This window comes from Haliotis cracherodii, unplaced genomic scaffold, assembly GCF_022045235.1.
Source record: "Haliotis cracherodii isolate W230 unplaced genomic scaffold, xgHalCrac1.p SCAF_1, whole genome shotgun sequence".
Classification (NCBI taxonomy): domain Eukaryota; kingdom Metazoa; phylum Mollusca; class Gastropoda; order Lepetellida; family Haliotidae; genus Haliotis; species Haliotis cracherodii.
Genome location: NW_027266264.1, coordinates 35,563,784 through 35,707,962, shown reverse-complemented (window position 1 = coordinate 35,707,962; position 144,179 = coordinate 35,563,784). Strand labels below are relative to the sequence as shown.

Below are 144,179 nucleotides of genomic sequence, written 5' to 3'. Positions count from 1 at the left end.
ATGGGAGTTAGTGACAAGGCGAGTCTACCTACCATGTTGTGACACACACACGATGGATCAGGCCAGACGCAAACATAGACAGCAGAAGACAGCCGACAACTGGAGGGAATAAGACACAAATTGCCATTATTAGTACATGTCATTTGAGGCCTATCTGTTGCCTTGAAATAAAATCGGAATGGTGTACACAAAGATTGAAAATAGGAATGGTTCATATCAGCAAAAACTTACAGCTTAAATGTTTACCAACATGAATGAAAGTTACACATACACGATAGAATAGAGAAAACATATTGATGTTTAAATAAATTACCATGGTAACCAATAATGACTATACTAAGGCGAGTGGAGGTATAATGGGGTTTAACATCACGATTATTCAAAACTATTAGCGATGTGCATGCACATGGCTGTCTTATAGTGCTAGCCAACTGAGATACCATGCCACAGTGTATTGTGGATACCCCACACAGACACAGCGGAGCCAAACAGTCCTTGCCAGGCTGGGCAACAACAAGTACCATATTTTAATGTATGACATGACCGTGGATGGAACCCCCGACCTTCCTCTCTCTGGCAGAGGCTCTATCCACTAGACCATGGAGGCAGTCAACAACACTAAGCAGGCAAATATCATGATAATAGTGGTTTGATCAGAAGATCCACTGTAGTTCCCTATCCTGACATAAGAAAATGGACATTTTTACAAAAACATGAGTATAACAGGAAACCATTTTACCAAAGTGTATCTGTGGACATGCCTGAACCTAAGCTGTATGTTTTACAATTGGTGGCATCTTGAACAGTACAATGCAGTTGATCACATTTCCAACATACTGAGTCAGATGACGACAACTTTAATTTACTGCTGAGTTTTGTTGTCTTTTCACAGATTGTTTGCTTTCATATTTGTTAATGGTTCATGGAAGCATCTGATTTTTTAATTAACATACCTACAACTTTACAAAGTATATACAAATTCATTCACTTTAAGAAAAATCTTTCAAAAACTGACCATGCCTACCATGTGGACTTTTTTAATTCATGATATTACTCCATAATTAAAACAGCAAATATCACATATATCTTAGCCTGTTTACAATACAAAACAAAGCACATGACAATACAGTTTACAATTTGTGTAGTAAGACAGAAGGGAACTTACCTTCGGGGAAAAGTTTTGCTTGGAAACCATGTCCAAATGTACTAGCTTCAAAATTTCCTACAGCCTGTAGACAGGTTAAGGAAAATTGTAACTTTGAATTCATTAATAATGAGTGATTCGGACTGAAACAGTATTTCAGTTATCTCACTGTGTTAGGAGGACATCCTAACGTGATGCAGTCTTCCACAATTTCCACTTTGGTGAAACCCATGAGCGTATGGCAAGTATGGTGCTGAAAACCAAGAAACATAATCAAGGTGAATTTGAGATTCTTGCATGTCTATGGGATGAACGGAACTGCAATGATCTTGGTGCTAAGTACTGCTACACAAAGATCTGAGGACATCACCTAACAGGTCACATCAGAAAGATCTTTCACGAACTTTGACAGAATGATGAAATAACTAACAAGAGGTCCATGTTAGCCAATCAGAAAACAGCTGCCTCAAGCTTTATGGTACTAGTTTCAAACTGGCGACTTCCTATCCAAACTAGGCTTTGAAGAATATTGACTGAAAATTTGAAAACAGAAAAAAGAAAATTCTGGAATGTCTAATAGATGGCAGATGTTTGTACATCCCACAGGCTTAGGAAAGCCTCTTCCCTTTCAAATAATTATCCCATTGAAGTGAGAGATAGACGATGATTTTGACGGAATCAGTCGTACAGCCAGTAGCTGTCATTCGGAATACACCTTGTTACTGTTTCAAGCTTGATTGATTAAAAAAACACACTCTGATTTGTCATATGAAAGGTTGTTCTGGCGTGACCTGAAATGGGATGTCCTCAGATCTTTGTTTATCATTAGCGAGAACTATGATCTAATCTGAATGAGATGGTAGACATGCACCCACCATACATTCAAGAATGCCTACACACGTTGCATGTTTTTCAATACAAATTCAATCATAATGCATGTATCAACCCTTCCAAACACTTCAGGATATACAAGATGTCCACATGATCTCAGTTTAATGAGAGGACAAAAACTGTTAAATTTCTTTTCAACATGTCTATCAATGGCATTTATGATGTCAACTTCTTTACAATGAGGAATACAATGTTTCAGAGTACAGAGTTACTCCTTCAACATGCTTCCCATAACAGATGACAGTTGTTGATTATTTTGAAAGATGAAAAACAGTAAATGCTGGGTGCACATTGCCTGACAACACCTGCTTATCAGATAGGGATTAGGTGTTATTCATGAGGTTACCACAGACAATGTTTTGTTCTACATGTTCTAGTTCTACACACTTATTCAAGCTTGACTGTTGATATGAAAGATCATGTAGATGCTTTCACATCATGTTTGTTTGTTTTTTAACGCCACACTCAGCAATATTCCAGCTACATGACGGCCATCTGTAAATAATCAGACCAGACAATTCAATATCTTACACCATGAATATCGATCTACGCAACTGGGTTACGATGACATGCATCAACCAAGTCAGCAAACCTGACCAACCGATAGTCGCATAGTCGCTTTCACATCACAAGGTATTCAGACAGTTTATTGATGATCGGAGTGCTGATGTTAATGATGTCTCCAGCACACACAGTACAGGTGGTGCTGTAGACAGACCTTTACATGGTGACATGGTGTATTCACAGGTTGATTTGCCCAGTGATCGACCTAACATATATCATGCAAAAGTTGATCTTGTTGAGAGAACAACCTTGTCATTCATGATGTGTTGTCATCCTATCTGAATTTCTGAATTACAGAATTTCATAAAATGTTTGGATGAAAATGTATACCAAAACAGCCGGGTTGTCATGTGTTATAGATCATTGCATGACAAAACTTTGTATGCAACATAACAGCTGAGACATGACATACATGACACATGTTCATCTCCAAATACATCTTATATTCAAGGATACAGTAAGTGCCAAAATAAAAAGCACAGAGCCTAAGAATCCCCCCAGGATTGTGAAGTACTCCGTTGATGCAAGCTGTTGACGGAACATCTGCATACCGGCAAACAGCGTAACACCTAGGGTGCCGGATATCAGCATGGATGGTCTGCTTGACAAAGCTGGAAGAAAAGAACAAGTGTCACTAACATAATATGAAAATTGTCATTTATATGAGAAAATATATGAAATTTCAAATCTTAAAGATAGTTTCATTGCATCAACAAGATGGCACATTGTGTTCGCAATAAACATACGGTGTGCCCTTGGCAAGTTGGGACCTTCAGCATGTTTTCTGCTATATTAATGGGATGACACATTAAATTCATTTGGGGAGGGAGTAAATATGGAAAAAAATAATAATAGATGTTTCATTAGTAATATCTGTATTGTTATCAGCTTTATTATCTTTATTATTATCATGATTACGGTTCTGGCTTGCAAAGTTATCAAACCTGGGCAGTAATTAAAGGCTTTAAGGTAGATTTTAGTATACAGATTATACAGGGTTTTTATGTGACGCACAAATATTGAGATTGGAAGCAATAAAAAAAGAATATACTGCATCCTGAGGGATGCATAAATATATTCATTGTACCTACAGCACATCAAGAGCAGTTATGTGGTGTCTGTCATTTCATCCATCAATCTTGACCACTGCCCACATGATGATTGATTCATTCTAGGTACTAAGGTAATTATCAAAACGTACAGTACCCTACACCATTTCATTATTTTACAGGACCCTTAATATGAATAAATCTTTGTAAGTCAAGGTAAAACCCAGTCAGATAGCTACCCTGCCCAAGTTTGGTCACCAGAAAAGCACCATATTCCTCGGTGCCAATCCTGTGGGTGAGTCTATTCCTTTGGCATAAAACCCGCTTATACCAATCCATATTTTCACATATTTGATGGTAAACCAGTTTCTAAATGGGGTTTGACTCGGCCATTTGTTAGCACTGAGTGGTAGGGTAGATTTTTAAATACTGAGTGCTACCTTAGGTAGATTTCTGTATACTGAGTATACCGTAGGTAGATTTCTGTATACTGAGTGCTACCTTAGGTAGATTTCTGTATACTGGGTGCTACCGTAGGTAGATTTCTGTATACTGGGTGCTACCTTAGGTAGATTTCTGTATACTGGGTGCTACCGTAGGTAGATTTCTGTATACTGAGTGCTACCTTAGGTAGATTTCTGTATACTGAGTGCTACCTTAGGTAGATTTCTGTATACTGGGTGCTACCTTAGGTAGATTTCTGTATACTGGGTGCTACCGTAGGTAGATTTCTGTATACTGAGTGCTACCTTAGGTAGATTTCTGTATACTGGGTGCTACCTTAGGTAGATTTCTGTATACTGAGTGTACCGTAGGTAGATTTCTGTATACTGGGTGCTACCTTAGGTAGATTTCTGTATACTGGGTGCTACCGTAGGTAGATTTCTGTATACTGAGTGCTACCTTAGGTAGATTTCTGTATACTGGGTGCTACCTTAGGTAGATTTCTGTATACTGGGTGCTACCTCAGGTAGATTTCTGTATACTGGGTGCTACCTTAGGTAGATTTCTGTATACTGAGTATACCGTAGGTAGATTTCTGTATACTGAGTGCTACCTTAGGTAGATTTCTGTATACTGGGTGCTACCTTAGGTAGATTTCTGTATACTGAGTATACCGTAGGTAGATTTCTGTATACTGGGTGCTACCTTAGGCAGATTTCTGTATACTGGGTGCTACCTTAGGTAGATTTCTGTATACTGGGTGCTACCTTAGGTAGATTTCTGTATACTGGGTGCTACCTTAGGTAGATTTCTGTATACTGGGTGCTACCTTAGGTAGATTTCTGTATACTGGGTGCTACCTTAGGTAGATTTCTGTATACTGGGTGCTCCCTTGGGTAGATTTCTGTATACTGGGTGCTACCTTAGGTAGATTTCTGTATACTGAGTGCTACCTTAGGTAGATTTCTGTATACTGGGTGCTACCTTAGGCAGATTTCTGTATACTGGGTGCTACCTTAGGTAGATTTCTGAATACTGGGTGCTACTTTAGGTAGATTTCTGTATACTGAGTGCTACCTTAGGTAGATTTCTGTATACTGGGTGCTACCTTAGGTAGATTTCTGAATACTGGGTGCTACTTTAGGTAGATTTCTGTATACTGAGCGCTACCTTAGCATGGGTACAATGTGTGAAGCCCATTTCTTGTGTCTCCAGTGGTGATATTGCTTGAATATTGCTAAAAGCGGCGTAAAACCATACTCACTCATTTTGTTGATATTGAAGCGCTACTAAAATCATTACGATGAACAAATTCTAAAGGATTCCCACGATCGATATTCCCTGTTCTTTCAAACTCCATATATGTCACTGTATTACATGCATGACTTAAGCAGAAAACGTTCATGAAGCCATAATGGAATGTACAATCGGATAAACCTAGCTGCATCCCGGTATTGAAGGGAGATAACTCCATATCATGTCCACGTCACGACACCGGTCGATGTGTCCAAGGCATTATCAGGTCACATTTTCTGAACAGAGAATTTCCTACAGGGTCTGGCAAAGACATGGCCATCCAGAGAAGATCCCATACTATGATGAACGTTAGGTTTGAACCCTTTCCACTTCGATGAAACATTCACACCCAAAGGCATGGCGATAAGCTTCTATTCAGTTCAACACGTTATGATATTTTACTCCACTGCACGAGAGAAGTATTTAAACAACATCTACTCAATCCATTTCTAGCAAATATTTAAAACCTAGATAATGTTGCAATACTGTTACTGATTTTGTTCAACACATATCACCACTTACCCATGTTTATGCTCTTGACGTGTTTACAGCAGAAGAGGGGCGCTGACTGGGATCATGCGTAGTGCAGAACTTCCGCTCCCGGGGAGCAGTTATTGTATCATAATGTCTTATACTCGTATCGCCCACAAAGTCACAGTTGCAGTGTACATCCTCCGTTAAGTTATTGTAGTACCATCTAGGAAGGTCTAGCGCGAGTGCGACCAGAAACTAGTAAACACAGAACAAATACAGTATAAGAGGAAGCTGTTTTATGCTGTAAGTAAAATTACAGCTTTTTAAGGGCAGTTTTAAAACATTATTTACGCTTGTATTTTCACTAGTGAAAATAACAACGCATACATAGGCATAGGCTCAATTTTAACTTATCTACAGGGTATAGAATAAATAAAGAATTTCACCCAAGTGTCGTTGGATATCAGATATACTAACAAAAGTCGATAAAGGTTTGAAACTATAAGGCTTGCCGAGGAAATTTAATTTTTATCGACGAGTGTTGATATATTTGATGACCCGTGAAGATCCGGGGTAGAATAGGTCTTCAGCAACCCATGCTTGCCGTAAAAGGCGATTTACTTGTAGTAAGAAGCGACTAACGGGATCGGGTTGTCAGGCTCGCTGACTTGGTTGATGCATGTCATCGATCCCAATTGCGTGAATCGATGCCCATGAGATCAATCACTGGATTGTCTGGTCTACACTCGATTATTTACAGACCGCCGCCATATAGTCGGAATATTGCTGAGTGCGGCGTTAAACAACAAACAAACAAATCATAGTTATGTCGCTCAAATAACTGAAAATGACGTCAGCTCTTTATAGTGACGTTACATTTGATTTTAATGCGAAGCAGTATATAGTTACCTATGATAAGGAAATAAATATTGTTTTCTATACAATTTCTTAGGAAAAGACATTCGAGAAAAAGACCAGTTTTTGCACAAATATTTTAACTCGTTTGGTGTTCTCTAAAAAAATCAATGTTAGGCCTGTATTTATCTTATGTGCAAAACACAGATAATTAAACAAATCATTTCTTAATCAACCATAAAAAATATAGAACAAAACTGTAGTTAACATGTTTAACATTATGTTCATCGTTTATTGTCAGCTGTTATACAATAGTTATACAAAACCTTGAGAGGCGATTATGCTTGTCGTAAGAGGCGAATAACGGGATCGGGCGGGCAGGCTCGCAGACTTCGTTGATGCAAATCTTGGCATCCCAAATGCGTAGATCTATGCTCATGATGTGAATCGCTGAACTGTCTGGTCCAGACTCGATATCGTCATATAGTTGGAATATTTCTGAGTGCGGCATTAAACAACAAACACACAAACGAAACATTGATCTCCAAGTAGGTTTCATTATTTTTATCGAAAATGGACTTTGACTGATTCCAGTTTGAAAACGAAAACCCGTTCCGGTTTTGGAAGACAAGATGGTGTTCCCCCACTCCGATCCTGGATTGGACTAAATTCAACCTTTCACATTCAATGCACAAACACCAAGTCTTTCCGTGTTTACAAAATAAATGCCTGCTGAAATAATGAGATAACCTAATTTCAGAAATCAATGCGATACTAGACAGCTTGGGGACACAGGGGTTGTCTATCTATCACCATAGCTGACCTAACACAGGCGTTTGAGGGTATGTTTGAAGAAAACATCCAGGAATAAGGAAATATGTTTGACTGCAGACAATAAAACCAATAAGGGAACTTGATAACGATTTAGAGACATCGATGATACTGTCTTCCACATAAGTACGTGGCGTGCCAAGGATAGGGGAGACTTTCAGCAATATGGTCGTGGCTGGAATGTGCCAGTCTGGTGTATGGAAGACAAAAGCCAAATTTAGACAGACTGTGCCCATAAAGCGATGGCATTTTATAATGACAGGCTGAAGATGTCGATTAAACCACGGGACACAGAACATCGCGCAACCATTACACCGTTCTCTACCTGGTACCTGGTCTCATTATCCGAACTCCGAGAACGGATATTTATACCACCAACTAGTGTTATAACTAAAGTAGTTATGTTTCAGTGACATTCTGTATGAGTATTGGGTTACACTAGACTGCCTCAGTAGTGTTTCCCAGTAGACTGTCTCAGTAGTGTTTCCCAGTAGACTGTCTCAGTAGTGTTTTCCAGTAGACTGCCTCAGTAGTGTTTTCCAGTAGACTGCCTCAGTAGTGTTTTCCAGTAGACTGTTACACTAGTGTTTTCCAGTAGACTGCCTCAGTAGTGTTTTCCGGTAGACTGCCTCAGTAGTGTTTTCCAGTAGACTGCCTCAGTAGTGTTTTCCAGTAGACTGCCTCAGTAGTGTTTCCCAGTAGACTGCCTCAGTAGTATTTTCCAGTAGACTGTCTCAGTAGTGTTTCCCAGTAGACTGTCTCAGTAGTGTTTTCCAGTAGACTGCCTCAGTAGTTTTACCAAGTAGACTGTCTCAGTAGTGTTTCCCAGTAGACTGTCTCAGTAGTTTTACCAAGTAGACAGTCTCAGTAGTGTTTTCCAGTAGACTGCCTCAGTAGTTTTACCAAGTAGACTGTCTCAGTAGTGTTTCCCAGTAGACTGTCTCAGTAGTTTTACCAAGTAGACAGTCTCAGTAGTGTTTTCAAGTAGACTGCCTCAGTAGTTTTATATTCAACATGTTCAATGAGAATGTGTCCATTTTCAAGTAATTCAAGAATAATTTAAGAGCTTTGTATTTCTCTTGAGTAATAATGTGGAATACCCCCACAGGGAAAACTTAGAAGGATTCACTTGGTATTTACTTCTTTGGCGACAGTTTAATCAATACCAAGTACATTATCCTACGATGCATATTTGGGCCAAGTTCTGCTAATTCTCCCTTTCAAACACATTTACTGAACAACCAGTGGAATTGACTAAGTACGGTGTGTTTTATACTCAAGTTATGCCCAGGTGTGGCCGATCATGGCACTACTAGGGGGCGAAAGTCTGAACAGCGAATTTCGACGGCTCTAAACCACTAGCCACGTGACACTGCTCTAAACCACTAGATACGTCACACTGCCCTAAACCACTAGCCACGTGACACTGCTCTAAACCACTAGATACGTCACACTGCTCTAAAACCCCTAGCCACGTGACACTGCTCTAAACAACTAGATACGTCACACTGCTCTAAACCACTAGCCACGTGACACTGCTCTAAATCACTAGATACGTCACACTGCCCTAAACCACTAGCCATGTGACACTGCTCTAAACCACTAGATACGTCACACTGCTCTAAACCACTAGCCACGTCACACTGCTCTAAATCACTAGATACGTCACACTGCTCTAAACCACTAGCCACGTGACACTGCTCTAAACCACTAGATACGTCACACTGCTCTAAACCACTAGATACGTCGTACTGCTCTAAACCACTAGCCACGTCACACTGCTCTAAACCACTAGCCACGTGACACTGCTCTAAACAACTAGCCACGTCACACTGCTCTAAACCACTAGATACGTGACACTGCTCTAAACCACTAGCCACGTGACGCTGCTCTAAACCACTAGCAACGTGACACTGCTCTAAACCACTAGCCACGTCACACTGCTCTAAACCACTAGCCACGTGACACTGCTCTAAACAACTAGATGCGTCACACTGCTCTAAACCACTAGCCACGTCACACTGCTCTAAACCACTAGCCACGTGACACTGCTCTAAACCACTAACCACACCACACTGCTCTAAACCACTAGCCACACCACACTGCTCTAAACCACTAGCCACGTCACACTGCTCTAAACCACTAGCCACGTGACACTGCTCTAAATCACTAGATACGTCACACTGCTCTAAACCACTAGCCACGTGACACTGCTCTAAACCACTAGATACGTGACACTGCTCTAAACCAATAGCTACGTCACACTACTCTGCAAAGTAATGCAGAAATCTATAAACAGACTGTGACTGGTATATCCTAATACATGTAGTTTAAAATCAGCTCTAGCTATGCATAGCTATCAGCATATTAACTATCCAAAAGTAACAGATAAATGTTTAGATTGCTAGGTGACTGTAATATCGCTGCCCTGTGAACTGCCACACAATGGTGCCGGAGGACATACCGGTGACAAAATATGCTCTTCGGGCTATTTACTAATATCAGAAGTAGTCGGTAGGTTTCCAAAATACATTTCATACCGGTACTATAAAACTAAAGTTCCTTCAGAAAAAAACTCTTTTCTCAACTTTGATGTCAAGAAACATCCTGGGCCAGGTGACCTTGACCTTTATTAACCACGGGAGTCACATTAATGGCAGGACGTGCTCACCCGTTTCTGCGCGCCTGATGTCATTGTAAGTTGACAGTGATTCGCGAAGGAAGGTTACTATTCATGTGTCTTCGCCATGTTGTTTTGACGCTCTGTTCCCTTTTGATGGAGACAAGGGGATACCCCTAGTGCTTTGATGTTATATTAAGTCTACCATCCACAGAACATTGGCCTGGAAATCCAACCACGCCGTGTCACAAGAATTCTGACTGCTTGCCCAGGACACAAATGAATGAAAGGAAAAGTATGTATACAGTTACCTTTCAAACCAAAGAATATGATAATCTGACACTTGGATTTTCTACTGAAATATGTTTTTCCCTTAATCAATATTTGTTGTCAGCAGAGAATACATCAAATTATGTGTTACCAAAACAAACAAAAAACGCTCAGAACAAAGCATCGTTACAGATGCAGTAACACAATACCTTAATTCCTCATTTTCTAATCAGTCAATAGCGTTTGGACGATACATTTAGAATGAATTGGACAACATTTTAAATTAAAGGATGGATATACAAAGTTATTTATTTATTAAATAGAAACGAAGATTTGTGACTAATGTTCTCCAACGAAAATTGTTATCACTGAATCTGCCAGCTAAATGTCTGTGGACATCTAATGTTTATACAAAAAGTTGGATGAGCTGCAAGTTTACTCGAATATAAAGTATTTGTTTCGTTTTTTTGTTGCTTAACGCCGCAACCAGGACTATTCCAGCTATATGACGATCTGGACCAGAAAATCGAGTGAGCGATATTGTGAACGCCGCCGGGTTACAGAGACACGTCATCAACCTATCATCGAGGCGGACCAGCCGGTCAACTTGGTCGCCTCGTACCACCAGCATAGATTGCTGGGGACCAATTCTAACTCGGGATCCCCACTGGTTTCCGAATCGAGACGCTACTAAAATACAATCACAGTGTTTTGGGAAGCCTTGAACTTTTATATAATGGGGTCACACACTGAACACTGAAAGATACTGATATATATTTCTTAATTGCTATCAAAATACCATTCATTACAAAACCACACCAAGTTTGCCACCAAATCCTATCAGTATTATCACCGCATCAAACTGTTGGCCATGTTGATTCTAATCACCATAAGTCAGTTTTTAGAACACAGCGGTCGGGTAGCATAATGGTTAAAGCCTTTGCTCGTCCCGCCGAAGATCCGGGTTCGATTCCCGACATGGGTACACTGTGTGAAGCCCCAGCAGCGTAAAACCATAATCACTCATTATATAAAATGAAGAAATAGAAAAAAAATCATTACTGGTCTTGAAATCTTCGATCAATCGAATGAGTTTAAAAGTGTAAAATGTCAATCTTTTCATGCATTTCAAAGAAACGAAAATAACAAAATAAAACCCCTACAGTTTTCCCTCAGAGAATACAATCACCATAAGCTTGAAGGTGGTCAGACGGGTTTGAAGCTTCATGGCTATAACTGTAGTTTCAATGAACACGGGATTGTCCTCCTTTTGTTTATCTGTACCAGAAACAGGCGTGTAATTCGGAAAGTCGAATCAATGATTAATTTCCACCATATATGGGCACCTACAACGTTCGCCGTGGACAGAAACTAACCGAATCAGCAAACGTAATAATTCTTTTGAAAGATTGATCTACTTGGAAACAACGGAATTTAATCTGTTGTAGGAGAATCATTTTATAAATGTTTGATTTGACTTGTCTGTCTGGTACATCGTGTGACAGTAGAGTTGGCATTTCAAAGCATCATATGTCTTTTCCCTTTTATGCGTGCGTGCTTGCTTGCTTGCGTGCATGCGTGCGTTGAAATGTTGTTTACGACATTGCAACACAACTGTGAAGCTTCACATCAAGCGAACTATCCGTATAACTAACTTGTTAAGCCCTGGCAATGGTAATGGATGCCAATGATTTGATTCACAGAAGTGTGAAAATCCGCACCGAAACGTAAATAGATAAAGAAATTACCATCCATATATCCCAATTGCCCCAGCCCTGAGTTGACGTCACCCGGTGATTTCACTTAATACGGACACGTGAAAGCCACGGAATAATGTACCAAACTTAAATACACTTTCATTAAAACACACAGTTAAGGTTCTCGCGGAGGAAAGGACTCTCTGTTCCTGTCGAACGTTTCAAACGATTCATTTCTTTAGCTGGCAGCAAGTATTTATCAATTTCTATCCTGGCCGAAAACCGCCCGTTCTTATACTTCTGTCCAGATAATTCAACTCGCCTAAAGCCATAGACTGAATCGATATCTATGTATTTATTATGCGTGTTTCACACAAAGGTCTGATATCAAATCGATACGGTCAGACTTGTACAGAATCCCTCAATGAGTATTAACTCAACTGGACCGAGGCTATTGTAGCCTCGTTTGATTTCATACCTCGTTATGACATTTGACCTTCATTCTTGTACATTTACATGTTAAACATCTCATTTAAATAGTTTGGCTCATGAAGCTGAAACTTAACACGAGTGAAGATGTCCACATAATGCTCACAGAAGCTCAAATAGAAGTTTCAAATAATATAACTGGCAGCCCAATTGATATGCTATTGGTTTGCTATTGATATGCTGTTGGCGTCCATCAGAGAGAAAATTGATTCATGATGTGCGACGTTTGCAGAAAATGAATATTAAGTTGGTCAGATAAATTGTTCGCTTCTTGCTGCTGATTAAACAGGTTTTACAGTGAACACAGACACGTAGACAAACGCGCACACACACACACACACACACACGTTATAACAAACACACGACCAATTCATTATGTATACCCATGTGTACACACATAGTAACTAACGCAAATATATTCCATGCATACAAAGGAAAGGAAATCACAAAACACCAATATTCCGGGGTTGGGGTTGGAGGGGGTGGTGGTGGTTGTGGTTGTGTGTGTGTGTGTGTGTATTCCAGTGTGGAATCGAACCCTGGCTGTCGCCGTGACGAACGAACGCTTTAACCCCAAGGCTACCCAGCCGTCCAAGTAAAAAGATGGAATGCATTTAAGACGTTTAACAATATACATTTTACATGGAGTGAGTGAATGAGTGAGTATGGTTTTACGCCGCTTTTAGCAATATTCCAGCAATATCACGGCGGGGGACACCAGAAATGGGCTTCACACATTGTACCCATGTTGGGAATCGAACCCGGGTCTTCGGCGTGATGAGTGAGTTTGTGAGTGAGTGAGTACGGGTTTTAGGCTAGGCTTAATTAAATACCCTCAGAGATAGTGTGTGAGACAAATGGAGTTAAGCACATGTGGCTCTTGAAAGATTGAAAAGATGCACCTGAAGTTTTACAATGCCAGACCACGAAACGGGAAAAAATATTCAAGTTCAGAAATTCTTGTTTTCACCACCCTTCACGCATCTATGCTTCATGATAAATTGAAAGAGAAATTTTCTAATCAATAATGATAAACAGAACTATAACTATTTTTAATGGGTGTGGACATTTCCTGATTGACAAAGTCTTTGTCAAATTTGTGGATAGAACCTTTCAGACGAGTAGTAGGTATCCAAAGTGTTTATTTCTGTATAATGGGCCTCATGGCCTACAGTACAAAAGATCCATTATATTTTTTAGAACAAATGTGAAATTTCATCCAATTACAACATGCATGCATGCTTGGAACAAAATGCCATACAATGATTTGTTTGTTCAGTTTCAGACTATAAAGAAATTAAATTTCTCTTAAGGAACAGAGCAAATCTTTTTTGTACATGTACATCACTAATTGCCATTAACAATTTAAACTTATCCTCTGAAGGCAATGTATGATAATATGATGGAATAGATTGTTGGCGACTATTTCTGTATGCCGGGCATACCAATAAAAAATGATACTCATCTTCTTTAACTGCCAAATCACATTTTTCACATAAACTTTCTAATACATTTGAGGAATTAAAATCATTTGAGGATCGTAATTTTTGAATATTCAAGTGGTGAGAAGAGCATCTAAATTTACACATAATCAGTAGTAGGTATCCCTCAGGTACTGTGTCCCTCTCCAGGCTTGCCTGCTTCTCTTTACATACGAATGTGTTTACTTCTTTAGTTAAATCATAGAAACGGCACGCTGCTAAAATGCTCAACTTCAGTTCAACGAGGTGAACATATATTTCTCAATTGCTTAGGTGCTTAGAGTTTGAACATTTCATTTCACGAAAAGTTACATTTTGCTTAAAATTAAGCTTTTCACTCAAGGTTCCAACATCAAAACCGTGGTTAATTCATTGCAAAAATATGACATTCAGATAAATGTATTTAAATATGACACGTCCCTTGTCAACATGCGATGCTATAAACTGATATGACCTTTACAGGGAGTTTCTACGCCTTATTACTCTCTGGCACGTGCACTGTGTACGTGACGGATGATATCCATAGAGCAGGATATGCTAACCATTTTCGCGAACACCTGGTGTCATCATTGATTTTCCTTTGCCTCACTCGTTTGTGTTTTATGCCCTATGGAATCTGCAGATGTACGAGACTGGTTATGTTGCATTTGGCAATATTTCCTCACTGCCAGGCGGAGAACAGAAGAAACGGCTTTTACGCACTGTACACGTGGAGAACGGAACCCAGCCCTTCGGCGAACGCTTTAACAACTAGGCTACTCTACTTCCCCGACAGGTATTATAACAGTCAACGCTAAACAAAACAGTGGTGAACATTATATGAATTGATCACTTACAATGAGTGGTGACACCAGGTGTTCGCGAAAAGAATATGCATGTACTGAATATAAATGTGACTGTCTGTATGTTTCCTAACGCCGCACAGCTCTACACATAGCCGCCAGCGTAGAAATTCTGTCAGCACGTTCAGCAGTCAATACACACAGAATGAACACAAGCAACAGCCTATATACACACAGTGAACATGCACACATAACAGCCAATACACACACATTGATCGCACACTACAGTCATTACACACACACTGAACGCACGCAACAGTCAATACAGACACAATGAACATACGCAACAGTCAATACACACACAGTGAACACACGCAACAGTCAATACACACACAATGAACACACGCAACAATCAATAAACACACAATGAACACACGCAACAGTCAATACACACACAATGAACACACGCAACAGTCAATACACACACAATGAACATACGCAACAGTCAATACACACACAGTGAACACACGCAACAGTCAATACACACACAATGAGCACACGCAACAGTCAATAAACACACAATGAACACACGCAACAGTCAATACACACACAATGAACACACGCAACAGTCAATACACACACAATGAACACACGCAATAGTCAATACAAACACTGTGAACACACGCAATAGTCAATACAAACACTGTGAACACACGCAATAGTCAATACAAACACTGTGAACACACGCAATAGTCAATACAAACACTGTGAACACACGCAATAGTCAATACAAACACTGTGGCCAACGCAATAGTCAATACAAACACTGTGACCAGGTGCAACTGTCAACATACAGTCAGCATTCACAGCAGAGAATACCTGCACTCGTCAATAAACAGCCTCCCTTACAGAGAGCACGCCATATGCCACAGTCAGTTTTTTAGACAAGTTGTTAAGATCAATAATTTCTCATATCCTGGCAGCGTAGTTTTCATTCCCGAGAGAATATGTTTCTTATGAAATATTCCTATCTGCTTTCGACCTTCTCGTGGCGGTACACGAGCTACTAGTACCCATCTTTCTTTCCTCCGATTTAAAGCATTTCGAGATTCAGACATATTCCATTCACAACAAAAGATGATCTATTGATATTAAGTAACCCGTTTTATAGGAAAGTCAAGAGAAACTGCTCAAGGCCACGTTCCACTCAGCGATGGGAGCGCTACGGCTGTCGTCAGTTTATGTCACAGTATGGGAGTGACGATCGTCTTCGCGCTACGATCGCACTGTGGAACAGGGCCCAGATCGTCCATACGCGATGCACGCAGTAAATCATTTTTGTATTAGCTTTTGCAGCAAACAGATCGGATCTTACCTGACCAGACTGCGATTTAAAAAGACAAATAATGTATAATCATTCTTTGAGCATCTTTGTTCGTGGGTGTAATTATCGACCGAGCATGTGCTGTATAGTTTGACTTTGACTGTCATTTGAACGGTGATAATGGAAGATAGTTGGTATCATTTGGTATACACGATCTATATAAAAAAATATACGTAGTATATTACATATATATATATATATATATATATATATATATATATATATATATATATATATATATATATATATATATGTGTGTGTGTGTGTGTGTGTGTGTGTGTGTGTGTGTGTGCGTGCGTGCGTGCGTGCGTGCGTGCGTGCGTGCGTGCGTGCGTGCGTGTGTGTGTGTGTGTGTGTGTGTGTGTGTGTGTGTGTAGACAGCAGACGATATTTTCTATTATGCATTTGTGTCGACATAACCGTCAGAATACCGACCTCTATTTCATCCAGTCCAAGGTGAAACATTATATTTCTTTTGCAATTGGTACATCATTAGAGTACTTTTAAACAGGCTAAATATGCTTTCTAACGTGGCTCCATCTTGAGTATTCTTCATTCCCGGCCGGGACAAACTGAATCTTCCCGCAGGTTACGGAAAGGTACGAGTATTCCCAACTTCACCTCTGAACAACGATCTCACAGACCTTGCCTCGGGAGCAAATCACAATGGGTCGCTGACGTGGAGACGCTACTAGCCTCCAGGCTGCATCTAGGATACCTCTGTCTTCCGCGTTGACTAGACAGATGAAAGGAAGTATTAATGGCACAATCAGGACCATCAATATTACCGTCGCCATCATTTCGGGGATAGTTTTCCAAATGGTGTGAGTGGGTGCATAATACCGCATGTCGTATTTGGCAGTGGTATGACTATACTAAACGGTATCCTACTGCAATCGACTCGGGTTGCGTGACGTCACTGAGACAAACCGTGAACTGCAATGGACTCGTGTTCTGTGACTTCACTGATCACTGAGACAAACAGTGAACTGCCGTGGACTCGTGTTCTGTGACTTCCCTGATCATTGAGACAAACCGTGAACTGCAATGGACTCGTGTTGTGTAACTTCGCTGATCATTGAGACAAACCGTGAACTGCAATGGACTCGTGTTGTGTAACTTCGCTGATCACTGAGACAAACCGTGAACTGCTGTGGACTCATGTTGTGTGACTTCCCTGATCATTGAGACAAACCGTGAACTGCTGTTGACTCGTGTTCTGTGACTTCCCTGATCATTGAGACAAACCGTGAACTGCTGTGGACTCGTGTTGTGTGACTTCCCTGATCATTGAGACAAACAGTGAACTGCTGTGGACTCGTGTTGTGTGACTTCCCTGATCATTGAGACAAACCGTGAACTGCTGTGGACTCGTGTTGTGTGACTTCCCTGATCATTGAGACAAACCGTGAACTGCAATGGACTCGTGTTCTGTGACTTCCCTGATCATTGAGACAAACCGTGAACTGCTGTGGACTCGTGTTGTGTGACTTCCCTGATCATTGAGACAAACCGTGAACTGCAATGGACTCGTGTTGTGTGACTTCCCTGATCATTGAGACAAACCGTGAACTGCTGTGGACTCGTGTTGTGTAACTTCGCTGATCATTGAGACAAACCGTGAACTGCAGTGGACTCGTGTTGTGTGACTTCCCTGATCATTGAGACAAACCGTGAACTGCTGTGGACTCGTGTTGTGTGACTCATGCTGTTCCCCACAATTGCCTCGCATTGTGGGGAACATATAACGCACCCTTTCCATGCAAACTTGCTTCCATAGGACATAGTTCGTTATTTTTATATTCAAAAAGTAATAATTGGGCATCTGTTTATGTTAATAATTGACTGAGTTGACTCATTCCGACTGTTGCCGACTATTCCCGTGACAAAGTTAACCCACATCTTGGGTAGACGACAAAGCTACGAGTGTCTCCAGTTGAATCTCATTTCATTCTAAGTAGAGTATGTCTCATAACACAGTTGTTATACACTGAGAAGTGCACATTAAAGAGTCCTATGAATTAAAGTTGGAGTTGAAGGGATGTTGGAGGATGTGCCGTCCTCCATTGCTGACTGGTCTACCCCAGAAGATGCAGCAACAACAGACGCGCTGAAACACAACATCGGACAAATAATCACCGGGTCTGCATTAGGTGAACATATACACACATGTGACGTTCATAAACACAACTAAATAGTCATTTCTTGTACGCCAAGTTTTCCTTTGTCGGGATGAGTTCAATCCAGGCTTTGTTGACAACCTGTCCGCCTGGATCATGTCATTATTATAAGCACGTGAACGACCCCATTTTCACGAAAATGTGTTTGTTTTATCAAAATGACGTATACACTAATATAGCACTTCCACATTCCTTTGCATCCCCTCGCAAATCGATACAGCCTCATCTTATATTACCACTTTAATCATAACGTATTAGTATTTGCATACATCGAATAAGTCAGTGTTTTAATACCATTTTAAGACAGGAACTGGTCTTCTGTGGTATCTCGGCAGTTGAGGTCAGGTCAGATAACAGATGAAGTTCAGATCTCAAGTTTCGTAAATTACGGCAATAAAATACTTAATTTCAAAAGGTCATAGGGAAGCAAAGTATGAAGTGACGACATTTTCCGAAATATAACTTCTTTTTTCATGTTTTTACAGATCTCTTACAAGAGTTAGTATTTGATTACATCGTTATAAATACCTATAGTAGTTTGTTTTTGTGATAATCCCATTTAAATAATGGACAATGACCATCAGTATCAGCTAATCAATTACCAGAACATTTCAGTTTGTCAGTACTGAGACATACAAGGCAAAACCGCATCTATGTCATGGGAGGGGGAACATATACAAAAAAGAGAATTGACAATTTTAGGATCAATTTTACATCAAAGAATTATTAACATTGACGGCATGAATTTTCAAATTACCGTCTGGATTGAAATTAGGGGCAGCAAACACCCAGCCATGTCAGGCGTAAACTGTATGACATCCCATGACTGTATGGATTAAATGAACTCGTGACAAGCATATACCACAAACTTAAAACCTAATGTTGTATATTGTCACTCGATTGTCTTCGGCCGAGGTGACATTACTGGAATTGTGTTCACATTTATCACACTGGCTGCACATCACGACGGCGCGTACACGTGAACTTAATCATAATGCATCTATGTATGTGCCCTGCATGTGGCCAGCTCGCGTTGACATTTCTACAGTTTTACTGATGTAATACAATGCCTGATCATAATGACATCTATTTATAAAAGTATAGTTCCTTAGCTACCGGGGGCGGTCGGGTCGCCTAGTGATTAAAGCGTTCGCTCGTCACGCCGAAGACCCGGGTTCGATTCCCGATATGGATACAATGTGTGAAGCCCATTTCTGGTGTCCCCTGCCGTGATATTGCTGAATATTGCTAAAAGCAGCGTAAAATCAAACTCACTCACTAATCGGGCTTTTACACAGGATGGCGACTTTCGTGCCTCCAGCGTGCGACCATAAAATTTGCCAGGTCGTTGTTGGAGGCTCAAAGGAGACAGAATGGTTGCCTAGGTCGTTCCAAGGTGGTACACGGTACATGGACGCCATGGACGCCATGATCGCCGTGAAGTTTTGAACATGTTCAAAACAGTCGCACAAAGATCGCTGAGGAGATTGGTTGCTCAAAGGTGGCCCAAAAGAGGCAGAAGGGAGGCATAAGCATTGCCGATGCTTCAGAATGAACGCACAGTGGTCGCCCAATTGTCACCAGGTAATTGTTCCCTTCTATCTGGGAAATGCTTCTGCCTCCCTTGTGCCTCCTTTGGGCCACCAACAGCGTGCACTGAACGATGACCGTGGCGACCGCCGTGACTCCATTTGGCGACAACGGCAACCCTTGAGACACCATGGCAATGCTGCTGACTCTTTTATGCCTCCTTTGAGCTACATGTAGTGCCTCCTCAGCCTGCCTATAAATAGAGGGTTTGTACCTGCAGTGTTTCAGTGTGGTTGCAGACGCTGAACAACTGCTGGAGCAGTTACATAAAAACATGATTTTCTGGGTTTAGGCGACCATTGAACGTCCTGGCCAGTTTTTGATCGCTGCCCTGTGTAAATAGGGCTTTATTAGATACTGCAACATGAGGTTCGAGATGAAGCATATCGTTGAAGAAAATCTGAGTATCCAAAATCAGAAAATTCCTCAAAACAAACGCTTACAGTTACGGACTAACAGTATTCGTCTCGTGGCCGCTGAAGCAGAAGTAGAAGTTTGTAATTAAAAGCGACAAACGTTTTTCATGATGAAACATGTCTGCTAAAAGCTGTACGATTCCGACTATACCATAAGCATGTGTTTATGAATCATTATCAAATAGTGATACCAGGTGTTCGCAAAAACAAATAGACAAAACACATTAAGTTACGTTGACGGGTGCTCACTTTTTCGCGAACATCCGGTATCATGATCGTTTCGCGAACACCTGGTATCATGATCTTTTCGCGAACACCTGGTGATTCATAAACACATGCTCATGATAGAGTCGGAATCGTACTCTCGACTCTGCTGTAAGCAGAGAATACTTAATATGGAAAAGGTTTTGTCGCTTTATGTTATACATGTAAGTGGTTGGCAAATAGGGTTGTGCTGGTGAACCAGGTTGGGATAGTGATGTTCATGCTTGATGGCTGGTTATAAACAGTGTGAAACAAAAGGAAGGATGTAATGATAGTGTGTACATTGCCTTACAATGTGAACAGTCGGAATCAAGTCACGGGGAAATAACGTTAATTCAGTCACGGTAAAAGTCGGAATCACAGAATCACGGGAAGTCAGTCATGGGAACAATGGGAATCACGTTAACTCGGCCATGGGAACAGTGAGAATCATGTTAACTCAGCCATGGGAACAGTCGGAATCAACTTAACTCAGCCATGGAAACAGTCGGAATCAAGTTACCTCAGCCATGGGAACAGTGGGAATCAAGTTTACTCAGCCATGGAAACAGTGGGAATCACGTTAACTCAGCCATGGAAACAGTGGGAATCAAGTTTATTCAGCCATGGAAACAGTCGGAATCACGTTACCTAAGCCATGGGAACAGTGGGAATCATGTTAACTCAGCCATGTGAACAGTGGGAATCACGTTAACTCAGCCATGAAAACAGTGGGAATCACCTTAACTCAGCCATGGGAACAGTGGGAATCATGTTAACTCAGCCATGGGAACAGTGGGAATCGCGTTAACTCAGCCATGGGAACAGTCGGAATCACGTTACCTCAGCCATGGGAACAGTGGGAATCACCTTAACTCAGCCATGGGAACAGTCGGAATCACGTTAACTCAGCCATGGGAACAGTCGGAATCACGTTAACTCAGCCATGGAAACAGTCGGAATCACGTTAACTCAGCCTTGGGAACAGTGGGAATCATGTTAACTCAGCCATGGGAACAATGGGAATCATGTTAACTCAGCCATCGGAACAGTGGGAATCATGTTAACTCAGCCATGTGAACAGTGGGAATCACGTTAACTCAGCCATGGGAACAGTGGGAATCACGTTAACTCAGCCATGGGAACAGTGGGAATCACTTTAACTCAGCCATGGAAACAGTCGGAATCACGTTAACTCAGCCTTGGGAATCATGTTAACTCAGCCATGGGAACAGTGGGAATCACGTTAACTCAGCCAAGTGAACAGTGGGAATCACGTTAACTCAGCCATGGAAACAGTGGGAATCACGTTAACTCAGCCATGGGAACAGTGGGAATCATGTTAACTCAGCCATGTGAACAGTGGGAATCACGTTAACTCAGTCATGGGAACAGTGGGAATCACGTTAACTCGCTTTACTCGATAAGGCTTCTGACGCAACAACAACTTACATATCCGTAGACATTCTTTATATGAATATTTTATTGATATTCTTAAAATACCGGGGGCACGGGTGGCCCAGTCGTCTAAGGCGCAGCGATTCCCTGTGCAGAGTTGCGTCCCTTGGGCATGCCAGAAACCTATGATTGTGGGTTCGAATCCCGGTTCGCCCCGATTATGTTTCTAGGTTTGTCAGCACCATACCCGTGCTCGTGGGTTTCACCGAAGTGGTAAACGTCTGATACCTGCATCACTTCGGGCTTTCCTCCCACATTAAGCTGACACGCCGCGATATAACTGGAATACTGTTAAAAGCGGCGTTAAACCCAACTCACTCACTCACTCACTTAAAATACCATTTTGCTTCTGAATCTGAACACAAACAAAATGTTTTACAAACGAAACTGGTTCAAATTTCAGATTTTGTAGCAACACAGTTTGATTCAGCTCGTTGTACAGAGTGTACGTTAAGTGGACGACATGCATGTGCTTTGCAAGGCAGTTATACAGAACTTTTGGGCGTCACAAACCAGAACTAATCGAATCGCAGGGTTCGCTCCCCGAGGACCGATCTCTCGACTGCTAAGTATTCATACGTAACTCTACCTAACGCCTCCTGGCTGGTGCTGTACACACACATCATTATAGAGGAGAGTGCAGCACCACACAGGCAGTGAACAACCATGGACTGTATTTCAAAATAATCTATAAATGTATTTGGTCAGAGGACCAGTCTGGTTATACAGATCTCTCAATTCAGCGTTACTAGGGAAGGTGTCATTGACCCAAAACAATCTGCAGGTGCCATTTGGTTTTTTTTGTATCACAGGGGATGAACCAAACAATATATACACAATAAACCGTTGTATTATAGGTGAGGAACCAAACAATATATACACAATAAATCGTTGGTGACAAAACCCGTAGAAGGCAAAACTACTACTACTACTACTACTACTACTACTACTACTACTACTACTACTACTACTGCTGCTGTTGCTGCTACTGCTACTAGACATTAATCTGGTAGAACCACATTCCGTTGATTACCAAGTACAAGAAAATCCAATTTCAAAAGATTTCAAGAACAAGCTGTAGATGACTGAGGGGTAATAGTATTTTTACTTCCCTTTTTAGTCATAAAGACAAATAACACAACACACAACTACAAAATGCCTTCCAGTGACGCCCACTACTGCTGAGAACGAACAATGTCAATTCACTTAGGAACGCGCGCTAATTCTGTTCATCAGTCAAGTCCAGGAGAGCTGTCTCGCCTGCCACAGGGCATTCACTAAACTGACCAGGCGGACCCTACCGGACTTCAAGTCAGGGTTTTGCTGATGAAGTATATGAATACATAATATACTCACCGCCAAAAGAAACGCGAAGCATAGAAACATATAGGGAAGTCTGACGTTGAGAAGAGAGGTTTCCAATGTGTACCACTTAATGACAAAACAAACAATCAGTCAAGTGTTACCACAGAGTGACTTTATTTTTGTCACGATATGCGGCAGGAGATTTCCAAACTTGACACACGAGACAAATGGTGTACTCGAGTCGTGGGTCTATGACGTCACATGTGATGCGTTCATGAGCGTCGGTTAACACAACATACCGGTATGTTCTTTTGTGTATCGAACCAATCTTCTATCTCTTGAATATGAGTAATACACATATTACCCAACAGTTATGGTATTCGCATTTCTTTTGTCGGTGAGTATATATGTATATACTTTAGGCACATTTGAAACCAATCAGTGAAGTATCATATTCGACCAATCACTTCCTGGAGAGGTTGTTCCATTGTTTGTTTGACGGTCTGTAAATACTGGAATCTTGACCAGCAAATCCAGTGGTTGACATCATGAGCATCGATTTCTACCAGGTCACCGAACCTGACCACCCGATCCATGTAATCGCCTCTTGCGACACACAAAGAATGCTGGGGATCTATGTCCTTACCTGGAAACCACACGGTAGGGATTGTTCCATTGAAATTGTTCTCTTGAGTGACCACAAACTGTGTATTCCTTAACAATGACTTTCAAACTACGAAGTAGAAATACAATTTGGGATGAGAAACTCTTTAAATGGCACTAACTGGATCGATGTGACTGTGATATGTATAACAAAGATATTACAGGAAGATAATTATATTAATGTATATCTCAGTTGCCCCTTCCAATGACTGTCCATCGGATAGAAGATTCATATACTGCCCAACTCGTGGTGCAATGATAAACATCACTCTGGCATGCTCCATTGACAGGAAACCAATATGTAGGACCCATACCTTGAATAGAACTCTTGGGAGTGCTGTATCGACTTTGGGAATTCATAACGTCACGGTCAGAGAGTAATGAGTCTCGATTACCTGCCGGCAAAATATTGATGAAAATGAAATGAATGGATCACTGAAAATCAGTGATGACACCCTGGGTGCCGTTGTACAAAGCGATGATCGTACCTCCCATACTTTAACATAGACTTACGCCAGCCGTAGCGATAAGGTTCTTTTGTACAACGGCACCCTGGTGTTCCTAATGCTTCAAGGCGTTCACAGCAAGTCTCGGGTAAGGCGACTTGAAGGCTGGGGATATCGAAACTTGCGTAAGTCCTGAAATAACAGAGTAGTTTGGTTGGACGGCTATTCTTAGTATCATTCCAACAGCATTCAACACGAAGTTATGGTGTCGAATACATCCAGGGTATATATCATAATAAAATGTAGATATTATACACTAGATAATCGAGGATGTGAATATCAGGGGAACGGGTGACCCAGTGGTCTAAGACGTCGCAAGAAGCTGAGCAGAGTTGCGTCCCTTAGTCGTGCCAGAATCCCGTGGTGATAGTTCGATTGCCAGATTAGACATGGTTATAATTATTGGTTTGTCGCCTTCAAAAGCCAAAGCTGTAAACGTCTAGTACCTGCATCACTTAGGCCTTTTGCCCAACTTTAATAACCAACCGTAATAAACCTGAGATGTTTAGTTTTAAACTGAGGCCGGTGTTAACCCAACACACTCACTGACTAAATACCCCATCATTGTTGTCCTCAAAGGGGCGCCGTTGATGTACTCTTTTCAATCCAGACGCCAGTTAAACAGAAGTTAGTGTTTTCCACTGCATTTATTCATTCCCATGTTAAAAGAAATATCATTTTGTTGCCAAAATGCATCCAAAAATATCTTTTCGCGTTTACATACCTGGGCAGTATAAGGAAACAACTGAACACTGGGCGAACACAAAGCTTACGCATACATCCTGATGTCGTTTTGTCAACATTGTTGTCGTTGCCATGTTGTACCTGGTGATCCTTGTCAACGATATAATCTGCCTTACAGTTCACAAGACCGGGATCGGGGGAAAGGCTGTACTTGTACAATTTGTGTCCGACACGAGAAACGCAACTATTCCAAGATTGCATCATCTTGAACGCAACGAAATCGTTCACGCAAACAGCAATATTTGAAGTTGTTTGTGACATAAAAATATGTTAGGCGTATTTGCGATTCTGTCTAATTTTCAAACTGTTCGCTTTGCCAAAACAACATGAGATAAACTATTATTATTTCACGTTTTATTATGTAATGATATATTATTTATTACTATTTTCACACATGATAAATTTTGATGAATATTACAAGTTGTCAACCGATCTCGAGGGGTATAAGGTGTGATGTACCCTGTGTGTGTGGACCTAGGCTACATAGACTGACGCACAGTAGATCACACCATATGCCCAGATGCCGTATGCCGATATGAATATCGATTTCTCGCTGTCGCAATTGAAGGCGAAAAAGCGATGTCCTTTCTCGGCCACCACAGTTCTCCGTGATTATGTTTCTAGATTTGTCAGCATCATACCCGTGTGTTGGGTTTCAGCGAGGTAGTAAACGTCTGACACCTGCATCACGTCGGACTTTCCTCCCACGTTCAGCTGACGCGCCGTGATATACATGTAGCTGGAATACTGAAGTGGCGTTAAACCAAACTCACTCACAAAAGGCATATACTCTGTCTCACCAGCAGGTTATTCTTACTCACTAAACATTTTACACACCACAGAGAAGATCAGGGTTTTCTCCGGGTTTTCTCAATTTAAGAAACATTATGACCCGTAGATGAAGGAGTGCTTATCTAGTCCAGTGACTTAGTCGTTCGTTCATATTGCTGAAGACCAGAGTTCGATTCCCATCATGGTAAATGTGCAAAGCCATGTGTTGGTATCCAACGACGTGCTATTTCTGTAATACTGCTACAAACGACGTATAGTGCCAGTCAATAAGTCTCAAACGCGTCTGTAAACCTCTACAACCCATGGAACGAAAGACCCAACGGAACTTCCCTTGGGCACGCCAGAAAAATATGATTGTGGGTTCGAATCCCGGTTCGCCCTGATTATGTTTCTTGGTTTGTCAGCACCATTACAGCTCGTGGGTTTCACCAAAGTGGTAAACATCTGAGACCCGCATCACTTCGAGCTTTCCTCCCTCATTAAGCTGACACGCCGTGATATAACTGGAATACTGTTCAAAGCGGCGTTAAACCCAAATCACTCACTCACTCACCCAACGGAACTACCTTTGATACAAACCCGCATCTTAATTAATCCAGTCTTTCCGAAACAATTCAGTTGAATGATCAATCCATCTTCCAATCAATCTCTATGATTTATCATATCGCAGCAAAGTTGCAATAAATCAAAAGAAAGCCAGTTCTCAATCAAACGGGAACGACGCCGCAGCAGCCTGCCAATGAAAGATATCCAAGGCCATAGCGAGGCGGACGTTTAGCCCTTTTACATACACCCATCCTAGCTTCCCATCTGCCAAAATGGCAGTTATCTGCAGGCTTGCTCTCACAGGGATTCTTTGTCTTACCCTCATTTACCAAGGTGAGTAAAATTGGGAATAATCGGGGTATACGTGGGACAGGAGGGATTGAGGGGGTAGTAAATTATTTCTTATGGAGAGTTCTACCACAACCGATTCCAGTCAATTCACTTTCGTTACTTTCCACTGAGCTGCACGACCATTGCTATTGCGCATGTTATTAAAAGCGATTACCACGTCAGAATATGTATTTAACTTTGTAATATCTTAATATTCTAGTCGTTTTATTCATCTAGAAGAATCGACCTTGAAAAATGCCGACATGCTCACGATCCTTTAAGCAGAAAGCCGGTTTGTTTACATGCCCGCTGCTTAGAGGGATGTTATTAACAGCCGCTCGTGCAGCTCGTATATCACGAGAATAGTTACTGACATGTTCGATGTACATTGCAACACATTTCACTTTCACCATGTCGCAAGGGTATACGCTACATTGCGTACATTTCATGTGCTAATTAACACCAATCAAATCAATTACACTGTCTGCTCAGCGAGAAAATCTTTCGAGGCTGTTTGATATTGACAATTCTGATTTGCATAATATTCTATATAAATTCTCGTGCAGCGGAATTGGAATAAAGGGCGAAACAGGCATGATGGTCGGGTGATATTGACAAGCGCACATGATATAAATATAGTTACCGAATCTGGCCCGAGGCCAACTTTCTAATGGTACTACATTCACGGAATATACAGGCTGCCAGTGTTAGTGGGAAGATAGTCTTCTTTCGTGTATTGCCATAGATGATAATGATTGATGAATAATCGAAAACCGTAGAGACTTAGTTTAAAACCTAATTGAATTAGCTTCCAGAACGTTTTGAGAACCTGAAATTAATTAATTCTGTACTTTCTGATATTGGTGTTGTTGGCAATATATATGAGTTAAGAATCGCGATTTACATAATAAGACAGGATTACGTTTTAAAGGAAGAGAGATCGATGAAACAACCGAAACATGAAATAATTACCCATAAAATCGTGCATCAGAATGATGTAAATAGATTGTAATTTGGTAAACGTTTCATTTCCAGGAATGTAGCTTTTAGCGGTTCACTTCACAGACCCAATGCTGTAATAACGGACGTGCTTGCGTGCTTTAAATGTTCACGTCATAATAGACATGATTTGATAACTGGACATTCTGGGCCGAAAAGTAGAACAATTTCCGGATCCTAATATAGCGGAACAATGATCACTCAGATATTGACCCATCGACTGCCGTGATAACACTTAATAGTGCCCAAGAAGATAAATCGCTGTATTCCATCTTGTGAACGAGCAGATGCTGCTTATCTAACGACCGTGCGTGCACAAGCGCTGATCGGGGAAGCTGCGGAATGGCGGAACGCATCAATTACTAGCTTGAAGCAGACATTTAATAAGTATTTTGTCGATTGACAAAATCATACGGTGTTTGTCTTATGGAATGGCCGTCCTCTGTTCTGAAGGTCAGATGGGGGCACGCTGGTTAACCGGGTCTAAGCTGTATCAACAAATCGAACGCGCCACGCGGTACGAAAACTATGGGAGATAATGACGGCCATCTGGTCTATTCATGCCCGACAATACACCAGTTATCCCCCGTATATTTATATATATATTTACACACACTTCGCGCAAGTGATTAGAGAAAGCTAATTTCGTCAGTGTTGGCAAGTTGAATACTGAAGATATGTGTATATACTTTATAAGTAAAAGTGTCAGGCGCACCTAGGTTCGAATAGCTTCACTGCATCGCCTCTCTATCGTTACATGATGAATTATAATGGTTACGCCATAGCAAACAAACACACGTCTCTTAAAATCAAGGTTAATTAATAAATCACCACGGAGAAAGGAATTCGCTAACTGACTACAAGCTTACATACTGTGGAGTAGTTTGGGTTTGACTTGATGATGATGATTTGCAAGTGGAGATATGCCACTGAAAAGGTCTACCTCGTCTGGGTCAACGTATTATGTGGGCCAAGCCATGGCGTGCTACGTGCATCACGCAGGCAACGAAGCTCTCCCCCCCCCCCCCCCCACACACACACACAACACACAAACGCTTCTTCCGTCTTCTGGGCCAGGGTAATTCAGTGGAAGATGTATAATGCTGAAATAGTTGACCACAGTCTTAATCACAGATGTCGATAATCGTCTACCCAATGCAACATGGCCGCTATCTAAGCAGCCTAGGAAAAAAACATTTATCAAGGAACACTCTTATAGTGGGTGTAGGGTGAGTGTTCTAAAACGCAAAACTAATATTTATCTGACACACGTGAAACGGGTTTCCTCTCGAAATTTGACCACCCACTGTGTTTATTTTAGTGGAAACGACGCGAGGAACTTTATGACGTATGAACTTACATTTTAACTTGAACATCCTCAATGTGGCACTACAGGCAATGTTCTTCACATGTCTGAAGCTTTCCATCGCTCGAATCCCGGATCGTCCCGATTATGTTTCTAGGTTTGTCAGCACCATACCCGTGTTGTTTAGTTTCACTAAAGTGGGGACTGTGTATAATACCTGCATCGTTTCGGGGGTTCCTCCCACATTAAACAGACACGCCGTGATATAACTGAAAAAGTGAGCAAACAAATTCATTCACTCACTCATTATATACCTTCACGAATCTATTTTATAGAGGTTAAGTTCACTTTCAATATATTTATGAGGTGAAATGGGGTTTAACGTCAGGCTCAAGATTGTTGCACGTATATAGTGACATGCATGCACGTGTGTGTGTGTGTGTGTGTGTGTGTGTGTGAGAGAGAGAGAGAGAGAGAGAGAGAGAGAGAGAGAGAGAGAGAGAGAGAGAGAGAGAGAGAGAGAGAGAGAGAGAGAGTGGCTGCTTGCACTTGTCCGGATTCATGCCATTTTCATAGAGCTAGTCCACTGAGACACCATGCCACAGTTTTACGTGACTACCCCACTCAGACACAGTAAACTGACCCCGAGCCTACCAATCCTTGTTTTAACCGCTTAATGCCGAGCGCCAGGCAGGGTAACAACAAGTACCATCTTTTAACGTCCTTTGGTATGACGCGACCAGGATGGAACCCACACGGAGGCCGTTTCAATGTATTAAAGACTCTGAAGATAACTGTTGCTAAATGACATTTGGCACATCACCCTTGGGGTTGGGCCATGAACCCTTAAGGTTCTACATGACCTTCAATATAGGACAAGGATAATGTCTTTTGTAAAGTAAAAACGCTCGTTTGATATTGTTTAAAGACGTTTGTATGCAGTGGTGATGTCAGAGACTGTGTTTGATTGATAATAACTCATTTTCAATTTGTACTCATACCAGCATAAGGAGGGCATTATGGCCTTTAAGAGTTTTGCATCCAATTGCTGATTATCAAAACTAGTCCAGTTGATGTTTCTGTTCTTGAATTCAAATGGCATTCTATGGATGCCCGCGCAATAAATCACTAGTTTGTCTGGCCTATACTCGATTATATTGAGGCCACCTGGTCTGTCTGACCAAAACTCGATTACTTTGTTGCCGCCATGATCTAACTGTAACTAACTCACTGCGGAAAAACGGTATTATTAACGGTGATAAATTGTGGCTCCACAGTCATACTTACATTGACATTATGTATTCAATCTCATCTCAAAATCAAATCTTTTACCCTGATTCGGCACTTCTCTCCGTCACGTTTTGACAAACCGCTCATTCTCATAGGTCACGCCAGGTAGAGGCTTCTATTTCTCGGCACCAGCAACTTTCATGGAAGCATTCAGAACAAAATATGATTTCTGCGTCTAGAAAACGAACATAAACGGACAGTTCCAAATGGAGAATTATAAAAGCCGCGCAATGTTATATTTTCCACGTTGTAATGGCAGTGACATCCAAAAGAGGACAGTGTCTAAAGAAAATAAGTTAGTGTTTTTTTTCATTTCCGGATCGGGGACAGAGATGGTAAAGAAATTAAGCCGAACTACTTTTAGAAGCTGATATTTGATTGGTTTATGAAACTATCTATGGTTCATTTTGATTCAGCCTGGTTCCCCTGGGTATGCTGCGCTGGGGCAACACTGACCCAGGCAATGACTGCACAATGACCTCCTCTACTAGACGAACAAACATGGCGTCTATTTACTGTAGAAAAACGCTAGAACGGGTGGTTTTAATTTTTTCTTACCATTTTCATGAATGCTCTTGCAATGTATAACCACTGTTACTTTTAGTGATGGAAAACATTATTTAAGCTGTTTCGAGACACGAAAGTGGTCGTCACATCGGTGAAATTTAAACAATGACACGCACCCCATTTTCGACAGTGATATTTTCGCAAATATTTCGTGTCAGCTCACTGTTGTCACGAAATCGTATACATAATTCATGGAATTAAACGACCACGTGAATGAAATACCGTCAGCATCTTTAATTCAGCAAATCTGATTACGCAAATTGCGCCGATTACGCCCCGTTTTCTCCCATTGTAAAGTGGTGGGTTTAGCAGTTACTGAACGCCCAGTATAATAACTGAAAAAAACCCAACACTTTTGATCCGTAATAATGGTATTTAATAATAGGGTCTGTCATTGGTTCTGACATTTGGCCTTTGGATTTTATTCACATGAAAAGTCATTTATTTAACATTTGTTTTCTTATTACACAATGAAACAGGATGAAACAGGATGAAACAAAAATGTAACAATCATGGTGTGGCATGTTATAATTATACATATCATCTATTATCAAAATTCAAATAATGCATTCTAAGGAACAAACATGCAAGTAACAAATAACCATAACGGTCAAGCAAATCAAAAATAATTGTAATTTAAGGTGATTCTACTGACCAATCTACATTAACAAAGGGTTTTCAACAATCCAACATCTGAGAAAATTTTATCTTGTTTTTTTTCACAACAAATTGAACAATCTAAAAACATGCAAAGCTGATGAACATGATGTCCTGAATAAAAGCAAAAACAAAAATTGTTTTGGAACATGTTAGTATGTAAATTTCAATGAAAAATTGAAAATGGAAGCAGTACTGTTAAAGCATAAGACTGTGACGCAAACAGATCCACTGGCTGAATAAATTATGACATCATATTACATGTATGTGATTTATTACTTTTGTCAGATCTACATGCGTATCATGCTCTACATGATGACAGTATATGCTTTGATACTGGCTTTAAGCCCCAAAAATTCAAGACAGGTTCCATTGGTACCGGGTAATCATCACCCTCTAGAGGTCACAAATAAATAGTGGAAAATACACACGTGTCTCCAGCTTTCATCCTCAAATCTTACATTTTCTGTGCACTTTTAATGTTATGTATTAGCATAATCATCATCATATTGGTTTTCTTTTCCAATGCTTGAGCAATAATGTAACTTAATTCCTTTTATTGTGTTGTTTATTTGTAGATAATTTCGTACACAGATATTTCATCTAACACGATGATTATAATCATAACTGTTTTTCAATAATAATGGTATGCACACTTCTTCATGTTGTTCTGAACACGATTCCCCAGTGGCTACAGTGCATCATATAGAATACACATGGATGTGTATGCCACTGTACCAAATTAATTCAAAATTATGAACATATTCTTTATTATTATCCCATTCAGACTCGACATTTTTACATGCTCATACGTAGTTCAGAAACACTAGATTGAAATTAATCAATTATGTTTCCAAAATTACCAGATCTATTTATAATTAATTTTATTGTGTAATATGAAAACAAATGTTAAATAAATGACTTTTCATGTGAACATCCAAAGGCCAAATGTCATATACATTGCAAGAGCATTCATGAAAATGCTAAGAAACAATTATAACCACCCGTTTTAGTGTTTTTCTGTAGTAAATACATGTCGTGTCCGCCATGTTTGTTCGTTTTGTGGAGGCGGCCTTTGTGTGGTCATTGCCTGGGTCAGTGTAGCGCCAGCGCAGCATACACAGGGAACCAGGCTGCATTTTGATTGAACTGTCAATGTTACCTCAACATTCACCCGAAGTGACTTCCCGTAGTGGGTTTGTCAGATCTTGACGGTAAGTGGTATCGAATCGGTGTAATTGCTCTTACTTCAGAGACTTTGGGTGTACATTGTATGCGTTTAATAGATGTTCTCATAATAATATTATGTTTCAGTTTCTTGCGTCTGTCGGTCCTGTCCGTATAAAACACCGGATGAGAAATGCAAAGACAAATATCAGCCAAAGAACGAGCTTACAGCTTGCGTACCCAGTGCTGAAACCAGTGAGTCAATTAAATACTCGTACAAGACTTGTGGGAGGGGGAACAAGACTTTTGGAAGGGGGATTCAGAGTTCCGAAAGGTTCTGTCCCCTTATATTCACATGTGGTACCTTAACTAGTAGTCCCTTTACTTGGATCCCCTTTACTGGTAGACCCCCACTTACTGGTGGTTCTTTACTGGTCGACCTCGTATTGGTAGCCCTCTTATTGATGCCTCCTCATAGGTAGCCCTGTTATTGATGCCTCCTCACAGGTAGCCCTATTATTGATGCCTCCTCACAGGTAGCCCTGTTATTGATGCCTCCTCACAGGTAGCCCTGTTATTGATACCTCCTCACAGGTAACCCTGTTAATGATGCCTCCTCACATGTAATCCTATTATTGATGCCTCCTCACAGGTAACCCTGTTATTGATGTCTCCTCATACGTAACCCTGTTAATGATGCCTCCTCACAAGTAATCCTATTATTGATACCTCCTCACAGGTAGCCCTGTTATTTATGCCCCCTCACAGGTAACCCTGTTATTGATGCCTCCTCACAGGTAACCCTGTTATTGATACCTCCTCACAGGTAACCCTGTTATTGATGCCTCCTCACAGGTAACCCTGTTATTGATGCCCCCTCACAGGTAACCCTGTTATTGATGCCTCCTCACGGGTAGCCCTAGTATTGATGCCTCCTCACAGGTAACCCTCTTATTGATGCCTCCTCACAGGTAGCCATATTATTGATACCCCCTCACAGGTAACCCTGTTATTGATGCCTCCTCACAGGTAGCCCTGTTATTGATGCCTCCTCACAGGTAATCCTCTTATTGATGCCTCCTAACAGGTATCCCTGTTATTGATGCCTCCTCACAGGTAGCCCTGTTATTGATGCCTCCTCACAGGTAACCCTGTTATTGATGCCTCCTCACATGTAATCCTATTATTGATGCCTCCTCACATTTAATCCTATTACTGATGCCCCCTCACAGGTAGCCCTGTCATTGATGCCTCCTCACAGGTAGCCCTGTTATTGATGCCTCCTCACAGGTAACTCTCTTATTGATGCCTTTCTCACAGGTAACCCTGTTATTGATGCCTCCTCACATGTAATCCTATTATTGATGCCTCCTCACAGGTAATCCTACTACTGATGCCCCCTCACAGGTAGCCCTATTATTGATACCTCCTCACAGGTAGCCCTCATATTGATACCCCCTCACAGGTAACCCTGTTATTGATGCCTCCTCACAGGTAGCCCTCTTATTGATGCCTCCTCACAGGTAATCCTCTTATTGATGCCTCCTCACAGGTAGCCCTGTTATTGATGCCTCCTCACAGGTAGCCCTGTTATTGATGCCTTTCTCACAGGTAACCCTGTTATTGATGCCTCCTCACAGGTAACCCTGTTATTGATGCCTCCTCACAGGTAACCCTCTTATTGATGCCTTTCTCACAGGTAACCCTGTTATTGATGCCTCCTCACATGTAATCCTATTATTGATGCCTCCTCACAGGTAATCCTACTACTGATGCCCCCTCACAGGTAGCCAGCCCTCTTATTGATACCTCCTCACAGGAAGCCCTCATATTGATACCCCCTCACAGGTAGCCCTCTTATTGATGCTTCCTCACAGGTAGCCCTGTTATTGATGCCTCCTCACAGGTAGCCCTGTTATTGATACCTCCTCACAGGTAACCCTCTTATTGATGCCTCCTCACAGGTAGCCCTATTATTGATGCCTCCTCACGGGTAGCCCTATTATAGATGCCTCCGTATAGGTAGCTCTCATATTGATGCCTCCGTACAGGTAGTCCTCTTATTGATGCCTCCTCACAGGTAACCCTATTATTGATGCCTCCTCACAGGTAGTCCTATTATTGATGCCTCCTCACGGGTAGCCCTATTATAGATGCCTCCGTATAGGTAGCTCTCTTATTGATGCCTCCGTACAGGTAACCCTATTATTGATGCCTCCGTACAGGTAACCCTATTATTGATGCCCCCTCACATGTAATCCTATTATTGATGCCTCCTCACAGGTAATCCTATTACTGATGCCCCCTCACAGGTAGCCCTATTATTGATGCCTCATCACAGGTAACGCTGTTATTGGTCCCTTCTCACTGCACAGTATTCCTCTGATTGGTTTACCCGCACTGGTGACCCCCTTATTGATGCCTCCGTACAGGTAGCTGTCTTATTGATGGCTCCTCGTTGGTAGCCCTCTTATTGGCAGCCCCTCATTGGTAGCCCTCTTATTGGTGGCTCCTCGTCGGTTGCCCTCTTATTGGCAGCCCCTCATTGGTAGCCCTCTTATTGGTGGCTCCTCGTCGGTTGCCCTCTTATTGGTAGCCCCTCATTGGTAGCCCTCTTACTGGCGGCTCTTCACAGGTTGCCCTCTTATTGGCAGCCCCTCATTGGTAGCCCTCTTACTGGTGGCTCTTCACAGGTTGCCCTCTTATTGGTAGCCCCTCATTGGTAGCCCTCGTATTGGTGGCTCTTCACAGGTTGCCCTCTTATTGGCAGCCCCTCATTGGTAGCCCTCTTACTGGTGGCTCTTCACAGGTTGCCCTCTTATTGGCAGCCCCTCATTGGTAGCCCTCTTACTGGTGGCTCTTCACAGGTTGCCCTCTTACTGGTAGCTCGTCACAGGTTGCCCTCTTATTGGCAGCCCCTCATTGGTAGCCCTCTTACTGGTGGCTCTTCACAGGTTGCCCTCTTATTGGCAGCCCCTCATTGGTAGCCCTCTTACTGGTGGCTCTTCACAGGTTGCCCTCTTATTGGCAGCCCCTCATTGGTAGCCCTCTTACTGGTGGCTCTTCACAGGTTGCCCTCTTATTGGCAGCCCCTCATCGGTAGCCCTCTTACTGGTGGCTCTTCACAGGTAGCCCTCTTATTGGCAGCCCCTCATCGGTAGCCCTCTTACTGGTGGCTCTTCACAGGTTGCCCTCTTATTGGCAGCCCCTCATTGGTAGCCCTCTTACTGGTGGCTCTTCACAGGTTGCCCTCTTATTGGCAGCCCCTCATCGGTAGCCCTCTTACTGGTGGCTCTTCACAGGTTGCCCTCTTATTGGCAGCCCCTCATTGGTAGCCCTCTTACTGGTGGCTCTTCACAGGTTGCCCTCTTACTGGTAGCTCGTCACAGGTTGCCCTCTTATTGGCAGCCCCTCATTGGTAGCCCTCTTACTGGTGGCTCTTCACAGGTTGCCCTCTTATTGGCAGCCCCTCATTGGTAGCCCTCTTACTGGTGGCTCTTCACAGGTTGCCCTCTTATTGGCAGCCCCTCATTGGTAGCCCTCTTACTGGTGGCTCTTCACAGGTTGCCCTCTTATTGGCAGCCCCTCATCGGTAGCCCTCTTACTGGTGGCTCTTCACAGGTTGCCCTCTTATTGGCAGCCCCTCATTGGTAGCCTGTTGTTGATGGCTCTTCACAGGTTGCCCTCTTATTGGCAGCCCCTCATTGGTAGCCCTCGTATTGGTGGCTCCTCACAGGTTACCCTCTTATTGGCATTCCCTCATTGGTAGCCTTCTTATTGGTGGCTCGTCGCAGGTAGCCCTCTTATTGGCAGCCCCTCATTGGTAGCCTGTTGATGGCTCCTTACTGGTAGCCCTTGTATTGGTAGCTCCTCAAAGATAACCCTCTTATTGGTAGCCCTCTTACTGGTAGTCTCTTTACTGCGGCTCCTTACTATTCCTGAAGGCCCTGTACTGGCATTTCCCTTATTGTGGCCCCTCACTGGTAGTCCATTTCTGGTAGTCTCCTTGCTGGTAGGCCCTGTTCTGGCATTCCATTATTGGGGGCCTCTTACAGGTGTCCCTTTACATAATTATGGGACCCCTTGTTCAAAAACATCTTCTTTTCTTTGTAGATAAAAAGATGTGCTCCAACTACAAGAAGGGATGGAAGGCCATCTGCAAAGTGGGAGTATCAACGTTCCAATGCGAAACGTTATGTCCACAAAACTCGGCCGCGAACCTGAACTGTGACGTCATCACCATGGTTGCTGTCGTTTTTTTCTCCATCTTGCATCGTTTATTTCATTAATGATATCAAACACTGATATGTATATGTACATTTTAAATGAAAGAGTAGAACATTATGACAAAATCCACGACATAAGAATTTCTTCTCCAGAGTAGGGACGTCTCGACATATTTAACTCACATTATAATCTCGATACAGAGATTATCGATATGATCGACACATAATCGGAACCTGGATTCAGTGTTAGAGCATCATCTATGTGCACAAGTGTAAATTCAACATCTTCGAAACTGGTACTCACAAAATCAAACAGATTTATCATATCGTTACAAGAAAAGAATAGTTGCATATCGTGGCATATTTATACATCGATGCGATTAATCGTGATAGCCTTAGATGAAAGCGTTGTATATATTTCTTAGAAGGGAATACTGATTGTTTTAAATGGGAAAATAAAAAGTTTATCTCAAATAAATTATACTTAAAATACTAAAGACACTTATATGGTTAAAAACGCTATATAGCTCGAAGACAGATTATATAAGTTAAGGTCAAATCAGTGAAGTCCTGTAAATAACGTATACCACTGTCCAGTGTCATTGTCTCGTTATATTCCATGTTATTGCTATTTAAAGAGAGACAAGGTTGGGACAGTTAGCAGTCTTGCAAGTGTGATTCAAGTCCCCCAAACCCCACCTGGTCTGCTCAAATCCTATAATGTAATACAACTTGGCAGTTCACAATTTCCCAAATTACACAGACAATGGCGCAATTTCCCACGTGTAATAAATAACACAGATTTTGGAACACTGTCTTTTTTCCAGATAGCAGTTATAGTATGAATGTGTACTTTATACAGAGAATACAGTGATTTATTGATAGTTAATGTAATGCGAAAAAACTGTACAAAAATGTTCTGATTTCCTTTGAGGAACATGAAACGCCTCTGGTTGTATGAGCAAACAAGACGTGGCGTGATGTCTGCAAGGGAGACAACTCTCGAATTCGACTGATCAATTTGAGAACGTTTGATCATGCGGTGATAGTTGCTTTGTTGCAACTTGAAACGCCAATGATTTTATGTGCAGACTCCATAGCGAGATGTAGATAAGGGAGGCAACTCCTGAAGACATTTGATCAATATGTAACATTAGATCCAGCGGTGATATTTTGTATATTTTTATGTATATAAACTAACATTTTGTATCTACATCATGCAATTAGATATTTATTATTTATTAGTGTGATGTTTTGTTCCGTAGAGGGACAAAGAGAGTGTACAACCAGATTAAATAACTGTTTCGTCAGGCTTTTACAGGATAATTTGATTTCTTTAATCGTACGATTCAATGTATGGTGTTTTTTGTAATAACTGGGTACAAGGATCAGCTGATCCATATTTACAAAAATGTTCGTTAGATTTTAAAAAGACTGTAACGTCTTTTTCTTCCTGTTGAGTCTAATAACTAATTACATTTTAACCATTTAACATATATAATTTCATTGTAAACCCCTTCATGATAGTGAAGTTAACCTGTGACTCTTCATTCCTAAACTGTACGTTTATAATTTCTAGTTATTTCACCCATAATTTTGTTCAAAATCTCGTAAATCGCGTAGCTGTGCGGGCAATTTCTCGTGAGTAGGAGCGAAACGCATGGAATGCGCGTGCATTTTTGTTGTAACATTCAGGTATCAAGGTTTGCAATCTGACTTGTGTGAGGAACAATAAACTGGAGTATGATTTTATCGGAAAATAATTTGTAATGGTATGTATTTCGTAGATAAAGAATAGAGGTTCGGTCTTATTATGTTCATATCCGTTGGAAGCACTTGTAAAATAGTTTATGTCTTCAATAACCTTTGTGATATTGTGACTTTTTGCCTCATTCACACTAGGTAATGTATTCACAGTGCAGTGAATCTGTTAGACTGTATGATTGTGTCTCTTTAATGTGTGAGTATTATTCATGTACACATGTTATTTATTCATTTGCAAACATCTTTTGAAATAAACATTTTGGAAATAGGGATTTAATGTGTTGACCTGGTTGTTTTCCATTGTCAAAATGCTTTTGCAGTCAGATATTTAATATCAACTTGTTTTCAACAACAGAGGATTCCATTCTAAAAGAACTAGATAAGAACTGCGCTGGGATTAATAGTTTTCGGTGGCCTGTGGAGTTAATGTGTTAATGTGTTAAGATATTGTTTTACGCCGCAGTCAGCAATAGTCCAGCCCTATCACGGCAGTATTTGAATAAATACTCGATTGTAAACCAGTCGTTGATAATGAGGAACGTCATTGGGGTACGAGGACACACAATCAGCCTAGAGGCCGAGTCTGACCTTGGGGTTTTTACGACCTGTTCTACACGGAAATCCAAGTTTGAGGGTGAGTGAGTGAGAGGGCGTGTGAGTGAGTGAGAGGGTGAGTGAGTGAGAGGGCATGTGAGTGAGTGAGAGGGTGAGTGAGTGAGAGGGCATGTGAGTGAGTGAGAGGGTGTGTGAGTGAGTGAGTGAGAGGAGAGGGCGTGTGAGTGAGTGAGGGGGTGTGTGAGTGAGTGATTGAGTGAGAGAGAGGGTGTGTGAGTGAGTGAGAGGGTGTGTAAGTGAGTGAGTGATTGAGAGGGTGAGTGAGTGAGTGAGAGGGTGAGTGAGAGGGTGTGTGAGTGAGAGGGTGTGTAAGTGAGTGATTGAGAGGATGAGTGAGTGAGAGGGTGTGTGAGTGAGTGAGAGGGTGTGTGAGTGAGTGAGAGGGTGAGAGGGCGTGTGGGTGAGTGAGAGGATGAGTGAGTGAGAGGGTGAGTGAGTGAGAGGGCGTGTGGGTGAGAGGGCGTGTGAGTGCGTGAGAGGGTGTGTAAGTGAGTGAGAGGGTGTGTAAGTGAGTGAGTGAGAGGGTGAGTGAGTGAGTGAGTGAGAGTGTGTGAGTGAGTGAGAGGGTGAGAGGGCGTATGGGTGAGAGGGTGTGTGAGTGAGTGAGAGGGTGTGTGAGTGAGAGGGTGTGTAAGTGAGTGAGTGAGAGGGTGAGTGAGTGAGAGGGTGAGAGGGCGTGTGAGTGCGTGAGAGGGTGTGTGAGTGAGTGAGAGGGCGTGTGAGTGAGTGAGTGAGAGGGTGTGTGAGTGAGATGGTGTGTAAGTGAGTGAGTGAGAGGGTTAGTGAGTGAGAGGGCGTGTGGGTGAGAGGGCGTGTGAGTGAGTGAGAGGGTGTGTGAGTGAGTGAGAGGGTGAGTGAGTGAGAGGGCGTGTGAGTGAGTGAGAGGGTGAGTGAGTGAGAGGGCGTGTAAGTGAGTGAGTGAGAGGGTGAGGATGAGTGAGAGGGTATGTGTGTGAGTGAGAGGGTGTGTGAGTGAGAGGGTAAGTGAGTGAGAGGGCGCGTGAGTGAGTGAGTGAGAGGGTGAGTGAGTGACAGGGTGAGTGAGTGAGAGGGTGTGTAAGTGAGTGAGTGAGAGGGTGAGTGAGTGAGTGAGTGAGAGGCTGAGTGAGTGAGAGGGTAAGTGAGTGAGAGGGCGCGTGAGTAAGTGAGTGAGAGGGTGAGTGAGTGACAGGGTGAGTGAGTGAGAGGGCGTGTAGGTGAGAGGGCGTGTGAGTGAGTGAGAGGGTGTGTGAGTGAGTGAGAGGGTGTGTGAGTGAGAGGGTGTGTGAGAGGGTGTGTGAGTGAGAGGGTGTGTAAGTGAGTGAGTGAGAGGGTGAGTGAGTGAGTGAGAGGGTGAGTGAGTGAGTGAGAGGGTGTGTGAGTGAGAGGGCGTTTGAGTGCGTGAGAGGGTGTGTGAGTGAGTGAGTGAGAGGGCGTGTGTGTGAGTGAGAGGGTGAGTGAGTGAGTGAGTGAGAGGGTGAGTGAGTGAGAGGGTGAGTGAGTGAGAGGGTAAGTGAGTGAGAGGGCGTGTGAGTGAGTGAGTGAGAGGGTGAGTGAGTGAGAGGGTGTGTAAGTGTGTGAGTGAGTGAGTGAGAGGGCGTGTGAGTGAGTGAGTGAGAGGGTGTGTGAGTGAGAGGGTGTGTAAGTGAGTGGGTGAGAGGGTTAGTGAGTGAGAGGGCGTGTGGGTGAGAGGGCGTTTGAGTGAGTGAGAGGGTGTGTGAGTGAGTGAGAGGGTGAGTGAGTGAGAGGGCGTGTGAGTGAGTGAGAGGATGAGTGAGTGAGAGGGCGTGTGAGTGAGTGAGTGAGTGAGAGGGTGAGTGAGTGAGAGGGTGAGGATGAGTGAGAGGGTATGTGAGTGAATGAGAGGGCGTGTGAGTGAGTGAGAGGGTGAGTGAGTGAGACGGCGTGTGAATGAGTGAGTGAAAGGGTGAGTGAGTGAGAGGGTGAGTGAGTGAGTAGTGAGCTGATATCTTTGCACATTACAAGGTCCTAGAGAAAAATAGAATTATTTTAAAGAAATGTTTTCATAGACTAAATGTTAGTCTATACAAAGATATAATTGTCATATATTGTATTTCATATTTCACCCATACGAAACAGATACAATTTAGATAGCAAATCATGTTATGCACACAAGGATGTTAAAAAGTTTTCCTCTATAATAACTTTCCTCATACGGTCGACTGACAAGAAACACACAAGGTATGCATAAGGGGAAGGGACACTCCATTTTTCAACCTCATTAAAACATCATGCACTCACTCACCTCCGTTGGGGTTCCATGGATGGACCTTTCCTCATCAAGGAAACATGACTTGGTTTGGTTTGATCTGGACTTGGCTAGGCTTTTTGTATCTATCTATCTATCTATCTATCTATCTATCTATCTATCTATCTATCTATCTATCTATCTATCTATCTATCTATCTAAGCTTCCAGCAAGGGGAGAGTATTGAGGATCGGGTGGTCATATCGGTGGTTGCATGCATGTCATCTTACCCGGATGACGTGGATCGTTGCTCATGTTTTCAACCACTGGTTTGTCTGCCATCATATAGTTTGACTCCTGCGTAAAAGAAGGAAACGAAACAAAAATCACTAACGCAACGAAACGTTGACAGGATGTATTCGTACCAAGTAGATCCGGGTTAGAATAGGTCTTCAACAACTCACGTCACAACAAAGGTGACTATACTTGTCGTAAGAGGCGACTAACGGGATAGGGTGATCAAGCTTGCTGACTTGGTTGATGTCATCGTATTCCAATTGCGTAGATCGATGCTCATGATGTCAGTCACTGGATTGTCTGGTCGAGAACCGATTATTTACGACCTCCGTCATATAGCTGGAATATTGCTAGGTGCGGCGTTAAACAACAAACAAAACCAAAACAAACACTGGTACACGACCCTTGAGGACAGTATTTGGGATTGTCTTCGCATCTCAACAGCGTAGATGATCATAATGTCAAGCACTATCGCTTATTATCCAGACCGGCACCGGCACAAACAAACCATCTTAACAAATGCAGCGTTCTATCACAGTGATGATAAGATATTTTACGACCACTTCCTGCTTAGTTGATTTCTTTCTCGCGTTCATCAGGTAGCGGACGTGATGTTGCGAGAGTTCTATGCTTTAGGTGGTGGTAAGGTGAAATTGGGTTTAATGTCGCGTCCAAGATTACTGCACTTATATAGCGACTTGCCTGCATGTGTGTGTGTGGCTGCTTGTACTAGTCCGGACGGATGCCGACTTATAGTGCTAGCTCACTGAGATACCATGCCGCTGTTTAACATGAATACCCTACTCACACACAGTCCTTTTTAGTCCGTTAATGCCGAGCGCCAGACAGGGTAACAACAAGTACCATCTGTTAACGTCTTTTGGTATGACGCGGCCGGGTATCGAAGCCCGGACCTTCCGCTCTCAGGACGGACGCTCTACCACTAGACCACGGAGGCGGTCCCCATGCTTTGGGACTCACGAACATATACTTACACTATACTCGCCGCAACAGCTTGGGGTTAGATGTAGTAGCCAGGGAAGTCAATGCAATGACACTGCTATTGTTTCAGGAAGGACAGAGGGGAAACGACGAATTTATCGAAGGAATTGTGCGGGATGTCACCACTGGCAATGCCTATCCTTTATATTCAAAGTCAACAACACATGCCTCTCTGTTTCATACGCAAGCAACAGTGGCGTTGGCCATCGACTATGCTCGCTACCCATACGTCACAATACAGGTGTTGACAGTCGACTAAAGTGACCAAACGTACGTCACAATTTGCGTGTTGACCGTCGACCGTCTGACCAAACGTACGTACCTCACAAAACGGGTGTCATTTGTCGATTAGACTGACCAATCATACGTCACAATATACAGGCGTTAACTGCCGACTAAAATGACCAAGCTTACGTCATAATACAAGCGTTGCATGTCAACTAGGCTGTCCACTCATCCGTCACAATACAAGTGTTGACCGTCGACTAGACTGATCACCCATACGTCACAATACAAGCGTTGACCGTCGACTAGACTGACCAAACGTACGTCACAATACAAGCGTTGGCCGTCGACCAGACTGACCAAGCATACGTCACAATACAAGCATTGACCGTCGACTAGACTGACCAAGCATACGTTACAATACAAGCGTTGACCGTCGACTAGACTGACCAAACATACGTCACAATACGAGTGTTGACCGTCGACTAGACTGACCACCCATACGTCACAATACAAGTGTTGACCGTCGACTAGACTGACCACCCATACGTCACAATACAAGTGTTGACCGTCGACTGGACTCACCACTCATACGTCACAATACAAGTGTTGACCGTCGACTAGACTGACCACCCATACGTCACAATACAAGTGTTGACCGTCGACTGGACTGACCACCCATACGTCACAATACAAGTGTTGACCGTCGACTGGACTGACCACCCATACGTCACAATACAAGTGTTGACCGTCGACTGGACTGACCACCCATACGTCACAATACAAGTGTTCACCGTCGACTGGACTGACCACTCATACGTCACAATACAGTGTTGACCGTCGACTGGACTGACGACTCATACGTCACAATACAGTGTTGACCGTCGACTAGACTGAGGAATCATACGTCACAATACAAGTGTTGACCGTCGACCAGCATGACCACCCATACGTCACAATACAAGTGTTGGCCGTCGACTAGACTGACCACGCATAAGTCACAATACGGATGTTGACCGTCAGGCAGCTGTACTGATAACCACCATGGGTCTCTTGTCATCGAAATGTTTCCTTGAACAAACATTAGAAAACCTCCAGCGGGTACTTGACCTCAGTGAATAGCCACACGAAGAGCGGTCCATCTGAAGGTTCACTTCAAACTGTTGATCGAGGTCAGTTATTCTTGCTACCCCAGTCCAAAACATGCCCCTGTGTTAACAAATGCTCGCTTAGCGCAAGTGTGATTTCGCGCATGTTTCTTGAAATTTAACAACGCCTCATTAGTGAGTTAATGGATGAGGTCAAATTCCGCTTTAAGCAGTGTTTCAGTTATAGCACGGCGAGACAGCTGAATCTTAGCGTAGATTTTCTTTTTCGGGATATTTCTGAAATTGAAGAGATTCTATGGGTTCCTTTACAACATATATTGTAAGACAATTTATAAAACAATTTATATAACCACTGTTATTCTAGTGGTTGCAGGGCAGAATAGATGTGAAGTTCCCCATGTCTGTTATACGAGCCCACTAAAGGGGATGTCATCGGATGTGAGCCGTATCATCGCATTCCACAGCAGTCGTTGATCATGCTATCAACCACTGGTATCCCAGACGATTATTTACAGGGCGTCATAAGTCAGCTGGACTTTTACTGACTGCCGCAGAGGACATTCCCTCACTCTCTGGCCACACGTGAATACAGTGGTTAACAAACCACACTGTAATAGCTACGTCTGTATAAGTACAGGAATCTTAATTTTAAACGTCATTACTGCTAGTGGTACCACAGCAAGCTATTGCGATAGGTCATTTCAACATGCTGGCCAATTGCTATGGAAAACATATTGCCACAAGAAATCCGAGAAACAGAAAATCAGACAAACTTTAAAAAGACACTCAAGACCAGTCTCTTCGAGAGAGCCTTTGACTAGATCAATCATGGTCTAAGTGCATTTGAGCCGTTGTTAATACATGGTCTAAGTGCATTTGAGCCATTGTTAATACATGGTCTAAGTGCATTTGAGCCGTTGTTAATACATGGTCTAATTGCATTTGAGCCGCTGTTAATAGGGAAATGCGCTATACAAATTCTTAATTGACTTTAATTAATTTACTGTTAACATAGATATATTTTTCAGGATTATAAAGCTTACAAACAACTTACATATTGAGTGGATCATCGTTCCTCAAGGCCATCATAGCGCTCCGTTACTACCATACATCGACATAGACTTTCAACAGCCTTTGGTGAAACGGGCCTGGGGAGTATACACTATTCTGCATACACCTAGCATGTAAAGGCCCAATAAGTTTAAAGCACTCAAACCACATTTAAACATTAACTAATGTAATGTGCTAATGGTTTTACACTGAAACGATCACTGTGTTACGTGAGCGTCCAATATTTTCATTTCATGAATACAGTATACCCAGTGCGTTCAAAATAACAGAGGGAGTGTTGATGCAAAGCCCTGGCGTATCAATCAGATTGCAATTAAACATCATCCCGGAATATGGTTACAATTTATGAAGCAGAGCGAAGCTTTCTCTTAGCAAGAAGGCCATTAACACATCGTTTTCATTCACCTCGGTCCCGGGAGATCCCGGCGCTGCAGCAAATGTTGTTTTTTCATCGCGCCACAAGTACAACTGTGCTTCAGAGATTGTATTGATATTTTGCGCACGTAACATGAAAAACTAACATGCATCAGGATTGAGTTGGATAAAGAACTCTCAAAATATGGGGAATCAGGATTCATTTGAGGAAAATCGTCTCGTGTGTCTTCATTTCCATTTTCTCCCTGTGATCTACACAGCTAAAAACGAGAAGGGGTTATTTGCTTCAATGTTGAATATGTAACCTAGAGAATGCTTCAAGACAACTGGGTCCGGAACTGTCTCTCAGATGTCTTCATAGATGTTGGTAGATTTATTTCATTAAATATCAGAGGGGATGATGACCATTGGTGCGGTTATGAAACATTTGTAAATGTCATGATTTAATAAAAGTACAGTTGGTATATTGTCACATTTCATAGGCCAATCCATATCAAATAATGTAAGTTCTCTGAAACCCCGTTAAACCACCCTCTTTTGTTCAGGGTATACCTCCATTCTATAATCGTACACTAGATAATCACGGGTTCTTTTATTCGGACGGCAATAGCTTTGCTCCAAGGCTGTTCTGAAAGAAAAGTCCTTCAATGTGTAGTAATTTCATCCTCCCAATAGGCAAGTCTGGATATGTTGACAGTAAGGCATGTGAGGACTCAAGTCTCTATTAGGGACAACTTGTTCTTATAATTTACATAATTTAGAACTTATGATTTAAACTAATACTTATTGCCCGAGAGACTTGTGCAAGTCTATGTTACCATTAGAATCGTCCGATTAAAAAATCCAGATTATTGAAACATATAATGTAAAATAATGTAATATAATAGATGCTCCCAAAAACAATAATCGCCAACTGTATAGGAGATGTATTGTCTTTACTTGGAATGTATTTTCTTACAGTCGAGTCTGTCAGTTCGGGAACAAGTGAGTCAGATAAATTGAACACGACACTAGAACGAATCACACGCTGAGTACGAGACGTGTAGCAGAGAATTATTTTAGTAAAACAAGCACGAGAACAATTAATCCTTTGGGAAAACCTCCCGCGTTCACCGCGCAAAGTCATTTCTCTTTGACAATCCGGTCATTTTTTAGTGAGTTCTACTGTCCGTCTTTATTATATTCAATTGACATTAACACAGACTGATGACATTTAAAATCTTAATGATGGTATATTTCTGCAGTCGCTTCAACAAGTGTTTGACTGTAAGGACATGCAACGGCCAGGAGGACAAATTGGCTCTAAAGATCAACCGGGCTATTTCCTCCGTCTCATATGTCTCACCCCCCCCCCCCCATCTCAGCTTACCCCCACCCCCACCACTGCTTACCCCCACCCCAACTTGCCTCCTTCCCCGTGACCTTCTGTGTGTCCCGTCCTCGCTGTAGCGCGGGCTTTGTGCTACAACAGCGCTGTGCGGTGTATACAGGAAACTGAGAGAGCGGTTGCAGCTAGAGCTTGTCATGTGTCGCAATATATGGTTCAGTCCTCTGTTCCGCCTGAATCAAGTGTTGACCGTCGACCAGTGAGGATGGCAAGGATTAACATATGGATTATATGTCTGCTGGGGGTCGTGCTGCCTGGGAATGGTAAGTCGTCATTAGTTAAGTAGGTCATGTGATGCTGGCGACAAACTTCTCCTTGAAGTTGGCACCATGGACGTTACGTGGAAATTTTTAAACCAGGGATTTTTCATTCTGATTTAATTTCCTGTTTTATTTTGAGACGTTTTCTACATAGTAGAGAGAGAGAGAGAGAGAGAGAGAGAGACAGACAGACAGACAGACAGAGAGAGAGAGAGTCAAATGTACATGTATGTATTTTATAAGAGGTTATTGAATTATGTTTTTGTCTAACAATATTGTTCCATGGACTAAAATACCCCCATGTATACATATATACAGGCAGATATCGTTCAGATGTATATCAAATGATCACTACATGCTACATTCTACACGTTGATATTGAGACTTCGTGACTGAAACGCGTGTAAGGAGACTAATTACGCTACCTGTTGATTCATCCAGTTTCACCCCAACTTTGTGTTACACGGCATTCAGGGAAGTTAATATTACATCGAAAGAGCAGGACATTTGTGGGATCGTATCTTGATTGTAGCTGTCGCTCATTATCAATAGTTGTGTACTTCAGGTGTTGAAATAAACAACATTTAGATAGGTTTAAATACGTGACTACATTACATCATAAGCAAAGATAAGATATAATCATTAAAGTGTCGCCACACGGTTGTGGCGCCGGTCATATATATATTTTCTTTTTACAATTTGATTTCCTTTTAAAAATTTAAGTTGCTATTTATTTAGCATAATATTTTATATTATTCATAATCATTATTTTAATTTTCTGTTGTCTTAATTATGTTGTTATTTATACTTTTTTAATCGATTTTTTATTTGTCAGTATCAGGAAAGAAGGGAGTCTCTGGGCTCTTTTTATTATGTTTTTTTGTTAAGATAACTTAACAACTATATTAGTTCTGTACGATATGTTCATTTCAGAGACCAGATGTTAGCCTATGACCAGGATATATGTGTGCGATGTTGATGAAATCCTGTCGGAAGAGTAGGACGCCGACAGGAGGCCACACCGCAGCCAGCGCGGCCTATTTTGATTAACTTTCTTACACAATAAAAACATGTGCTTTCTATAAAGTTGGTGACAGTGCTAAATATAGCTAGGGAGGGGAGAGGTTGGGCCGAAGAATGTGGCGAGATGGCTGATGAAATTCTCACTGTTTTTTAAGTAAACTTAACTATTTCGACACATGTTGGCGTAATTCAAAATGTCTCCTGCACATTGTTTGAATGTTTGCGTATTTCGACACACCCAAAATGAGCTCAACCATTAACAGGTTCGCGGTGTCAGATTATTGGTATGTTTCATTGTATAATGTAGATGTATGTAGATATATGATAATATGGTTACACAACAATCTAAATGAAATCATGAACAACGTAAAACTTTCTTGAATAAAAATACTATTCGTGTTCTGCTAAACGGCCCTCGAAATCTGAGACGATTAATATATGGTGATAAGTCAAAGAATACCAAACAGTGAATTAATATATGGTATGATTTGGTACCATGGAAAAATATCGTTTGTTTAAAACACACAGAGAGAATAATATTCCTTTCTGTGATTGAGCTTGATGATTAAATCAACTTTCTGGCAGGCACAATGCACGTTTATGTTAAAGACATACCAAAATGTTATTAATACAAATCCCTCTTCAGCCAAACTGAACCCCCAAACTGCACCCTTCTCGTCCCGGGCCCCTCCATATAACACAACACCCACCCCCCAAACCACACCACCCCCTACTTAAAATAATTGTCTATCCTTCTTTGCACATTCCCGTACACTCCTAGTATCTCCCTCGCCGTGCACTATGGCGTCAGGCGGAACTATACATCAAGTATTTGTAAAGTTCTCACGCAACAGATGCCAGTTTTACCCCTTTTATTGTTTTCTTCAACCCCAACCCCGAATCTTTCTCTCGTATACTGTCGCTCAAATTTTATCTCCTGGACCCGGCATATTTTTTTTGTATTCATACAGAATTTAAATTGACGCATAGCCCTCACGCCACTCTCATTTATAACTTCCCTTTGAATCGCGGGCTTCGCGTTTTCGAGGGCAGGTGGTTTGATAGGGACGGGATACGGTTTCAGTACTTTTGTTCACAGGGAATGCTGTGCCTTGTCTGGGCGAGTCCATATGTTGCATTATCTGATTAATACACATTCACCTATCTCCGATAATGGTATGATCTGTTTTCGAATTTGAATTCCTAGTTTTGAGGAAGTCGTTCGCACAACAATTGAACTCAAGTTCATAAGTTTTGTAGACCTGTAATGCTGAATCCCTTGACGCAAGTGTAGATTTTTCCAGGTTCCGAATCTCCCATCTCACTGGGGCTCCTTTTCAGTTTAAATGAATTTATTTGTTTCTATCCAAATTATATATTTTCAGAGACTAAGCGTTAGTGTAAGCTGGAAATACATTCTATAGAAGTGGGATCTGGGTGTCTGTTCCAAAACTTCCAGGTTACTGTGACAGGAAGTATCAAACTTGCTTCAGAAAGTATTAATTTACCCCTCTACGCCCCTTTACCCCTTTACCCGATCGTTATTTTTCCTGTCACCCTTCAAACTGGGCTCCGTGCTAACAATGTGCGACTGGCGGTACAATCCTCTCCTCTATAACAGGTATTAGTATGACTCCCGTCAAATGCGTAAGCCCACGGTAACAGTTGAAAGATGTGTCGCTTTCTGTACTCAACCTACCCTCAATCTCTGTCATGTACTTCAATATCTGGCGCTATGGTTATAAATGAAATACGACTTCTTTGAGTCCCAACCACCAACACATGAGTCAATAACGTCCTTGAGAGACGTGACAGTGAAACATTGAGACAGTGAGTGTGAGAGAGAGAGATGGACAGAGAGAGACAGAGGCACATAGAGAGGGAGACTGTGAAACAATGAGAAAGAGATAGGGGAGAGAAGAAGAACAGTTTCGTATTGACGTGAGAGACGAAGGTAGAGAGAGAGAGAGAGAGAGAGAGAGAGAGAGAGAGAGAGAGAGAGAGAGAGAGAGAGAGAGAGAGAGCATCCCTATACCCTCACCCGCACCAACAGCAAACACTTCTGACCTTTTCACATCGACATATCTTTGTTAAAATATCCCAGACACAACCCACAATTCTAGTGACACAGCGACGACCCCTATCCCAATCCCAAATATCGACTATTCATGTATTAGAAACGTTCCGTTACAAGACGCCATAACCTCAGAGGGCTTGCTTTATGACCATGCGATACAACAATAGCTCACCGGATATTGGGGGTCACAGTTTCACCCTAGCAACTTGTCGGCTGTACTATCGCTTGAAACTATCTTAAAATCTCCTTTACCAATAACATTCGAGACCCATGTGACAAAACATCAATTTAGAGGCGGATGTCAGTTATAAGCTTACGATGCATCTGAAAGTGATGGTTTCTCTCAAAATATATTGATGTGGATTTTGAATTTAAGACTTTTAGGAAATGAAATGTCACGTCTAGCTTCGAAATTCACTGTTTGTGATAGATGTAGCTATTTCAGTGCTGGGGGACGCTGTATAAAACCAAGATATTCGGGAAAAGTTTACTTTTCATCACACAAAAAAGCATGGTCCATAAATACGAAGTCAATATAACAAAATATTTTTGTATTCACTGAGTGGTTTAATATTCTTTTGGCGGATGTCTGAATCACTCCCCCCAAACACACACACACGGAACACATAGTCAAGTTTTAATTTAAAAATATCTAAAAAGGCTAGGGGAAAAGCTTGTTAATTCCGTTATGTTAAGCATCAGGATTTTGTGGGAAGTCATGGCCGTCAGTTTAGAAATCCGCCGAGAAGGTTTGTGACATGGTGGGATTCCAGACCCAATTGTTATTCTATCAGGGATGGTGCTGCATCAAAGGAGCAGCCCATCATGAATGTGTTTATTAGACAAGAGTACCGTTGCAGTGTGTTGTCTGGATTGGCGTATATATGGCATTCACATTGTTTTAACTCTGTCCTTTCACTACGATATATTGTGCAATATGGATTATAGTGAGTGAGTGAGTATGGTTTTACGCCGCTTTTAGCAATATTTTAGCAATATCACGGCGGGGGACACCAGAAATGGGCTTCACACATTGTAACCATGTCGGGAATCGAACCTGGGCCTTAGGCGTGATGAGCGAACGCTTTAACCACTAGGCTACCCGACTGCCCCATATGAATTATAAGATCAGTACTAATAAATATGGTCATCTTAAATGTTTGAATCATCAAATCAATATTTAGAGCCGAACTTGTAGTTGGACAATATTTTGATCAATTATGTAAAAGAACAATAGTTTTCACTAATTCAGTTTCGACCATCATATCGACCCGTGAAGATCAGGATGGAGAATAGGTCTTCAGCAACCCATGCTTGCCGTAAGAGGCCACTGTGCGAATACGGGATCGGGTGATCAGGCTTGCTGACTTGGTTGATGCATGTCACCGTATCCCAAATGCGTTTATCGATGCTCATGATGTCAATCACTCGATTGTCTGGTCCAGACTCGATTATTTACAGACCGCCGTCATATAACTGGAATATTGCTGAGTGCGGCGTTAAACAACAAACAAACAAACAATAGAACATTATACCAAAAGCTTCCAGTTGAATTGGGTCGTTGGAGCCAAGTACTATTTATTAAAAGGAAATGTAATTGATATGATAGCTGCGATGTTGGTGATGAATTTCACGCACTCTTCCATTGTAAGTATCCTAAAAGATTATGCTATGTGTTACCTAGATGTTATCACAATAAATAAAATGTATTATAATTCCACGGTATTTTAAAATATAAAAATGAGTGTGTTAATGTTTTTTATCCAAGTTGTGTTCAATAATAATGCAAACAGATAATGCCTGGTTAAATAATATATGCACTGTATTGTTGTAAATTGTAAATAATCCACCATGTAACTGTGTGGCCAGATAAGGAAATATGACCATGCTTGTTGTGCCCCAGCCCCATCTGTCCCTTCTCCACTCTGTCTGGGCATCTGTTTACACAACAGATGATGCCGAGATGTTTTTATTGCTTAAGTCCACAATGTCCCATATTATCGAAACAGAGAAAAAAGTGACAGTTGTCTGTCGTCTGTATCACTACAGCTTGTAAATAATCGAGTCCATATTAAAACCAGTGGTTGATATCATGAGCATCGATTCACGCCGCCAGGTTTGAAGACAGTTTACACATTGTAATCACGCCGGAATGTGTTAATTGTCTCAGTCGTCTAAAACTGTTTATGTACAAAACATGGATAAGATTGTTTGGTCAACACAATTTACTTTAACCGACAGTGACCCAAGGTATTCTTCAAATAAGACCATGCTACTTTGAAAAGAATTATTAAAAGAAAATGTCTAAGTTTTGTATGAAACGTATTTTACTGACCAAAGGTCAGCCGAGGAGGGAGCTTAGTTCAGCAGTAATTGCTGACAACAATACTGGCATTATTCTTGCCCGCCCGATGTAATTCAACTCTATCTTATCGGAATGTCCTCGTTATCAGAAGTTCTCTGTGTTAGAATGTTGACAGGAGAGTTGCTCTAGGATATGGCGTTCCCAGGGATGTTGTTCTATGTAGGACATTCGCAGGGGCGTTCATGTGTTATGACGTTCCCAGGGGACTTCTCTATGTTATGGCTTTACAAAGGCAGAGGCTCTATGGTATGGCGTTACCAGGGCAATGGCTCTATGTTAAGACATTCCCATGGGAGTTATTCTTTGTTAGGACAATGCTGTATGTTAATACGACTTTCCTTTGGGGGTTATTATATGTTATGACGTTTTCGGGGCAATTGCTCTATGTTTAGGCGTTTTCACGGCAGTTTATGTATGTCTATGACGTTCTCAGGACAGTTTCGCTACGTTATGACGTTCTCGGTGCATTTGCTCTATGTTATGACGTTCTCAGGGCACTTGCTGTATGTTATGACGTTCTCAGGACAGTTGCTGTATGTTAGGACGTCCTCGTTACAGTTTCTCTACATCAAGACGTTCCCAGGACAGGTTCTCTACGTTAGGAGGTGAGGGGAGTGAAATGGGGTTTAACGTCGCGTCCAAGATTATTGCACTTGTACAGCGACGTGCATGTACGTATGTGTGTTTGTGTGGCTGCTTGTACTAGTCCGGACTGATGCCGATTTATAGCGCTAGCTCACTGAGATACCAAGCCGCAGTTTAACATGAATATCCCACTCAGACACAGTATACTGACTCCGAGCCGACCAGTCCTTGTTTAAGCCCCTTAATGCCGAGCGCCAGACAGTGTAACGACAAGTACCATCTTTTAATGTCTTTTGGTATGACGCGGCCGGGAATCGAAGCCCGGATCTTCGACTCTCCGGGCAGACGCTCTACCGGAGGCGGTCTCTACGTTAGGACGTTCTCGGGACATTTGCTGTGTTAGGACGTTTTCAGGACAGTCGCTGTATGTTATGACATTCCTGGGGCACTTGTTGTATGTTATGACGTTCTTAGGACAGGTTCACTGTGTTAGGACGTTCTCGGGACAGTTGCTGTATGTTAGGACGTTCACAGGACAGTTGCTGTATGTGAGGACGTTCTCAGGACAGTTGCTGTATGTTAGGACGTTCTCAGGACAGTTGTTGTATGTTAGGACGTGCTCGGGACAGTTGCTGTGTGTGATGGCGTTCTGGGGACAGTTGCTGTATGTTAGGACGTTCTCAGGACAGTTGCTGTATGTTAGGACGTTCTCAGGACAGTTGCTGTATGTTAGGACGTTCTCGGGGCAGTTGCTGTGTGTGATGACGTTCTTGGGACAGTTGCTGTACGTTAGGACGTTCTCGGGACAGTTGCTGTATGTTAGGACGTTCTGGGGACAGTTGCTGTATGTTAGGACGTTCTCAGGACAGTTGCTGTATGTTAGGACGTTCTCGGGGCAGTTGCTGTGTGTGATGACGTTCTCAGGACAGTTGCTGTATGTTAGGACGTTCTCTGGACAGTTGCTGTATGTTAGGACGTTCTCAGGACAGTTGCTGTATGTTAGGACGTTCTCAGGACAGTTGCTGTATGTTAGGACGTTCTCAGGACAGTTGCTGTTCGTTAGGACGTTCTCAGGACAGTTGCTGTATGTTAGGACGTTCCCGGGGCAGTTGTTCTACGTTATGACGCTCTCGGGGATGTTGCTCTATGTTATGTCGTTCTCAGGACAGTTGTTCTACGTTAGGACGTTCTCAGGACAGTTGCTGTATGTTAGGGCGTCATCATGACAGTTGCTCTATGTTAGGACGTTCTTGAGGCAGTTGCTGTATGTTGATGACAGGGGGTGGTTTGAAGTTCTATAATATGATTCTATTGTATTAATCCTATACAACAGTAAATCAGTCAGTATCATATATGTATCCACTGCAGGTTAGTGTGTTTGCTCTATCCCAGAATGATCATTTTAATGTTGCCCATTTGAGATAATAATCAATGAGTTTTATAACTTCAAAACGTAATTCCCTTAACTGCGTGGTTAGGTGAAAAGGGGTTTAACGTTGAAATTATTTCACTTATGTAGCGACGTGCATGCCCCTTGATGTGTGGCTGCTTGTATTAATCCGGATTTATGTCGGTTTTATAGTGCTAGCCAACTTAAATACCATGGATTACTGACACATTATATTGACCCCAACTCGACCAGTCCTTGCTGTCTGGCCTTAAAGCTGAGCGCCAGGCAGAGTAACAACAAGTGCAATCGTTTAAAGTCGTTTGGTATCCTTGATCGCAAGTGATGACAATATTCGTGAAAACATGTTCTTTTTTACACAGAATTGTTATTGGCTGCAAACGCATTTCATGAGCTGTCATGAGGAGAGACGACACCAGTTCCTATGTCAGTATTGGGCCTTGTAAGACCCGGCACGTCCCCATGGGGCTGAGAGAGATGTTCCCCATGTGTTATAAGGTAGACACATCTACTTGCCGATGACACGCAGAGCGAGATGATAAAACGAGCACATATGCTCTTAACCCGACAATCACTGGTAATAAAGAGGACTGATTACTGATAAATACCAACCGAGGAGGGCGGCGACCCATTTATAGAGCTGACATTTTAGTTCAGAGTTTAAACGGCGCCATTACGAGAAATAATAACTTTCAATTTTCTATCCAAACAATAACACACAAGTACATAAATGCTTTCTGCGGAATAAAAAAAAGATAGTTCTGTTAAATGAGTATACGTGCAGTATGGTTATACGTACAAACCTTCGCTTGAAGTAATAATTATTATTTATTTACAACTGTGACCGGAGTTAAGTAACGGGATGCACTCGCTGGCGCCATACTGCGTTAAATGCACGTGCTCCCGACACAATAAATGATAATGCATGCACCGAGTGATGTTCACTGGTTCTGTAATCAAGCTAAAGCTTATACTAAGAGAGATATTTATCAAAACCTGTTACAGATCGAATGAAATAAATATGTCTGTGGGTTTGCATTCAGCAGCGCTAGGCGCATACAATTACACAGTCCGATGTTTGCTGTACTTGTACCTAATGGAGTAGAATCACTCACCATATCCACATTTATCTAAAATCATCATGAATACTATAATACTTTTGAAGTGCGTTTTCCACGGATGAGTCATTTACATAATAAAAAATAATAGTATCATTAGTATATATCTTTGAACTGTGTACAGAGTTATTGAATTGTAGGTACTTGTACAATTTTCTACATGCAGTTACATTCCATTTGGAAAAGCAAAAACGAGACACTCTGATAAGTTCATAAGCAAAAGCGTGTTGTGACGGGACACATGTACTCTTTACAGTAACATTTTGTAAAATGAAGAAAAAAATGGCCTAAAAAAAGTATTATGATATCACAAAATATGCATTTGACAGGTACTATCGTATGGTTCGATATTTCCTTAAAGCTCTAAAGAAACAGAAGAAAGTCTTATGGTTGCTGTTCAATTCATACGGTTTATAAAGACCAACAAACATTATGCTTCAACTTAACTTCAAATTGCGAACGAATGGACTAAAGTGATTTTTTTTTACTGATTAAGTATCAACGCCAATAGTCTGTCTTACAGACCCTGATACATTTATATCAACTACAGCCCATGCAAGTCTATAATGTTTGGCAAGTCTAGATTACTGCAGTATCTGAAAATGAAGAGAATCACTGGGCTCCCTTTTTATTAGATTTTTTTTAAGATAACTGTACAACTGTTTTTTTTTCTGTATGATATGTTTATTTCAGAGACTATATGTTAGTCTACAACGCCAACCACGAGTGAAAATAATTGCTCTTTTACTTAAAATTACCCCTACAAAAACATTTCCGGTCCAAAAGTCGCACTGACCTTAAAAGCTGAGAGAGCTACTGTCGTTTCATTGGAATCAAAACCGACTGCAACATGTTTAATGCACGTATTTTGTACCCAAATCCGGACCCAATTGTCTCAAATGGTGACATTATTGTAGTGCTTATCAGGTACCACCATATGTTGGACACGTGTACAGGAAGGTGTTGATGCACGTATCAACCTAGCTGACCCCAATTTACATCCTAGAGAAAAGTGGGCATTGTGGATGATGTCATGCTGGTCTGACTCAGAATCGAGTCATTGGATATTAAACAAAGGTCACTGACGTGACATACCATTTCCTATCCGTTTCCTAAATATTTAAACCTTTCTTGTATGTCATGGGGCAGAGTCCACAGATGCAGGATTTCGATTTCGTGAAGCTGTGATGTGTCATGTTAACTGTTGGTGCCAGGCTTGTATGCAGCAGGCGTTATAACACTTTGTTTGAGAACGTGTTTGATACTCAGTTGTACTCTTACTGTAACACGTTTCAGTAAAACTGGTGGTTGATAACACGAGGAGTGTCCCAATCTGTCGGGTATACGATGCCATGCATGCGACCAAGTTTCCGAATCTGACCCCTGATCCATTTAGTCGCCATGATCGACAAGCATAGAGAGCCTGAGAAGTGTTCTGAACCAGAGGGCGCGACATTAGCTTCACACAAGTGTAAGTGATATGTCATTTCCGTTTCGCTCAGGATATGACGAACAACCGGACATATGTTTACGTAGTGGAAACGCAGCCGACATGTTAGTCTTGCTGCAAATCTGTACTGCATACGTCCATGGGTGTGTAGTAATACTATCCTTATAATAGACAATCCTAGATAAGCGGACAGAATGTACGCCAGTCTCATATAGAGACAACTGTTCATGTCATTTATATATCTAGAAATTATGATTAAAACTAATAAGTGTGCCTTAGAGACATGTGCACGTCTACCGACATGTATGTGAGAGCTGTTCGTGTTTAATCATATCAGTCTCAGAACACCGAACGTGTCTCTTGTCAATCTGAGAACTTGTTTCGTATCTCATTTCCAGTGTTATGATACTAATGTAGATATTGTGTGAATAACAGTTTAGAACAGACAGTTTAGAACCGTATCTTTAAGTAGAAACAATGTTGAAAAGAGAATCACTTCTTGATCGCAAGTATTCAAAGGGACATTTTTTTAAGGACAACCTGTAATGGCATATCTTTCTCTAACGGGCTGGAAAGTGGATATCTTCTTCTCATTCCTGGTTGTAGTGCTGTGTCATCGCAGCCTAACGGTGTGTCTATGCTGACACCATCAGTCACTGGTTTATCTGTACCAGGTTCAACCATGGACGCATCAAGTAGTTGTTCCTCGGTGTCTCATTCAGTCTGCCGATCTGGGTGACCTTAATGACCTTGGTGACTTTGGTGACGTTTTGAAAGGAGATAATAAACGACAATACATATACTTCATTTGCATGTGTGTCACGCGACTAGTAGGCTCTTTTTGTTTACCCCTCAATGTGTAAGATATCAACAATCATCTCCACAAATCCGACTCCTAAGCTTCTATTCAGACTAATGCCATTGACAGGGTATGTGCAGGTGGATTCATCAGGGAAGTCAAACAGTTTGTGAAAGGTTCTTTCAATTTGTGAAGTATGAGGATATTTTTATAGCAAACCCACTCACCGGGGATATTGTCCGTTTCCGTTTGAATACGGATGTCGATGAATGAGAATAAACATGGTTAATCCTGGGAATACATCCTCATTGCATGGTATACTTTACACATATTTGGCATAAACTATCTGAGGTTCGCTCCTCGCTACATATATAGCGTATATAGGTACAGATGATATAGGAGGAGATGCACACCAACATCTACATTCACATCTGCTCGCACTTTGATATTCACACCCACGTTTGCATCGCCATTCAAACCCTCGTTGACATCAACATACATTCGCATATTGATATCGATCCCGACGCCCACTTTGGCATCAACATGAAGATCAATATTCACTCTTATCGATGTCCAATCATGATGTCAACAACGTGTGTATTTATCAATAATTTTAACAGACCATGTCACCTTGTCACCATTCATTGTCACACTCACTTTGTTGGTGGCCCAGGGCTGGGTAGGCACCTATGTTATTATAAGGTGCGCTAAAAAGGGAATCGGTGATTACAATGTGTGCCTGGTTAATTGTCATCGTATACACCAACACCGTGAAATGTCTTTCATGCTATTAACCACTGGTTTGCGCATCAAATATTTACAGGCAGTCGTGATGTATCTGTGTAACTGATGACTCCGTTGTCTGGGCTGCGGTACATGAGTTCACACAAACATGCGCCGTGAAGAAAAACTGAATTCTTTCAGCTCCCATAGCAGCTTATGATCAACAATCCTTCAAACCCATCAACACTACTTTATGTATTTATTTTTAAAAATTCATATTTTACAAATAAAACATGTTTTCATCAGCATAAACTGATTGTCAGAATCCTGAACCTCTTTACTAAATCCCCCAGACAGCGTCATTATCTCATGCTGACTGTAAATACAAACGATACGTTAGGGATTAGCTGTCACTCGGACAAACAGTAAATCTACACCGCGCAACTGGAAGTTATAAAGATGTTTAATCTCCTTGATTACAATCCACAATCTGTAAGTTTACAATGGAAAGTTCATTAACAGTTTTCTAAAGACGTGTTTGCACGTGCACTCAACAATGCGGCTGCTATTGACAATGGCGTCATTCGGTTCACCACCCCGAACGCACGTGGCTCATATGCGTTTATAAGTAAATCCATATTATACCCAAATGTTCATGCTGAATTAGCTGCGAGGCGAACACTGTCCACAGTGGATCCATGTCTGGTTGATGAGGATGATGAATAAAGGAATGCAATTATAATAATTGTTCTGGTGATAATCAAACTTCTGGGCCATCACGGAAACGTGATGCTTGGGTGCAGGAATGTTTATGTTGGGGAATCATTTTCGATTATAACTTAATGAAAGACGAACAGAATAACCGTACTATAAAATCGGTTATATAATCTGATTTAAATGTCATGGCTTCTGGGACTGTATCCGATCGATATTTAAGATAGTGCAAGAGGTTTGATGGTGACATATTAATAAACTACAAATGCCCGAATTCGGAACAAACGAATCTCATGTGACAGATTCAATTTGAAAACTGAAATGAAACCTATTAAATGTCCTTAAAGTTTTAGCATTCGCATTGGATTTCAGTCTTTTTGCTCTGAGAGACTTTTCTAGGCTTCGAGAGAGCGTTAGACCCAATTAGACCGACTTCTTACTTGAAATCCCCTTCAATATATTTTCTCGTATACTTTCTTGCTTTTTCAAACACGGGGTTTGGTTAATGAGTTTTCGAATGAATATTTACACGGAGACACACAGATTTGAATCTTATATATTTCATCTCTGATTACTCACCGTATGTCACTTGCAAATATTTTCGAATCAGACACTGGTAATATTTACAATGAACAGGTTTCTCTGAATATGACATGCAAAGAGAGACATGCTGTCCCTTTGATCAAGATGTATGAGATGGAGTAGCTATTCACTTCTCGAATATGTAAAGGTGGTGAGGTAGCCTCATGCTTAAAGTGTTCGCTCGATATGTGTCAACGGAAATAAGCAAAATCTCATTGCACCAACATGCTAGTGCCACACAAGTATTCATGGGAAAGTATTGTTGAATAAAACATCTCAATTGCAGACCTAACCTAAAAGTAGCTCAGGCTCTCCTACGCTTTGACCTATGCATATACCTTCAAATGCACTTTAAAAATTCGAAATATGCTTGGCCGCCATTGCATTCGCATTTAAACTTAATATATGTTAAGGCTTTATAAAATTTAGACATTAATTCCAATTTATGCCAGCAACATTAAAAGAAATTCTATTTAATAGCATATTTGAATATATGTTTTATTAAGATATGCACTCATACGTTATGATAGTTCAGACGACGTGTGTGTACATTCTTGTTGACGACAAAAATATGCCTCTACGTTTTCGCTATGAAAATCAATAAAGTAATCCTTCATCTTCCTTAGTTATGCCAGTTACAACATTGCCACCACCGCGGTTAAGCCAGCCTGATTGGCAGATATGATGACATGTAGGATGCGTCATTCTTCTACCAGTAATAAGTCCTATTGAATAACCATTCTTCCGCACAGTCCGCGAAATGTTCGTCCTAGTAATCAGACTCGGAGATGGAGTCAACCAGGGGCGTTATCTCTCCCCTTCATTATTTACCCAGTTTGCAGTAATAGGCAGTTTTTATTGCATATTGGAGACAACTGTGTGATATTCCTCCGCTGAGCTTCGTTTAACGATTACAAGACTTTGTAAAAATACCTTGTTGAATACATGTACATCGTGTTGGAGCCACTCCTGATAACCTTTGTGACAAGCAGTATCAATGTGACAAATCAACATATTTCACTATCGGTATTTATGATACCTCCCCTTTACTGCGTTTAAGCCCATTTACCGTGTATGCATCAACTTACTTACTTACTCAACATCCATCTTTTAAAAATAATTATCGGATCATTTCACAATCGGTATTTATGATACCCCCTCTGCACTGTGTTTATGCCCATTTACCGTGTGTGTATCGACTTACTTACTTACTGCACATCTTTCAAAACTAAATATCGGGTCATTCAGTTAATTGCTACTGTGGATATCAGAGCGAAATTAATGCACTATCACAAGATCTGTTATATGACACTAACAGCACACACACAGACAGAATCTATGAGACAAAGTAATTTCACTGAATGAAGGTAATTTACCAGGACGATTCCTTTGATGGCTCAGTTTTCTTCAAAACAATTAGTGATGCTTAATACAGAATATATGACGCACTCGGATACGGACAAAGTTTTCCACTCGTATTTTCTGTCGATAGTATTCAGTCATATTCGGGGTTATCAAGAGTCGGAAACGTATAATTATAGTGAGTATGGCCGATTTTAGCCATATTTAAGCCATTTTATTGCAAGGGATGCCACTTTTCGAATTTACACATTGAGCCTTCGTGGCGAATCAGGGATGTTATCTCTCCCCTTCATTATTTACTGCGATTGCAGTGATAGACAGTTTTTATTGCATCTTAAACAGAACTGCGTGCTGATTCTGCTCCTAGCTTCGTTTGATGATTACAAGACTTTGTAATGCTTTGTTGAAGGCATTGCAGATAACCTGAAGCAGGCAATCGAACCTGGCTATGATGAGCGAACTTTGACACTACCAAGTTATCACATCAGCCTCCACAATGATGTCAATTCACTAAAAGCAACAACAATGTTTTCATAATCATAAGAAATGATCTCTACCAAAAGCCGAGTCCATTGTACGATTCCGACTCAAACACATTCCATTGTGATCTTGGTTTCCCATCAACTTGTGAAGGTTCCAGGTGTTGATGAGTGGTGAATTCTTCACAGAAAGAGCATGCTCGATTGTACCTAAAAATTGTGAAATGCAGACAGCAAAGGCAGGAGCTGCTAACATATTGCTCAAGGGAAAGTTGACTTGTTGGTCTTTTTATGTCACCAAACTTATGCATCACAGATCTCAATATGAAACAGGTGAGGCGGTTTCGCTGGTCCTTTTATTTCTTGTTCAAATGGGTAAATCATTAATATGGAATTGGCTATTTTACACGTATTGAACTATATCGGATTATCTGTATCCCTTAAGTAAAAGCTTAAATTTCTTGGCCAAATTTCCTTGGTTTCATATTGCCAATCCGAGCAGACATTCCGATTCCTATGCATAAGTAAAAAGATCAGCAAGAAGGTGAATGCCCATCGGGATACCTTCTTATCCCCAAATATCACATAGATGTTATCAGTTAGGAAGTGCAGTACTTCACATATTGTTTTCGCAGTAAACGTCAGATGACATTTGCTTTCGTTCTTCACAAATTGGCTTCAAAATAAACTATATATGATAAACAAGAAACTAATTAATTTATAAATATAGATAAAGATAATTGACCATTTCGTTGCGAATTTAGATACTACCAGGTACCCAGTTATAGAATGACGAGGGACTGGTGTTATCGGATTAGTTCAATTTGTTAGTGATAAAAATGACACTGTATCTCCTTCCGCCCAAGATTGGTTTCAGCTGTTTTGTCTGAAATTGCACAGGCGTGTACACACACACGTAACAGTCGTGGCAACGTGGCGTGGATTTATTATCAACACTTTACTATTAAAACTATTTTTAAAAATCGGTTCTCTTCGTTGAGTTGCCATAGCAACGGTTTGTCCATCACTTTTTAAAGGTAATTATGTCAAACTATGCTGCTCTAATGTTAAATGAATATGACACGACATTGCTACCTCGAGTTGGGTTCAGTGTATATATATCATTAGTTCAGTTGTAGAATGCCACTGATAGAAAACATTTAACTCGTCTGTTGAAGGGTGATATTCAAGTGCATATGTAATTCCATCACAAACTGCCATTCTGCGGACGACATAGCTACAGTTCCAAGTAATTACTACAGCTGCTGAACAAAAGTTTGTTACATTGCTATGTTTACATGGCTATGAAGACTTTATACACATATTACAAGGTTATTAATACTTTTATTGTAGCGCTATTTGGTATCAGAAGAAAGTACATTCAATAAGGAGTATTACCCCCTTTTTCTTTTCGTAGTGCCTTTATTCGTTTAGGCATCGATTCCAAGAGACCACGACAGGTATCTTTTGAGACAGAATACCAATATTTCTTTACCAAATTCCAGAGCTCCTGGCTTGATGTAGGCATTTCCCTAGCAACTCTCTTGCCAATAATGTCCCAGAGAGTCTCAATAGGGCTCATATCAGGGGAATTACCAGGCCATTCCAATAATTGTATGTTTCTGGCAGCCAAAAACACACGAGTGCTCTTGGAAAAATGGGCAGGGGTTTATCTTGCTGAAATAGGAATGTTTTACTCGGAAATACAAGGCATTCACACTGTGTTCAACTTTATCATACCATGTATTGTGACATTGCAATTGTATTTTTTTGGTCATCACTTTCTGAATTTCCTTCCATTTCAGTCCAGTGTGCCTGATGGTGACAATCCGGGTTCTTTCACTAAAAGTTAAATTTCTTTGCTTTGTCATATTTACGGCAGCAGATATTGAAAAAATCCGTTATCTAAGACAATTCTGCAAAAGAAAACAGATAAAATCTGTTTTGGTAATGCCAAATTTTAATGGCACCGGACATCAAGTCATGAAACCTTTTGTACAGTGTAAGAATTTTATAATTATCTTTATATTAGATTCCAAAATGAGTATATGACATTCAGAAGCAATTAATGTTTCGAAGATTTATGCAGTTAGTTGTTTTATAATCATTAGAAAATACATGTACTAAAAGAATGTACTCACCGAGACAGACTGGCGATACCTGTAGAAATAACCTCCGCAACTTGAGCAGTATTTATATTGCATCCATAATCTAACTCAATGTTCTGCATAATACCAACGTTTGTTTTGCCTTATTTGCATGAAAAATGTGTGGACTATCTTATTTTGACAAGAAAAGACCATCTTTAATACTTTTTGGAGAAACGAATGCAACAACTGTTACGAAATTTGTGAAGGTAACAAACTTTTGTTCAGCAGCTGTAGTCTTATTAGCCGAGATGAATATTCTTATGATTTAGAATCTGTATCCATCCAAATGATGACTATACGATTGGCTTTAGGTATGAACATGATAACACGAACCAAGTTCAGGTGAACTGGCTGTGTGTGTGTGTGTGTGTGTGTGTGTGTGTGTGTGTGTGTGTGGTTTAATATTTGATGTGTGTGGATGATGGATAATAGGATGATATGTGTGTGTGTGTGTGAGTTTGTGTGTGTGGATGATGAGTAATGGTTAAATGTGTGTTTGTGTGAGTATGGATGATGGATAATGGTTCAATATGTGCATGGATGATGAATAACAGTTAAATGTGTGTGCGTGTGTGTGTGTGCGTGCGTGCGTGCGTGTGGATGATGGATAACAGGATGATATGTGTTTGTGTATGTGTGTGTGTGTGCGTGCGTGTGCGTGCGTGCGTGCGTGCGCGTGCGTGCGTGCGTGGATGATAGAGTATGCTTGTTTCATGTGTGAATTGCTGATGGATAATGGTATGATGTGTCTGTGTATGTGTGGATGATGGATCATGGTTAAATATGTGCATGGATGATGAATAATGTGTGTGTGTGTGTGTGTGTGTGTGTGTGTGTGTGTGTGTGTGTGTGTGTGTGTGTGTGTGCGGATGATGGATAATGGTATGATGTGTGTGCATGGATGATGGATAATGGTTTAATGTGTGTGTGTGTGTGTGTGTGTGGATGACGGGCACTGGTTTCATGTGTGTATGGATTTTGGATAAAGGTTTGATCTGTGTACAGTTGATGATGGATAATGGTTATATGTGTGTACAGATGATGGATCATGGTCAAATGTGTGTATGGGTGGTGGTTAATGGTTAAATGAGTGTATGGATGGTGGACAATGGTATAATCTATGTACAGTAGATGATGGATAATGATGGTATGGGATCTGAATAATGGATTGCTGGATAAATGTCAGAATCACGGGTGGATCTTGGATGGATAGACTGATGCGTGATAAATGAATAGATGATTGGTCGATGCATTAACGATGGATTGATAAATGGATAAAATTGTGAATGAATGGATGATGGAGAGATGAGAGATCAAGGATGGGATTAAGGATGGAAGGATGAATGATTAGACTGATGATGATGGATTTCTGATGAATAAATGGATTGGTCCATCTGTTTCAAATCTTGTTTTGTCCTTTTCAGCAAATGGTCAACAACCCGGATGTACGGTCTGTGCGAAGTCAACAAGGACCGAAGATTGTAAAGACACACACTACTCTTCCTATACCATAGGGCTGGGTTTGTGTGACAACATCGTTAAGGACGACATATTAAGTGAGTCTCAAATTGTATAAATTGAGTCGAAAATTCATAAGTGCAGGGATCGTTAATATGCTTAGCACTCGTTAGTAGCCAAAATATTATGATTTTCTACAAATGTATTGAAAATATATTGTAAATCAGCCCACAACGCAGAAACCTCAATTACTGTAACCCTACAAATAGCTTTTGTCTAAGAATCTTAGCAGTAGTTTTCATGTGTGGAGGTGAGGTGAGGTGAAATGGGGTTTAACGTCGCGTCCAAGATTATTGCACTTACGAGGGGTGTTCATTAAAGATTTCTCCTGACCCACTTCCGATGGACCTAGTGGAATGAAACTTGGCATAGGTATTAGTCTTTCTCCACATAGGAACCACCAAGAGTTACACATTTCTCCCATCGTTTTATGCAACTATGGAGACCTCGCTTGTAAAAACCCTCATTTTGCGTCTCAAACCAGGACTTGACTTCAGAAATCAGTGTTTCATCATCTATGAAACGTTTTCCCTTCAAAAATCACTTCATGGTTGGAAAGAGGTGGAAGTCAGATGGTGCAAGGTCAGGAGAGTAAGGAGGATGTGGAAGGAATTCATAGCCACAGGGCCGCGCTTCTGTCTGGGCAACATGAGAGTTGTGTACTGGAGCATTGTCTTGCAGGAGACGGACACCCTTGGTCAGCATGCCACGCCTCTTAAGCTTGATAGCGTCCCGCAATTTCCGCAGCAGTGAAGCATAATAAGCTCCTGTAATTGTGGTACCCTTTGCCAAGAAATCCGTCATCACTACTCCGTGCTGGACCCAAAACACCGTGAGCATGACCTTGCCCGCAGAGGGTTGGACACGTGCCTTCTACGGGTTCCACATGCTTCCATTGCATCGACTGAACTTTAGTCTCAGCATCATAGTGATGGACCCATGTTTCATCATGTGTGATAAAAAGTTTGCCTGTTTTTTTGCACATGTCCAAAAGATCCTATGAGCAATTGACTCGTTCCAGCTTTTGGAAAGGTGTGAGCAACCTGGGGATCCATCGTCCAAACACCTTATGCATCTTCCCCATGAGTTTCTTTCATTTCATCGAGAGTTTCTTTTGAAGTTCAACCTTTCAAATATAAAAACCTAATCACTGCTCGGTATTCTATTGGCTCCATTGCCACACCCTACTCGATCATAACACCTGTAAAAGTGGTAAGATAAATAGTTCGGTGCTGCAAATTCAGACATAACCCATAGATACATGTATCATTACACATGTGAAATTTCAACCAAATATGATAACCCTAAGTGGTTTAGGGGAAATATTTAATGAACACCCCTCGTATATAGCGACGTGCATGCACGTGTATATGTGTGTGTGTGGGGCTGCTTGTACTAGTCCGGACTGATGCCGATTTATAGTGCTAGCACACTGAGATACCATGCCGCAGTTTAACATGAATACCATCACTCAGACACGGTATACTGACTCCGAGCCGACCAGTCCTTGTTTTAGCCCCTTAATGCCGAGCGCCAGACAGGGTAACAACAAGTACCATCTTTTAACGTCTTTTGGTATGACGCGGCTGGGGGTCGAACCCGGGACCTTCCGCTCTATGGTATTCTATGGCTTCTATGGTATTGCCCCAAATTATTTTTTAGCTCACCTGACGAAAAGTCAAGTGAGTTTATGTCGACTCACGTTGTCGATCTTACGAATGTTCGTCTGTTCATCTCCCCTGAAGCTACAAGGTCTGTGAATGCTAAAACTTTGCATAAATGATCCCTTCTTAGGCGTCTCTATAACTTGGTCACAGACCTTTGCCCATTACTTCCATTTTTGACACTTCTGCGTGTATCATTATGATATTTGATATGTAGCATGCGGAATAACATAGACTACTCATTTTGGCATATATTGAGTTAGATCAAGCTACGACCTTGGACTTTCATTGACTCCCGTTTTCCAATGTTGCACTTTCGACATCAACTCTGAAACTACAAGACCAATGATCTAAATGATCTCAGCTGCGGTGTGTCTGAAATATACTCACACAATAATCCGATTTTAGACATGGGTTGCACGACATCCAAGTGACACAAGTTCAAGCAGTCCCAAAGTGTCTACGGACCAGCATTTTGACCAATTTGATAAGTGTGTCAGTTACCAATAGGGGTCTCATTTCTGTGACGGACTACTTAAAAGCTACATGTGTAAAACACTGTGACCCCCACTACTTCCGACACTGACAGTTGCAGTGGAAATATATTGCACTTTTGCCATGCTTTTGAAATCTTACTTCTCTTCTGAAACTGCTTGATTGGTAAAACTGAAATTTGGCATGCAGGGACCTTCATAAGAAGACACCGTATCTTGTTCCAATCATTGTGATTAAGAAAATTATAAGAAATCAAATTTAACATAAAGTTTTAAAATCTAATAAGAATAACATTTCACAGAGCTGAAGCTGTGTGTGTGAATGTAAATGTCTGCAAGAAGATCCACGGCATCATGGTTTACACTCAACGTTGTTGTAAACGATGGTGGAAAAATGTGTTTCAATTTTTTCCAAGAATCTATATATTTCTTTAAGTCAAAATAGATGATCTTCACCGAAATAAGGTTGATGTGTCGTAAAGGTTCTTAATTAGTCAGGTGAGGTACAGAACCTCGTGGCTCTATTTTCGGTCGGTAAATAATGTTAAAACGAAACGATATTAATTTTTATATATGCATGCATTTTTCATTTTCCCCAGGAGACAACCTGTGCATGACGTACAAGCAAGGTTTCCAAATACAGTGTGTGGAGTCCGGCACCTACGCGGAACACATCTGTAAAAGGGGGTGCCCTGCCCCTCCACAGAAGGGGCGTTATGAAGGCGGAGGAGGGTCGTCCCTCCACACAAGGGTTGTCAACATTACAGTGTTTCTTGTGACCTCCACTGTCTCAGTTCTACTCAGATTGTGACTGTGACAGAAGAGAAAGATGTATATATGTGTGCTGTGCGTGCTTGCTTGGAAGAATCACTGTGATCCTTTACTGTTAATGTGCCTGAAGCCGGGACACTCTTCCACCCTGGCATCCAGATGACGTTGAGTTATTTGATAATCTCCTGTATTACACTGAGTGCAATGACGTCATCATCTCCAGGGGCAAAGAACATTTGTAACCATTTACTGTGAGATAATTCGTGTATTTCACCATGTGAAATATTTGGAAAGTTTGGCAACACAGATTGGATATTTGGTACCGGCCAATAGATACCAGCTATGGGAATTTATCCATCATTCTGTTTGTGTCTGAGGCTAGGGCAATATATCACTGCTGTAGGAATATGTCTCTGTCTTTGAGAGACTGTCCAAAGCTGTGGCAATATATCACTGCTGTAGCAATAGGTCTCTGACAATGGAAGACTGTCTAAAGCTGTGGCAATCTGTCAAATGTGGCAATCTGTTTTCTCGGTCTAAATTTAACAGTCTGTCTAAAGCGATGGAAATTTGTCTGACTAAAACTTCATGTACTATAATCTGTCTAATGCGATGAAAATCTGTCTCAGACTGTGTAAATCTGTCTAATGTGATGGAATTCTGTCTCTCAATATGACAATGTGTCTAAAGCTATCGAAATATGTCTAAAGCTGTGGCAATCTTTCTGAAGCGACATGTATGAGACTATGTCCCCGACTATGGCAATCTGTCTAAAGTTTTGCCATTCTATCTCTGACTGTGACTATCTGTCTATGACTATGATGCCAATCTGTCTAATGCTTTGGCAATCTGCTTCTCTTGCACTGTGGAAGGAGATATTCTTACATTCGACGTGCTCGAGGCTGCACAAACGTGAAACATGAATTCAGTGTAAATATCTAGTCAGAATCTCAGGATATTATGAAGTATTTATCATCATTATACTTTCACCACATCCAGTCTTTTGTATCACTATGACACTCACTTCACTACAGGCACTTTGTATCAAGTACATGTATCAATCTTGTACCATTTTCTCATGCCATCATGGCGGTGGGGTAGCCTAGTGCTTATAGCTTTTGCTTGTCATGCTGAAGGTGCGGGTTCGATTCCCCACATTGGTACAATGTGTGAATCCCAATTCTAGTGTACCCCGCTGGGATGTTGCTGGAATGTTACTAAAAGCGGCGTAATACCATACTCACTCACTATCTCATCCATGGAGAGGCTTTTTGGATACTTGTACAGATATGCAATCATGCAATTATTGATTATCATTTAAATGGTGGCTGAAAAAGCTCATCATAATTCGTATTTATACATGTTTCCATTTTATAATTCCAAAACGTTCAAACGGAAAATCTTACAATCTAACGGTAAAGTTGGAGCTGTCACCATACAAGCAAACTCATTTTGACGTATCTCTTATTCCGGAAAGATGCGTTAAGGTACTCAAACTCGGAATGTCTACACCCGCGTTGATACTGATGTCCCTGTAAGTATATGTCACTCTGTAATCCAATCTTAATTGTTCTTATCGTTAATGTCAGCAGTATTATAAAGCTAACTTTTTGCATAATACCATTTTACATTCGTTTTACGTGTATGTTTTACACTACAGCTTGATATCTACAACGTTTCTTTATATACACTGGTCCATTTCATCCATACTTTTAACAAACACTGCATTTCTCCGCTAAGTTTCTTCATTGCAGAATGATATATATACTACATTTAAACATTTCGTCGAATTCATGATATACAAATGTCTCCATTGCTTCGTGATATAAAAAAACGTCTGTTCGGTGTTTGTATGACAAACTCTACTGCAGTTTATCTTAGAATTTATTCGTTCTGCATTGCCTTGCCTTGTGAAATGCAAACTTACAAATACATTTTCATCATTATTTTATATAACACACAACACTTTCTCTTATTTCATTTTTCCTTCGTCTTCATGATATACGCTTCTACAGTTTCATCAATATTTTATAACATAGTATTACAATACACTTTTTCATTGCCGTATGAAACAGATTAAATATGTGTTCAATAGTATATGATATATTTTATTACTTCATGTGTTCAACGTTTCAACATGTATTTTATGCATTAGCTATTAGCTTTGTGTATGAAATAACGATTTACACTCACTTTGGAATGTGTTCATACCGTTATGAAATAAAATACTCATGTTTATTAGAGCAGTTATTGCCTGAGTTTCATTTGGGATACACGTGTAGCTCACAAACACTGAAGGTCAAAGTGAGTTTTTGTCAACGTGGAGTGAGTGAGTGAGTGAGTGAGTGAGTGAGTGAGTGAGTGAGTGAGTGAGCAAGTGAGTGAGCAAGTGAGTGAGCAAGTGAGTGAGCAAGTGAGTGAGTGAGTGAGGTAGGTTAACCGCCATTTTGAGTTATATTTCAATCACGGCGTTGCAACTTGTGTGCAACTGTGTGAAAAATTCCAAGGTGATGCAAGTCGGAGATGTTTATCACTTTAGTTAAAACCATGAGCACAAAGTGCTGACAAACTAACCGTCGCAATCAGAACAAATCTGGGGACCACAACATTTAGTATGATGTTTTGGAAATAATCCCTTACGTCCAGTCAACAATATCGCTTCATCGTCACTATAATCTCTACGGAAGCCTTATAGGGCCACTTGTTTTTTTGCTTTCCTTTGTTCTTGAAATTTCAAGATATTAAGTTGAAATTCCAAGATGCATCTTGAAATTTCAACTTAATATAATTTTCACCTTATAATCTTAACATTTAACCTTATTATCTTAAAATTTCAAGATCAAAACAAATAGCCCTGAAAGGCTTCCTTAAGTCTCTGTTTGGGTAGGGTTTTTATTTCGTTCGAGCGCGTTTTGAAGTTTAAAAAAATATTAACTTTGAAAAATAATAGGTGTTTCCATGGCAGCTAGATATTGGCAAGCCCACCAGTCAAATACGTCGTCCTATATCAGACGAATGCGTTAACCCTCTGGTCATTAGTGCCATTGCATGTGAATGGAAGCATATGCTATGGATATTATTGCTGTCTGTCTCATAAAAGAAATAAAGTTATAAAAATAACTTTCAGAATATGCATTCAACGCTTTTCTATTTCTGAACAATTATCTCAAAATATCAAATAAAGTTGAAGTTGAAGAAATCTAGTTCTCTCATTCCCAACGATTGCATAATTTTCTAAATCTTGAGACAGTTATATACCAGCACATTTGATCATCAGACAAGGCTGGCAACACAAGCAGCCCTTAATCTAAGCATAAGAAACTGGGTTTCCTTTATTCCGATGATTGAAAACACCTGTCTCAGTTGAAATTGCTTACAGTCTGGTTTTGTAACATGATATAGCAATAGATGAATAACATGAAGCGACTTCCATCTAAGGAAAACGATCCAAGTAAAAAATCATTGGTGTACAGTCGTGCCAATCCTTGATAAGTACTATACACAATGTGGGCCAAACTATGTCAAACACTTCGCCCAGATCGAGCACAATTGTCCTCGCACATGGGTTGAGTGTGTGAAGCCGGCCGAGCGGAGTCAGGTCTGGAGAATGTCATTACGCTTTGAGGACAGCGTGTCGCTAATGCGAGGACGTCTTACTGGCCTTTTTTAACAACTGATTCAAAATGCCCCTTAAATCAATCATTGAGATGCTGTAGTTGCGCTGTATCTAGAACATTGAATAGCCGGGCAGTTCGTCTTCGGTGAGAAGAACATTGTTATGAGGCACCCTGTGTTATTTCCGACTTCAAAAATTGTAAAGTGTGTTTGTGGTTTAATGCCCCACTCAGCAAAATTCCTTTCGAGTTAATGAAGTTTGTGTCTGTACTTGAGTTACTTACTTACGGATTTCCGGGCTAATAATTAATACAGTAGCATTTAATCGATTGAGAAAGGTCAGTGTGGGTGTAAGGTTATTAGGGACTGGTCATCTATTATAGAGGCGAAGGGGGATGGATGAGTTGGGTGGTGGGGTGGGGTGGGGTTTGGGGTGCACGGTGAGGTTCATGACTGCGAAAGCTGACGGGCATGAAAAATGACACAGTTCTATTTTCTTTTTTAATATACTCAACAACAAAAGTTCTTGTGACACCAATATTTTAGTGTATTTTTCAAACAATAAAGTTTGGTTTTCAGTATTGTAGTACATGTATGGAGTCAAGTCACAAAAACGCAACTGCTACAGAAAAGCATGCATTCCATGCAAAAGTTGACTTTTATGCAAGCCCGATGCATTTTACTATCCAAGAATGGGTATAAAAACATGTTCGTTAACGGGATTCCATATGTATTGTTTAGCATCGTGCTGACAACAACCACTCAACATAACAACAAAATTACGCAATTATTCAATATTACGAAATGCCAATCTCCTCGACGCCAAGAGTAACAATTATAGACACAAGTGTGGCAGACTACATATTTCGGATATTTTAATTATGTTACTAAAATCAGCTTGTCTAAGTTTGATACAAAGGAAACACAAACAGACTAAAGCCAAACCTAGAACAACGAAATAATCGATGATATCACGCGAGAGTTTGAGCTGACGGACATTTTTATACAGGAGAAAAACAATATCGTCCTTTAAACGAATTTCGACTTTGTTCGGGAATCCTGTCACTCATATATATTTCATTTGCAGATGTCTTGCTTTCACGATCATTTAAACATAAAAATAATGGTAACAGTTAAACACAAACGGGTCTTCTTTCAAAATTAGACTCCTATTCTCGAGTGTTCTCGTATAGAAGATCTTTGCATTCTCAAAAATTGTCATTATTTTCCGAAATAGTACAAATTTCTAAAATAATTGTGAACTTTGTGAAACTTTCGAATAAATTCCTTTTTTTATATCCGAATACTGTGGACACTCAGACATACACGAGGTACACAGCTTATGTCATTCAATGACGGAGGACACTAAGACACACACGAGATACACAGCTTATCTCATTCCATGACGGAGGACACTAAGACACACACGAGGTACAAAGCTTATGTCATTCAATGACGGAGGACACTAAGACACAAAAACGAGGTACACAGCTTATGTCATTCCATGACAGAGGACACTAAGACATACACGAGGTACACAGCTTATGTCATTCCATGACGGAGGACTCTAAGACATACACGAGGTACACAGCTTATGTCATTCAATGACGGAGGACACTAAGACATACACGAGGTACACAGCTTATGTCATTCAATGACGGAGGACACTAAGACACACACGAGGTACACAGCTTATGTCATTCAATGACGGAGGACACTAAGACACACACGAGATACACAGCTTATGTCATTCCATGACAGAGAACACTAAGGCACACACGAGATACACAGCTTATGTCATTCCATGACGGAGGACACTAAGACACACACGAGGTACACAGCTTATGTCATTCAATGACGGAGGACACTAAGACACACACGAGATACACAGCTTATGTCATTCCATGACGGAGGACACTAGGACATACACGAGGTACACAGCTTATGTCATTCCATGACGGAGAACACTAAGACATACACGAGGTACACAGCTTATGTCATTCAATGACGGAGGACACTAAGACACACACGAGGTACACAGCTTATGTCATTCAATGACGGAGGACACTAAGACACACACGAGGTACACAGCTTATGTCATTCAATGACGGAGGACACTAAGACATACACGAGATACACAGCTTATGTCATTCCATGACGGAGGACACTAAGACATACACGAGGTACACAGCTTATGTCATTCAATGACGGAGGACACTAAGACATACACGAGATACACAGCTTATGTCATTCCATGACGGAGGACACTAAGACACACACGAAGTACACAGCTTATCTCATTCCATGACGGAGGACACTAAGACACACACGAAGTACACAGCTTATCTCATTCCATGACGGAGGACACTAAGACATACACGAGGTACACAGCTTATGTCATTCAATGACGGAGGACACTAAGACATACACGAGATACACAGCTTATGTCATTCCATGACGGAGGACACTAAGACACACACGAAGTACACAGCGTATCTCATTCCATGACGGAGGACACTAAGACACACACGAGATACACAGCTTATCTCATTCCATGACGGAGGACACTAAGACACACACGAGATACACAGCTTATCTCATTCCATGACGGAGGACACTAAGACACACACGAGATACACAGCTTATCTCATTCCATGACGGAGGACACTAAGACACACACGAGGTACACAGCTTATGTCATTCAATGACGGAGGACACTAAGACACACACGAGGTACACAGCTTATGTCATTCCATGACGGAGGACACTAAGACATACACGAGGTACACAGCTTATGTCATTCAATGACGGAGGACACTAAGACACACACGAGGTACACAGCTTATGTCATTCAATGACGGAGGACACTAAGACACAAAAACGAGGTACACAGCTTATGTCATTCCATGACGGAGGACACTAAGACATACACGAGGTACACAGCTTATGTCATTCAATGACGGAGGACACTAAGACACACACGAGATACACAGCTTATGTCATTCAATGACGGAGGACACTAAGACACACACGAATTACACAGCTTATCTCATTCCATGACGGAGGACACTAAGACACACACGAGGTACACAGCTTATGTCATTCCATGACGGAGGACACTAAGACATACATGAGGTACACAGCTTATGTCATTCCATGACGGAGGACACTAAGACACACACGAGGTACACAGCTTATGTCATTCCATGACGGAGGACACTTAGACACACACGAGGTACACAGCTGATACCTTCGCACAAAGGAGGCCACTTAGACACACACGAGGTACACAGCTGATACCTTCGCACAAAGGAGGCCACTAAGACACACACGAGGTACACAGCTGATACCTTCGCACAAAGGAGGACACTTAGACACACACGAGGTACACAGCTGATACCTTCGCACAAAGGAGGACACTAAGACACAGGAGCCCGATAAAAATACATATGTCCTTGCACGAAAGACTTCAAAAGACTGAAGATACACAGCTGATACCTTGTCGGCCATTCACATGGCCACACTGACCATCAACTACGAAGAAACAATTGTCGGCGATTTTAGGTACGCTTCAAATGGGCTTCGCCCCAATCAATCACGGATCATAGATCGTTCGTCCCCCAAAGAATCCACGTGTACAGCGATACATAACACAAGCGGATAAAGACAGATTTCCTTATCCCTACCCCGACCCCGAAATAAAAATCTCCCACTGATGACTCTTCATTACCCCAAGAAGATCCCCGTGGCACAGATTCTTGGGTATGAGTTGAGTGGTATTGTGGTATTGTTGGGTATTAAGACGCCTTAGAAGACTTTTTTCTTTCCCAACGGCGGTCTATAAATAATCGAATCTGGACCAGACAATCCAGTTATTGATATCATGAGCATCGATCTACGCCATTTGGATACGATGACATGCATCAGCCAAGTCAGCGACCCTGACCTCCCAATCCCGTTATTCGTCTCTTACGACAAGCATAGGCATTCTGACAGATATGATACACGGGTGGATACGTGGATACTAAAATAAAGTACTCGTGGAAATGAAAAAAACCTGTTTTGCTGGATTTATGTAGCATTACGTAGATGTAAATACGAAATAACAAAACAACTGGAAAAAGTACTAGTCTGGATGTGCTAGTTTTATTTCAGTGCTCAATACAAAATGTACTTTACAGGAGGAAATTTGTAGGCACTTTATACATACAAAAATATAACTAAGTCCAAATTGACATGGCAGAAACAGACTATAGGCATTATGCAAATTAGCCTTGGAAAAAAAGTTATCAAAACACCAATAAAAATAACAGCTATGTTTGTGTACATAACAATGATGACATGTAACTTGTTGTTTGAGAAGAGAATATGTTACTTTTACGTTCTGATATTTTGACGATGATACACTATCCCACAATGCCTTTCACAAATCACTAACCACTGACAAATCACATGCACGTGGGTTTCAAGCACCTGTTTTCACCTGTCGTCAAGGTGTCATAGGTCATGGACATTCACCTTGATCTACTAACACCTGGTTATGCTCAGTTTCACAATAGTCTGTTTTGTTCATATGTTTAAACACTTTACGTGTAAAAAGACATAAAAACCTTTGATACACTGTATTTGTGCCAAGGCCCAATTAGTACTAATTGAGTTGTTTGAATATTTATATATTTTGTATATTAACTGCATTTATTTAAAATCTTACATATACTTGATATGTCGACATTCTGGTATTGATGACGGGGATATTATAAAATATACTTTACATGTCTACATTCTGGTATTGATGATGGGGCTATTCTTAGATATACTTGACATATCGACATTCTGGTATTTGACGACAGGGTTATTCTTACATATACTTGATATGTCGACATTCTGGTTATTGATGACGCGGCTATTCTTAAATATACTTTACATGTCGACATTCTGGTATTGATGACGGGGCTTTTTTTACATATACTTGATATGTCGACATTCTGGTATTGATGACGGGGCTATTCTTACATTTACTTTACATGTCGACATTCTGGTATTGATGACGGGGCAATTTTTACATATACTTGATATGTCGACATTCTGGTTTTGATGACGGGGCTATTCTTACATATACTTGATATGTCGACATTCTGGTATTGATGACGGGGCTATTTTTACATATACTTTATTGGTATTGATGACGGGGCTATTTTTACATATACTTGATATGTCGAAATTCTGGTATTGATGACGGGGCTATTCTTACATATACTTGATATGTCGACCTTCTGATATTCATGATGGAAGGATTCTTAGATAGATGGAGGGGGTGTTTGTTTGTTGTTTAACGCTGCACTTGGCAATCTTCCAGCAATAGGACTGCGGCCTGTAAATACTGGAGTCTGGACCAGACAATCCGATAACTACCATCATGAGCATCGATCTACACAATTGAGATATGACGACATGCATCAACCAGGTCAGCGAACGCAAACCACCCGATCCCTTCAGCTGCCTCCCCCGACAAGCATGAGTTGTTGTTTGGACATGCTAGATACTTAGACATGATTGACATATCGATACTCTGATATACATGCTTCATAGATACTTAGACATGATTGACATATCGATACTCTGATATACATGCTTCACAGATACTTAGACATGATTGACATATCGATACTCTGATATACATGCTTCATAGATACTTAGACATGATCGACATATCGATACTTAGATATACATGCTTTAATGATACTTAGACATGATTGACATATCGATACTCTGATATACATGCTTTAATGATACTTAGACATGATACATGACATAATTGACTTACGCATCTCCTCATGGTTAGATATGCTGATACAGGAATATATGTGAATATATATTTATCATATAATGGGTAGGTTTCTCGGCAGGATAAAGCCAACGGATAAAAACGATATCCGTTGGGGTCATATGCGGATAGAGATGCAAATATGAAAGGTCAAGTAGGGATTACTTTCACTGTTTATAAACAAACATGGCGTCGCCCTCGTAATTCGGCGATCGAGTCAGAATTAACCATCGGGATTCTGGATAAACAACAGGGATAATTGCTATCATTATCAAAAGAACAGTCTAATATACTGAAAATCAGTTTCTAGCTGTGACGTATCTAAGGCATTTTATAAGTTTTGGCTACTTTGGCGATATAAATTTCGAAACAATTTTGCGAGGGCACCAGGGGATCAGTAGCCAAATCTGTCCACAAATCAAAATAGTTGGATTTGGCCTAAATACGTTTGAATTGTTACCTTGTTTCGTTTTGTCGCTGTGTGTACATCTGACTACACTTCTTAACGTTATGACAGGACAGGCCGACTGTCAACAACGTCTGACCGTGACCGTGACGTCTCATAGACTAGGGTTTGAGTAGCTTCCCTTTGACAAAGGGCAGTTACTCTAGCGGAAAGACCGATGGATTGCCGCGAAAGGCAATTAAAAACAATTTTGTTTTGGGCACATGTTGCTTCGCCACTGTATAAGAAACAGATTTCAGTTGGAACTATATTGGCTACTGTCACTGTCCTAGTGACACATCACATACTCTATGACGTAATAGATATTAATGCGCGCATTCCAGGAAAAGTCGCAATGTTTCGGTAATGTTTGTGAGAGAGAGAAAGCGATTTCGAAGCACAGAATTAAAGAATGACATTATGTGATAAAGAGGTTATCACGCTTGTGTGTTTCGGGGTGGTAAATATCCTGTGTTAGGAATAAACACTATGTATTCCTAATACCCCCCCCAAACACGAGCCAGCTTGAGTGTCAAAATGTACCTTATGGTATATTTCACATTAATGCAGAAACAATGTTATAAGAAACGATATTCATGGCAGGCACGGCGACATCTGCGAACCACGAGTGAAACAACAGTGATGCCATGCGTTATTGAGGACAATTTGTCAGTGAGATGTGACGTCATTCCGATTGAGAAACAGATGCTGTGGATTATTTGTTGCGGTTGTGAATAGAACTGATTTGCTGCGAACAATGGGTATGTATGTATATCTGTAGATATAGAAATGTCCTTGTGAAACAGGCCCCTGAGCTGTAGGGGTGGCCGTGTATATACATATATGTCTTGACTTACATGTACGTGTACAATACTTGTATTGTACAATAATTGTATTAATTATAGACGTGGTACAGCAGTGTACTACTGGAAAAATGGCGACAGGCTTTTTGACGATCTCTTTTATCTGCAATCTCAGCAATTTAAACTCCTTACAGCATAACATTGACTTTCTATGTTCGTAATCCACAAAGCCTAACCATAAACACATTGTATTCTGACAATGTAGCGGCAAACAAACGTTTCTCATTTCAATCTGCGTTCAAATTGTAACCTTCAGATGCAGATTTTCAATGTTTTCGTCTTTACCTTCTCTCTCATATTTATTATAGATATACAAATTATGATAAAGAGATATACTAGATCACAAGTCATTGTCCGAGACACATATCGGAAATCTTAGATTCGACTGTTTAGCTATTATTATAGTTTGTCATTGTTCAATGCAATTGGAAACACCTGTCTTGAGAAAATGAAATATACCTCTGATTTTGCAAGCATTTTTATATTTTAATAATATACGTGAGCGTAAACTGTGTATTGAACAAAACGCCATTTGCCCGGGGGAATGTAGACACTTTAATAGATCAGACATACAGGTTAGACGTGACAAATCAGACTGTGTCACACTACAGATGCCCTCAATAGCATATCACCAGATGTTCATATGATGGAAGCATACAAAAGTTATTCATCTTATCTCCTTGTCAGAACGTTGTGATCTGATTGGTTGACGTAATTTTGATAAAATACATATCATAAGGCCACAAAGACGGACAAAACATTCGGTATTTGTACCAACTATATTACTGTATAGGAATAATCTGTATGATAGGAATTCCATAGTATTTAATCTTCTTTCTGACTAAGTCTAGATTTAGGGGGTACAAGGGGTACAAGATAGGGCGTTTTCCTTGACAGTCTTCTGGTTCTATATTAGTCTTTTTTCTTAGCTGACCAATTTAAAAAAAAACATTTTAAGATTCTTTCACATAGGCGCATGTGATTGGTATATACTTAATCTTTAAAATACGCTGTTTCCATGTTAACAGGTTTACGTACGATAGTCTATACCCAGGGCTGATAAAACAATTTCTATTGAGATTTTGTATGAAACTGTAATGCCATTCGTCACCACTCGCCCCTTTCCGTAACCTGCAAGAAGACTCGTCCCCCTCATTCGTCACCACTCGCCTCTTTCCGTAACCAGCAAGATGACTCCCCCCCCCCCCCCCATTCGTTACCACTCGCCTTTTTCCGTAACCTGCAAGAAGACCTGCGAAAATACGACAAACCAATCAGAATGCGCCTATGATTTCAAATTAATCGTCAAAAAATCCCTCAGAAATTATTTATATTTTTATACATATGTCTTGCATCTAAAAATATACCCAAGACACAGCTAAATGTGTTCAATCATACTGTATAATTCCGCATGTCCAGATGTGCTTTAAAATGCATCTGAAATATATATAATATATGGTGAAAAGTATGTGAACCATTACGCAACGAGTTGACAATTGTTTTAGGTATGTCCGTTTGCGTTTAGACGGAACATATCGCAAAAATGGCCATGAGAGGGGCACGAGTCGCTATTCGGCTTCTCCCGGAATAACACGAGTTGGTCACGAATGACTGCAATGCCAAACGCTTAAACTGTATAAGTAACAAATTGTCATTTGTTGGGATATGATCGTTTCACGTGACTTTCATAAAATACATTATTTTAAGGCCACAAAAACAAACAAAACCTTCGGTATTTGTACTCACTTTATTTTTTTATAATTTCATCATACTTTCGGATCCGTAAGTTTGAGTTCGGTAGGTTTTTGTCTGTTGAATTATTTCAGTAAAGAAAAAAATCTATGAAATTGGTCAGTATATAAGAGACATAACCCCTTGACTTTTCAGTTGTAAATTGGAGTCCCGACTCAACGGTTTGTTAAATCGTTCCGTTGTAAAACGTCGGAGAAAGGTAATTGCGGGTGCATTATACATAAAACCATTCACGCGTAAATTAGTCACCAGCTGACCCGACCTGTCCCACCTGAATGTGCCTTATTTGGCCTTTCCTACCATTGAACAGAGACTATGTAATAGTAATGGTCCAAAGTTCAAAAGTGCATTCATGCGAGGACAGATATATATGTCCTTAATGGTCTCTGCATTGAATCATTGAATCGTGGAATCATGGCATCACGGAAGTGAGATCACATTATATGAATGTATCACTGAAAATCAGTATGATGACACCAGGTGCAATATTGTCCTGCAACTCACCCAATTTGTATACAAGAGTGTTTGTTTGTTTGTTTGTTTGTTGCCTAAAGCCAAGAAATGTAAACGTATTTATTGAATCATGGATCTTGTTTACTTTCATATCTTATCAAATATAATGATCTATAATTTTAGAATAGTTGGAAACTGAATTTAAAATCAAGTTTCTTTATTCCGACAATTCAGCGTAAATATCATCGTTCCATAACAAGCAAGCCAGACTGTATATTCTAATTTGGATTCAGTTCACGAGACAGTTCAATTGAAAAAAAATAGATTTCAAAGGCCTAAAGTCGGCCTGTTGTATTCATTTTAAAATCACGATCTTAGTTTGGAATTCTCAACATCTGAAGAAATACAGTGTTCTGATTAAACGTTTAACCATAAGATTTAGGAAGTTAAAATTATTTGTTTAAGCTATTTCTATATTTTACAGTCTCTGATTATGGTACAGTGAAGTTGCGTTCTCACTATAATGCAAGGTATACGTGTAGGTCAGTTAACATATCAACGAACAATGCCACGTCATCGACAAGAATGTTAACAATTTCCTCATTCAAACCTACGCCCATGCATGAACTTTGAATACTCCTTGTTTGGTTATCCGTTTATAAGCAAACCCGTGATTATGGATCATCACAGAAACTTTTTTGGACACAGGGCGATTTTGAATAATTTTGAGAAATGCAATTAATACAGATGACCTACCCTATGTAACTCCGCATATATTTGTTTGGACTTTCTTCCTTGTGATGTTATTAATATTTATATCCCAATTACACTTTATCATTTCAAACATATAGGCATTTTATCGTGATAAACACAATGGTGCACCGCTCACCGTGTACACGTGAATTTGCCTTTCGATGACATGAAGCGGCTGTAAAATACGTAAGAAATTAGTTCTCCGTAATCACTCGAAGAACCATTCCACATGGCTAGAGTTGTGTCCCTTAGAACGTGACCAATCTGTGTGTTTTTCTGAACTGACACTGGTCAATAACCCCAACCGTTGTTGCCATAGAAACTGTATGTATATCCGGTACTGTTCATAGCACTATTTCGAAAACATTTTTGTCACAGAAATAAGTTTCAGGGAAAGACGAACTGTAGCATGAAAACCAAACTAATTCTAATCCCATTTTGTTGGAATGTTGTCTTCTGTGCACTAAACAAATAAAACTCGACTCACAAAATGATTTGATTTTGATTTTCAGACAAAACATGCCTTCTGTGAAAAAACAACTATGTCACATTGTATATCATGGTCTCTTTCATAAGGTTGATTTGGGTCTTCTTTTTTATCTATTTCTTTTATTTTGTATCACGGTTTTTAAGATTTACCCAAGGTCACAAAACAATCGCAGGATTCGCTTCGGGGAAGACGTGTTGTATCCACACCAGTAAAGTGCTGTGAGTGTCTGTTGCTACTCAGCCATGACCCCGTTCACATGCACAACATTTACTAACGTGAGTAATTTTACACATGTGTGACTATACATACGTGTGTATATGTAAATTTACTCTGCGTTCACATGAAAATCAACTTAGGTGTGTAAATAAAGTATATAATTTGTGTAAGGCACACATATTCGTCAGTCTGTTCACCACTTTCAACACAAATCAGGTTTTTTTTCCAGTCAAAGTTGATTGAGAAGAGCTTTACTTTACCGGAAATTTTCTCGTGAAGCAACATGTGTTTGATTTAATTTGTGCACAAAGTTTTGACTCCTTGAAACCAAACACACCTTCCGCTCAACTCTGTATATACGCATAAAAGTTGGCAACTTCAGAATACAGAACTATTGACAATTTCGTTGGTGTTGGCAAATCAACAAATATATACTCACCGACAGCAGAAACGCGAGTACGAGACATGTTGGTTAATGTATGAAGAATTACTCATATTCAAGAAATATTAGACTGGTTCGACGCACAAACGAACATACTGGTGTACGACGCTCATGAACGCATCATAGGGGCGGTCGTGTAGCCTAGTGGTTAAAGCGTTCGCTCGTCACGCCGAAGACCCGGGTTCGATTCCCGACATGGGTACAATGTGTGAAGCCCATTTCTGGTGTCCCCCGCTGTGGTATTCCTGGCATATTGCTAAAATAGGCGTAAAACCATACTCACTCACACACTCATGAACGCATCACGACTTTCGTCATAGATCCATTACTCGCGATGCACCATTTGTCTTGTGCAGGATTAGGGTGTAAAGTTTGGAAACACGTGCAGCACATCGTGATAAAAATAAAGACACTTTGTGGTTACATTTGACTGATTGTTTGTTTTGTCATTAAGTTATACAAGTTAGAAACATCTTCTCTTAACGTACATACTTCTCTATATGTTTCTGTGGTTCACGTTTCTCCGATCGTCCTCTGACGTTGGCATAAACGTTCACAATGCAACATATGCACACATGTGTGACTATACATACGCTCCAGACATGATGCAAATTTGCTTCTGGTGTAAATATACACACATGACAAGTATACTCACGCATGAATTTATACACACTATGCGAATATACACACATATGTATGGAGGCGCATGTGAACGGGGGAATAGTCTACAGTTTGTATTTTTAGCGTTTCCATGGCAGCAGGTCGGTTTCAGATGTAGGCAGGCAGTTTATTTCAATCTCACCTCAACATATCATACAAACAAAATACAAGATAAAATACATTAGAATACTGAGCCGCTCCATGCGGAACCAGGAAAAATTATTTTACATAAAATACCAGGAAAGTAAAATTAACTTACAATAATAAAAAACAACAACATGAAACTATGTTACAGTTAGGTGAATATCAGACAGGTGTATGGAAAATGATATTACCTTGTTTAGGACAACTAAACAAATTATTTCATGATGCGACAAAATAAACCTAACTTTCTCGATAGCATTCAATAACATGAAACCGTATGGAACTTGTGTGTATTTGTGAAAAGGCTGCTTCTTTCTTTCATCAGTGTAAAGGACAGTGTGGTAAAGCGTGATATTCATCCTCAATAAAATCTTTACAATTAAAACATTTCTCTCAGATAAAAAATGAGGAAATGATGTAAAAGAAGGGAAGATTCATTCACGGGGAATAAGTCATAACTGTTTCATATTTATTGTGAAACTTTGCATACACATTAGGCGATTGCTGAATTTACGAGTTTTGATATTTTATGTTCAAATGAGAGAAGCGTATTGCATAAGCTGTGCAATAGTATTGTTAAACTTTGCATAAATATCAGACAGTTCTGAACTGTTTCCACAGGACTTTCATAGTCAGTTAACACCTTTGCCTCGGGAAGATGGTCAGGCAGCCGCTGAAAGGATGCCTTTTGCTATGCAGAAAGTTGAAACATTCGGATAGTGTGTTTCCTTGGAAGAAATTCCAACTGAGAGTGATATTATTAGTATGCAAAACTTATACACCTTCCATTATTTTTCTAGTGACTGTTTACAGAGTAATTGTAATTAGTTTATACCTCGCAGTTTGAGAAATGGACCGCGGCTTTCGGCGCGCTTATGATGTTCTTCATCATAAATTTATTGTATTAGTCTTCTGATTGTGTCCCATGTGTACGCCTACATTTATAAAATCCAAGTCAGGGCTCTAAATAAACTATTTGTTGGGGAATCCCCATAGAAATCGACGAGGATAGTAAATACAAGAAAACATATTTTTTGGAAAATATATTTGTTTTCAGATTCATTTTTATGATGTTATAAAGGAAGTAATTTGTTGACATTTTGGAAATAACTGAAAATTAGAAGTTCATCAACCATCGTCTGAAAGAGAAGTGGGTGTTTTCCCTGTTACGTCACACACGAAAATAGCACGAACTGTTCACCTGGCGCGAATAAACAAATACATTTAAATGGAATTTCAACTAAAATTTTATTTTACATTGGAAAATAGGAATATATATCGATATTTCTCTCCATATCGCAGTCAGCTCATTACATATGAAGCTGGTCAACATGCTGTGGACGTTTCCTGACGGTTTTGTATACGAAGCACTTTTAAATATATTAATTGGATTTCTCGTCATTACTGACAGCGGCGATATAACATATGTTCGCCATGATTGCCTTCCCGCCAGTAAATCGTTATTTGCCCTCTATCTGAAAATAGACTCCCCCGTCGGTCTTCCGGCAATAGGTTCGCGCGATCTCCCGGCTCCAGTTTATATTCCTACTGCATGCGCGGCTTAAAAGAACCGCTAAAACATCACTAGGCTGGATCATTTAAGGATATATGGACATCATGACTTAATGGTGAGTGGTCGTGAAATAATTTACTATTTTTATTCATTGAACACATCGTCAAATCCCCCCTCATATTTTTTTCTCCAACCCACGTGCTTACAATGTGTATCACACAAGTGTTACTCGGTCCGCACATGAGTGAAGTCTAAAAATAGCATATGGTTCAGTCTATTTTTTAGGAAAGGGGTTGAGGTTGTATTGTACAAGGTTCAATCTGGAGAATAAAACAATATGTACATGTTCATAAAACTGAGTTTCTGTGTGCGATAAGGTGCGGCACACCCGCCGTTCCCATTGTTCACTCATGATATGTCGTCTGCAATGAACACATTTGGCGGGAGTTTCAATGGCAAGGGGATATATCGAGAAGAAATACGGCGCGCTGCGATAAGAAATCGAGGTTACACGAGAAAATATACTCACCAACAAGTAATTTCAACAGTTGTAAATGCCCCCTGTGTTTACTTATCTGGTCTCGGTCACCAGTCCTAAATAATATTTGTGGGACGAATACCTACGTTATTAGAGCAGACGACATGTTAACAAACACAATTGCTGACACGTAAAGACGTAGAAGTACAAAATAGGTGGTGATTTGCTAAATATAGGACATAAATCTCACATCCAGCCAAGGCTGATTATCAATGTATTAATGGAAGCTTCATTATACTTTCTCCCCAGTATTAAAGACCCCCCCCCCCCCCCCCACACACACACACATATGTATACGCTTTCTTTGTGTAAACCTGCGTTCGCGCCACCCATTCGTTAAACTTCATGTATTTCAGAAATCCTTTCATCCTGGCACTTATTTACCTTTATAAGCACATAGGTTCAAATTCCTACAGACAGTATTTGATGTTGGCAAAAACCGCCATGTATTCCACACTTATCTCACCTGTAATGATCACAACAGCATTATACATGCCACCTGTACGACATCGGATAAGCATGCATGATTTCTTTGTAATCGCAGTAATGGGGGATGGGGGGTTGACATTGTGGTATATCTAATAGCACCCCCCTACACACACCTTCCCCCCCCACCCCCCCACCCCCCCCCACCCCCCCACCCCGACACCTAATTCCACCCAAAATGACGGTCACTTTGTCCGTTTACTCAGAATATGTGGGAACTTGAGACGCCAGTTTACACAAAACATGTAAGAACAAAGGACACGTGCATGTGCACCTCAGTGTGCATTCAAATGTACATGTAGGAGTGTGACGACGTAAGTTGTCAGGGTCAAACGTTATTTACCCTCCTTGTAACCAAAACTAGTGAACACCTGTGGGAATTGTTAATGTTCTCCAGGAATATTGTGTTCCATTAACCACCTGATTAAAAGATCCGGGAAGAGAATAGGTCTTCAGCAGCCCATGCTTGCTGTAAGAGGCGACTAAGTTGTAACGGGATCGGGTTGTCAGGCTCGAATTAGTTGATGGATGTCATCGTATCCCAACTGTGTAGATCAATGCTCATGATGTCAATCACTGGATTGTCTGGTCCAGGCTTGAGTATTTACAGATATCCGTCATATTGCTGGAACATTGCTGAGTGCGGCGTTAAACATCATCTGTGGACAAGAGCTTTTAACTCACGTAGTCTATCCCAGATCGTCTTTTGTATCACACAACATGTTCAAGTAATGTTCACAGTATAACAATACTAGTATTCACTGTATACGCTTTTCGCAGAAGATAATTAATACAATGTATATATTTTACATGTATTCATTTAGAATAGTTCATGTATTTATTTAAAAAATGTTCCATATTTTCTATGACTCGAGTGATCTTTTGTTTCACAGTTCAAGTCATCGACGCCGAAAGCTTTAAAAAATAGCTCACGGTCGTTACGGTTCCAAACATTGGTATCATTTATCGAAGGGGCCCATCAAAGGTTGATATGTTTAATACATTTATAGAGCCTTCATGTTCATGTGTTAAATCATTGACCTCTGATTGTCAATGATTTGTCACATAAACATGACAGTTCTATGAATGTATCAAACATACATATCACCTTTGTGTAATTGCGAGTAGGCCATTATCTATCTTTAGGGCGACACTTTTGTCGATAGACACACGAACTGGTACAGATTCGAAGTTGCCCGAAACAGCATCTTCTGCAGAATTATTTTGATTAAAAGCTTCTCATTTGTTTGAAAATACGCAATAGACCGGAACCAATTTAATGTACATGTATATCGAATACCCAAGGTAAACTATCAATACGATGTATGTGAATGATAACATGTGAGTATGTACTCACTGGCTCAAAACATTCGCTCGAGCCCTGGAAAAATAGAAGACCTGTATGCAACTGTTTTGTTTTAAAATGATATATTGACCTTGTTTCGTATCCGCGTGAACATTGCAAACACCAAATAAAGAGGACAAAGTCCATATGAAGTGAGGGGCAAATGAAACTATGCCTCTCAGTTGATTTTTCATGTGTTTTATTTTCGATTGAAAATATATTGAGTTGACGATATTCTTAACAACATAAAACTTACAGGCTGGCATACCGCGCTCAAAAAAATACTTTTATAAAAAAAAATATATAATTTCTTTTAAAACCTTTAAGTATAGAATAAAAAACATTTCACGTAATAAACTACATCTGATCTTCGAAAATCAATAAATTTGCTGTTTTCGCCACAAATTTACAACATTTCAAACATGGTAGGGGTTATCTTGTTGCAAATTCATTAAATTTTCCTTAACATCCTGAACTTTAAACCGTTTCAGCTTTTTTTTTTCTCCACATCGATGGAAAACATCCTGCACTTTTAACCGATTTAGCCCGGGTTTTTTCTACACATAAATGGAAAACATCCTGTACTTTAAACCCTTTAGCTGTTTTTTCCCCACACAAATGGAAAACATCCTGCACTTTAAACCGATTTAGCTGCTTTTTTTCCTCAACATAAATCACGATTTACACAGAGCAAAATCAGGCAGTGATCGACCACCCTACTTTCCAAACAGAAATTATACCGCCAAAGTAGGTGAAGACTTGACGTGACTACCGATCCTTTCATCGCCATGTACCCACAGTGCATTGCGCTGACAAGCGCCGCGCATGTTTTCCTCGTGGTTCACTACTGTTATGTGACACCTGTTCCAGAATATCACTACTGATTCATAATGTTGATTATATGCACAATCTCACTTTTTGACGGGAAATGGTTTATGAATGGAAATAGGGAATGGTTTCGTTCTCTGTGTAGAAAAGCCGACTCGCGATAGTCAAAGAATGTACTTGGTCAAAATATGGATCAATGAATCACTTAACATACTTTCATAGTTCGAACATGTTAAGAATATCTATATGAGTGATAGTATTATTAAACAGTTTATACTGGAACAGATTTGACTGACATAGACACACTTAGAGAAACCGTCCAGTCCAATATGTCTTAATAGGTTATGCATTTATGCACCTCAGCGTTGTGCTGAATCAATTAATATCATCCTACAGTTATGACGCGGTGTGCATACAAACCCTTGTGTGTGTTGACTAGTTTTGGTACGGGATGTATGAAATTGTTAATTGTTATTGAAATACGCGTATTTCAAGCAGTGTTGTGCTGTACTGGAGCCTTTGGTAGCTCAGGTATTGCTGATGCGGCTTAAAGTAATATTTAGGGGGGCACGGGTGGCTCAGTCGTCTAAGGCGCCGCGATCCGCTGTGCAGAGTTGCGTCCCTTGGGCACGCCAGAAATCTAGGATTGTGGGTTCGAATCCCGGTTCGCCCCTATTATGTTTCTAGGTTTGTCAGCACCATACCCGTGCTCGTGTGTTTCACCGAAGTGGTAAATGTCCGAGACTGTCATCACTTCGGGCTTTCCTCTCACATTAAGCTGACATGCCACGATATCACTGCAATACTGTTAAAAGTGGCGTAAAACCCAACTGACTCACTTAAGTATTATTTACTCATTCACGGGAGCCTTCTCAACGTGCATGTTCAAAACATTTGGATACCTTTAAGCATGCTGTGTGTTATCAATGATGTGTGGTGTCGACAGGAATTCGAAGTCCAAGGTGCGTGTAGACGACGCATGCCTCGTCCCTGACACTATTAGCTAGATAAAAAAAACCATGTTTATCTGTTTTCATATAAGAGCTCAAATGTATGTTGCACCAAATGTTTACATTTTTAATGTTCCTTATTATTGGATCTCCTCGATCCATTATTAGTATTAGCAATACTATGTATTTTGCCATAAGCATCATCATCATCATTATTACTGTTAGTGGTAGTGTCATCCTCCTCCTCCTCCTCATCATCAAATTTACTTTATCATCATTATATTTGTCATTGTTATGATTGTGTTATAATAATTCTAATAATTAATCTCGTTGCTGGCGGATATTATTCATAGTGATATTATCAATAAATTGTAAGTTGCATAAGCAACATAACTATTTCCACCATTAATCCAACAGGCGCAGGTAAACATATATTAATCAACAAACATCATCTTCTTGTTCAAAGTGTTTTAGAATGTAGTGAGCAAATAGTAAACAAGTCCTCATATTGAGTCACCTTGATAGTTCTGTCTTCACTAACACTCCCGTAACCTAGAAAGATAGTAACGTAACATTGTGACATCATGTTCCTCTTTGTTCTCCAGTCATTATCTTCGACGCAACGCGTTGTTGTCACCGACGCATTCGATTGATTGGTACTTTAGGTATGTTATCGAGCATTGCTATCAATGCATAATGTATAAGTAACTCTCTATAATCAGACCCTCGTACCAAGAAGCAGTCTAAACTCTGTGACTGCCGTAAATCAATGTTTACAACCGATCTAAGATCACTTTGGGGGACGTAGCCCAGGTTGTTGAATGAAACGATCGAAACCACAACCGGGCTGGGGAAGCTGTTTCGGCAACGGTTTGTTTTATAATTTATGGATATTCATGACCTAATTATGTCACTTGATATAAATACATACAATCATTTAAACTATGCATTAGTCAGATTTTATTCTTATGTCATCGTATAATTAATTTGCCTTCAGTCATAACTGAATACCGAATGTTGTCGCGTTATCGAATCGTGATCGACATGAGATAAAATCCACCCGACCTCGTGGAATCGCCCATCTGTTGTTGTTTAGTATATGGGGAAAATATTTTGATACTGACTGAGGCCAAGAGATTCTACATCTGTTATTTTTCTGCTCACGAGGATTAATCAGAAACAGCAGCATGTTTCTGGCAAAGAAATACCAAGCTATCTCCCAGATATGTCGAGTTATTAACGAATCACCCCTGCATTGTGTACAATTAGAGACAAGCTGTGGAAGATGAGGCGGACACGCGTCGAAGATAAATAAATCTGAACTTGGAGGTGAAGCTACATCGTTATAATCGCGTAATAGACGTTCTCAGTGTATAGTAATGACGTGTTATGCGTCCTCAGTGTAAAGTAATGGCGTGACATACGTTCATAGTGTACTATAATGACGCGATACCCAGGAGCAAGGCGAACAGGGATTTGAATGAATGCCATTAAATACACTACGTGTACATATTAACATAGTTTTAGATAAACTACGTATTTGAGTAAAATGCGCAGAATATATCAACATAACCCACTAAATTTCGAGTTCTTGCGTACAAATACGCACGACCACTTTCAAAACACCAATAATATAACACTATACGTCATTACCCAATGTAGACTCAACTGCGTGCCAGTAACACTTTACACGTCTTTATTTACCTATCAAATGCAGACATCACATAATATATACATGAACCCTACAGCGGTGAAGCCTATTTCTGGTGTCCCCCGCCGTGATATTGCTGGAATATTGCTAAAAGCGGCGTAAAACCAAACTCACTCACTCACTCATTTAAAGCAGAATAATTATAATTGGTTATTATTAGTATATATGAACACAATAGACCTAATGGAGTAAAATATATTGAATACCCAATGACATCTATATATAAGATGTCAAACACATATTTGGGGCACCAATACATTTGATCCACTTGAGAAAATTCAGAATTATGTATGTAAAAGACTTTTTGGTTTACCGTCACAAACACCAAATGCTATGGCTGTAGGAGAATGTGGTAGCTATCCGTTATATGTTGATTCATTTGTGCAATGTATAAAATATTGCCTTAGATTAATACACATGTCAGATGATAGAATACCAAAAAAGTCGTATAATATGTTAAAACACTTAGATGAATGTGATGGTTGGGTAACAAATGTTATAGAATCTTTATGTTTGATAGGTCTTGGAGAAGTCTGGTTGTCTCAAGGTGTTGGTAGTATTGATTATTTAATAAGTATGATTAAACTTAGATTAAGAGATATTTCTTTTCAAGAGTGGCAAGCAAAATTAAGAGAAAGTACAAGATTCGATAGTTACAGTAAATACAAATTTTCATTAAATACTGAACCATATGTGTATTGCAAAAAATATTTAATGCATAGAAGATACTTAGCTCTTTTAAGATCTAGGGGTGCAATAATTTACATAAATGTTGGAAGATGGAAAAATGTTGAAAAAATTCTGTCAGAATTATAATTTAAATGAGTTAGAGGATGAATTCCACATAATAATGAAATGCCCATGTTTTAATGATTTGAGAAATCTTTTTGTACCAAAGAAATATTTAAGGAAATGCACATCCAAATGTTTTGTTAATTTAATGAATGATTATGATCCAGCTATAGTAGAAAACTTGCTAAAATTCTGTAAAGCTTGAGAGCATGTTATCATTAATTATTGTACACTCTGTTATCATTGAATATATAAGTATGATAAACCGCCATCACCTTGATTTTTTTTAATTTGTATTTTTGTATACTTTGTATACTTTGTATATGGGCCTGAGGACTCAAGTACAAAATGAAAGATTGAAAAAAGACATCTATAAATACCTTGTGAGGATTTTTCAATGGCTCAAACATTTATAACTGACATGCTGTTGGAAGCTGCGTTAAAGTCCCTGGCGTGTACTCCACCCTCAATAGCTGACATAGTATTTTATCAGGATCACGTGGACCAATCAGATCTCATCATTCTGACATCCGATCCCCGACGTGTCATACCAAAAAACGTTAGAAGATGGTACTTGTTGTTACCCTACCTGGCGCTCGGCATTAAGGGACTAAAACAAGGACTGGTCGGCTCGGAGTCAGTATATTGTGTCTGAGTGGTGTATTCTTGTTAAATTGCGGCTCGTATCTCAGTGTGCTAGCACTATAAAATCGGCGTGAATCCGTACTAGTACAAGCAGTCACTCACACACACGAATATATCGATGTTCAACCAGTAAATTGTGTTTTTATGAACAAATAGCTGGACATTAGATGAAAGATAGACAGATTTTTTAATATAGAAACTGAAACACCGTCTCTACACACTTTCACTCAGTCGAGCCGTAAAGACACGGGTTTATGTAGGTCTTCAGCAACCCATACTTGCCGTAAAAGGCGACTTTGCTTGTCGTAAGAGGCGACTAACGGGATCGGATGGTCAGACTCGCTGACTTGGTTGATGCATATCATCGTATCCCTATTGTGTGGATGGATGCTCCTGATGTCAGTCACTGGATTGTCTGGTCCAGACTCGATTATTTTTTACAGACCGCCGTCATATAGCTGGAATATTGCTGAGAGTGGCATTAAACAACAAACAAACAATAACAGAACACAGCTGAGAATTTGTACAAACATTTATGTAATATTCTTTCCACTTTGAACTTTATATCATGATTATTTTACACAACTTGGATAGTTTTCTCAATGTTCCCAATCTGTCTGCTAAAGAGAAAATACATTTTATACATGTTAGGTTTAATCTAATAATATTTAAGGATGTGTTGTTTCCTCTCTTCTTTAAATGAAGGACACTTAAACAAGTCGTGTTATCAACTGAGTTTCAAGGCCATTGAAAAGTACATTTGCAACCATGTCAAGGTCACTTTTACCTGTATTTTAACAAGAAGTAAAATTGGACCTCGTGCATTCCCCAGGTGCGATTCTCTTGTGTAAGTCATGCTGTCCATGGAGACATTGCTGGTCGTCTCACCTGCACACTACCCACACACAGCGGCAGTGTAAGTTTACATGTTAATCATCACACATATAGAGACGGGTATTGTCCATGGAAACAGACACTGCTTCCTTGCCACTACTGTACCCGATCTATTTCCAGAGGATTCCACAATATAAGGGCGGTCGGGTAGTGGTTAAAGCGTTCGCTCGTCACGCCGAAGACCCGGGTACAATGTGTGAAGCCCATTTCTGGTGTCCCCCGCCGTGATATTGCTGGAATATTGCTAAAAGCGGCGTAAAACCATACTCACCCACTCACTCTACAATATAACCTCACAACCCAATTGCTTGACAATTTGGAATAAAATGAGTGTGCCCCACTGTTGTTTCAATTGTGTGAGTGAGTGTACAGGGGTTTACGCCGCTTCAATATCTTTATTAACATTAATTTTAAACTTACTTGTGCTATTTATTCTGTCAAAACTTGACTGATACCAAAGAATCTCTGGGACTAAGTGTCAGTCTACCCCATTACAAGAAACACGAGAAGATAATCCTTTAACAACTTTAATGATGTAACAAAATAGGTTGTAAACATTTGTTCTGAGTCACGCGTGAGAATTCCACACTTGTGTTCTTTGTAGGAACAAAAAAAATCCGCGTAATCAGAGTGTTTGACTGTTGTGTTCATTTAGTAATTGCAAGCCCCTCCGTGGCGTCTAGCAATATTTTTATGCCTTTGTTTCCATAAAACGAAAACAAATTAGGCCACGTCCACTTAGAAGCTACTGTTTCCTAATTGGCTGATTTATTGCCCTGAACGATGTCACTGATTTCGTTCTGTTGTCAGTAGTTTTTGGTGTGTTGATCATTAAATAAGCAGTCTGTGAAGTAATCACTGCTGACTATATTTATTAATAAGCATTAACTTCGTTATATTTTGCATGTATACCTCCATAAACGCCAAAAAATATGGAAGTCAATTCTTAACAAATGTAAACGCATGTATACCTTCTCATTAGTTTAAGTGTTCTTTTGATTCAAGGGCACGGCGAACCACATTTCGCTGTGCAGATTTGCGCCCTTATCTGTTCCAGGATCTGATGATTTTGGGTTTGAGTCGCATATTCACGCTGATTGATAAACTTGTCACCACCATACCCGTGCTTGTGGGCTTGACGAGGTAAACCTCCAAGACCTGCATCACATTCGGCTTTCGCTTCAGCAGGAGCTGACACGCCGTGATATAACAGAAATATTGTTGAAACTGGTTAAACCCGACTCACTTATTTACTCATGCCGTCGCGATAATATCACTTCCGCCTGGCCCAATTCATTTATTTGCAGCAATAGAATTTGTTTAACAGAACGATCGGACTGTTTATGCAAATGTTGGTACGTTGTATATGAATTTTTTAAGTACCAATAAACAGTGAACATATTGCAGAAAAACTGCAGTTCACAGTATCCTCTCTTATGACACATCAGATCTGCCTCCAGATAAATACCGTGAGGCTTCCGGATGCCATTAGGTCCCTAGCAACCCATGTTTGTAATAGACTAAGTTTGTTTGTTGTTTAACGCCGCTATATGACGGCGGTCCGTAAATAATCGAGTCTGGACCTGACAGCTCGATGGTTGACACCATGAGCATCGATGAACGCAATTGGGATACGATGACATGCATCAACCAAGTCAGCGAACCTGACCACCCGATCCCGTTAGTCGCCTCCATCGACAAGCAAAGTCGCCTTTCCCAGCAAGCATGGGTTGCTGAAGACCTATTCTTACAGGGAGAGGGCAAGGGTGGCCCAATCGTCTAAGGCGCCGCGATTCGCTGTGCAGAGTTGCGTCCCTTGGGCACGCCAGAAACCCAGGATTGTGGGTTCGAATCCCGGTTCGCCCCTATTATGTTTCTAGGTTTGTCAGCACAATATCCGTGCTCGTGGGTTTCACCGGAGTGGTAAACGTCTGAGACCTGCATCACTTTGGGCTTTCCTCCCTCATTAAGCTGACACGCCGTGATATAACTGGAATAATGTTAAAAGCGGCGTTAAACCCAGCTCACTCACTCACTCACTTACCGGGATCTTCACGGGTTCGTGAGACTTACTGGTTCGGTGACTTGTCTGATGTTGAACCCCGATGGCGTGGGATGTTGTTCAATAAGTCACTGGTTTGTCTGGTCCAGACTTGACTATTTACAGGCCGCTGTGATATTGTTGAACTATTGCTGAACTATTGCCGACCACGACGTTTAACAGCAGACCAAAAACACTCACTAAAATAACTAGGTAACGTGTTCTAAAAGCTGCTTTTATCTGACCAATATAGCAAGAGCTTGCAAGTATCATCTAAGATTAAACTCCGCCCTTTGTTCTTCGATGCAGCCAATGAAACGGACTCCTTGAAGCCCAGATAATTCGTTGAGATGACATAAAAGTAACTTGTTAATACAAAAGATAAGCAGTAATCTTCACTCGTGACTCGGGCTTAGTAAACAAGTGTTTCCCCGGGGTAAGTGTGCATTCACTCGTGTTAACGCAGACCTGGCGAAGAGAGGTGCTATTGGTAGGTGAATTCACTGATGTTTGCCGTGTGTTTCACGCATGCAGTAATACATGCAACAGGTTGGTGAAGGACGATGCTGACGTCTCGCGCATTAACATTTACGCCGGACATAGATAATAATTTTGTAGTTGATAATAACACTTGTGTCGTACCATGAAACGATGTTATACTTGTAGGTTAAGTATGATTCTGATTCGTGTGAATCAGATGAAGGTGAGGCTGGAAAGGGTTTTTATCCCCTGGGGACTGTGGAATGTCGTTTTGTTTGTTTGGGGTTATTTTTTATATTTACCTGTTTGTTTGTTTCTTTTGTAATATATCTCATTTATTTATCTATTTGGTGTTAATATGTATTGCATTATTATTGTTAATTATATTTTAAAGTGCGTGTGTGTGTGTGGGGGGGGGGGGGGGGGGGGGGGTGATGGGCTATTATAAAAAATAAATAGCGCTTCAATTTGCTTCTTCACACTGCTCATGACCTCGTTCCTTGGCACCGGTGGGCCAGTGGTCTAATTTTCTTTTCAGGGTTGCGACCCTTATCCGTGACAGGATCCGCGGGTCGTGAACTGGAAACCAAAATTCGCTCTTAGTATGAAACTTGGTCTATCATGCCCCTGGGTTTCACAAGATGTTGCATTAAGATGTTGTATAACAGAGATGGTGTTCAAAGCACCTTGTACGCCAACCATAAAAGTATAAATTTCATGCGATTTGAGATGTTTTTCAAAGATGCCTTTCAAGAAAGCAAGAATTTCTAGTTTATCTACCCGATTTACAGGAAACAAAACATGGATAGGCTAGATTTGACCGTCATTTGACAGTCATGTTTATTCAGTGATTTCGATGGACCTTGGCGTTGGCATGCGGTTGACCTCTGATTAGGCCGTTATCAACACGCGTCAAATTCATTCAACACTTTTTGTCAACAGAGACATCCAGCCAGTGTTATCTATGTTTTTGAGTCCACACAATTTATTCATAGACAAGCTTTGTCTGATGTAGGCCGCTTCTGGTTCAACGTGCGAAGACGTGTACAAGAACTGCACCAACTTTCGGACGCCATCAACCGAAGACAGGAAAGTAGAAGTAGGCTATAAGGTTCTCATTGTTTCATAAGATTGTCACTCTTAGACACTCTGTAGTATCAAAGAAGAAGGATTTTATTATTTTAATGCGACTTTTCAGAACGGATGCTTGTACCTTTGTCAATAGGACTCCGTTAATCGCCCGCAGCACGTTCTACGTTTGCTTCGCGAAATGTTTCCGCTGTTTGTTTGCATAATGTACAGTGTCCTTCTGTCTGCTGCTGGTAGTTTTCACGCGTCGCTTATATACCTAACATATCTTATCTTTCGAATTATATTTATTGTTTCGAATCCTATGATAGGGTTCCATTTGTCGATTCCCATAGAGATCGCTATTCTTGCGTCAGCGACACGTTTTGTCTCAACAAAACTCAATCACCATGAGTTAATAAGTTGAAAAGTATTTGTAGTAAGACCGAACTAAAGCGGTTGGGCTTTCCTACAGACAACGTATTTTGTTTATGTTGGAATTGGAACAACGGCCACCACAAAGAGGGCCGGAGGATATAGGAACGATGTTCGTCCGTCCGCCCGCTTCTCAAACGGGACAAATTTTCGCAAAAACTATTAAAGTCAGAAAAATGAATTTCACAAACTGACCTCAAATGAGTTCGAAAATTTGTGTCGTGTGTAAATTTTGTACATAGTTATGGCCCTTACTAAAATGGGTACATGTTTTCTCAGAAACTACTGAAGTTGCATGAATGACAGTTAACATGCTTATCCATGAGTTGAAGACTGAGTTCGAAAATTGGTCCCGTAAATTATTTTATTACATAATTAGAGCCCTTAATCCATGTTACTTTACTTTGTGCATAATGTGTGCAATGGGGACAAGTTTTCTCAGAAACTACTGAAGTTGCGTGAATGAAAGTTTCCATGCTTATCTATGAGATACTCGTCAAAGAGATACTTATCAAGACTGAGTTGGTTTTTTTCCAGAGAAATATGGCCTTTTGTGTGTATTAATTTCACATTTAATCGTTTTTTTCTGATGACATAAAGCCCAAGTGCCAATCTCTTCTACAGGCCTTATAAGATTCTTTTTATAGCTTTTTATAGCTTATATTCATTACTACATAAACAAACACATTTCTAATGTGCCCCATGGCGGGGTACAGTGACAAAGCTGTTTTCTTGTTTGGGCTCGCTGTACACTATTGCAGAACCCATTTTTTCGAGGTAACATCGTATTTGTGGAAGTAATGCAAGGGATCTTCTCAACTAGGTTGAATGGCGTGTCGGCACAATGTTGGATGGAGCCCGAGGCGACTTAAGTCTCAAATGTTTACAACTTTAAGGAAAGCCACAAACATGGGCTTGGTGCTGTCAAACTTAGGATCTCACTCAGTACCCACGATCCTGGTACGGCAAAGGGGCGCAAGGCTTCACAACATATTGCGCGTGGAATCCCCCTCATTGCCCCAGGGGGCGGTCGGGTAGCTTAGTGATTAAAGCGTTCGCTCGTCACGCCGAAGACCCGGGTTCGATTCCCGACATGGGTACAATGTGTGAAGCCCATTTCTGGTGTCCCCCTCCGTGATATTGCTGAAATATTGCTAAAAGCGGCGTAAAACCATACTCACTCACTCACTCACTCACTGCCCCAAGGCTCAGGTGATGGGAGGGTTAGGTAAATTAAACATGTCCATAATCACCCGTTTTCAAATTATGTTGCTGTTGGCAAATGTGGTTTACTGTTTTCAGAAAGCACGTTCCTTACTTTGCCATATTTTTGTCTGTTCCAGACGTTTTGCCATAGTTCCCTGCATTGTCCCCCAAAATGCTTGTACCGGAAGAATGGCTATGGATGGTGATAGTCGGTTTCATCATCGCCTTTGTACTGGCGTTTGGCATCGGCGCCAATGACGTCGCCAACTCCTTTGGTACATCTGTGGGTGCCAAGGTTCTCAGCCTCCGACAAGCATGCATCTTGGCCACCATATTTGAAGTTGCAGGCGCGATCCTTATTGGTAAGTACCGTCCGATATTCTTCTTTTATTTCTCTCTGAGTGTAGGGTGGGGGTGGTTCTTTTGCCCGACTGGTTCCATTACCCACATGGGGATAAGGTGTCAGGGTAGCCATAGTGGTGAAAGCCTTTGCTATTTACGCCAGCCCGGGTTTGAATCTCACATGTGTACAATGCGTGAAGCCTATTTCCACGGTGAAGTTAAACCCGGGATACCGCGTTAACAAAGGGACCCAATTAACTTCTGCTTGTTGTAAAATGGTGCGGGTGGTCATGCTCGTTGACTTGGTTGATTACGTGCCATCATACCCAGACGACGTGGACCGTTGCTCATAATATCAATCACTGGTTTGTCTGGCCAAAGTTCGATTACTTACACGCGTCCTTGATGCAATACAACTGGAATCTTACTGACTGCGCCCTAAAATATCATTCACTCGATCACATGGGCGCAGTATGTGCTACCCTGTATTTGAACCCGTTCATGGGTCGAGATATCCCTTTACACAACGGGTTGCTGTCAGGGTGTGGCTTGACCGGGTCAGGACCTGGACATAATCCTGTTTATGCTGGCGAATGCTTCACATCGTGGGAGCACGTTTCCACCACGAGTGAGGGAAGATAAGACGGATAGGCATCAAGATAAACTCGTGTCCAATAGTAAATTGCTCTGGCACGTTCAGTGAATGTAAAGCATGACTGATATTACTCTGTCGCGTTCTGTGAATGTAAAGAATGACTGACATTACTCTGGCGCGTTCAGTGAATGTAAAGAATGACTGTCATTACTCTGGCACGTTCAGTGAATGTAAAGCATGACTGATATTACTCTGTCGCGTTCAGTGAATGTAAAGAATGACTGACATTACTCTGGCGCGTTCAGTGAATGTAAAGAATGACTGAGATTACTATGGCACGTTCAGTGAATGTAAAGAATGACTGACATTTAATTTACTCTGGCACGTTCAGTGAATGTAAAGAATGACTGACATTACTCTGGCGCGTTCAGTGAATGTAAAGAATGACTGACATTACTGTCGCGTTCGGTGAATATAAAGAATGACTGACATTACTATGGCACGTTCAGTGAATGTAAAGTGAGTGAGTGAGTGAGTTGGGTTTAACGCCGCTTTTAACAGTATTCCAGTTATATCGCGGCGTGTCAGCTTAATGTGGGAGGAAAGCCCGAAGTGATGCAGGTCTCCGACGTTTACCACTTCGGTGAAACCCACGAGCACGGGTATGGTGCTGACAAACCTAGAAACATAATCGGGGCGAACCGGGATTCGAACCCACAATCATAGGTTTCTGGCGTGCCCAAGGGACGCAACTCTGCACAGCGAATCGCGGCGCCTTAGACGACTGGGCCACTCGTGCCCCCAGTGAATGTAAAGAATGACTGACATTACTCTGGCGCGTTCAGTGAATGTAAAGAATGACTGACATTACTCTGGCACATTCAGTGAATGTAAAGAATGACTGACATTACTCTGGCGCGTTCAGTGAATGTAAAGAATGACTGACATTACTCTGGCGCGTTCAGTGAATGTAAAGAATGACTGACATCACTATGGCACGTTCAGTGAATGTAAAGAATGGCTGACATTACTCTGGCGCGTTCAGTGAATGTAAAGAATGACTGACATTACTCTGGCGCGTCCAGTGAATGTAAAGAATGACTGACATTACCCTGACACGTTCTGTGAATGTAAAGAATGGCTGACATTACTCTGGCGTGTTCAGTGAATGTAAAGAATGACTGACATTACTCTGGCGCGTTCAGTGAATGTAAAGAATGACTGACATTACTCTGGCGCGTTCAGTGAATGTAAAGAATGACTGACATTACTCTGGCGCGTTCAGTGAATGTAAAGAATGACTGAGATTACTATGGCACGTTCAGTGAATATAAAGAATGACTGACATTACTATGGCACGTTCAGTGAATGTAAAGAATGACTGACATTACTCAGGCGCGTCCAGTTAATGTAAAGAATGACTGACATTACCCTGACACGTCCAGTGAATATAAAGAATGACTGACATTACTATGGCACGTTCAGTGAATGTAAAGAATGATTGACATTACTCAGGCGCGTCCAGTTAATGTAAAGAATGACTGACATTACCCTGACACGTTCAGTGAATGTAAAGAATGACTGACATTAATCTGGCGCGTTCAGTGAATGTAAAGAATGACTGAGATTACTATGGCACGTTCAGTGAATGTAAAGAATGACTGACATTACTCTGGCGCGTTCAGTGAATGTAAAGAATGACTGACATCACTATGGCACGTTCATTGAATGTAAAGAATGACTGACATTACTCTGGCGTGTTCAGTGAATGTAAAGAATGACTGACATTACTCTGGCGCGTCCAGTGAATGTAAAGAATGACTGACATTACTCTGGAACGTTCTGTGAATGTAAAGAATGGCTGACATTACTCTGGCGTGTTCAGTGAATGTAAAGAATGACTGACATTACTCTGGCGCGTTCAGTGAATGTAAAGAATGACTGATATTACTCTGGCGCGTTCAGTGAATGTAAAGAATGACTGACATTACTCTGGCGCGTTCAGTGAATGTAAAGAATGACTGAGATTACTATGGCACGTTCAGTGAATATAAAGAATGACTGACATTACTATGGCACGTTCAGTGAATGTAAAGAATGACTGACATTACTCAGGCGCGTCCAGTTAATGTAAAGAATGACTGACATTACCCTGACACGTTCAGTGAATATAAAGAATGACTGACATTACTATGGCACGTTCAGTGAATGTAAAGAATGACTGACATTACTCAGGCGCGTCCAGTTATAGTAAAGAATGACTGACATTACCCTGACACGTTCAGTGAATGTAAAGAATGACTGACATTAATCTGGCGCGTTCATTGAATGTAAAGAATGACTGAGATTACTATGGCACGTTCAGTGAATGTAAAGAATGGCTGACATTACTCAGGTGCGTCCAGTTATAGTAAAGAATGACTGACACGTTCAGTGAATGTAAAGAATGACTGACATTAATCTGGCGCGTTCAGTGAATGTAAAGAATGACTGTCATTACCCTGACACATTCAGTGAATGTAAAGAATGACTGACATTAATCTGGCGCGTTCAGTGAATGTAAAGAATGACTGACATTAATCTGGCGCGTTCAGTGAATGTAAAGAATGACTGACATTACCCTGACACATTCAGTGAATGTAAAGAATGACTGACATTAATCTGGTGCGTTCAGTGAATGTAAAGAATGACTGTCATTACTCTGGAGCGTTCAGTGAAAGTAAAGAATGACTGACATTACCCTGACACATTCAGTGAATGTAAAGAATGACTGACATTACCCTGACACATTCAGTGAATGTAAAGAATGTCTGACATTACCCTGACACGTTCAGTGAATGTAAAGAATGACTGACATTAATCTGGAGCGTTCAGTGAATGTAAAGAATGACTGTCATTACCCTGACACATTCAGTGAATGTAAAGAATGACTGACATCAATCTGGCGCGTTCAGTGAATGTAAAGAATGACTGACATTAATCTGGCGCGTTCAGTGAATGTAAAGAATGACTGACATTACCCTGACACATTCACTGAATGTAAAGAATGACTGACATTACTCTGGAGCGTTCAGTGAATGTAAAGAATGACTGACATTACTCTGGAGCGTTCAGTGAAAGTAAAGAATGACTGACATTACCCTGACACATTCAGTGAATGTAAAGAATGACTGACATTACCCTGACACATTCAGTGAATGTAAAGAATGACTGACATTACCCTGACACGTTCAGTGAATGTAAAGAATGACTGACCTTAATCTGGCGCGTTCAGTGAATGTAAAGAATGACTGACATTACTCTGGAGCGTTCAGTGAATGTAAAGAATGACTGTCATTACTCTGGCGCGTTCAGTGAATGTAAAGAATGACTGACATTACTGTCGCGTTCGGTGAATATAAAGAATGACTGACATTACTATGGCACGTTCAGTGAATGTAAAGTGAGTGAGTGAGTGAGTTGGGTTTAACGCCGCTTTTAACAGTATTCCAGTTATATCGCGGCGTGTCAGCTTAATGTGGGAGGAAAGCCCGAAGTGATGCAGGTCTCCGACGTTTACCACTTCGGTGAAACCCACGAGCACGGGTATGGTGCTGACAAACCTAGAAACATAATCGGGGCGAACCGGGATTCGAACCCACAATCATAGGTTTCTGGCGTGCCCAAGGGACGCAACTCTGCACAGCGAATCGCGGCGCCTTAGACGACTGGGCCACTCGTGCCCCCAGTGAATGTAAAGAATGACTGACATTACTCTGGCGCGTTCAGTGAATGTAAAGAATGACTGACATTACTCTGGCACATTCAGTGAATGTAAAGAATGACTGACATTACTCTGGCGCGTTCAGTGAATGTAAAGAATGACTGACATTACTCTGGCGCGTTCAGTGAATGTAAAGAATGACTGACATCACTATGGCACGTTCAGTGAATGTAAAGAATGGCTGACATTACTCTGGCGCGTTCAGTGAATGTAAAGAATGACTGACATTACTCTGGCGCGTCCAGTGAATGTAAAGAATGACTGACATTACCCTGACACGTTCTGTGAATGTAAAGAATGGCTGACATTACTCTGGCGTGTTCAGTGAATGTAAAGAATGACTGACATTACTCTGGCGCGTTCAGTGAATGTAAAGAATGACTGACATTACTCTGGCGCGTTCAGTGAATGTAAAGAATGACTGACATTACTCTGGCGCGTTCAGTGAATGTAAAGAATGACTGAGATTACTATGGCACGTTCAGTGAATATAAAGAATGACTGACATTACTATGGCACGTTCAGTGAATGTAAAGAATGACTGACATTACTCAGGCGCGTCCAGTTAATGTAAAGAATGACTGACATTACCCTGACACGTCCAGTGAATATAAAGAATGACTGACATTACTATGGCACGTTCAGTGAATGTAAAGAATGATTGACATTACTCAGGCGCGTCCAGTTAATGTAAAGAATGACTGACATTACCCTGACACGTTCAGTGAATGTAAAGAATGACTGACATTAATCTGGCGCGTTCAGTGAATGTAAAGAATGACTGAGATTACTATGGCACGTTCAGTGAATGTAAAGAATGACTGACATTACTCTGGCGCGTTCAGTGAATGTAAAGAATGACTGACATCACTATGGCACGTTCATTGAATGTAAAGAATGACTGACATTACTCTGGCGTGTTCAGTGAATGTAAAGAATGACTGACATTACTCTGGCGCGTCCAGTGAATGTAAAGAATGACTGACATTACTCTGGAACGTTCTGTGAATGTAAAGAATGGCTGACATTACTCTGGCGTGTTCAGTGAATGTAAAGAATGACTGACATTACTCTGGCGCGTTCAGTGAATGTAAAGAATGACTGATATTACTCTGGCGCGTTCAGTGAATGTAAAGAATGACTGACATTACTCTGGCGCGTTCAGTGAATGTAAAGAATGACTGAGATTACTATGGCACGTTCAGTGAATATAAAGAATGACTGACATTACTATGGCACGTTCAGTGAATGTAAAGAATGACTGACATTACTCAGGCGCGTCCAGTTAATGTAAAGAATGACTGACATTACCCTGACACGTTCAGTGAATATAAAGAATGACTGACATTACTATGGCACGTTCAGTGAATATAAAGAATGACTGACATTACTATGGCACGTTCAGTGAATGTAAAGAATGACTGACATTACTCAGGCGCGTCCAGTTAATGTAAAGAATGACTGACATTACCCTGACACGTTCAGTGAATATAAAGAATGACTGACATTACTATGGCACGTTCAGTGAATGTAAAGAATGACTGACATTACTCAGGCGCGTCCAGTTATAGTAAAGAATGACTGACATTACCCTGACACGTTCAGTGAATGTAAAGAATGACTGACATTAATCTGGCGCGTTCATTGAATGTAAAGAATGACTGAGATTACTATGGCACGTTCAGTGAATGTAAAGAATGGCTGACATTACTCAGGTGCGTCCAGTTATAGTAAAGAATGACTGACATTAATCTGGCGCGTTCAGTGAATGTAAAGAATGACTGTCATTACCCTGACACATTCAGTGAATGTAAAGAATGACTGACATTAATCTGGCGCGTTCAGTGAATGTAAAGAATGACTGACATTAATCTGGCGCGTTCAGTGAATGTAAAGAATGACTGACATTACCCTGACACATTCAGTGAATGTAAAGAATGACTGACATTAATCTGGTGCGTTCAGTGAATGTAAAGAATGACTGTCATTACTCTGGAGCGTTCAGTGAAAGTAAAGAATGACTGACATTACCCTGACACATTCAGTGAATGTAAAGAATGACTGACATTACCCTGACACATTCAGTGAATGTAAAGAATGTCTGACATTACCCTGACACGTTCAGTGAATGTAAAGAATGACTGACATTAATCTGGAGCGTTCAGTGAATGTAAAGAATGACTGTCATTACCCTGACACATTCAGTGAATGTAAAGAATGACTGACATCAATCTGGCGCGTTCAGTGAATGTAAAGAATGACTGACATTAATCTGGCGCGTTCAGTGAATGTAAAGAATGACTGACATTACCCTGACACATTCACTGAATGTAAAGAATGACTGACATTACTCTGGAGCGTTCAGTGAATGTAAAGAATGACTGACATTACTCTGGAGCGTTCAGTGAAAGTAAAGAATGACTGACATTACCCTGACACATTCAGTGAATGTAAAGAATGACTGACATTACCCTGACACATTCAGTGAATGTAAAGAATGACTGACATTACCCTGACACGTTCAGTGAATGTAAAGAATGACTGACCTTAATCTGGCGCGTTCAGTGAATGTAAAGAATGACTGACATTACTCTGGAGCGTTCAGTGAATGTAAAGAATGACTGTCATTACTCTGGAACGTTCAGTGAATGTAAAGAATGACTGTCATTACTCTGGAGCGTTCAGTGAATGTAAAGAATGACTGACATTACCCTGACACATTCACTGAATGTAAAGAATGACTGTCATTACTCTGGAGCGTTCAGTGAATGTAAAGAATGACTGACATTACTCTGGAGCGTTCAGTGAAAGTAAAGAATGACTGACATTACCCTGACACATTCAGTGAATGTAAAGAATGACTGACATTACCCTGACACATTCAGTGAATGTAAAGAATGACTGACATTACCCTGACACGTTCAGTGAATGTAAAGAATGACTGACATTAATCTGGCGCGTTCAGTGAATGTAAAGAATGACTGTCATTACTCTGGAGCGTTCAGTGAATGTAAAGAATGACTGTCATTACTCTGGAGCGTTCAGTGAATGTAAAGAATGACTGTCATTACTCTGGCACATTCAGTGAATGTAAAGAATGACTGACATTACTCTGGAGCGTTCAGTGAATGTAAAGAATGACTGACATTACTCTGGAGCGTTCAGTGAATGTAAAGAATGATTGACATTACCCTGACACGTTCATTTAATGTAAAGAATGACTGTCATTACTCTGGAGCGTTCAGTTAATGTAAAGAATGACTGACATTACCCTGACACGTTCAGTGAATGTAAAGAATGACTGACATTACTCTGGAGCGTTGAGTGAATGTAAAGAATGACTGACATTACTCTGGAGCGTTCAGTGAATGTAAAGAATGATTGACATTACCCTGACACGTTCAGTGAATGTAAAGAATGACTGTCATTACTCTGGAGCGTTCAGTTAATGTAAAGAATGACTGACATTACCCTGACACGTTCAGTGAATGTAAAGAATGATTGACATTACCCTGACACGTTCAGTGAATGTAAAGAATGACTGTCATTACTCTGGAGCGTTCAGTTAATGTAAAGAATGACTGACATTACCCTGACACGTTCAGTGAATGTAAAGAATGACTGACATTACTCTGGAGCGTTCAGTGAATGTAAAGAATGACTGTCATTACTCTGGAGCGTTCAGTGAATGTAAAGAATGATTGATATTACACAGGCGCGTCCAGTTAATGTAAAGCATGATTGACTCCTGCGTGTACTGAATGGAAAGGATGATTGACGTTTTATAACATGTTCTTGTGAATTCAAAGAATGATTGCTATTACACATGCGCAACCTCTGGAAGATAAGAATTATTGACGTAAGAATGACTGACGTAACAAATGATCTTCACATCTTCGGAGGTGTGCACCAACAGTAGTCATACACATGTCACTCTACAAAGTATCCAGTTGACAGTCTTTACCGTATCAGTTTACTGAAGGAAAACAACAGTTCATAGAGTAGAACTATCCCCTGATAGGGGATCTGCTCCAATGTTCTCATTCCAACTGAATCTGATCGCCTCCACAGACTAACAAACAAGCAATATGATACGGCTATGGTTTAATGGCACTCACGATGAATAGAAGATTAATGGAGTACGAAGGAAGGAATGGGCGATAAATATTGTATCCCTTACATTCGGACAATCATTCGAAACTTCGCACTTACCGATTTTTCGAAGCTGCGTATTCGCTATGTATGTACTCGCGGTCCCGTGTGCGACATACGCTGTAAGTCGGAAGGCGCACGTTAAATCCCCAACCTCACTCAGTCTGTCGCGGTCATTTGACAGTTCTCTTTGGGTTTTTGTGGCATGTTTTTATGCCGTGTTTGCGTTTACGACCACACAACCACGTTATTTATCTGAGAAGTGGAAATGATTGTGATGGCATTTCCACCCACATCAGAAGGAACTGCAATCGGTACTTGTATCCTATCCTTGTCGTATGGGCCGATTAATGGTCGGATGGTTATAATGGGTATACCCTTGAACATCTTGGGTAGAATAGGTCTCCAGAAACCCATGCTTCTAAGAAGCGAATATGCTTGTGGTAAGAGCCGACTAACGGGATCAGGTGGTCAGACTCGCTGACTTCGCTGATGCATGTCATCGTATCCCATTTGCGTGGATCGATGCTCATTGTGTCACTGGATTGTCTGCCCTGCGTAAACATTTGAAATTGTACAATTTCCTATTAATTTCTGTACCTGGAAACGTTAGGGTAATGATTCAGTTCTAACGTTTGAAATTGCAAACTGTCTAAAGTATTCCAAATGGTGTGCACACAGATGTAAATGTCATTTGGTTTTGTGTCGCTAACATAACACGCATGTCAGGAGAATGGACAGGTATGAACACTGACGTTAGTGTGTGCGTTCCTCCAACATTCCCAAACTTGGCATACATGTAAATAAAACCCAATGATTCGGAATGTCTGGAAATGTGTGCATTTATATTTATATCAACACTATTCCAAACGTCAGGAAATACATTCAGTCGCTATGTAAGTGCAAAAATGACATCCATTTCATCTCACCTCACTTACGTTCTGGTCATGGGGCACGGTTGGCCCAGTCGTCTAATGAGCCGCATTTTGCTGTGCAGAGTTGCGTCCCTTTGGCACGCCAGAAACCTATGATTGTGGGTTCGAATCTCGGTGAGCCCCGATCATGTTTCTCCGTTTCTCACAGCACCATAATGTGGTTTTCATGGGTTACACCAAAGTGGTAAAAGTCCGAGACCTGCAGTCGCTTAGGGCTATCGTCCCACACAAAGCTGACACGCCGTGATATAACTGAAATAGTATTAAAAGCGGCGTTAAACCCGACTCACTATGAACTTAGTGGCATGGGTTAGCAAGTTATAATAACCTGACGTAAAACAGAAATACTGTTCAAAGCACTGACCGAAAAGAACCCATTAAGCTCGCCCAAATCCCGGGCATTCAATTACTAAATGAAGTGTGTTTCGCCTAACCGGTGATCGTCAATGTTAGTGGTTCGTCTGTTAAACTGTAATTCTGTGATGTCACCATACTTATGCTCAAAGCGGCGTTTAACTCTTGACTGGCAAAACAGGTAAAACGAAACGTAAATGCGATACAAATGATCACTAACTGGGTTTCGAGAACGAGACTTCATTTCTCGTTGTCCACCGGCCATTTGGTATATCGTATGTCATTCCAAGGATCAGAAGCGGTTCGCTGCATTGCAAAGTACGGACTTAAACAGGGTCTCAACCCTTTGAGTTGTACACAGTTTTATGGTGCGCTTCATGATGATATCATGTGTTATATCCTGGTGTAGATAGCAACGTCAGAGCAATATTAACTTGATATCTGAGTCTTCTTTGTTGCAGGATCCCGAGTGTCGGACACAATACGGAAGGGTATTATCGACGTCAGTGCATATAATGGCAGCGAGGCCTTACTCATGGTGGGCAATGTTGCCGCGCTCTCAGGTGGGTCCACTTGTTCCCTTCTTGCCCTCTTGATATGAGAACAAAACCATGATTCCCACATACATGTAGATGTGTGCTACATACACTCAAGCAGTGGTACAGCTACACACATTAAAACACTTGCACCCATTGACAGTGAATTGTATTGCGACAGTCTCCCTTTAGCGCTCTAGAAACCAATGATCGTGGTATCGAATCCAGATGATCTTTCTTGGTTTGTCAGCACCAACCGGTGCTCGTGTGTTTCACGATCATGGCAAACGTTACCTGCATCACTTCCTCCCACAGACCCGTGAAGATTCCGGGGTGGAATAGGTCTTCAGCAACCCATGCTTGGCGTAAAAGGTGACTATGCTTGTCGTTAAAGGCGACTAACGGGATCGGTGGTCAGGCTCCTGACTTGGTTGATGCATATCATCGATCCCAATTGCGTGGATCGATGCTCATGATATCAATCACTGGATTGTCTGGTCCAGACTCGATTATTTACAGACCGCCGTCAAATAGCTGGAATATTGCTGAGTGCGGAGTTAAACAACCAACCAACCAACCAACCAACTTCCTCGCACAACAAGCAGACATGCCGTGATACAACTGAAATGCTGTTCAAAGCGGCGTTAAAACCAACTCATTCACACACTCACTAATGTATCTAATTTATCTCACAGGATCTTGTGTGATGCTGATCGGGGCAACAATAGCCAGCCTGCCGATCTCCGCGACACACAGCATTGTCGGGGCTACCATAGGTTTCTCTGTAGTGGCTCATGGCGCCCGAGGCATCGGCTGGATGAAGTTGGGCCTGATCAGTAAGTAGTGTATTGAAAAAACTGTGAGCTCCGATGTTTGGCCTTGGCAACATACCCAAAGACAAGGGGAGCCTTACACCCCGACAGAACGAATCCGCGATTGTAGAGGGGCGTTGGTAGCTTAGTGTTAAAGCGTTTGCTCGTCACGCCGTAGACCGGGTTCGATTCCCCAAATGGGTACAATGTGAGAAGCCAATTTCTGATGTCCCCCGCCGTGATATTGCTGGAATATTGCTAAAAGCCGCGTAAAAACCATACACACACACGAGTGTGGTCGAAGTGTTCTTGGGTGGAGATGAAATAATAATCACTGTATCAACTTGTCAACGCTTCACAAAGCGTTCTCAACGCATAGTGTGACGTATTAGCACCACTGACACTGGATTTTTAAAAATAATATAGCCGACTGCGTCAGAAAATATGAATAATGATCATGTGAAAGGAAACGAATAGAGGCAGCTGACATGAATAATCCTGACTGCATTTATATACGTGACACAATGACTCGTTCAAAAGGCTACCTAAGTATAAACTAATTGTATTCAGTTCGCTTGAAAGTTGTAGAGTTTGTGTTCAAGGTGAGCTTCGACAAAATCATTCTTTGTGTGCTTGTGGATACCCTCGAGTGAACACGTATGGGTGACAACAATTATCGATCAATCGATCAAGTCTTATCGATTTCAATTCCCGGCGCCTACGTCACAGTATCATCTGGTGTAGCACATGAAGACGTCTCAATTCCTGCACATGGCGGCAATCCAGCTTGGTTTGTCCGTTTCTTACATGTTCAGCGAAACTTACAACCACTAAGTCTTGTTGCACGGTTGTCGTATTTTTTATATATATATTTTTTTAAGCCGCTCTCAGCAATATTCCAGCTATATGACGGCGGCCTGTAAATAATCAAGTTTGGACCAGACAATCAAGTGATTGACATCATGAGCATCGATCCAAGCAATTGGGATACGAAGACATTCATCAAGCAAGTCAGCGAGTCTGACCACCCGATCCCGTTAGTCGCCTCTTACGACAAGCATAATCGCCTGTTACTGCAAGCATGGGTTGCTGAAAACCTATTATTGCCGTCAGAGGTGACTATGCTTGTCGTAAGAGGTGACTAACGGGATCAGGTTGTCAGGCTCGTTGATGCATGTCGTCGTATCCCAATTTCGTAGATCGATGCTCATGATGCCACTGGATTGACTTGCCCAGGAATGTTGCTGAGTGCGTCGTTAAACAACAAACAACAACAACAAAAAAACATTAGTCAAAGAAAGGTGCTGTCATTTTGTCCAACGGTTATCTGTCATTTAGATCCTCAAAAGTGAAACTTATTCAACTTAAATTGTTGATTTTTCCTTTAGTACGGAGGGCACGGGTGGCCCAGTCGTCTTAGGCCCCGCGATTCGCTGTGCAGAGTTGCGTCCCTTGGGTACGCCAGAAACCTATGATTGTGGGTTGTGGGTTCGAATCTCGGTTCGCCCCGATTATGTTTCGAGGTTTGTTAGCACCATACTCGTGCTCGTGGGTTTCACCGAAGTGGTAAACGTCAGAGTCCTGCATCACTTCTGGCTTTCCTCCCACATTAAGCTGACACGCCGTGATATAACAGGAATACTGTTAAAAGCAGCGTTAAACCCAACTCACTCACTCACTCCTTCAGTACGGTTCCTCTCCACAAAGTGTATGTATTGTGTTTCAGTTGGTAGCTGGTTCATCAGCCCAGTCATGTCCGGTATTGTTTCATCCGTCTTGTTTTTCCTGGTCCGCAAGTTCGTCCTCAATAAGGTGAGATCCCCCGACTTCCCTCCAAGAACATACGAGTCGCTGTTTTGCCATTTCAGATATGGCTTCAACCATGATCCATATGCGTATGCATAACTTTGTAATTTAATGACGCTTGCATATGTTTCTTCTTATTGTCCCCCTTTTTCATGGTAGTACAGTCTAGATTTAAGTATATCATCGCCTTAGCACTAAGATCGCTTCAAGAAAGGGACCCTTGGGTAGATCTTATTTGCTCTCATTGTGAAATGCCCACGAGCCAACTCACCAACTCTGATGTATTGAATAAAGATGTCTTTATTGAACAAGAACGTTAATTACACTGTATAGGAATAACTCTGGTTCGTAATAGCGGAGCTGCATTGTATACTCGACCTTTCTCTCTCCACCAGGAAAAGCCCCTCGAACCAGGACTGCGTCTCCTCCCAGTGTTTTATGGCGTCACTGTGGTCATCAATGCCTTCTCCGTTTTCTACGAAGGATCTGAAAGTGAGTCTTCGATCAATAAGTTTTTCATATTTCTATATTTCTGAGGGGTGGTGGGGTAGCCGAGTGGTTAAAGCGTTGGCCAATCACGCCGAAGACCCGGTTTCGATTCTCCACATGGGTACGATTTCTCAAGCCCATTCCTGGTGTCCCCCGCCATGATAATTGTGTAATATTGCTTGTATCCCTGTCCCTGTATTTTAGATATGACTACTCTACTGTTCAAAACAGACACCCCCTGATCACACCGCGTGTGTTCTCCCGGGAGTGGACATTTGTTTATGATCTGGGTGCGGGAAGAAAAGATCCCTATTCGCTTATAAACCATGCTTTTCATAATAGTCGACTAAGATTAGGATCGGATGTTGACTATGTGTGACCTTGCTGATTGCTAGTCATATTAACCCCACCACTTCATATTATCAACCACTGGTTTATCTGTCCGAGTGAGTGAGTGAGTAAGTATAATGCTGCTTTGAACAGTATACCAGTTTAATGTGGGAGGAAAGCCCAAAGTCATGCAGGTCTTAAACGGTTACCACTTTCGTGAAACCCACGACCACGACAACATAATCGTTGCGAACCGGGATTCGAACCCACGATCATAGGTGTCTGTCGCGGCAAAGGGACGCAACTCTGCACAGCGATTTGTGGTGCCTTAGACGACTGGGCCTCCCGTGCCCCCTTATCTGTCCAAGACTCGACATATCTCACGTGCTGCATGATTCCGGATTCTTACTATATTGAGAGTATCTACGTATTGCAATCTATTCATGTATCCATGGCAACATTATCCCTTATTTCAGTGTTGCACTTTGATCGTATTCCTCTGTATGGTGTCTTCATACTGTCGTTCGGCCTTGGCCTTGTGGTGGCGCTGCTTGTGTACTTCGTCATCGTTCCTTGGCAACGGAAAAGAATACAGGGTGAGTTGATTTATTTTAGGACCTCCACCCGATAAAAAATCATATATAGTTTTTTTCATATCCAATATGTGTGCATCCGGGATTCTTTGTGTTTTCAGCTTATACGGCCGTTGTGCGTCTCACTGAGTCCGAAGAGGGCGAGAAAACCGAGCATAAAGTCGATATCTATGTACCACCCACACCGGAGTCAGGTATGGATATGAAACAGATGGAGACATTCGATGTACACAGTTGCGTCCCCTGAGTTGCGTCCCCTGAGTTGCGTCCCTTGGGTACGCCAGAAACCTATGATTGTGGGTTCAAATCCCGGTTCGCCCCAATTATGTTTCTAGGTTTGTCAGTATCTTACTGTGCTCGTGGATTTCACCAAGGTGGTGCATCAGCGAATCGCAGGGCCTAAGACGACTGGGCCACCCGTGCCCCCTACAAACAAAGAAACAAACAAACAAAAATGAAGACTGTTCAAAGCGACATTAAACCCAACACTGTGTCGGCTGTTAACCAAGCACGATATTTCATCGTTTGATCGAATTCAGGACTCGCTGAGGAATGTCGCGGCCATTTGAAGTAACCATAGTAACGTCTTGATATGTATTTCTGGAATATTTTTGAAATGGCATTATCCGTACTTCCATTCGAAATTTGTAAATAAAGAACCCATTTGTTTGTCCAATGAACCGTTGATGTCCGTTGACCCAACCTAGGTCATTTACATAATGATTATGCATAATTCATAACAGGAAGTGATGTAAAGCACATATTCTACACTATCTTTCCCCAAAATAGTGATACCCCGATAACACAGAGTAGCCCCCGCTCCCTTTGAGTCGCCAATAGCAGATAACTTGTTTACCGATCTCACTTGAGAAAATCAGTATCGAGTCATAATAATTTTGCGTATGACATATTTAATAGGTAAGTAAGCCTACTCTATTGCGATCCGTTGTAAATTAACTATCACGATAATACCTTGCTAATACTAATATGCAACTGTCATTGATGAAGTAGATAGCGAGTTGTTATTACCTAGTCCTGTAGATAGTCCCTCATAGATATTCTTGTTTGTTTCAGCCACCGGAGATAGTAATCACAACACCAAGGTATGTAGCTGGTTTGTTTCAGATATAGTTACATGTACTTGTACATATTGTGTCTCGTAATATATATTTTTTCAACTAAATAATGTTACCATAAACTTTTCAAAAGCGTTTTGGCCAATCCGGAACTAGATATATTATATTGAAGTGTATGCTGGAACAGGATAAATCTTCATTGTCACGTGATGGTTTCAGGACGAGGCTGCAAATAACCAGGAAGACGAACAAACACATAAGTTGCTCAATGGCGGCCCTGAAGGTGAAAACTCTTTACATTTAAACCAAACCCCAATATATCAATAACTTTCATCTGTCACCAAAAAGGTCCCAGTAGTATTTGCTTCACTGTCTCTTGATAGTCGATGCTAATAATGTATAGCTGGCTGGATTGGTATGAAATTGTACCCAATGTTCAATGTGCATTGGTTCACTTATTTTACCTTATTAGCCCTGGATAGTTCATTATGACGTATGCACAATGAAATAATCGTGGGGTCGAATCCAAGATCCGCTCCATTGTGTTTCTTGGTTTGTCAACACCATACCCGTACCCGTGGGTTTCTCCAAAGTGGTAACCCGTGACGTTCCGGGGTAGAATAGGCCTTCAGCAACCCATGCTTGGCGTAAAAGGTGACTATGCTTGTCGTAAGAGGCGACTAACAGGATCGGGTGGTCAGGCTCGCTGACTTGGTTGATGCATGTCATCGTATCCCAATTGCTTGGATCGATGCTCATGATGTCAATCACTGGATTGTCTGGTACAGACTCGATTATTTACAGACAGCCGTGATATAGCTGGAATATTGCTGAGTGTGGCGTTGAACAACAAACAAACAAAATCACCAAAGTGGTAAACGTCTAAGAACGGCATCACTTCGGTATTTCCTCCTGCATCAAGCTGACACGCCATGATATAACTGGAATACCGTTTACTCACTGACATTCTTTTCGAGGTAGGTCGGTTGAGTAGCCAAGCGGTTTAAGCATTCGCTGGAACGTCCATCCACCCAGGTTCGGCTCCCTGTATATATATACACAATTAATGAAGTCCATTCCTGGTGTGCCCGGCCTTGATATTGGTTGACTGGTGCTAAAAGATTAAAAACCAAAACTCACTGAAATCTGACGACGTTACCTTATTTTCAGCAGGTAAGGGAGACGCCGACGTGTCCTCCAGCACCGGTGAAACGGAAGGGGAACTTCAAACAGACAATGAGGTCAGTCGGCGCTGATGCATTGAAAATTACCATCTGATACCCGTGAATTATGTCCCCACGAACAGGCTGGTAATGGGGTTTTATACAATGATTACTCATATAGACTATATTTTGACACATTCGAAACATATTTTGCTTACAGACTTAGTGTTCATATCGTCACCTTCATATTCTTTTTGCAGGCTCGACTAGCATTGGCTCGTAAGAATGTGGAAGACAAACCGGAAACGGCCAAACTTTTCTCATTCCTTCAAATTCTCACCGCAGTGTTTGGGTCATTTGCGCATGGCGGAAATGACGTCAGGTAAGATTTTCCCGTTGTTTATATTGTGCAAGGGGCATTTAATAAAAGAAAAGAGGTCTCAAATGCTATCACAGTATATAGCTATATCACAGTGGTCTGAATCGATGGAACATTGTGACCACCCGACCCTTCTTTCATTTAGCTCTTACGGAAAGCATAGGGGGTACTGGGGACTTATTCTTCCCCAGAATACTCGCACACAAAATTGAATACGAGAAACCAGGACATAAGTGAGTGAGTATGGTTTTACGCCGCTTTTAGTAATATTCCAGCAATATCACGGCGGGGGACACCAGAAATGGGCTTCACACATTGTACCCATGTCGGGAATCGAACCCGGGTCTTCGGCGTGACTAGCAAACGCTTTAACCACCCGACCACCCCACCAGGACATAAATGTTTGTCAGATAAAAATTAAATCTAATGATAAATCTCTGTTAGACGTTTGGGTTTGCAGACACCTTGAACCTATATCACGTGTGTGACGTGCTCAGTCACCAGTATAACAGTTATGTCATGACCACATATAAATATTCGATCCAGGGCCAGTGGTTGATAGCATGAGCAATTCACACAATTCGGTACGATGACACCTAACCAGTTTACACACCAGAGGATATCAATTTAGTCCTTACTTTATGATATTTATTTAAACATTACCAGTTATATGAAGAATATTGCTATTATTGTTGTTCATGGTTTTAATGGTGATGGTGTGCACCTATTCATTTTGTCCAGTAATGCTATCGGCCCAGTCGTGGCGCTGTGGATGATATCAATCGATGGCACAGTATCCCAGAAGGCAGCCACTCCTGTCTGGATCCTGCTGTACGGAGGTGTGGGAATCTCAGTCGGACTGTGTGTTCTTGGCAGGAGAGTCATGAAGACCATGGGAGAAGATCTGTCCAAAGTAACACCTTCTAGGTGGGTTATAGAAATACTGAGGACGACTGGTCTGCAGTCATGCCATCTATGTGACTTATGAGGTGGGTGTGGGTGTGGGTGTGGGACGGGGAGAACGGTCTAAAGCAACCCCATCTAGGTGGATAACCCCATCTAGGTGGGTTATAGAAATACTGAGGACGACTGGTCTGCAGTCATGCCATCTATGTGACTTATGAGGTGGGTGTGGGGGTGGGACGGGGAGAACGGTCTAAAGCAACCCCATCTAGGTGGGTTATAGAAATACTGAGGACGACTGGTCTGCAGTCATGCCATCTATGTGACTTATGAGGTGGGTGTGGGTGTGGGTGTGGGACGGGGAGAACGGTCTAAAGCAACCCCATCTAGGTGGATACTGAGGACGACTGGTCTGCAGTCATGCCATCTATGTGACTTATGAGGTGGGTGTGGGTGTGGGTGTGGGACGGGGAGAACGGTCTAAAGCAACCCCATCTAGGTGGGTTATAGAATCACTGAGGACGACTGGTCTGCAGTCATGCCATCTTCATGTGTCTTATGTTAACATGGGAGAAGGACGGTCTAAAGTAACACGGTGAAGGTGTGTTATTGTCACCTTAGGGGGAGAACACTGTAAAGTAACACGATCTAGATGTCTTATGGTCACGTGTGGGAAGAACGGTATAAGGTATCTGATCTAGGTGTCTTACGTCAACTTTCTGCCTAAAACATCATCATGCAAATGAGGTATAGAACCACTGAGGAAGACAGGCCTAAAGTAATGTGGTCCACGTGTCATATGGTACCCTAGTGAGTGAATATTCCAGCAATATCACGGCGGGGGACACCAGAATTGGCGTGACGAGCGACCGCTTTAACCACTAGGCTAACCAACCGCCCTTATGGTACCTTAGAGGAAGAACGGTTCAAAGTAATGGCATTTAGTTTAGAATTAAATTACACCAATGAAGAATGAAGGTCACGAAGAAAGCCGACTAGACAGTAGGGAACCTGTCAGATGGTCATACGTTCACGACTAAACCAACCACATGTAACTTGGCTTGTTTTGTGTTTCAGTGGGTTCTGCATCGAGATTGGTTCAGCGCTTACCGTCCTCATCGCGTCCAACATCGGCATCCCCATCAGCACCACCCACTGCAAAGTGGGCAGCATCGTCTTCGTCGGCAGAGTTCGATCCAACGAAAACGTGGATTGGAAATTGTTCCGGAACATCATCATTGCCTGGCTTGTGACCCTGCCCATCTCTGGATTGCTAAGTGCAGCAGCGTTTGCCGGGTTGAGAGAACTCATCTGATTGGCTGTTTAAGACCACGTGATAATGACGATGTCATTAAGATGGACTCGATCTCGAAGAGCAATCTAATACTGCATCAACTGGGTATTCACATCTTTAGGTTAGTTTGTAAATTGATGAAGACGAGCACTATTTTACACAGAACACAGATTGGACATTATACCTTATTACCAGACAGGTCCTTGCTATATAAGCCTTGAAACACGATTGGTCCATGTTGTATGCAGAAGGGCCCATGTTATCTAGGTCATACTACCAGACGGCCCATCGTTATCAAACTCTTGATACCAGAGAGGTCCATTATCTAAGCCTTGGTACCAGGTGGATCCATCTCAAGGCATTCTCGGGTCCAAGTAAACGAACTGGTTCTGATGAACGAGTATTTTATTCTTTGCAGTCGTCACTAAAATCCCGACTTCATCTGCAAACTAGAAACTCACTGTTATAATTTGTTGTGAGATGTTGAAAAGAAGATTCTTAATGAGCTTCCTTATATGGGATGAATGCGTTATATTAGTGCATGGTGATATATCTGGAGATTGTGTTTGGTGTAAAGATTTGATTGGTATGAAAAGTATCCGAGTTATGTTGCGGAAGAGGGGCAAAAATCAGTCCCCCTATTTTTAATACCAAGGTCCTTTGATCAATGAAACATACAGCCTTATAGGCGAGTATCGCTGTAGAGAAACCCTCTTTCTATAGTATATACTTTATATTTTTATTATATGATAAATATGATTTATGCTGTACAAATGGTGATGTTATGTCATTTGTACAGTGTATGTATCTATGTATGTGTGTACAATGATAGTGTACAAGGCTTTGGCCATGTACAACTGTACACCAGATTCCATTAAAAAGATACAATGTCGTAAATTCAGTACATGTTCATGTTCATGTTCATGTTCATGTAAACTTGATACTTCCGGATGCCAGTGGGTATTTTCGTAGGAAGACGTGCGTACGCACATTATCAAAGGGTGATATCACTAATATGACAGTACACCCATGACGTCATCGGTCAGTCGGTACATTATATACTAGTACCGGCATTCATCAACCCATATGCTTTTGCAAATAATGTATATTTTTGCTAATTTAAAGGGAGATATGCTTTAATCGTGGCGTATGCGTAATTGGAAGTAGCTGTAGCAGGTCGTTATGGTTTGTCTATGTTAAACATATGTCGGCATTTGTATATGTGGTAAGATTGTGCCATATGTGGCAGCTGACGTTATGTCGCGGTGCTGTGCTGTGATTAATCGTGATGATTTCGCATCATGGTTACGTGATAATAACCCGTTTATCCTTCATCACTGTTTTCGATAGTATATCATCATAATAATATGCGTGTGTGTGTGTGTACAAACTAGACCAAGTCACCTTGTGATTAGATCAGACATGTTTGGTTCCTTTTGTGTCCACTGACTCAAAGAGACTCGTGTTTAACAATATATTAACCCATTGTTCCTCAATTAAGTGAAGAAACATTCAGAATAACTTCAGCTTTGATACATTTTTAAATAAACGTCCATACACAGACAACTAAACTGATGTGATATTAATATGATATATTATAAGGACCATTACTCGATCTTTTACCTTTTTTACATGAAAGCACCCAGGAGTAGTGATTAGGCTTTGTTAACTGGGGCACTGGGGTTTCGTGACTTGACATACAGTCAAATCAAAACGTCATACCTTCAAGTCCCGGTTGCCTCGCGGTGTTTAGGTTGTAGTGAGGACGGTATCAGGACAGTCACCTGTATCACTACAACGTGAGACCTTGATACGACTGTCCGACACAGCTGATGTAGTACCTACCTCTCACTCTGTGCCTTAAAGAAGCTGCTCAACCTTCTTCATTCCAACTGCCCCGGTGTTAGACGAGTCCTGATCCAAGCGGCTCTGGTGATACGTCAACCCAACTCCCACTCCCAAACATCACTCCCCAATACATTCCCACCCGACCATCACCACCCTCCACCCCCATACATTCCCACTCCCAACCATCACCACCCCCACCCCCATACATTCCCACTCCCAACCATCACCACCCCCACCCCCATACATTCCCACTCCCAACCATCACCACCCCCACCCCCATACATTCCCACTCCCAACCATCACCACCCCCACCCCCATACATTCCCACTCCCAACCATCACCACCCCCACCCCCATACATTCCCACTCCCAACCATCACCACCCTCCACCCCCATACATTCCCACTCCCAACCATCACCCCACATCCAGCCAAACTCACACCCATCCCTCATCCACCCGACTCAAACCATATCTGGTACTATTATCTCAAGCCCAGGCCCTCGTCTACATTGATGGACAATTCGTTAGATGTAAAGCGAAGTCGCTCATCCAGGACCACACTTGTCAAAAGCGATAAGATATCTAGCCTCTGTAATAAAGCTCTCTTCACCATACTCCAACCATCTAACATCGAACTGAACCAAAACTGGAACTTACACCCAGAAGTTAAACAATTACCACTGCACATGACAACGACAAATATATTTCGTTTTGGCCTTGGACTCGATTCAGATAATGTCTGGAAATGTACAACATTTTTTCCTATAACCTGGTCAATCTGTATTTGAAAAATTTCGTTCATTCCCCTGTCCCATTCCATGGCCCTTCTTCTCCAAACCAGTCCACATAGACTGAATGTCTTATACATAGCCATTCCACGCATGTCGCGACGATCTTCTCATGTCCACGCGTGTCGCGACGATCTTCTCATGTCCACGCATATCGCGACGATCTTCTCATGTCCACGCATGTCGCGACGATCTTCTCATGTCCACGCGTGTCGCGACGATCTTCTTATCTCATACCCTCCCTGCCATATCTGATATATAGGCCCTCGCTCCTACAGACACGCATGCAAGTCATTTAACCGTGCCAAAGATTGCTTCCTATGGCCAAATCACTTGTTGAGTCTGATGCAGTTCCTGGTTTAACTGTACAAATATGCATTGTTTTAAATTAAAACCATTGAGAAATATGATCCTTCAACATTTTTTATACCGTCATTTGTCCAGCTAGGCAGCTTGTGTTTGTAACCTACTGGTTCCTGTATTTGGTGCCCATGTTACGTGTCGCCATGACCGTCTCTGTGTACACTCTCGAAGACAAGACAAGATGCCAGGCATTGAATGGCAGCAGAAAGGCATTAACAGAATGTATACTCAGAGGCAAACGTAACTGCCCTGTTTATATTTTCTATATGGAGATTGTTTAGAGGCGCATATTGGAGAGCTCCTTTTCTTTGAATATTTGGGCGGTGGGGAAGAGAGGTTGTTCTCTCGTCACGCCGGAGACCAGGGTTCGACTTCCCACTTGAATACAATGTGTGAAGCCTATTTCTGTTATCATTGAGTCCGCCGCAGTGATATTGCTGGAATATTGCTAAAACGGCGTAAAACCATACTCACTCAATCTTTGAAGATTTTAAGCACTGGCGTTTGACTAGTTAATTTTAGTTTTCAAGATGAATTTTCAAAAGTATGTATTTATAATAAATCTTAGATATATATCTTGCAATATTCTTGTTCTGTACACACGATAGGATAGTGAAATATCTGCTATCCTAATTCCGTATTAGTATTGTTTGAGGTGTGACTTTTGACTCTTTTGCCCTCAATCAAATGTATAACATGATGAAGGTACCCTGATCTGTCTTGAACAGTGAAAGGGTAGATCTGTATAGTCATACTGTCCATTCCATCATAATTAGTATTGATGTACAGTTATTAATAAATCGTTAAGATCACAGTTACCTTTTCCTTTGAGTGTATATGCCTGAAATAACATCCTGTAACTGTCTTAGTATTTATCACATTCAGAGATAGATGTACATAAAACATGCTCTTCGCGCTACAAACACGACAGTGATACATGTTTGCAGTTGGAAAGAACTGGTCTCGATACTTATCGAATATCAGCTTCGTAGTCATCATATTTGTTCTAAAAGACGTCACTTTTTCCTGATAATGATCACCGGTGCCAGGATCCCCTCGTTGTTGGTTCGAATCCTTAATTCGTCCCAATTACGAGCCTTGGTTCATTTAGGAACCTTGGTTCTCGTTTTTTTTCTCCGGTTTTGATCCTCGGTTCTTTCCGGTTTTGATCCTCGGTTCTCTCCGGTTTTGATCCTCGCTTCTCTCCGGTTTTAATCCTCGCTTCTCTCCGGTTTTGATCCTCAGGTTTTTACCGGTTTTGATCCTCGGTTCTCTCTGGTTTTGATCCCCGGGTTCTTCCCGATTATGATCCTCGATTATTGCACTTATATCGCGACGTGCATGCACGCGTGTGTGTGTGTGTGTGTGTGTGTGTGTGTGTGTGTGTGTGTGTGCTTGCACTCGTCCGGACTAGTGCTGGTTTTTAGTGCTAGCCCACCGAGATACCATGTCGCAGTTTAACACGAATACCCTAATCAGACAGAGTACACTGACTCCTAACAGACCAGTCCTTGTATTAGCCCCTTAATGCCGAGCGCAAGGCAGCGTAACAACAAGTATTATCTTTTAACGTCTTACGTATGACGCTCTACCACAAGACCACGGAGCGGTCGTTTTATACAATGAACAAAGGAGAGGGGCTATATTAACCAGATGATTCATCCAACATCTGCATATGTATTCATTATCTTTGGGACCGACCATTTAATATTTTAGGGGGATAAAGTTAATAAAATGCAGGACTGAATCAATTGAGGCAGTGACCGAAAATCTCCAAAAAACAACAAACAGCCCACAGGCAGAAAATGAAATGGTCGGTCCCTTGCCTGCCACAGTGTAGAAGCGGAACGGTGTGTCGATAACATATACTGTATGAAAGCTATCCTCATTAATGGGTTTCCTGATATACAAAAAAAATATTTTCTATTCAAATAACCTGTCGTCATCTGCTAAACGAGGTTCGCTTTTAGGAAGTCCAGATTTTGATACGTTATATTGCACGTACAGGTTCGTTCCGTAAACAATATGTAAATATGGAGTTGAATTATGAGGGAAATAGTTTGTTGATGATTTGAATGATTTGTTTAGTCCGATGCGTTGGACCATTAGACAATATGGCAATTGGACAAAAATGTTTCTCGTCATAGTATTATTAAGATAGCGGATCACCAGACTTTCATCAGCTTCCTCGGTTTATAACAAACTAATTACATGTACTAATCACGATAGGAGATGTGAGTTTATTCAAGGAAAGATGGCGCTTGCGTTAAAATCCGGACACTTTGGAGTTTACAGACAATGTTAGAATCGGATGTCTTTACCCTACAAAACCAACTGTGATTCGTAGCCGTGACGAAACATCGTTCACAAGGAATGTTTTGCTTTGACCCGCACTGTGATGAGAAACATTTCTTCAATATATTTTATGACTTAACAAATCTGAACTAAATACATGTATTAATAGATGAACTGTGGTTATTGGCGAATGTGCAATTTTCAGCTATGTCAGTCTTCGCAGGTATTTCATATTCATCATCGTGTAACTATTTGTGTGGTGAGATATTCTGTTTTGTGTGTTCGTGAGTCCAGCTTGTACAGTATCCATTTATATAAAGATCTTTACCCATGAATAGTAATAAAATAAACAATGGGAACACAGTTATGATTTTTTATGTTCTTATTTTGTGGGGTGAGCACGCTACTTGCATATATCGAGGCCGAAAAGTTGCATTAACTAGTCGTTTAATATGAAACATAGCCAAAGTTTGTTTCATTATTACAACAGAAGTGATACAATCTATTGCATCAGATATTCAGTCAGATATTTGATTCAGACCTCTGTTGAGTCGTGAAAACTCTGGGAGGCTCAGTACAAAATGTCTGTCTTCCCGTGGGGATTCCGGGGTAGAATAAGTCCCAGAACAAAATGGATGTCTTCTGTGGGATTTCTTGTGACATTTTCGATATGAAGTAGGTGGAACTATTTCGACTGCAACGTAAAATAACATTCAACCGACAAAACATGAAAAGTTTTACTTCTCTCCTCACGTGTTTCATTTGATCTAACCCACCCATGGGAAGGTGAGACAGGAGATGTCATATATTATGGACAAAGAAAAGCTTTTCGGATATTATTAAAAAATATGTCACTCCTCAGAACATTACCAGGTAATTACCAACCTCTTTTTCCTTGTTTTATCAGGCAGGAAATTCCAAAACAACCATGGCGGCATAGTTGAGGAATGGGAAATAGACTTCCAATGACACCCGGAAACCCGGTACATTCATAGACTTGACAGTAAAAATTATACAGTATACCTGAAATAACCAAAATATATAGTATAAATACATCACTTGACACCAACAGAAATAATCCATTTCAAGTCTAGAATGATTTCGCAAGTCGAAGATGGCCTCAGTTCTGCAATTAAGCATTGGTCTTGACTCCATTTGGATTTTATTCTTTTTATTTCATAAAGTAACAAAAAAATATCTATCGAACAATTAAGAATTAAAAACAACGACAACATAATAATCCATTTTCTGAAACAAAGTATCTTAAAGCTGTCTTGTAAAGACATCAAAACTCTCTTATAATAATCTTCATACAAGGAAGTCTAAGCCTTTCCCATATTATACATATCTGAAAGAACAAATTCCAGGGATGAATATGAAACGTTTCCATGAAGATAATTTCACTCTTATATCCTAAACGTTTGACCAAGCGGTATTTCAACTGGTATAAGTATATCAGAGAGTTATCTCCCTTCTACAACACAAACCTACTGATATAAGTATACAACTTGCCTGTATCTCTGCCAGGTGAGCCGTGGCATGGTGGGATGATTGTTGACTTACTACCACTGAGCCTAAAGCATTGGATCTATTCTTTTGGGGGAAACCTCGGTCACACCGCGGGGATACCACCATGCTAACTCAATACTCACCTTTTTCCTATTTTTGTCTTTGGGCAGTTCCACTTTGGACATGTTTTGATTTCAACTACCAAATTAACAAGTCAAAAAATATTTATTGAGAGGACAGAAAGAATGATTAACTATCATCTAAAATACCATTTCCACTTGAGTTACCGGTATTAAGTATTGTATATGTCCGGTAAATGTTGTTTTTCTCATCAATGGCACACACTAGAAAATGCTTTCACCCATAAGATGCCTTTTTTCCTTTTGCGTTTAACTTGTTATGACATCATTCCTTTAGATATTACCATGTTCGCTGATAAAACTTCCCTGAATATGCACCGGGAGATCACAATGATGTGGAGTTTATTCAAGTAAACCACCTCTTTCTTATTTTTGCATTTGGGCAGTTATACGTTGCACATGTTTTGGTCTCATCTTACAAATTAACAAGACAAAACACATTTATTGAGCAAACAGATAGTGTCTTTCTGTGTCTCACTTAATAGCATCTAAATTATAATGTCCACTTGATTTACTGTTGTTAAGTATATGTATTCTTTTCTTCTAACCGCGATTCTTTTTCCAGCTATTACTTACAACATGAGCGTCTTCATTCATTGTGTACGTTTCCAAATTCTGGGTTAAAATGTCAACTTGTGTTTGGTAAATTTCGCCATGAATAGTGCAAATTTAAAGAATAAGCAAACGAGTATGCTTTGCATTTCCTTGATAACCCTTTACTCGCATCTATAACAAAAGCGTACATAATGTGTCATTGTTCAATTAGTTAGAAATGTATAATGTTACACACTATAACCGTATTCAAGTCCCATGCTATTTACAATGCTAAACTTTCTTTTACGCATGGAATGTCCGAAATCATTTTCCTAACTTCAACAATCACTCATTCATATAGTGCCCTCATCGCTGAGTTACCTCATGAAAATACAAACATTCCCATGATAATGCCGCGTAATTGTGTAGAAATACTTCTCCTCATTACTACGACCCCTTCAGTTTAAATCAAACATCAAGTCAACAGTCATAAATGATTGTTACATTGACTACGACACCAGTCTCTAGTGTGGGTATCCACTTTCATTATTGTTTACTTATGTACGTGATCATTTCTATATCTTCACTGGCAGATACACGAACGTTTCTTCTGATTCATTTGCACTCAAAATAACCATGTTCAACCTACATTTTACTTCTTCAACCAGGCTGTCAAATCGTTCATGTATTTGCATTCAAGATATCCCAATGATGGCGAATTTATGCAAATAAACAGGATGACATCGATTTAAACTATAACTATTTCCTCAGAAAGCATTTTATTACATTTTTAGGACTAAAGCTGAAATAATGTCTCAGCGTATTTTTGTAATGTTTGACGTTTTCATTTCAATATCGGAAACGGGACGCCCCATCCTCAAATTGACTAATACTTGATCAGTGTTACATGAGTTATATCCCTTGTGCGGCTAATTGCACAACCACATGGGAGTATTTCAAGCCAATAATCTGTGGTATAAGTATACACCTTGCCTGTATCTCTGCCGGGTGAGCCGTGGCATGGTGGGATGATTGTTTGACTTACTTCCACTGAGCCTAAAGCATTGGATCTATCCTCGTTGGGGAAACCTCGGTCGAACCGCGGGGATACCACCACGCTAACTCGATACTCACCTTTTTCCTATTTCTGCCTTTGGGCAGTTCCACTTTGGACATGTTTTGATTTCAACTACCAAATTAACAAGACAAAAACAATTGATTTAGCAGACAGAAAGAATGATTAACTATCATCTAAAATAACATTTCCACTTGACTTACCGGTATTAAGTATTGTATATGTCCGATGAATGTCGTTTTTCTCATCAATGGCACACACTAGAAAATGCTTTCACCCATTAGATGCCTTTCATCCTTTTGCGTTTAACTTGTTATGACAATCATTCCTTTATATATTACCATGTTCGCTGTAATACAACATCAGACAGACAGTGTCATTTTAATGCCACGTAACTGTATATATATAAGACTCCCCTATTTCGCATCAAACATCCATTCAACAGTCAAATAAAACTTTTACATTGGGAGCTAGTTTCTTTTTCGGGCATCCACCCTTTTGTTGTTTGTATTTACATGTCCTTTTCTACGTATCCATTGGCAGTCACGTTCGTGCATATTTCCTAGAATTCAGTTGCAATATAAATAAGCATGTTCAACCCACATTCAGCGTCTTCAACCAGGCTGATGAAACTTCCCTGAATATGCACCGGGAGATCACAGTGATGTGGAGTTTATTCAAGTAAACATGATGGTATAGATTTAAACTAAAATAGTTTCCCCAGAAAGCATTTTATTCAATTTGTCCAACTTTCAATGAAATGTGATTTATCCTTATATCATTACAATTATGTATTTTTGCATAACCATCCAACATAGGACACGCTGTCTTCAAACAACTGGTTCGTTGACTGTAAGGATACAGGAGTTGTCTCCCTTTCACAGTCAATTGCACAACCACATGGGAATATTTCAAGCCTTTAACCTGTGGTATAAGTATACAACTTCCCTGTATCTCTGCCGGGTGAGCCGTGGCATGGTGGGTTTGATTGACTTCTTTCCACTGAGCCTAAAGCATTGGATCTATCCTCGTTGGGGAAACCTCGGTCGAACCGCGGGGATACCACCATGCTAACTCGATACTCACCTTTTTCTTATTTTTGCAATTGGGCAGTTATACGTTGCTCATGTTTTGGTCTCATCTTACAAATTAACAAGACAAAACACATTTATTGAGCAAACAGATAGTGTCTTTCTGTGTCTCACTTAATAGCATCTAAATTATAATGTCCACTTGATTTACGGTTGTTAAGTATATGTATTCTTTTCTTCTAACTGTCACGTATTGAATCAACCACAAACACAAATGAGATTGTAATACAGATTTATTCCCTCCCTTAAAGTAATTTTAAATCCCAATAACAATATCTAAATTCAAACTAATACCAAATTAACTAACACAACTAACTAAACTAGCTTCTCCTACCAATAACAATACTACCACCTACTACTAATACTAATATCTTAATACTAACAGTACAAATGTCTACTACTAATAATACAACTATCTCCTACTAACAATACAACTATCACGATACACTATCCTAATACTAATAGTCTACTTCTAAAAATACTAACACTAATACAGATGTTCTAAGAATAACACAACTAATACACAGTAAAACTTTGTGTGTGTATATATATATATACAACAACAACACACAACCACAAAAAAAAAACCAACCAAAAGATACAAAGCCACTCCACTGTCACTGTCACAACAGTTCTATACAGAACTTTAGAATCTCTGATGTTATTGAGCAGTTCATACGAGAATTCTTCCTCGTAATAACGAATGGTGATCTTTCCACCCAGGCGATGTTGTCCCCACGGAGTTAGGGGTGCCTGTTTACATGGATGCCACGGCTGTGTTCATCCTACGATGTGCCACGGAGACGAAGATACTTCTCTCCTTACGTTGGGTCGGAGAACTTCTCTCCTTACGTGATGTTGGAGGTTGCTACTTCCTCCTACGTAATATCGGAGGTTCTTCCCTCCTACGCACTCTAAGGTTAACCGGCCAGTTCCTGGACACTACAATGTAATATACGCAATTACAGTCACTGAGGTATGTGTCACTACCTCACAATACATACAGCCATGCACCAATACTCCGATTTACATATTACTGAGTTGAACTGTTTATACTTTGATCATGTTGTGGTTATTTGTTACAGTGGCTTTACGCTATTACCATCAATATGTGTATATAATTACGTTTGGAAAAAATACATAACTCAAAATTCTATCCTCTAAAATACAATTCAACATGAAACAATAAATGTAAAAACTTACGCCAACCAGAGTAGAAGTCTCCCACAATATTAGTCCATGCCTTACATGACCATGCTGATTCTGGCTGACTGTACAAATTATTACCCTGCCCCGCTATTTAAACTGACCCCAAAGCCCAAGCTACCCCTGACCTCCCTATTGTTACACCAATTAACTCCCCAGCTATCAGCCGTACCCAGTCACGCTTCCCTGACCCTAACCTGTTCCCATAGTATTACCTGACAATATCTAAAAACAACTCGCTAAGCTTAATATACTAATGTAACCATACCGTAATACATCTATCTGAAGTACTAACATATAATTAAAATATACAAGATTATCTGTGATCTTGACATCACCTCCCCACTTAAGTTAATTGTACCTGAGCACAATTATATAACAAACAAGATCACATATAACTTTGTCCTAACGTCTTTTAAAGACATTATCTAATACAAAACCATATATATACACAATGACAACAATAATACACAAAAAGTAATGACTGTCATATCTTCACTATGATGCTGAAAAATGCATTATTTACATACTGCTATGCACACAGTGTGACTAGGGCGAACACCGGCTCAAGAGGTCAGCTCCCACATTCTCAATCCCCTTGATTGCACGGATCAGAAACCTGTAAGGTTGTAAAGTTAGAGCCCACCTCATCACTCGTCCATTGGTCAACTTGGCTTTGGTCATCCATACTAAGGGCTGATGGTCCGTTTCAAGAATGAACTCCCGCCCATACAGATATCTTTCTAACTTCTGTATTGCCCATACTATTGCCAAACACTCCTTTTCTATGGTAGAGTACGCCCTCTCACGTTCTGCCAACTTTCGACTCACGTACATTATTGGAAACCGCTCACCTTCCTGTTCTTGTAAAAGAACAGCTCCGATTCCGACGTCAGAAGCATCACTTCTTACTAGGAATGTTTTCTCCAAGTCTGGCAGTTTCAAGATTGGAAAACTTGACATGTGTGTTTTCAACGTCGTGAAAGCTAACTCTTGACTCTCTGTCCATACTACCTTGTTTGATTTGCCCTTCTTGGTAAGATCAGTCAGAGGCACTGCTATGGCTGCATAATTTGGGATGAATTTCCGGTAGTACCCAGTTAATCCTAGCAAAGCTCTGACCTGTTTCTTAGTTTGTGGTCGTTCAACATTTAGGATTTTCTCCACATTCTTACCCTCCGGCTGAATTAGGCCACTCCCAACCCTGTGTCCCAAAAACTCCAACTGTTTGTATCCAATTTTTACCTTTGATGGTCGAGCTGTAAGATGAAATTGCCTTAACCTTGTAAATATGTCTCTCAGACTTACCACATGAGGTGACCATTCCTCTGTTCCTTCTATGATGTCGTCTATGTAGTTGTCAGTGTTAGGTATGCTATGTAATACTTGCCTCATGAGTCGGGAAAATACTGCTGGTGCGTTGACTACTCCAAATGGCATCACCTTCCATTGGTATAACCCATCAGGGGTTATAAAGGCCGTCAGTTCTTTGCTACTCTCTTCCATTGGGATCTGCCAATATGCCTTGCTCACATCAATTTTGGTTAGGTACTTACAGTGTCGAAGCCTTGCAAATACGGAATCGGCTAATGGAATTGGTTCTGCATCAAAGACCGTTACTTGATTCAACTTGCGAAAATCGGTACAAAATCTGTAAGTCTCATCAGCCTTCTTCACAAGTACAAAGGGGGAAGCATATGGTGAGTGAGAGGGTTCTATCACCCCCATATCTAACATTGATTGTATCTCTTTGGCGACAACGTCCCTCATGTGATGTGGAAGCGGATATGGTTTGGATCTTATAGGCTCATTGCATGTCAACTTGATCTTATACTGCATACAGTCTACCTTCCCTGGTAAATCACTCAGCACATCCCTGAATTCACTTACGAGCTCTCTCACCTCAATTTGTTGTTCTTCTGTCAGGTCCTTGGAAATGTCTACATCCTGATATGTTTCTTTTGAAACTAGCGCAGGTGAAACTATGTCTAGCATACTTACCTCTTCCGCTTTGACATCTACCAGCCCGGCACTAGCATACATCAGGTGAGCTATGCTGACGTCACATACAGTTGTGTCCTTGATCTCCTCTCGGTCAATGTACTTTTTCAGTAGGTTTGCATGATAGGTTTTAGTCTTATTACCTACCTGTATCCTGTAATTGCCAATACCAAAGGCCTCCAAGATTTCATATGGTCCTTTCCACTGGAGTAGGAGTTTGTTGGAATCGGTAGGTAACAGAAGTAACACTTTGTCACCTACTTTCATTTTCCGTGCTTGTGATTTTGCATCAAAGAACTTTTTGTACTTACCTGATTTTTTTTTTAGTTTTTGTTGTGCTATATGAATAGTATCTTCCAGTCGGTTTTGCAGATCTAACACATACTCATAAGTAGTTCTTACCTCAGGATTTTGTGTGTCTTTAGTCCAGATTTCTCGGAGAATCTGCACTGGCCCTCTCACTGTACGCCCGTACAGTAGTTCAAAGGGAGCAAATCCCAAACTCTCTTGAGGTACTTCTCGGTATGCAAATAACAAAGCAGCTACATACCTGTCCCAGTCATATGGCCGTTCTGCACACATTCGTTTCAACATTGTCTTCAGAGTACCGTTGAATTTTTCCACAAGGCCATTACACATTGGATGATATGGGGTAGTAGTTAGCTGATGCAAGGATAATAATCTACTTACCTCCTTCATTACACCTGAAGTGAACTGGGCTCCCATGTCCGTCAAGATCTCCTTGGGGATACCTACTCTACTGAATATTTCGAAAAGAGCTTCAGCAACATACTCAGTTTCAATCCTTGGCAAAGGTACTGCCTCTGGGTATCTGGTAGCATAGTCAACTACCGTCAAAAGATACCTATTACCTTTGTCAGTGACAGGATACAACGGGCCTATCAGGTCAACGGCTATTCTCTCAAATGGTACTTCGATTAATGGCATTTGTCCTAGTGGTATTCTTCTTACCTTGCCCTTGGGGGTTGTGCGTTGACAAATATCACAGGACAGCACATGTCTTCTAACATCACCCATTATTCCTGGCCAATAAAACTGAGACATAACCCGATCTAAAGTCTTTTTGATTCCAAGGTGCCCTCCCATCAATGCTTCATGGCTTACTTTCATCACTTGGGTACGCAGCCCGACTGGTACAACTGCCTGTACAACTTGCTTACCCTTGTCAAACTTGGTGAAGGTATGCTTCCTATAGAGCATATCATTCTCAATATAGTAAGAGGAAGTACTATGCCTGGTCTCCCTAATTTTCCCTTCCTCCACTAATTTCCTGACTTTGTCCAAACTGGAATCCTGTTGTTGCTGGGTAATGAACTCACCTCGACTCAATGTCAGCCCCACAGGTTTCAGTGCCTTCAGTGGTTTCATGCCTTCTTGTCTTACTCTTCTTTGGCCTCTTGTTTCCACAGCACTTACCATGTGAATATCATCCCTATCCCACATCTGATCTGGATCGCTTGGTTCTCTCACTCCTGGAATATTGCCTAATATCAGGTCACAGAGTGGTGTGTCCATACATGCAGCTCTTACCTTTCCAGTATAAAAGGGTGTGTCCACGGTAATCCATGCTACGGGAAGTATTAGCACCCTACTATCAGCCAACTTACAAGATTGTGTTTCTGAGGACAAACATTCATCCTCTACCTTTGACCTCCTCACTATTACGCCAGTACAGCCACTGTCTCTCAGGACATCCACTGGCTTGCCATTTACCTTTCCCTTGTGAATAGGCATGTTGTGGTCTGTAGTAAACATGCTTCCTGAGGCTACATCTGGTTCACTCACCCTCTCTGAAGTTGTGGCATCACCATCTACAACTTCAGGTATTCTTGCCTCAACATCTATACAATCTGGAAGGACTGCAGACACGTTACTGGTGTATTCACTTACTTGGATACTTGCCACGTTATATTTGGGTTTCTTACACTGTGCTGCCAAATGTCCAATTTGACTACAGTTGTAACATGTCCTTTCTTTAATAGGAATAAATGGTTTGGGTTTTGTACCACCTGGCGCCTTGTTCTCTCCTGGTTTACCTCGGACCTCTGTTTTGTCATGTTGACCAAAACTACCTTGCTTACCATATCTAACAGGACCTGTACCTCTGGCTTCTATAAATTGTTCTGCTAGTCTGGCCATTTCCATAGCATCTTTTGGTTTTCTCTCTTTCAAGAATATACTAAGATCCCTTCCAGTTACATTTAAAATCTGTTCACGCAACAATAAATCTTTCACACCTTCAAAAGTCTTTTGAGTACCACTAAGCTCAATCCATCTGTTGAAATAGTTCTCAATTCTAACTACAAACTGTGTGAATATCTCACCTGTATCAGTTTTAGCAGTCCTAAATTTCTGATGAAATCCATCCTCTGTCATTTCATAGCGTTTTAGCAATGCAGTCTTAACAGCAGTATAATCTTCTGCGTCATCTACACTTAATCTGGAGTATACTTCCAAAGCCTTACCTTTTAGTAGCGTACAAAGATATGCTGCCCAATGACAAGGCTTCCAACCTTGTGCTACAGCTACCCGTTCAAACCGTTGAAGATATGCATCAATGTTGTCATTGCGGTCTTCAAACGGAGGCATCTTAGGCATCTTAGGTGCAGCACCTGATTGTTTCTCTCCTACCTGTCCTTCATAATTTCCAGCATAACTCTTTTCTAACTTGGCTAATTCTATTCTCTCCTCTGATTGCACTCTTAATTTTTCTTTCTCCCATTCTAACTTTTCTCTCTCTTTTCTCTCCTCCAATTCTAATTTTTCTTTCTCCCATTCTAACTTTTCTCTCTCCTTTCTCTCCTCCAATTCTAATTTCTTGATTTCCCGCTCCCTTGCTCTTTCCTCTCTTTCCAACTTTTCCTTCTCTTTCTCTCTCTCTAACTCAGTTTGTTCTTTTACAAACGTCCTCAAATCATTTTGCTCATACCCTAAACTCTGACCCAATTTGATAATCTTTTCAAGATCCATATCTAGCTGTATGGTGATAGTATGAAGTACAAGTACAGTTAAACCCAGCAGGCTTAGTCTTGGACAACTGTGAATAATGAATGCTACCAATAGGAACTTAGACTATACAAAAGTACATTCATGCATAGAATGGAACCCAAAAATATAAAATTCCAACCAATAGCCTAATCTGACCAATAAATGAAATACACCCTACCAACCTTGATTCTAACTCGTACACTCAAGGATGTAGAAGTGGTGCCGGAGGTCCTATCACACCTCTGGCCAAACAAATACTACAAGGATAAACCATCAAGGAAGTAACTCCTAATCTCTCATAGAATGATGGTCTGAGTTAATTCAATAGTGACAATAATTAAATATCCCACCGCTGCCACCAAAATGTCACGTATTGAATCAACCACAAACACAAATGAGATTGTAATACAGATTTATTCCCTCCCTTAAAGTAATTTTAAATCCCAATAACAATATCTAAATTCAAACTAATACCAAATTAACTAACACAACTAACTAAACTAGCTTCTCCTACCAATAACAATACTACCACCTACTACTAATACTAATATCTTAATACTAACAGTACAAATGTCTACTACTAATAATACAACTATCTCCTACTAACAATACAACTATCACGATACACTATCCTAATACTAATAGTCTACTTCTAAAAATACTAACACTAATACAGATGTTCTAAGAATAACACAACTAATACACAGTAAAACTTTGTGTGTGTATATATATATATACAACAACAACACACAACCACAAAAAAAAACCCAACCAAAAGATACAAAGCCACTCCACTGTCACTGTCACAACAGTTCTATACAGAACTTTAGAATCTCTGATGTTATTGAGCAGTTCATACGAGAATTCTTCCTCGTAATAACGAATGGTGATCTTTCCACCCAGGCGATGTTGTCCCCACGGAGTTAGGGGTGCCTGTTTACATGGATGCCACGGCTGTGTTCATCCTACGATGTGCCACGGAGACGAAGATACTTCTCTCCTTACGTTGGGTCGGAGAACTTCTCTCCTTACGTGATGTTGGAGGTTGCTACTTCCTCCTACGTAATATCGGAGGTTCTTCCCTCCTACGCACTCTAAGGTTAACCGGCCAGTTCCGGGACACTACAATGTAATATACGCAATTACAGTCACTGAGGTATGTGTCACTACCTCACAATACATACAGCCATGCACCAATACTCCGATTTACATATTACTGAGTTGAACTGTTTATACTTTGATCATGTTGTGGTTATTTGTTACAGTGGCTTTACGCTATTACCATCAATATGTGTATATAATTACGTTTGGAAAAAATACATAACTCAAAATTCTATCCTCTAAAATACAATTCAACATGAAACAATAAATGTAAAAACTTACGCCAACCAGAGTAGAAGTCTCCCACAATATTAGTCCATGCCTTACATGACCATGCTGATTCTGGCTGACTGTACAAATTATTACCCTGCCCCGCTATTTAAACTGACCCCAAAGCCCAAGCTACCCCTGACCTCCCTATTGTTACACCAATTAACTCCCCAGCTATCAGCCGTACCCAGTCACGCTTCCCTGACCCTAACCTGTTCCCATAGTATTACCTGACAATATCTAAAAACAACTCGCTAAGCTTAATATACTAATGTAACCATACCGTAATACATCTATCTGAAGTACTAACATATAATTAAAATATACAAGATTATCTGTGATCTTGACACTAACCGCGATTCTTTTTACAGTTATTACTTACAACATGAGCATCTTCATTCATTGTGTACGTTTCCAAATTCTGGGTTAAAATGTCAACTTGTGTTTGGTAAATTTCGCCATGAATAGTGCAAATTTAAAGAATAAGCGAACGAGTATGCTTTGCATTTCCTTGATAACCCTTTACTCGCATCTATAACAAAAGCGTACATAATGTGTCATCGTTCAATTAGTTAGATCTGTATAATGTTACACACTATAACCGTATTCAAGTCCCATGCTATTTACAATGCTAAACTTTCTTTTACGCATGGAATGTCCGAAATCATTTTCCTAACTTCAACAATCACTCATTCATATAGTGCCCTAATCGCTGAGTTACCTCATGAAAATACAAACATTCCCATGATAATGCCGCGTAATTGTGTAGAAATACTTCTCCTCATTACTACGACCCCTTCAGTTTAAATCAAACATCAAGTCAACAGTCATTAATGATTGTTACATTGACTACGACACCAGTCTCTCGTGTGGGTATCCACTTTCTTTATTGTTTACTTATGTACGTGTTCATTTCTATATCGTCACTGGCAGCTACACGAACGTTTCTTCTGATTCACTTGCACTCAAAATAACCATGTTCAACCTACATTTTACTTCTTCAACCAGGCTGTCAAATCGTTCATGTATTTGCATTCAAGATATCCCAATGATGGCGAGTTTATGCAAATAAACAGGATGACATCGATTTAAACTATAACTATTTCCTCAGAAAGCATTTTATTACATTTTTAGGACTAAAGCTGGAATAATGTCTCAGCGTATTTTTGTAATGTTTGACGTTTTCATTTCAATATCGGAAACGGGACGCCCCATCCTCAAATTGACTAATACTTGATCAGTGTTACATGAGTTATATCCCTTGTGCGGCTAATTGCGCAACCACATGGGAGTATTTCAAGCCAATAATCTGTGGTATAAGTATACAACTTGCCTGTATCTCTGCCGGGTGAGCCGTGGCATGGTGGGTTTGATTGACTTCTTTCCACTGAGCCTAAAGCATTGGATCTATCCTCGTTGGGGAAACCTCGGTCGAACCGCGGGGATACCGCCATGCTAACTCGATACTCACCTTTTTCTTATTTTTGCAATTGGGCAGTTATGCGTTGCACATGTTTTGGTCTCATCTTACAAATTAACAAGACAAAACACGTTTATTGAGCAAACAGATAGTGTCTTTCTGTGTCTCACTTAATAGCATCTAAATTATAATGTCCACTTGATTTACGGTTGTTAAGTATATGTATTCTTTTCTTCTAACCGCGATTCTTTTTCCAGTTATTACTTACAACATGAGCGTCTTCATTCATTGTGTACGTTTCCAAATTCTAGGTTAAAATGTCAATTTGTGTTTGGTAAATTTCGCCATGAATAGTGCAAATTTAAAGAATAAGCGAACGAGTATGTTTTGCATTTCCTTGATAACCCTTTACTCGCATCTATAACAAAAGCGCACATAATGTGTCATTGTTTAATTAGTTAGAAATGTATAATGTTACACACTATAACCGTATTCAAGTCCCATGCTATTTACAATGCTAAACTTTCTTTTAAGCATGGAATGTCCGAAATCATTTTCCTAACTTCAACAATCACTCATTCATATAGTGCCCTCATCGCTGAGTTACCTCATGAAAATACAAACATTCCCATGATAATGCCGCGTAATTGTGTAGAAATACTTCTCCTCATTACTACGACCCCTTAAGCTTGAATCAAACATCAAGTCAACAGTCATTAATGATTGTTACATTGACTACGACACCAGTCTCTCGTGTGGGTATCCACTTTCTTTATTGTTTACTTATGTACGTGTTCATTTCTATATCGTCACTGGCAGCTACACGAACGTTTCTTCTGATTCACTTGCACTCAAAATAACCATGTTCAACCTACATTTTACTTCTTCAACCAGGCTGTCAAATCGTTCATGTATTTGCATTCAAGATACCCCAATGATGGCGAGTTTATGCAAATAAACGGGATGACATCGATTTAAACTATAACTATTTCCTCAGAAAGTATTTTATTACATTTTTAGGACTAAAGCTGAAATAATGTCTCAGCGTATTTTTGTAATGTTTGACGTTTTCATTTCAATATCGGAAACGGGACGCCCCATCCTCAAATTGACTAATACTTGATCAGTGTTACATGAGTTATATCCCTTGTGCGGCTAATTGCACAACCACTTGGGAGTATTTCAAGCCAATAATCTGTGGTATAAGTATACAACTTGCCTGTATCTCTGCCGGGTGAGCCGTGGCATGGTGGGATGATTGTTTGACTTACTTCCACTGAGCCTAAAGCATTGGATCTATCCTCGTTGGGGAAACCTCGGTCGAACCGCGGGGATACCACCACGCTAACTCGATACTCACCTTTTTCCTATTTCTGCCTTTGGGCAGTTCCACTTTGGACATGTTTTGATTTCAACTACCAAATTAACAAGACAAAAACAATTGATTTAGCAGACAGAAAGAATGATTAACTATCATCTAAAATAACATTTCCACTTGACTTACCGGTATTAAGTATTGTATATGTCCGATGAATGTCGTTTTTCTCATCAATGGCACACACTAGAAAATGCTTTCACCCATTAGATGCCTTTCATCCTTTTGCGTTTAACTTGTTATGACAATCATTCCTTTATATATTACCATGTTCGCTGTAATACAACATCAGGACAGACAGTGTCATTTTAATGCCACGTAACTGTATATATATAAGACTCCCCTATTTCGCATCAAACATCCATTCAACAGTCAAATAAAACTTTTACATTGGGAGCTAGTTTCTTTTTCGGGCATCCACCCTTTTGTTCTTTGTATTTACATGTCCTTTTCTACGTATCCATTGGCAGCCAGGTGTGTGCATATTTCCTAGAATTCAGTTGCAATATAAATAAGCATGTTCAACCCACATTCAGCGTATTCAACCAGGCTGATAAAACTTCCCTGAATATGCACCGGGAGATCACAATGATGTGGAGTTTATTCAAGTAAACATGATGGTATAGATTTAAACTAAAATAGTTTCCCCAGAAAGCATTTTATTCAATTTGTCCAACTTTCAATGAAATGTGATTTATCCTTATATCATTACAATTATGTATTTTTGCATAACCATCCAACATAGGACACGCGGTCTTCAAACAACTGGTTCGTTGACTGTAAGGATACAGGAGTTGTCTCCCTTTCACAGTCAATTGCACAACGACATGGGAGTATTTCAAGCCAATAACCTGTGGTATAAGTATACAACTTGCCTGTATCTCTGCCGGGTGAGCCGTGGCATGGTGGGTTTGATTGACTTCTTTCCACTGAGCCTAAAGCATTGGATCTATCCTCGTTGGGGAAACCTCGGTCGAACCGCGGGGATACCACCATGCTAACTCGATACTCACCTTTTTCTTATTTTTGCATTTGGGCAGTTATACGTTGCACATGTTTTGGTCTCATCTTACAAATTAACAAGACAAAACACATTTATTGAGCAAACAGATAGTGTCTTTCTGTGTCTCACTTAATAGCATCTAAATTATAATGTCCACTTGATTTACTCTTGTTAATATAAGTATATGTATTCTTTTCTTCTAACCGCGATTCTTTTTCCAGTTATTACTTACAACATGAGCGTCTTCATTCATTGTGTACGTTTCCAAATTCTGGGTTAAAATGTCAACTTGTGTTTGGTAAATTTCGCCATGAATAGTGCAAATTTAAAGAATAAGCGAACGAGTATGCTTTGCATTTCCTTGATAACCCTTTACTCGCATCTATAACAAAAGCGTACATAATGTGTCATTGTTCAATTAGTTAGAAATGTATAATGTTACACACTATAACCGTATTCAAATCCCATGCTATTTACAATGCTAAACTTTCTTTTACGCATGAAATGTCCGAAACCATTTTCCTAACTTCAACAATCACTCATTCATAAAGTGCCCTCATCGCTGAGTTACCTCATGAAAATACAAACATTCCCATGATAATGCCGCGTAATTGTGTAGAAATACTTCTCCTCATTACTACGACCCCTTCAGCTTAAATAAAAAACATCAAGTCAACAGTCATAAATGATTGTTACATTGACTACGACACCAGTCTCTCGGGTGGGTATCCACTTTCTTTATTGTTTACTTATGTACGTGATCATTTCTATATCGTCACTGGCAGCTACACGAACGTTTCTTCTGATTCATTTGCACTCAAAATAACCATGTTCAACCTACATTTTACTTCTTCAACCAGGCTGTCAAATCGTTCATGTATTTGCATTCAAGATATCCCAATGATGGCGAATTTATGCAAATAAACAGGATGACATCGATTTAAACTATAACTATTTCCTCAGAAAGTATTTTATTACATTTTTAGGACTAAAGCTGGAATAATGTCTCAGCGTATTTTTGTAATGTTTGACGTTTTCATTTCAATATCGGAAACGGGACGCCCCATCCTCAAATTGACTAATACTTGATCAGTGTTACATGAGTTATATCCCTTGTGCGGCTAATTGCACAACCACATGGGAGTATTTCAAGCCAATAATCTGTGGTATAAGTATACAACTTGCCTGTATCTCTGCCGGGTGAGCCGTGGCATGGTGGGATGATTGTTTGACTTACTTCCACTGAGCCTAAAGCATTGGATCTATCCTCGTTGGGGAAACCTCGGTCGAACCGCGGGGATACCACCACGCTAACTCGATACTCACCTTTTTCCTATTTCTGCCTTTGGGCAGTTCCACTTTGGACATGTTTTGATTTCAACTACCAAATTAACAAGACAAAAACAATTGATTTAGCAGACAGAAAGAATGATTAACTATCATCTAAAATAACATTTCCACTTGACTTACCGGTATTAAGTATTGTATATGTCCGATGAATGTCGTTTTTCTCATCAATGGCACACACTAGAAAATGCTTTCACCCATTAGATGCCTTTCATCCTTTTGCGTTTAACTTGTTATGACAATCATTCCTTTATATATTACCATGTTCGCTGTAATACAACATCAGGACAGACAGTGTCATTTTAATGCCACGTAACTGTATATATATAAGACTCCCCTATTTCGCATCAAACATCCATTCAACAGTCAAATAAAACTTTTACATTGGGAGCTGGTTTCTTTTTCGGGCATCCACCCTTTTGTTCTTTGTATTTACATGTCCTTTTCTACGTATCCATTGGCAGCCAGGTGTGTGCATATTTCCTAGAATTCAGTTGCAATATAAATAAGCATGTTCAACCCACATTCAGCGTATTCAACCAGGCTGATAAAACTTCCCTGAATATGCACCGGGAGATCACAATGATGTGGAGTTTATTCAAGTAAACATGATGGTATAGATTTAAACTAAAATAGTTTCCCCAGAAAGCATTTTATTCAATTTGTCCAACTTTCAATGAAATGTGATTTATCCTTATATCATTACAATTATGTATTTTTGCATAACCATCCAACATAGGACACGCTGTCTTCAAACAACTGGTTCGTTGACTGTAAGGATACAGGAGTTGTCTCCCTTTCACAGTCAATTGCACAACGACATGGGAGTATTTCAAGCCGATAACCTGTGGTATAAGTATACAACTTGCCTGTATCTCTGCCGGGTGAGCCGTGGCATGGTGGGATGTTTGTTTGACTTACTTCCACTGAGCCTAAAGCATTGGATCTATCCTCGTTGGGGAAACCTCGGTCGAACCGCGGGGATACCACCATGCTAACTCGATACTCACCTTTTTCTTATTTTTGCATTTAGGCAGTTATACGTTGCACATGTTTTTGTCTCATCTTACAAATTATCAAGACAAAACACATTTATTGAGCAAACAGATAGTGTCTTTCTGTGTCTCACTTAATAGCATCTAAATTATAATGTCCACTTGATTTACTCTTGTTAATATAAGTATATGTATTCTTTTCTTCTAACCGCGATTCTTTTTCCAGTTATTACTTACAACATGAGCGTCTTCATTCATTGTGTACGTTTCCAAATTCTGGGTTAAAATGTCAACTTGTGTTTGGTAAATTTCGCCATGAATAGTGCAAATTTAAAGAATAAGCGAACGAGTATGCTTTGCATTTCCTTGATAACCCTTTACTGGCATCTATAACAAAAGCGTACATAATGTGTCATTGTTCAATTAGTTAGAAATGTATAATGTTACACACTATAACCGTATTCAAATCCCATGCTATTTACAATGCTAAACTTTCTTTTACGCATGAAATGTCCGAAACCATTTTCCTAACTTCAACAATCACTCATTCATAAAGTGCCCTCATCGCTGAGTTACCTCATGAAAATACAAACATTCCCATGATAATGCCGCGTAATTGTGTAGAAATACTTCTCCTCATTACTACGACCCCTTCAGCTTAAATAAAAAACATCAAGTCAACAGTCATAAATGATTGTTACATTGACTACGACACCAGTCTCTCGGGTGGGTATCCACTTTCTTTATTGTTTACTTATGTACGTGATCATTTCTATATCGTCACTGGCAGCTACACGAACGTTTCTTCTGATTCATTTGCACTCAAAATAACCATGTTCAACCTACATTTTACTTCTTCAACCAGGCTGTCAAATCGTTCATGTATTTGCATTCAAGATATCCCAATGATGGCGAATTTATGCAAATAAACAGGATGACATCGATTTAAACTATAACTATTTCCTCAGAAAGTATTTTATTACATTTTTAGGACTAAAGCTGGAATAATGTCTCAGCGTATTTTTGTAATGTTTGACGTTTTCATTTCAATATCGGAAACGGGACGCCCCATCCTCAAATTGACTAATACTTGATCAGTGTTACATGAGTTATATCCCTTGTGCGGCTAATTGCACAACCACATGGGAGTATTTCAAGCCAATAATCTGTGGTATAAGTATACAACTTGCCTGTATCTCTGCCGGGTGAGCCGTGGCATGGTGGGATGATTGTTTGACTTACTTCCACTGAGCCTAAAGCATTGGATCTATCCTCGTTGGGGAAACCTCGGTCGAACCGCGGGGATACCACCACGCTAACTCGATACTCACCTTTTTCCTATTTCTGCCTTTGGGCAGTTCCACTTTGGACATGTTTTGATTTCAACTACCAAATTAACAAGACAAAAACAATTGATTTAGCAGACAGAAAGAATGATTAACTATCATCTAAAATAACATTTCCACTTGACTTACCGGTATTAAGTATTGTATATGTCCGATGAATGTCGTTTTTCTCATCAATGGCACACACTAGAAAATGCTTTCACCCATTAGATGCCTTTCATCCTTTTGCGTTTAACTTGTTATGACAATCATTCCTTTATATATTGCCATGTTCGCTGTAATACAACATCAGGACAGACAGTGTCATTTTAATGCCACGTAACTGTATATATATAAGACTCCCCTATTTCGCATCAAACATCCATTCAACAGTCAAATAAAACTTTTACATTGGGAGCTGGTTTCTTTTTCGGGCATCCACCCTTTTGTTCTTTGTATTTACATGTCCTTTTCTACGTATCCATTGGCAGCCAGGTGTGTGCATATTTCCTAGAATTCAGTTGCAATATAAATAAGCATGT

General features: G+C 40.7%; 5 protein-coding genes across 8 annotated transcripts in view; 3 read left to right on the top strand and 2 right to left on the bottom strand.

The window, feature by feature from the left end:
* Positions 1–5,984, bottom strand: part of LOC139463941 (dolichyl-diphosphooligosaccharide--protein glycosyltransferase subunit KCP2-like) — a 6,960-nt gene extending 976 nt beyond the window's left edge. Inside the window, exons 1-4 of the mRNA XM_071245405.1 lie at positions 5,911–5,984; positions 3,056–3,210; positions 1,166–1,229; positions 33–99 (exon numbers count right to left, since the gene is read on the bottom strand). Coding sequence (XP_071101506.1) covers positions 33–99; positions 1,166–1,229; positions 3,056–3,210; positions 5,911–5,914 — 290 coding nt within the window. The 5' untranslated portion in view covers positions 5,915–5,984. The remainder of the gene's footprint in view (positions 1–32; positions 100–1,165; positions 1,230–3,055; positions 3,211–5,910) is intronic.
* Positions 5,985–26,964: 20,980 nt separating this feature from the next.
* Positions 26,965–37,694, top strand: LOC139463936 (uncharacterized). Its single transcript, XM_071245392.1, has 3 exons — positions 26,965–27,047; positions 33,178–33,285; positions 37,144–37,694. Exons 1-3 carry the CDS (start codon positions 26,987–26,989, stop codon positions 37,317–37,319), a joined length of 345 nt encoding a protein of 114 aa, XP_071101493.1. The 5' UTR covers positions 26,965–26,986; the 3' UTR covers positions 37,320–37,694.
* A 9,696-nt stretch (positions 37,695–47,390) lies between these two features.
* LOC139477065 (uncharacterized) lies at positions 47,391–71,055 on the top strand. The gene is made up of 3 exons (XM_071259627.1): positions 47,391–47,552; positions 65,809–65,940; positions 68,660–71,055. The coding sequence occupies exons 1-3, from the start codon at positions 47,441–47,443 to the stop codon at positions 68,869–68,871; spliced, it is 456 nt and encodes a 151-aa protein (XP_071115728.1). The 5' UTR covers positions 47,391–47,440; the 3' UTR covers positions 68,872–71,055.
* Positions 71,056–86,002: 14,947 nt separating this feature from the next.
* Positions 86,003–124,590, top strand: LOC139477034 (sodium-dependent phosphate transporter 1-A-like). Of its 4 annotated transcripts, none has more exons than XM_071259617.1 (14): positions 86,003–86,116; positions 99,558–99,782; positions 110,023–110,124; positions 110,793–110,933; positions 112,636–112,721; positions 113,111–113,207; positions 114,011–114,130; positions 114,229–114,321; positions 115,202–115,230; positions 115,423–115,486; positions 116,377–116,444; positions 116,627–116,748; positions 117,487–117,672; positions 118,726–124,590. In XM_071259617.1, the coding sequence occupies exons 2-14, from the start codon at positions 99,593–99,595 to the stop codon at positions 118,961–118,963; spliced, it is 1,536 nt and encodes a 511-aa protein (XP_071115718.1). In that variant the 5' UTR covers positions 86,003–86,116; positions 99,558–99,592; the 3' UTR covers positions 118,964–124,590. The 4 variants fall into 4 exon arrangements, with proteins under 4 accessions (XP_071115718.1, XP_071115700.1, XP_071115715.1 ...); XM_071259599.1 differs by having other exon boundaries at positions 116,374–116,444; XM_071259614.1 differs by lacking the exon at positions 86,003–86,116 and adding an exon at positions 90,952–91,018 and having other exon boundaries at positions 116,374–116,444.
* Positions 124,591–130,340: 5,750 nt separating this feature from the next.
* Positions 130,341–135,524, bottom strand: LOC139455547 (uncharacterized). Its single transcript, XM_071237101.1, has one exon. It carries the CDS (start codon positions 134,781–134,783, stop codon positions 130,341–130,343), a length of 4,443 nt encoding a protein of 1,480 aa, XP_071093202.1. The 5' UTR covers positions 134,784–135,524.
* Positions 135,525–144,179: the final 8,655 nt, after the last annotated feature.

Excerpts from the sequence above, each read along its gene's own strand:
- LOC139477034 (XM_071259599.1), top strand. The coding sequence starts at position 99,593 with ATGCTTGTACCGGAAGAATGGCTATGGATGGTGATAGTCGGTTTCATC. Across the intron at positions 110,125-110,792 it reads CAATGTTGCCGCGCTCTCAG|GATCTTGTGTGATGCTGATC; the intron begins GTGGGTCCACTT and ends TTTATCTCACAG. Across the intron at positions 116,445-116,626 it reads AACTTCAAACAGACAATGAG|GCTCGACTAGCATTGGCTCG; the intron begins GTCAGTCGGCGC and ends TTCTTTTTGCAG.
- LOC139455547 (XM_071237101.1), bottom strand. The coding sequence starts at position 134,783 with ATGGATCTTGAAAAGATTATCAAATTGGGTCAGAGTTTAGGGTATGAG.
- LOC139463936 (XM_071245392.1), top strand. The coding sequence starts at position 26,987 with ATGGCAGTTATCTGCAGGCTTGCTCTCACAGGGATTCTTTGTCTTACC. Across the intron at positions 27,048-33,177 it reads TCTTACCCTCATTTACCAAG|TTTCTTGCGTCTGTCGGTCC; the intron begins GTGAGTAAAATT and ends ATTATGTTTCAG. Across the intron at positions 33,286-37,143 it reads CGTACCCAGTGCTGAAACCA|ATAAAAAGATGTGCTCCAAC; the intron begins GTGAGTCAATTA and ends TTTTCTTTGTAG.
- LOC139477065 (XM_071259627.1), top strand. The coding sequence starts at position 47,441 with ATGGTTCAGTCCTCTGTTCCGCCTGAATCAAGTGTTGACCGTCGACCA. Across the intron at positions 47,553-65,808 it reads GGTCGTGCTGCCTGGGAATG|CAAATGGTCAACAACCCGGA; the intron begins GTAAGTCGTCAT and ends TGTCCTTTTCAG. Across the intron at positions 65,941-68,659 it reads CGTTAAGGACGACATATTAA|GAGACAACCTGTGCATGACG; the intron begins GTGAGTCTCAAA and ends CATTTTCCCCAG.